The 129,325-nt window shown below is 44.6% G+C and overlaps 2 protein-coding genes, 1 long non-coding RNA gene and 1 pseudogene across 9 annotated transcripts; 2 read left to right on the top strand and 2 right to left on the bottom strand.

The window, feature by feature from the left end:
* Positions 1 to 4,085: 4,085 nt before the first annotated feature.
* Positions 4,086 to 22,736, bottom strand: LOC109496940 (protein ARV1). Of its 2 annotated transcripts, none has more exons than XM_023240424.2 (5): positions 22,375 to 22,734; positions 13,905 to 14,024; positions 11,052 to 11,205; positions 8,219 to 8,443; positions 4,086 to 7,174 (listed from the first exon to the last, which is right to left on the bottom strand). In XM_023240424.2, exons 1-5 carry the CDS (start codon positions 22,582 to 22,584, stop codon positions 7,032 to 7,034), a joined length of 852 nt encoding a protein of 283 aa, XP_023096192.1. In that variant the 5' UTR covers positions 22,585 to 22,734; the 3' UTR covers positions 4,086 to 7,031. The 2 variants fall into 2 exon arrangements, with proteins under 2 accessions (XP_023096192.1, XP_023096193.1); XM_023240425.2 differs by lacking the exon at positions 4,086 to 7,174 and adding an exon at positions 7,600 to 7,659 and having other exon boundaries at positions 22,375 to 22,736.
* A 17-nt stretch (positions 22,737 to 22,753) lies between these two features.
* TTC13 (tetratricopeptide repeat domain 13) lies at positions 22,754 to 102,309 on the top strand. 6 transcript variants are annotated; one of them, XM_023240418.2, is made up of 23 exons: positions 22,754 to 23,129; positions 40,940 to 41,034; positions 44,828 to 44,903; positions 49,172 to 49,242; positions 58,578 to 58,643; positions 60,148 to 60,240; positions 62,914 to 63,030; positions 64,090 to 64,200; positions 69,401 to 69,483; positions 72,071 to 72,212; positions 72,546 to 72,720; positions 74,825 to 74,981; positions 79,340 to 79,470; positions 80,238 to 80,370; positions 81,206 to 81,298; positions 82,602 to 82,685; positions 83,750 to 83,834; positions 93,662 to 93,771; positions 95,696 to 95,831; positions 96,990 to 97,069; positions 99,737 to 99,815; positions 99,965 to 100,044; positions 101,507 to 102,309. In XM_023240418.2, the coding sequence occupies exons 1-23, from the start codon at positions 22,859 to 22,861 to the stop codon at positions 101,619 to 101,621; spliced, it is 2,583 nt and encodes an 860-aa protein (XP_023096186.2). In that variant the 5' UTR covers positions 22,754 to 22,858; the 3' UTR covers positions 101,622 to 102,309. The 6 variants fall into 6 exon arrangements, with proteins under 6 accessions (XP_023096186.2, XP_023096187.2, XP_023096188.2 ...); XM_023240419.2 differs by having other exon boundaries at positions 93,665 to 93,771; XM_023240420.2 differs by lacking the exon at positions 60,148 to 60,240.
* LOC123381053 lies at positions 53,648 to 53,787 on the bottom strand (annotated as a pseudogene).
* A 1,962-nt stretch (positions 102,310 to 104,271) lies between the features above and the next one.
* LOC109492428 lies at positions 104,272 to 107,657 on the top strand. Its single transcript, XR_002146284.3, has 2 exons — positions 104,272 to 105,741; positions 107,013 to 107,657. It is a non-coding gene; the product is annotated as an uncharacterized LOC109492428 (long non-coding RNA).
* The last annotated feature ends 21,668 nt before the right edge of the window (positions 107,658 to 129,325 follow it).

Raw genomic sequence — 129,325 nt, forward strand, 5'->3', positions numbered from 1 at the left:
CTGTAGGGATCTCCCCCGTGACCCACATCTAGTCTCGGAGCTTCTGCTGCAACAGCTCCCAAAACAGGAAGCTGTGCAGTAAGGTGACTGTCAGAGTTCCTTGTAGGGTCCTGACGTCTGCTTTCCCTTTGATGAAGTTACAGATAAAGGGTTAGGCTTCACGGGAGAATCCTATTCAAGCGTGGGAGGGCGAGGGTATTTGTATGTGTGTGGGGGCGACGTGGGGATGCTAGGGGGAGAGGGCTGTTATCAGCCAGGCAGTTTTGTGGCAGGCTGAAAATTGTCCCCCCGAAAACATCTGGCCTAAAGACAGAATCTCTGGAACTTGTGAATGTTACTGTGTTTGGAAAAGGCCTTTATAAAAGACATGATTAAGGATCTTGAGGTCACCGGAGTATCCTGGATTATCCAGGTGGGTCCTAAATGCCATCACAAATGGCCTTGTAAGAGATAGGCAGAGGGAGACCTGACACAAGGGAGGGGCAGGCGATGTGGGGCTGGAAGGGACATGGGAGAGACTTGGCCACAGCCTTGGAACCGCAGCAGCCACCCAGAGCTGGGAGAGGCAAGGGTGCATTCCCCCCTGTAGCCTCTAGAGGGAGCAGGGCCCTACCAACACCTGTGAACCTGAGGCCGGACTTTGTTCTTTCTGCATCTAGATTTGTGAGGGGACAAATATGTCGTCTTTAAAAAAAAATTTTTTTTAACGTTTATTTTTGAGAGAGACAGGGAGAATGCAATGGGGGCGGGGGCGTGGGGCAGAGAGAGAGAGGGAGATGCAGAATCCGGAGCAGGCTCCAGGCTCTGAGCGGTCAGCACAGAGCCCGATGTGGGGTTCGAACTCACGCACAGTGAGATCAAGACCTGAGCCGAAGTCGGGCTTTAACCGACTGAGCCACCCAGGCGCCCCTAAATATGTTGTCTTAAGCCCCCAAGCTTGTGGTAATTTGTTGCAGTGACCACAGAAAACTAACACACATTTCGGGGTACTGTTCGGTTCTTCCCCGCCTTTTCTATTTATGTGTGTCACCCGGGGACATCATCACTCAATCTGCTGGCTGAACACGACGTGCCAACTCCTCCAATGCATTCAGATACGTTTCCTGATGGGCTCTTGGAGTCATTTTAGTCCACAGACGTCTTCTAGGGTTAATATAAGGATAAAAGGACTTATTGATTATAAAGCCCTTAAAATAGTGCCTGGCTCCAGGTAAATATATACAGTGCTCAGCTCAGAGCTATATAAATATTTGTCAAGTCGGAATAAATAAATAGGATCCTGTTTGGGGTCCTGGGGTTCTTGCTTTTGTAGTGCTTTTCCTCTGTTGACTCTTCGGGAGCCAGAGAGCATTTTAAATTTAGTCTTGGGTTCATAACATTTCCCTTCAGAACGTGTGCCCAATGTTATAAGGAAAGGTTATGGCTAGATGTGTTACATACCAGAAAGAGACAATCCAAGTTTTAAGGCTCACAGCTGTCCCACGGAGAAAAGTCTATGGTAAAATGCTCCTCTCTGTCTACAGTGTCTTCCCTTGGAGACTAATATCTGAATCCAGTCCTAGGGGCTCCTGGGTGGCTCGGTCAGTTAAGCGTCTGACTCTTCATCTCGGCTCAGGTCATGATCTCACAGTTTGTGAGATCGAGCCCTGTGTTGGGCTCTGCACTGACAGTGAGGAGCCTGCTTGCGATTCCGTCTCTCCTTCTTTCTCTGCCCCTCCCCCCACTTGTTCTTTCTCTCTCTCTTTCAAAATAAATAAATATATAAACATTAAAAAACATCGATTCCTAGTCTATTTTTTTTTTTAAACTCTCTTGTTCTCGATTCCTAATTGTATTTGAAGAACAGAAAGTTACCCTTTCCTCAACAAGGGAAGATGGGACCATGCACCATCAGTCGGGGGTGAAGACCAGCACAGCCCCAGGGCCCTAGTTATGCTAGCAGAGGCCAAGGGCTTAGTCCCAACTCTGTCAGTTATCTGCTTGTGACCTTGAGCAAATCCCTTTACCAATCTAAGCCTCAGTTTCTTCATAGAAGACTGTGATTCAAAAAAATATCTGTAGGGGCGCCTGGGTGGCTCAGTCAGTCAGGCGTCTGACTTCGGACAGGTCATGATCTCACAGTTCCTGGGTTCGAGTCCTGTGTCAGGCTCTGTGCTGACAGCTCAGTGCCTGGGGCCTGCTTCAGATTCTGTGTCTCCCTCTCTCTCTCTGCCTCTCCCCCCATCAAAAAATAAACATTAGAAAACATTTTTAAAAATACCTAACTTTTCTGATCGATGCCTCTTTGTCTTATAAATATCTAAAAAAATGCCTTCTGTGACTCTTGTATTTGTGACAGTGCTTTTGTCCCAACTTAGTTCAAAGGGCTTCATTCACTTTGCTGAAGTCTTTTGACAAGACCACTGTCTATTTTCCATGTGCCTGATTAGTCTATATTGTGCTCTCATAAATTGGGCGCTTTCCTCTGGTTCTGGGTGATGTGAAACACTCCAGGGCCAGCGCTGGGGTCTGTCAGAGTAGCCACCGTGTGACCATAACCCATCAGACTGTGAGTAGGGGGCAGGTTTTCTTTGGTGGCTTGAATACATATACTTGCAATGAAAGCGGGGCTATCTGAAAGGGATTTGATTTTTATAGCTTCCAGTGGATTTGCATATAAATACCTTTTGCTGTCGTTGTGAGACCACATCTCGATCTTGCAGGGAAGGGGTGTCTTGGAAATCATAGGCGCCTTTCTAAAGCTCCAAGTACCACCGCTACCTTGTAACTTCCCAGTGTAACTAACTGAGTGATTCTGTCATCTCAGGACTCCTCATAGAAACAAACCTGAAAAGAAGTCAGGGAAAGATGTCACAACTGTAAAACGTAGGTGGTGGATATATGGGTTTTCACTGCAGAATCCTTGTAACTTTTTTGTATCGTTGAACTTTTTCATTAAAACATGTTGAAAAATACGTAGGGCTGCTGACAGGCGAGAAAGATGAACTCCGTGGGGTGGGGGAGAACTCATCACTAGTTCAAGCGCACCTGCCGGGCACCTGTGGGTGGCCTCTCTGCGGTGTTCCTGGAGTCTTACCCTTTCTCGGCTCGGCCCAAGGAGGATGTAATAACCAATATGTTGGATGGACTCCGAGTGCAGATTTGGATCAGATGGGTCTCCTCTGTAGTCTTCTACTATACCTTGCACAGCCTTTAGCTGACTCCGGCTCACCAACACCAAGGGTTTAAAATATATATATATATATATATATATATATATATATATATATATTTTTTTTTTTAAGTTTATTTATTTATTTTGAGAGAGAGCAAGCGGGGTAGGGGTCCGCACTGTCAGCACAAAACCCAATGCGGAGCTCGAACCCAGGAACCATGAGATCGTGACCTGAGCCGAAATGAAAAGTCAGATGCTCAACCGACTGAGTCACCCAGGCGCCCCTCAGGGAAAGGGTTTCGAATAGTTGTTTTCATAAAAATAAATACCTTTGTGGTGCTCAAGAAAGATTGGGGGTGTATCGAGTGTGGATTAAAAGATCATGATGTGTTCGTCTTCACTGACGAGCTGACAGGTCAAAGGTTCGAAAAGCTGTGACCAGCATATTACATTGTCATTTTTTTTCTACAGGCTCCATCCTATGGCTATTATGCAAGGTCATTCCAGTTGGTTTTACTTTTTACCTTGGCATCTTCTTTTTAGCGTTCTGTGTTGGTTTCATCATCCTCGGGATAAATTACAATTCCCGAGGCCCTCTGTTATCTGACCTTACGTAGCTTCCCGGGCTCATTTTTAAAACCCCCAGCACCCACGCTCCACCCAGTTGTGTGGGCTCTTCGGTTCCCTGCACATGTTACACTCTCTGCCCTCCAGGGCTTGGCATGCATGGTTATTTTCCCTCCAGGGACACTGGAAAGTTCCTTTCCTTTCCCCCTCCCTCAAAATCACAAACTGTGAGATCATGACCTGAGCTGAAATCAAGAGTCGGATGCTTAACCTGCTGAGCCACCCAGACGCCCCTGGGTTAGCCATTTTTAAACAGTAGCTTAGTCACAGGGGAAAATACTGAATTCATGAAAAATTCACAAAAGCTGTTTATTTTGACTTTATTAAGAGAAAAATACTTCTGTTGTTGTAAGAACACAATACTATTTTAAATACATTATTTACAGCCAGTAACTTACCATTTAAATTAAAAAGATATAAACATGTCAAAGGAACGAAACATGGATCTTTTATTAGGTGTGGATCATGGATTCACGTTCCTCCTCCATTTCCAGAGCTTCCCTGAAGTGGTCTACAAAGTAGGACTCTCCCCTTGTCCTATCCCTCATTCCCCAGGCAGCACCCCGGGCTCTGAGCTTGCCTGGGTCTGTGCCTATATGTGGTTCGGTTGTTTCTTATGGGGGCTATGTGGTAGTTTTGGGGGTTTCCGATGCCATAACCATAGCTTTCTTTTTCAGGAAGTGTATCCAAATCTTTGCGTCGCTTTGCTCAACAGAAATGAGGAGCTTGGTTTGTATTTTATGTCTTCTCTGTTGCAAGGGCAGTTGGTTGTGCCACAGATAATAAAGAACACAACTGTGGGCAGTAAAAGAAGTATGTAGGGTGACACATTCTGCTCAAAATCAACTCAACACATTCTTCTTGGGGCAGGCCCTGTACTTTGGGAAACATGCTATCTCCTCATGTATAAACCACCCAGTCTCTCCCAGAACCAACCTTTTACCCAGGCGGGGGGAGTCAGGCATAAACGCTTGGAATCGGAATAGAAGATGTGGACAATATAAAACATGAGGTAACGTAATAGGAGGACAATGGTTTTCCAACAGTTGTGAGGCAGGTGACTTTGTTTTCCTGACTGGAAATTACAGTGGATCGCGTGACCAGTGGAAGCACCTGGGGAAGTAGGACCAGAACAGTCTCCGGAAATCCTGGATACGACCGCTGTGGTGCTGGGCTGGGCCTTGGGGAGTGGGGGGGGGGGGGGGGGGTGAACGGGAGTGAGCCCACAGACTCGAGTTTTTGGAAAGCCTTCCTTCCACAGAGAAGCCAAGATGACTGACTCTATCTGGTTGGGCAGAGACGAGGCCACTCCAGGCCCCGGGGAGAGCAGAAGACATATGAGGAAGTGCGGAGGCTGTAATAGAAGATGGGGGTAGGAACACGTCTGCGGAGAACAAACTGGGACCGGAACACTGAGGACCACGCTTATGCTAAGAGAACATACAAAGTCGTTCCTCAGGAAGAGACAAGAACCTCCAGGGTCAGCAGTAAGAGACGAGGACAGACATGGAGGGACGCCACCACGGTGCGTGGCGCCGGTCTGGGTTGAGGGCCTGGGAGGAGGCTGTTGTAACCTTTCAGGCAGGAGACAAGAGCTGACCCGGGGTCTGAGTGAAAAGGGACGTTTCCAGAGGAAAGCTTTGGGCAAGGATTCTGTTTGGGTGGGTGCAGGGCGGTGAGCTGGAGTTCAGCTTCAGAGGTGAAGGCGGGGCCGTGCTGGCACTGCCTGGGAGGCAGTGGACGGGCAGAGGGAGCGGGCAGAGGGGCAAGCTGGAGGTGCTGGGTCTGGGAGGCCTACGTCCTAGGAGCTGAACGTGAACGGCAAGAGAGAGGAGAGAAGCTGAGGTCAGAGTCCCGGGGCTGGGAAGCCGGTGAACAAAAGACCGACAGAACGGGCGGCCGGTCTCAGAAGGAGGGGCTCTGGGTGAGCTTCCAGAGCAGAGCTAAGGGAGGAGTCTGACAAAGACCTGGCAACTGGCTTCCCTCTGATTTTTAGGAGGGCAGAGTCAGGAGACTATGGGAGAAAGTATGTCCTACAAAGAGGAAAGGCGGTGAAGAAGCAGGCTTGACCAGTTGTTCTAGAACAGACAGCTGTGCGGGTACGGTTTGCAGAGGGGAAGGAGCCAGGGCACGGGAGAGGACAATGAAAAGAGCTGTGTCTGAAGACCTGGAAAGGAAGAGCATTGGCTGAGCATGAGGGGAGACTGAGGCCACAGGAGGGAGGACGGCCTTTCCGCAGTGGAGAAGGTTCGGACCTGGGGTTCTCTCCCGCCACTTTTGTGCTTCCCTCGCCGCCTGCACCCCCACCCCCAAACCGGCCTCTGGGTCTGCTCCAGGCCCCCCGCGCGGCCAGCACAGGCTGCAGGGAGGGCCAGGCTGTGGGCCAGGAGACTGACTGTGAGCTGGGTGGGGGGGGGGGGGGAGAGGACGCTTCCAGGGAGCAAACAGCCCAGAGAGGAAGACGAGCACGGGTCCAGGACCAGAGGGAGGGAAGGAGGGAAGAAGGCAGGCGACCAAACGAGTTTTGAGCTGAAGAAGGAACAAAGCTCCAGCAATAGCGTAACCAGCTCGACTCTCAGCAACGGGAGGGCAGACTCGGGAGGCAGGAGCGTGGGGGAGGTTCACTGGAGGTGACCACGAAGGCAGAGGGGCATCACGGAGGTCCAGCTGAGGTTCTGTGCACGCGCAGCGCTGGCCTCATGGGGAAGACGGCCGCGGAGTCACCCCAACGGCTCGAATGAGGCGCGGCTGGCAGAAAGGCAAGGAGCTGATGGGTTCGGGAACTAATGGGGATGAACTGGCAGCTGCCTACATTTGCAGGTGGGTAAAAAGCGAAGCAAGGCCGGTCAGAAGTGGAGGTGGAGGGAAGGTGAAGAGGCAGCTCACAGCAGGGCCCGTGGAAGGGAGGATGAGGGACTGGGGCGGGGTGGGGGGGACAGCGGCCAATGGGGCAGATTTCGGAGTCAGGTCCCGCTACAAGTGACATGGCGTGCCGGTGTCAGAGAGGCGGAGAATAGGGCCCCAGGAAGCAGCAAAGCACGGATGTGGATGTCCTTGACCTAAAGTGAAGGACCCAGAGAGATGTGCACTGAAGTCCTCGGGGGGGTGGGGGGGGGGCGGCCGAGGTGACCCAGAGGCAGTCAGGGGCTGGGTCACGTAAGGGCATCTACGGATTCTGCGATGGCGTTGGTCTCATTTGAGGAGGACGCCCGTCTGCGTGTGTGAATGCTAAGAGGCTTTTGTACCCTCTTCAAAAGTCTTGAGATTTATAGATGGTGCAATCACTTCCCACGTCCCATTCCATCCTCTGGAAGAAGTAGACCATGGTGCTTTCCACCAGTAAGCCACTAAAGATGGCCAGAAAGGAGAGCTTTCGGCTGATATTCAGGGTCACTGGGAAAGAACAGACAACTAGTAAGTCCTTAAGAGTTTAAGTGATGTCAGCATGTAAAGTACGTGGCATTCTGAATGGAACTCTTTCGTAAAGCTGTTTTTGAGAAAAATCTCTATTTGTTCTTATTAACTGGTGCTGTTATCCTCTCCCACTTTTTAAAAATCTACGGACCTCTGGAGAGAAACAAAGCATGTGCCGATAACAAACACACGAAGTTTCTCCTCCTGAAATCAAGACACAGATTTCCATGAATACTGAGGGAGAAAATTAAGAACAGATTTTAAGGTTATAAAGAGATCGACAATGGGGCGCCTGGGTGGCTCAGTCGGTTGAGCGACCGACTTCAGCTCAGGTCATGATCTCGCGGTCCGTGAGTTTGAGCCCTGCATTGGGCTCTGTGTTGACAGCTCAGAGCCTGGAGCCAGTTTCGGATTCTGTGTCTCCCTCTCTCTCTGACCCTCCCCCGTTCATGCTCTGTCTCTCTCTGTCTCAAAAATAAATAAATGTTAAAAAAAAAAAAAAAAAAAAGAGAGATCGACAAAACAAAACAAAAACAAACAAACCCGGAGACAAACAGAGAGTTTAACAGGAAGCATTACGATAAAAGGTATCAGGTAGCAGCCTCATTTAAAATAACCCTTCTTTCTCACAACGGATGGGGAAAATGAAGACCCCCAAGGCTGCTCATCCCTTCTTTGGTGTGGCAGGAGCTGTGCTTCCTGGCTTGACGACTGCCCCGCCACGTACATTTGGACAAGTCATCCGCAAAGCGGAGGGTAATAACGGCTGCCCTACTAACCCCACGGCACTGAGATGTTGCACATGAAGGCACTTTGAGCACTAAAAAATACCACGTGGTTAACGTGAACAAATACCGACTACGCGCTCTGAATAAGGCATTAGAGGAGTGCCAGGCCCTGTTATTATTATTCTATGAAGAATTCCAGAGTTTAACAGGTTTGGCAAGAGCGTGTCGGAGGCGCAAGGCTTTAAGCTTGTGTGTGGGCTGAACGCGGAGGAGACAGGATAAAACATAAACATACCTCTGATTGCCTGAAAATTGGATGTAAGGACAAATACTTTGATGAGTCTGAGGCACAGGGATGTGTAGTCGTGCTCCCAAATGACGGCTGGAATCAGCAAGAGTTTTCCGTAGCTCGACAACAATAATGCTTTCAGCAGCAAAATGAAGTCGGGTTTTTTTTTCGCTGTCGTCGGTCGTTCTACCCACAGGAAAGTAAAGATGCCAGTAAAAAAGGCAGCTTGTTCTAAGGAGGGAACGGAGGACAAACACATGAATGTCCCGATCTGAACCATATCTCTCTAAAACCAAATAAGCCACAATTCCAAAATACAACTTACCGGCTGACTTCATTAGAATTGCTTTATCGAGATCAAATTTTCTTTTTCCTCCCTCCTTCTTTTTTCTTTTCTTTTTTTTTTTTTTTAATAAGCCCCTGCCTTTTGTGTCAAATCCTGCTGGTATGATTTCAGAAACATAGTTCAACAGTTCTTTCGTGGAGTATTTCATCACCCACCGAAGCAAAAGTCAGTCCGTTAGGATTGTGATCATCGGCCCTCTGAAGCTCTTTCTAGGAAGTAAGACTCTGTTTAGGTATTTTCAGTGTTCGAGGCCTCCACAGAAAGAATAATACAGGAATATGGAGGTTTTTTTAAGTCCGAAAGACGGGACCCAGCCTAAGAATTGCATATGAAGATGTTTTTCTTTGCTCATTCTTCCACTATTTATTGAATACCTAGTATCTACAAGATTTTGAATACTGTTATCTAAATTTAAAACTTCCTTAATTCATGTTAACAAGCTTTCTGAGTGCAATTCCTTATCCTTCCAGAAAGTATTCATAGAGTCCAGTACAGGAGAAGCCACAGTTCCACTGGGTCCACAGAACAGAGCACGGGCTGTTCTATTCCCATTAACTAGGATTTTAACATTTCTTTTAACTGTGGTATTATTTTTGTTCAGACTCTTAGTCCTCTGATTACCCAGCTGCATACGTTTTGAGTGATCTGTCCCTAATTCTATTTTTTCCCATAAGCTATGTTATGTACGTTTCTGCAGAATCTGGTTTTTCTGGAACACATGTGTCATCTTATAGGAGAGACAACTGTATCCTTCCTAAAATGTTTTATAACCAAACAGAGTCAAACTAAAGAGGTTCCAAACATAGGTGATTAGAATCAAAAATAATTTTGGCCGGTCGACCTACATGACAGGGACACCAAGGGCTTGTCAACTGCAAAGATCTGCTCAAACAGGCTCATCTTATAGCCTCAGATTTGGACCAAAAAAGTAATAAAAGCAACAAAGAATTCCTTAACAACAAGAACAATCTAATAGTGGGTCGTCTCCTGTTGCTGGAGATACTCAAACAAAGCTAGATCATTTTGCAGAGCTGAGGGAAGGATTTCTAGCACTGGAGAGAAGGGTGGACCAGATAACCTCCACATCTATCTAACTCAGAACTTGAGAGATTTATGTGTTTGCACCAGCCCTTGGGCTCTGCACAGTCTTTCACAAGACAGATACTATGAGGCTTTCATGGATCAGCCGGGTTCAGGAGGACCTCACCTGCCTACAGAGGGCTGCACGGAGAAAACACCAGACGGGGAGCCCGGGGAGCCACCTGTCTCGGTGCTGACACTAAGCTGCGGTGGGATTTTGGGGAAATCATTGCCTTCCTGCTTCTATGTCTCCACGGGAGAACCTAACCTATCTACCAAAGAGGATGGTTGTGAACATTAAGTTGATAAAATCGTAAAAGCAGTGTTTAAATTATAAAATGCTATATTTATGTAGGGCATTTTTTAATAACCGATTTTAGGGGGTCAGAACCTAATAGTGGATTAAAAAAGTAACAGTAGGAAAAATTTCTGAGTGTCAAAATATCCACTATAGAGTAGGTGCTACAGCAATTCTGAACTATTTGAAAATAAGCCTGGTTTATTTTTTATATTAAAAATTACGGGCACACGGGAGCTTATCCTCAGAAATTTTAAGAGGTTTTGCTTTAAAGCTTAAAATTACATTAGGTTCTAGTTCCTGGCGTAGGCAACGTTCTCAAGGATGTTTTTAATATTATTATATACGTTTGCGAATTCTTAAAATGTAAATTTTAAAACCTCAGAAACGGATGAGAGGACCAAGGAAGTGAGAGCAAACAGAGAAGAAAATGGGACAAAAGAGGACACACAGTCCAGGAATATGACACTGCAGTGCACTGGAGACTCAATATTGCTAAAACAATATTTCATTATAACCAAAGAGTTTTAGAAGCAGAGCATGGAAGCCTGTAAGTAAGAAAACAGTGGCAGAAATTAATTCAACACAATTCTGACCTCAGTCACAAACTCGAATTCTGGAGAAAAGCAGTTCCTTGAACTTAAGGAACTTGGGACAGGAGTCACTTTTCCTGAATGCAGTCAGAGAAAGAACAAGTTTTCCCTATTAAACAGGTTGCATGAGTTCAATGCAATTAGCACAACACATTGGATAAGGTCTGGCCATTATCAGTCTGTTTTAATAAAGATGAGACCTGGGGAGTCTTTCAACTGGACAATCAGAAATTAAATTTAAGAGTTTTATCGACGATGGTATGCCTCAACATATTTTACGAAACTCTCTAATCTGATAAACCTAACCATTTCCGTAACAGATGTGTGGTAACAAATAAAAAAGCAAGCAAGCACATAATTTAGACAAACTCATCTAGCAGCTTAGCAGTAGAGCTGAACGTTCAAGTCTCAAGTCCTATGTTAACCCCCTCCTCTTACCAATGATTAAGCCCACCCACTTCACTTGTGATCAGAATAGTGGGGACTAGTTGGCTGAGAACAGAAAGCGTGGCTTCTTCGTACCTAGAGAAGCAATTGCGAACATTCTATAGAAATCCCACTCCTTGGCATATCTGATGAAGTCGTTGGGATCAGTGTTCTGGTTTGAATCTTGAAGCTGCCACCATCTCAGGTACGCTTCGCAAAGCAAACAAAATATGCAGAGTTTCCCGTGCATCTGGTAGCCAAAAAGACAATGCCATTTACTGGGTAGAGAAACACCTAATTACACGTAATATCGAGTAGGCACAGACGTAGCTAAGTACTTGTGGTTTTGAAGAACCTCCCATCCCACAGCTTTTCAAATTCAGGACTGCCCGGTTAAGTGTGTAATTGTGTTGCCTGTAAACCCAATGGCTCTTCATCAGCAATGACCATCAGAATCACACGGGGAGATTTTTCAGATTGCAAATGTCGAGGCCCCAGTCCTGACTCAGAATCTTGGGAAGTAAATCCTACACATGCAATTTTGAAACAGTCCTGGGGGCAAGGCGGGATTCTGATGTACGCCCTTCGCTAAGAAATACCGCTCTAAAGAGTAGTCCACCCTTCACACTCTATTTTCAGCATCTGTCCTATACACAGAATCAAGCACAGAATTCACGTGACTCGTGGATAGGCAGAAGCAGCAATGAGGACACATTTTAACCTGAAGATTCCATCATACCACATAGGAAACTACTATTCTGAACATAAATTTTTATTTCTATTTTATTTATTTTTAAGTTTTAAGTTTTTTTTAAATGTTTACTTTCATTTATTTTATTTTTTAATTTATTGTTTAATTTACATCCTAGTTACCATATAGTGCAACAACTGATTTCAGGAGTAGATTCCTTAATGCCCCTTACCCATTTAGACCATCCCCCCTCCCAGAACCCCTCCAGCAACCCTCTGTTTGTTCTCTGTATTTAAGAGTCTTTATGTTTTGTCCCCTTCCCTGTTTTTATATTACTTTTGCTTCCCTTTCCTTATGTTCACCTGTTTTGTCTCTTAAATTCCTCATGTGAGTGAAATCATAGGATAGTTGTCTTTTTCTGACTAATTTTGCTTAGCATCATACCCTCCAGTTCCATCCACGTAGTTGCAAATGGCAAGATTTCATTCTTTTTGGTTGCCGAGTAATACTCCATTGTATATATGTACCACATCTTCTTTATCCATTCATCCATCGATGGACATTTGGGCTCTTTCCATTCTTTGGCTACTGTTGATAGTGCTTCTATAAACACTGGGGTGCATGTGCCCTTTCGAAACAGCACACCTGTATCCCTTGGGTAAGTACCTAGTTGTGCAATTGCTGGGTCATAGGGTATTTCTATTTTTAATTTTTCGAGGAACCTCCATACTGCTTTCCAGAATGGCTGCACCAGTTTGCATTCCCATCAGCAGTACAAAAGAGATCCTCTTTCTCCCCGTCCTCGCCCGCATCTGTTCTGAACATAAATTTTTAAAAAATGGCCCTATGCTGGATGAGTGTCAATTAATATATGGAAAAAACAGTAATTAAAAGGTAGAAATTTTTAAAGCTGCAAGTTCTAAAGAGTCTGAAATTTGGGCAAAAATAAAAATTATCAGGTAACAAGAATCGGCTTTTTACAACATGTTTCTCCTGGGGTGCCTGGGTGGCTCAGTCGGTTAAGCGTCCAACTCTTGGTTTCAGCTCAGGTCATGATCTCACGGTTTGTGAGTTTGAGCCTTGCCTCAGGTTTCTGTGCTGACAGTGTGGAGCCTGCTTGGGATTCTCTGTCCCTCTCTCTCTCTCTGCCCCTCACTCTCTCAAAATAAATAAACTTTTTTTTTTTTTAATTTTTTTTTTCAACATTTATTTTTTTGGGACAGAGAGAGAGCATGAACGGGGGAGGGGCAGAGAGAGAGGGAGACACAGAATCGGAAACAGGCTCCAGGCTCTGAGCCATCAGCCCAGAGCCTGACGCGGGGCTCGAACTCACGGACCGCGAGATCGTGACCTGGCTGAAGTCGGACGCTTAACCGACTGCGCCACCCAGGCGCCCCATCAAAATAAATAAACTTTAAAAAATAAAATAAAACCCATTACCCATTGGACTTTCTATATCAATATAAAGTGGGGAAAAGAAAGTGTGTGCAAATGCAATGCAGTCCCAGGATAGCTATCAGTGTGGGTTTCTGAGGTTCTTCTAGTTGGCACAGTGGTTCTCCTGGCTGCACTTCAGAATTACCTGGGGGTTTTAAGAAATACTGATGCCTGAACTCATCCCCAAAGATTCTGATGTAACTGATTCTGGGCGAGGCCTCGGCTTGGAAGGATGAACTGCTATCCACCCTCTCTCTCCCAGGTGATTCCATTGTGTACCAAAGGTTGGGAATCAATGCTCTAGCAATTTAAAAACTGCCCTGGTTATTTTTTTATTTTTTTTCAATATATGAAATTTATTGTCAAATTGGTTTCTGCCCTGGTTATTTAACGTGGGGGAGGGGAAGGAATTCCCTCAACAGGATATAAAATGTAATACATTGTATTAAAATATTTCTCTTTTAATGGTCGCGTACTTCCTCTAGCTATATTTCTCTCCTTACCTGGATATATTTAATTTTATTCTGGTAGAAATAACTGGTATCTGTTTCAAAAGGAAACCCACTAAAAGGCAATACAGATTATAGTTTTTCAACTTCCTCCCAGTGAGCGTATTCTTAAATATTCACTAAACATTGTGTGCCTTGTTTATCAATGCCTGCTATTTCTAGAAACTTCCAGACACTGCTGAGATAAAAGACCCATGCTTAATAGACTTTCTTTTTAAAATAACGTTCTTTAATTCCGTTCAAATTATTCTTTAAAAATGCAAGAGCATTATCAAGTAAAATTAGAAAATAAAAAAAATTAGCACAACTTACGTTTATTTTAGTATTGAAAAGAATATGTCTGTAGGCCTGGGCTTTGCATAAAATAGCATTAATCAAGATGATAACAGGATCATACTCGATATATTTGTCTACAGGTTTCTGGCAGGATTTCTGAAATAATGCAAGATAATATTAGAACAAGCAAACTCATACATTCTGAAATCTTAAAGGATTCTGAACTAGCAGAGTCTATTTGGGACTTGTATAGCAATAAGGACATGTCAGCATTTATTTAAATTAACTTCTCTTCAGATACAAAATGTTCACATAAGCTCTGGTTTCAGAAATGACTAAATACAATCTTCTAGGCTAGAAATATTAATCTTTTTAAAAAAATATTTTCTTAATGTTTTTATTTGAGACAGAGAGAGACAGAGCATGAGCAGGGGAGGGGCAGAGAGAGAGGGAGACACAGAATCCGAAGCAGGCTCCAGGCTCTGACCTGTCAGCACAGAGCCTGATGTGGGGCTGGTACTCACTGTGAGATCATGACCTGAGCTGAAGTCGGATGCCTAACCGACTGAGCCACCCAGGCACCCCAGAAATATTAATATTTTAATCTCATATGTAAGGAAGCTAAAAAAAATTTGATTTTTTTAGAAAATATTTTCTTAGTGTTTATTTCTGAGAGATTGAGAGAGAGAGAGCACGAGCGAATGAGCAGGTGAGGGGCAGAGAGAGAGGGAGACACAGAATCTGAAGCAGGCTCCAGGCTCTGAGCTGTCAGCACCAAGCCCGACGTGGGGCTCGACTTCTTGAAATAGCGAGATCATGACCTGAGCTAAAATCGGACACTTAACCAACTGAGCCACCCAGGCGCCCCAAAAATATTTGATTTAAAGACTGGATTAGGCAGAAAAGTATCCCAGAAAATGCTTTCAATTTTTAGGAATTGTTATAAAATAAAGAAATACATTTATAATGTACTTCCATTGATAAACTGTTGCCTATTGGCTAGATGGCCACCAACTCTGCGGTTCTTGAAACATGACTTGGAGAAAGGGGTTCAGAAAAGTAACCCTGCACGCGGAGCTTCTGAGAGCTAAAAGCAAGTAAAGAATGTGGCAGATACTGAGAAGCTCTCCCCCCCCCCCCCAATTAACATTGAGAATATGGGAGGAAAATGCTCTTTCTCTGATGAACAATGGTGAAGACGCTGGAAAATGCTGAGCTATACATAAGCAAATGGAGTGCAGCTTGGTTCCAGGTTACCGGAAGCAAGACACCTGGGCTCTCAGTAATTCCTACTACATTAACTTTTTTGGACACAGGTGATTACAATGTTATCAAAGTCCAACACCGGCAGAACACATAACACCGTGTACAAGAATGAGTTCATCAGAGGGGTGCTTGGGTGGCTCAGTCTGTTAAGCGTCAGGTCATGATTTCACGGTCCGTGAGTTTGAGCCCTACATGGGGCTCTCTGCTGTCAGCAGACCCCGCTTTGGATCTTCTGTCCCCCCTCCCTCTGCCCCTTCCGCATGCATGCTCTCTCTCAAAAATAAATAAACATTAAAAAAATTTTTTTCAATAAAAAATATTTTAAAAAAGAGAACAAGCTCATTAGAAATGTGACATTTCAAAGAGTTTTAGTTACAAAGTTGAGTTAAGGCAACTGTTCTAATGGCTACAATTCAAACATAAAACATTTTGAAATTCTGAGAAGATAAAATAAAAATGGAAGTGATGGATATGCAAACATACTGGGATGGCCTTTTAATTACATCAAAGTGCTAGGGAAAAAAATGAAGCGCATTGAAAGATATCGACCCCGCATTCCGAAGGTAAAGAAAAACCACTTCCGACTGAAAGAGTTTCTCCACTTCATTCGTGTCATTTAAAAAAATTTTTTTTTCAACGTTTATTTATTTTTGGGACAGAGAGAGACGGAGCATGAACGGGGGAGGGGCAGAGAGAGAGGGAGACACAGAATGGGAAACAGGCTCCAGGCTCTGAGCCATCAGCCCAGAGCCTGACGCGGGGCTCGAACTCACGGACCGCGAGATCGTGACCTGGCTGAAGTCGGACGCTTAACCGACTGCGCCACCCGGGCGACCCTCATTCGTGTCATTTACAAGAAACGCGTATGTTCTTAAGTCATCAAGTGAACCAATGAAGAGAGACGTGCTATTACCTCATTTAAATACGCCTAATCACACCGAGGCATAAGATGTTAACGATTTCACAGTTTTTCAGCTGGGCAAAGAGTAAGCCAGTGTCTAGACAGAAGCCGCGGAATCAGGCATCCTATATTCATGACGAAGAGCTGTTTTCTAGACACCCTCCCTCTGCTGCCCATGGGCAAAACACCTCTCTACAAACAACACTGGAGATCCTACTGCATCGTAAAATGGAACCACTGGCTGGTCAAGGGTCTTATCTCTGTCCGTTACAAGTTCCCTCAAGGGCACCTGGGTGGCTCAGTGAGTTAAGCGACTGCCTCTTGGTTTCAGCTTAGGCCATGATCTCACGGTTCGTGGGTTCAAGTCCCATGTCAGGCTCTGCGCTGACAGCACGGAGCCTGCTTGGGATTCTCTCTCCCTCTGCGCCTCTCCCTCTCCTGCTTGTTCTCTCTCTCTCTCTCTCTCTCTCTCTCTCGCTCGCTCGCTCTCTCCCAAGAATAAACAAATAAAACTTTAAAAAAAAGTTTCCTAAAACCCGTGCGTATGGAGGCGGCAGTGCAAGTCGAGCTGAGCCAGGATTTGGACAATTTTTGGGAGGAAGTGGCAGAAGACAGCAGCCCAGTTTTCCCTTTTACAATCACTTGGCCGACAAATGTGTCTGTCGCGGCCACAGCGTTCATTGCAACAGCTCTCCCAGCCATTTCTATGGACCAAGCACTTCCAGGATGCTAGATACTCCCCTTGAGATGTCAGTCTCTATCCTCAAGGACCTTACAGTTTAGAAGAGGATGCATAAGCACGCTACTGCAAGCGCTACAATGGAAGGGACACAGGGTGACATGAATCCCCGTAGGAGGGGCGGCTCCTGGTGTCACATGCCCTGTGATGTGCTACGCCCACCTTCCCTTCCTAGCATTCTGAGTATTTTACAAGCACTGAAAGTTCATTAGAGCCCGCTGGTTCCCTCCCTATCAGGTTAAGCCTAATTTGTCCTTGTTCTGCCTCTGCTACTTGCTTCTCCCACGAGGGATCCCTCCACCTTGAATGCAAGGAGGAAACCCACACAGGCACAAAACAAACACACAGTAAAACACCCTAGTGGCAGGCGGCTACGTTTAGATTATGTTTTCTTACTCTGGCAAAATCGTTCCGCTCCCTTTACTACTGACTGGACGAGTATCGCGAAAGAGAAAGTTGTCCTCTGAGAAATCCGTAAGCACAAGGGACTATGCACATCCCGGAAACGCAGATATTTCCGCCACCTCTATGTTACCATGGATACGAATTACTTTCTGCTGCTATGTTCTTCAGTGCCCTGGGAAATCACCTCTCCTTCAGCATATAAGCTGGCCAATATTTTATGAACGTTCTTGCTACTTCTTCCTCCCCATCATCTCTAGGGCCGTCCCCTTCCCCACTCATTCTCAAACCTGTTCCGTTTTAGCTCCACAATCAGCAAAACATGTATCTTAAAACTGGAGCCCCCTAGACTTGAAGCTCCTCAGGGTTAGGATACCCTCTCATCCATCTCTGCATCCATCCAGCATGTAAGGGTGGAGGCTCCATACTGTTCGCACTGAACAGAACTCAAACTTGTGAGGATCTCAGTGGAGTCTTGTCTTGTCACCATCATGAACCTATCAAGTATCTGAGCACACAAAACAATCTGGGCACTATAGGATGTCAAAAGCACTGTATCTTTAAGCCTACTTATAAGAAACCGTGAAAAGCTGAAGGAGAGGGAGTGGCTAAACGCAAGTGACATGCTTCCATTAGATGGAGAAAAATTCGGGAGACACAGGGGCAAGCTGCGGGGGACGGCACTGGAGATGTAAGAGCAAAGGGAAGGGAGGTAAGGATGAGAAATACAGGTAGGAGATCAGGCTGAGTATATTGCTGGTAGCCAAGGGATCGAAGCATGCATGAGTTACCAGCTTATAGCAACTGTGGCTATTTTTCCAGAACAAATAGCCTGATGTGTAAAAACTGTTTACTTTTTACCCTCACGACTTGGAGGGCCTTTAAAAAATTATTTTGCAATTTAATTTTCAGAGTCCAGCATCAACGAAGTGATTTTTCCTAAATAATGCTACTATGCAGGGGCGCCTGGGTGGCTCAGTCGGTTAAGTGTCCGACTTCGGCTCAGGTCACGATCTCACGGTTTGTGGGTTCGAGCCCCGCGTCGGGCTCTGGGCTGATGGCTCGGAGCCTGGAGCCTGTTTCTCAGCGTCTGTGTCTCCCTCCCTCTGCCCCTCCCCTGTTCACACTCTGTCTCTGTCTCTCTTGAAAATAAATAAACATTAAAAAAAATTTTTTTTTAAATGCTACTATGCATATTACTATGCATTATCATGATAAAGGAGATTACCCACTCTTATCTCATCAGGAAATGGCTGTGTACAATAATGTACTGTACCACCATTCATTACCCCAAATATAATTCTAAAATCTGTCTCCTAGGTGAGAGGGGCCGATGTTGGGGGAACGGGTGGGCAGCCAGACGAGGGTGCAGCGGCTGACCTAAACAGCTATCCAATAATTATTTTCCATAAAATTACTTTCCATAAATAAGGTATAGAGAAGCCAGCATCTGATGATTAGGAAAAGGATTTTGTTAGTTTAATGCCAAGAATTTTAAAAAATAGAGATTAATTTATATTATATATAATAATTTATGTTATATATATTATATTATTAAAGATTGCTAACTTTAGTTAGATGGTTATGTGGTTGTCATCTTTAAGACAGATGACTTGGGGCGCCTGGGTGGCGCAGTCGGTTAAGCGTCCGACTTCAGCCAGGTCACGATCTCGCGCTCCGTGAGTTCGAGCCCCGTGTCGGGCTCTGGGCTGATGGCTCAGAGCCTGGAGCCTGTTTCCGATTCTGTGTCTCCCTCTCTCTCTGCCCCTCCCCCATTCATGCTCTGTCTCTCTCTGTCCCAAAAATAAATAAACGTTGAGAAAAAAAAAAAGACAGATGACTTAATTGTGCCAGTCCAAAAATTATTAAGTTTAGATCCCATATAACTTAATATTCTCTCCCTTGTACTAGGATGGACAAGGATATCACCATCTAAAAACATAGAAATGGCTCGTTCATTCAACAAATATTTATTGCATACTTACTATGTGTCAGGCACTGTTCTGGATGATCTAGCTACATTAATGAATAAATTATATGTAATCTCTTGTGTAGCTTGTATTTCAGCGGGAAGAGACAAGCAATAAATAACAAATAAGTCAGTTTTATAGAATATTCAAAGATGACAGGTGCTATGGGAAAGATAATGCAGGGAGAGGTGATAAGGCATACCAGACCTGGCAGGGGGAACCACAATTTGTAATAGGGTGGTCAGAATAGACCTCTCTGAGAGGCCAATAAAAATACTTGAAGGAGGTGAGGGAATTAGCCATGTCAGATCCTGACAGAAGAGTGTTCCAGGCACAGTGCAAAGGCCCTGAGGAAGGAACTTGCCTGGTTTAAAAGCTATCTGGAGGCAGGGGTGCCTGCCTCCAGTTGGTTGAGCATCCAACTCCTGATTTTGGCCCAGGTCATGATCTCATGGTCGTGGGACTGAGCCATGTGTTGAGTTCCATGCTGACAGCACGGAACCTGCTTGGGATCCTCTCTTTCTCCCTCTCAAAAAAAACCCCCCAAAAACCAAAACAACAACAATAACAAAACTATCAGGAGGCAATGAAACTGCCGTAGAATAATGGAGAGTAGCAAGAGACTACATGAGCCTTATAAACCAGTGCAAGGATTCTGACCTTAATTCTGAGTGAGATGGAAAATCACTGGGAAGTTTGAGAAAACTTCAATTTTATTTTATTTTTTAGTTATTTATTTTTTAAGTAGGCGCCATGCCCAACATGCAGCTTGAACTCACAATCTGGAGATGAGGAGTCTCATGCTCTACTGCCTGAGCCGGCCAGGTGCTCCTCTACCTTACATTAAAAAAAAATTTTATATGTTTTAATTTATTCTCGCGAGAAAGAGAGACACAATGTGAGCGGGGGAGGGGCAGAGAGAGAGGCAGACCCAGAATCGGAAGCGGGCTCCAGGCTCCGAGCCGTTGGCATAGAGTCCCACGCGGGGCTCGAACTCGTGAACCACGAGATCGTGACCTGAGCCCAACTCAGATGCTTAATCGACTGAGCCACCCAGGCGCCCTGTCTAACTTACATCTGAAAAGGAACACTTTGGCTGCTGTGTGAAGAGGCTCAAGACGTTCAAGGGCGCTACAGGTTAAGAATTATGACAATAATCCCAGTGAGACATGATGGACCAGCGCTGTAGCAGTAGAGGCGGTGAAAAAACAGTGGATTCTGAACACGCTCTGAAGGCAGAATTAACAGGACCTGCCGAGCACCCGAATAAGGAAATAAATGCGGGAGAAAGGAATCAAGGATGACTCCAAACTTTTTTGGTCTTAGGAACTAACACGGAAGAGCCGCCATTAACTGTGAACGTTTGAGATAACTAGAAATCTCCAACTGGAGAAATCAAGTCGTTAGTTGGACATTTGTGTTCTGGAATTCAAGGAAGAGGTTCAGGCTAGAGGTTCAAACTTGGGAACTGTCAGAGTGTAGATGGTCTTTAAAGCCATGAGCCAGAATGAGCTCTTCAAAGGAGAGAGTGTAGACAGAGAAGAGGCCCAAGAACTGAGCCTCACGGTTAAGAGGTGAGGCAGGTGACACAGAACCAGAAAGGAGATTGAGAGGAAACAGCCAACAAGGTAAGAAAACTGGAAGAGCCTGGTGTCCTGGCAAGTGCACGCAGCGTGTCCAGGGGAAAGTAATAAGGTCAAATGTTGCTGACAGTTCGCTGAGAATAGACTATTGGATTTAGCAAAGCAGAGGTCTGTGATCTTAAGAACAGTTTCTAGTGAAATGCTGGGTGGGAAGAAAGTGTGTCTGAAGAAGATTCAAGAGAAACTAGGAAAGGAAATCGAGATAGCAATTAAAAATATCTCTTAAAGGACTTTTGCTGTCAAAGGGACGGGGAAAAAGAGCGGGAGCCCAAACAAAGGAGGAAGTGGGGTCAAGTTGTGTGTGTGTGTGTGTGTGTGTGTGTGTGTGTGTGTGTGTGTTTAAATTAAGGAAAGACTGTACACGTATCGGTGGAATGATCCAGTGGAGAGCAGAAGATTATTGTCACAGCGATGTCCCTAATGGAAGACGACAGGGACATCTAGTGCACATGTGCACATTGGTTTTGGACAGGTATACTGAACAGTTCATCCATCCTAACAGCAGGGAAGACAGAGCATATGAATAAAGGGTGCCAGGAATGGATTTATGTGGTTGCAAAGCTTGTGGAAGGGCTCAGCAAAGAGGGCAGCATATGTGGGGAAACTTGAGGAGCGAAAAGTTGTGGGAATGGTGCATGGATTAGTGAAATGCAATATGTTGGTCAGATGGTATCATGGGCTACATGAGGTTGGTGGTCATGAATTTAGGTGTTTTCTTCCTCAGTGAAATACAGCTGCAAGGGTACAGATGAGAGAATATGCTGGACTCAACCAGGGTTGCAATTTTGCCAAGTGACACTTGAGACAGGAACAGTGATCATGTCGGACAACAGATTAAATAGGTACACATTCCTACTTTGTCTGCTCCCTTGTGTATTAACACCAGGCCATGTTTTCCGAATGAGGATTATTACTAGCAAATCATCAGATCAGAAATGGGACAAAAACCTACTGACTGCCTACTATGCGGCTGGTTCTTTGCTAATACCGCAAAAAGAACCTCCAATTTTGTGACTTTTTAAACATAAAAAGTCCCGTTAACTTGTCATTTTTGGTTTTTGTGTCACCAACGTCCAACTTAGTGCGTTGCACACAACACAAACTATACATTCGATCATCGCAAAGGATGAACCCGACATAAAGTGTTCTAGGAAAATTTAATACAGGTTATGGAGTGTACGGATGATAACATTTACCCGTGCAAGGGTGAACAGCTAAAATTTAAAGAGTTTGGGCGTGAACTCAAATGTCAACATAATCCGATTTTTAAATTTCTCTGCACAACGCCTACATCCATCTCCATTCGAGAATCCGTCCGCCGCGTTAGGTCTCACCAGCAAACACGACGGGTATGAGAAAACCACTGCAGGGTAGTGAGTTCTTTAACACTATGGATAACCGCGAAGTCTCGACTGACTCCGGACAGGAATGTCAAGTATTAAACTGAAGACTGTATTACAGGAGCCTGAAACTCGTTGATTTTTCTGCCCTAAAACGCTGACATACATATCCCACTGCCTCTCATGGTCCCCAAATCCCGCCACGCCATTTTCTTCCCCAGGACACCCCACGCCTGGCAACTCACGCAGATGGTTATCTTCAGCACTCCGTGGTTATAGTCTCGGTACAACTCCTTGGCCTCTTGGTTGCATTCGATGCACCTGTACTGGCAGGAGGCCGAGGCAGCAGTGGGAGTGGGAGTAGCTGCAACCCCATCGGTGTTCCCCTTGCCCGCGACCACCCCTTCTGCGTTGCCCTTGCCTGGCCGTAGCCCATACCGCCCACCGGTGCCCATTTCCACGCAACTGCAGCCGAGAACTTCCGATTCAGTGGCGGGGAAAGACGTCAGACATCAGACCGGAAAGCCTGTCCCGTGCGGTGCTTGCTGGGATTCGTAGTCTCAGCCTCGGAAAGGGGACTCGCGGCTGGCCGAGCTGGGACTACAACTCCCAGCAGGCAACGCCACACCCCTTCCCTCCCCCTTGCCACGGCCCACCTGCCCGCCGCGGGTTAAGGCTGGGAGGCCGCAGCGTGCGGCGAGGGCTGCCGCACATGCGCCTTGAGGAAAGATGGCACCTGCCGGCTGCTGCTGCTGCTGCTACTGCTGCTGGGGCGGCGCTGTGGCCGCCGCGGACGCCGCCCGGCGCGTCCTGGTGCTGCTGTTGCTGGGGGTCCTGTCCGTCGGGCCGCGCCCGGGCGCGCTGGCCACTGAGCACTACTCGCCGCTGTCCCTGCTCAAGCAGGAGCTGCAGCATCGGCAGCAGCAGGAGGCCCAGGCAGGCGGCGGCTGCAGCCCGCAGTCCGGGGACTGGGGAGACCAGTACTCGGTCGAGTGCGGCGGTGAGTGGGCGGCGGGCGGGCGTCCGGGTCGCCCGGGGCCGCGGGGACGGCGGGGCCGTGGGGACGGCGGGCTCCCGGGGGCCGATGTGCGGGCGGCCCGGGCCTCGCCGCCGCCGGCCGCGGTGCGGCGTGTGCTCCTGGGGGAGCCGGCTCGGCGAGGTGTCATCCTGGGGCCGCTTCCCGCCGCTCGCACCCACGCCGCTGCGCGCCCTTCTCTGGTAGCTGCCGTGGGGAGGGTGGTGAATAGAGAAAAGAGCTGACAGCATGTTCCTGGGGACCAGGGCGGTCTCTTCGGAGTTGCAGCAATTGTCGAAAGGGTGGAGGAGGAGATGGCAAGTGGCCTGGGGCAGCCCCGGTTCCCGCTCTGTGCCCCACGGTTGCCGAGGGAGCGAGGGAGGGGAAAACGGAAGGACGGAGGAGGACCGGGCCCAGTGGGGGGCCCGCGCCCGGAGTGGGGGTCGTCTGGCCCTTCTTAGGCCTGGAAATCAGGTTCTCTGACCTGGGTTTGATGTCTTGTATTAAACATTATCTCTCCAAATTCGATCCCTGGAAGAAAGAAGGGAAGACAAGAGTAAGCCTATTTTTTCTGCTCGATGACATCTTGCTTCCAGTTATTTAAGATTGACCTGTGACCTGTCCGGTATCTCCCAGTGAGTAAGAGGGCCCCGCAGGCCTTCAGCCTGTGTAAGTCAGAGCCGGGCGTATTGGAACGAGGCCATCTCATTGATTAAGTTGGGCGCTTTTGCCCTCAATTTAGTAAGTCATGGCAGATGCCTTAGGGGCAAATATATGCTTGTGGTTTTTTGTTTTGACATTTCCATCGGATCTTTTCACCCTTCAGTCCCCTCCCCTTCCTTTCCTTTTCCTCTTCCCCCTAATTCCCTCAAGGCTTGCTTTTGAAAGCTCTAGGTCTACCTAATTCACTAGAAGCTGGCTGGTGGCTTTTACAGCCTGGACAGCTGTGTTCTTGAACATTGTGTAACTGGGAAGACAATAAGCATTTTTTAGTTGAGAGATGTCAAGATTAGCACACTCTGATTTCCTTTTAGCACAATCTGACTCCCTTGAGGAAGTCTCACTCATTGACTTTGTTTTGTAGTGGGCCTTGGCTAGTAACAGCGTAAAAAACTCGGCGGGCATTGTATAGTGGGAAAAGAATGGCTTTTTACCTCTGTGGCTTCCTGTGACTCTGAACAAGTTAATTGCTTGTCTTGGCAAGCGAAATTGCCGCCTCTGTAAATTGAAGACACTGTTACCTAATTACCGGGTTTCATTTTCTTCACAAGAGCGCTGCGGGGAAAGTGAGAAATAGGCAACATAATATGGAGTGCTTGCCGTATGCCAGGTGCTGTCGTAAGAGTAGGTTGGTTAGCCTATTTTCTTAAGTCTTTTGGAACACCCGTCACTACCTCATTGAATGGTAGCTCCTTTTCCTCAGATGAGGAAACCGCGACACGGTGCAATCATCACTTTCCTGCGGGCCCACCGCTGTAAAGGGACGAGGCCAGGTGGTCAGGCTCCAGACAAAGCTTTGTCTTAGACACTAAGTCATTATAGGTAGGAGAACACATCTGTAGTGAGTGCTTGCATATAGGACGTGTTATGTAAATCTTCATTTCCCCTTCCCTTGTATGGTCATGTGATGCTCACTGGCTCAAGGAGACACAGATTCTAGGCAGTAGAAGTTAGAAATTGATTTATATTATGAAATTGATTGATAGTATTGATCTAGGTGGCTCATTTCACTCCATGGCTTATGCCAGTCTTTGGAGTCCCTATTTGGGCCAACTCTGACCTGTATTATGCTTTTCCCCTAGGTAATATAAGTTTTCATGAACCGGGCGTTCGGAGGAGTTTTCCTGTCCATTCTACCATTCCCTCATAGGTGGAAACCATCATCCAGAGTTCTTTGCGTCAAAGGATGAACGCAATCTTAATGAGGCTTTAAGCATAATTTGTCAGATGTTTCAGTTTTTCATTTATCTCCCCCCATGAGGTTTCTTAGTACTTGGTTTCTTAGTTTGGCATTCCACATGTGCTGTTGGAAATGTGTGGCATGAGTCTTTGAGCCAGCCTCCCCTGGGGTGACGTGAATGTCCCGCAGTTGCTGACAGGCGCCGAAGTCACTTGGCTGCTGCTGCTGTTCCCAGTTAATAATTCCCAAAGGCAACTGCTTATGCTTCTTGGCACTCCAGCTGTGGGACGTGACAGGAGCCATCTCTGTCATGGTAGAGACTCCCCAAATGTCTCTCATTTCTCCCTCTTCATTTTGGACGAGTAGGTAGAAGCTGGACCCTGTGAAACTGCCCCATTCCCTCACTGTCCTAAGAAGAACAGATGTGGGAACAAATTCAGGATTTACAACTAATCATATCATAGCCCAGAGGTTCTGAATCCAGAACCCCTTCCGATCAACAGAAAGGTCTAGATAAGTGCCAGGATCCAGAACGAATCAGTTCTTGAGAGCCTCACCATCCATTCATCACGTCATCATCACTTGCTGGCCTTTCCAGCCACGAGCCTGTCCGTGTCAAGCCAGTCCGTATGCAGAGGACAGACACAGAAGCACCGCCACTTTTCAGAAGCCTTCCCACAGCTTTCGGATTCAAGGCTGAATTGACACCTGCTTGGGTCTAAATCTGCACACCTTCCAATGAGCTGTATGGGTATTCTCATAAGACCGAACCCCCAGTGATTACAGGGCCAAAGACAATATGTGTCTTCCTATGGTGGGAGCCCATAGGTCTGAACAGCGCACTGGCAATGGCTGATTGTGCTGTGTGGACCACCATCAAATGGAATCCAGTGCCCTGGGATCAGCCTCGAGCTCAGTGGGCTGAACCCCATCGAGGTCCAGCTGCACAGATAAGCATAGATGACTGGGGCACCAGCGGTCTCAGCCTGACTTTGCTGTTCCCAGGCCCCCTTCAACTTTCTCCCCTGGCACGTTTTTGTATTTTATTTGAAAAACATGTATAGCCACAAACGTCAGGTCATCTGTTTTCCTGTGGGAAAAATAATCTTTTTTAAAAACGTGAACGCTGTAATGTACATATTTTTCAAATAAAAATCAATTTCCCGGGGCACCTGGGTGGCTCAGTCGGTTAAGCATCTGACTTTGGCTCATGTCATGATCTCATGGTTCATGAGTTTGAGCCCCGAGTCGAACTTAGCACTGACCGTGCAGAGCCTGCTTCAGATTCTGTCTCTGTCTCTGTCTCTGTCTCTATCTCTGTCCCTTACCCCCCCACCCCACAGTATCTCTCTCTCTTTCTCTCAAAAATAAATAAACATTAAAAAAAATCATTTTCCCTTCCTTGCTACCTTTGCCCTGTTTGTAGTTTGGAATTTCAGGAAGAAATAAGGAACAGAAGGTTTTCCCCCAATTTTTCCCCCTGGTTTTATGTGTATACGCCCTGTATGTTATTTAATCCTCGACACTGCAGCAGGTACTGTTTTTACCCCCATTTTACCTAAGGTGAAACTGAGGCAAAGAGAAGTTGGGGAAGGTCCCACAGAGGAGTGCAGAGCCAGGGTTTGAACCTGGCCTCCCGACCTTTTGTGCATTATTTCCTTAGTAATATCTGCTGATCCGTATACTTTCTTATTACTGATCAAGTCCCACTGTCTTCACGTTTGTTGAAAGTTACATTCTTAAGTAACTTCTAGAATTTTTTTGTTTACGTACGTGGAAGGATGCTTCACTGCACCGAATCACCGAATCTTTTGGACAGTAGAGCTAGGATGGCTCTGTTCTTTTGCGGGAAAGCTGTGTGCCTCCCACTTGCTCAGTGTTCTGGATCCTTGGGGATACAGTAGCAGTGGCTGGCTTCCCCCAAGTGGAGCCTGTGCCGGTGCAGGAGGAGACCAGTGTTCAGTAGGCCCGCTGCTAAGTGCCCTGAAGGAAGAGGGCTTTGCTGCCTTGAGGGGGGCCAGGGAAGGCCTCTGATAAGGTGGCATCAACAGGGACCAGAGCAGAGCGAGCTTGGGAGAGGTCTTACCCCTTAACTTGGCACCGTAATGTTGCAGATCAGGCAAGTTAAGGGCTAGATAAGCTGTACCCTGTCCCTTAAGAATTCGTCTGTGTCCCCTCTGCTCTTCCTGGGAAAGCCATCTTGCATCTTTCTTCAAAGGCGGCGTTCGTCCCGTATGAAATACATCTTCGTGTGTCCTTTATGGACCAGGATGTATTGTAATAGTTCGAACCTGTGCACCTCTAGTCACTGTTTTTTTTTTTTTTTTTTTTTTTTAACGTTTATTTATTTTTGAGACAGAGAGAGACAGAGCATGAACAGGGGAGGGTCAGAGAGAGAGGGAGACATAGAATCTGAAACAGGCTCCAGGCTCTGAGCCATCAGCACAGAGCCTGACGCGGGGCTTGAACTCACGAACCGCGAGATCATGACCTGAGCCGAAGTTGGACGCTTAACCGCCTGAGCCACCCAGGCGCCCCTCTAGTCACTGTTTTGAAAACACTTTCATTTTCCTTCTTTGAAAATGTAGTATTTATAACAACAGTGATTTCGGTTTTTTTTTTTTTTTTTTACTTTTTCCTGCCTTCTTGAGACTTCTGTCTGCTCCTAAGTTAGGCAGTCCTTGTACCTGATGTCTTTCTGGAACCTTTGAAATGGCCACCTTCATCTAGCCAGCAGCATTAGTTCTACGCTTAATGTCTCAATGAAGTTTGACGGTTACTTTACAACCTGAAGTAATTTTCCTTAGTTTATTGAGATTAGTAATCCAAGATTTGAGTTTATTTCCCCCACGGTTCTGTGTGAAGCAAAGGGAATTAGTGTCTGATTCGGGAGTTGTTAACTGTCACAAAAATAAGGAGGTAACTACGAACCTGATTGTGTTTTTGACAGTAAGACCTAAAGATTGTCTATATCTTTCTAACTAAAGGAGGCAGTTATTTAAAATACATGAAATCAGTCTTCTTGCTCACAGCACTTAAATCATTGCTATGCCTTAACGGTGGCAGGGAATCAGTAGAGGGAAACTTTTATAATGAGCGCTATTTCCTTTTTTTGTTCTGGCTATGAGGAAGTTAAGAACCACATTTTAAGCCCAGTCATGGTAACTGTGGTAACCCTTGCTGTTAGTAGATTTGCTCGATCCCTTTTTTACCCTTGGCCCTGATTCTCTGTGCATGTTATCACATACAGTTTTGTGGCAAATCTCTTCTAGTCTTTTTTTTTTTAAGGTCTACAGAAGTAAATTTGCCAGTAGAAGATGATAACTCGCTTATTTTGAGTCACAGAGACGGAGGCATAGAGTGAGAAAGAGATTTCTGTATCGTCTCCCCCGGCCCTGGCCACTGGGGCATCGCCTGGAGACTGCTTTTGCCTCTTTTGCATCTTTCAGAAAGTCTTCTGGTTTAAGAGTTGCTTTTTATAGCGTGAGCCCTATGAGGAGGATAGCTGTGCTATTTGCAGACTTGTGAAGCTTTCTCAAATAGATCTATTGTTCTTAAAAATTAATTTACCTTTTGAACGGTCTGTATACCCCAGTAGACCAGTGTTCTGCTTTGGGTCATGAGGGGTCGTCGCTCTCTGGATGAGGGCAAAGGATAATGGGGCCTGGGTTTTAGAACCTACCCTGCATGAAACATGCCTACAGGAATGGCAGAGCACTTTGGGTGTACGGACTTTTCAAGAAGTTCTACAGCGCGTAGACACGGCCTGGCGTCACTGCACTCCCTAAACACTGGGCCGACTGACCGGCCTCTGAAGCTTCCCCTTTTCACAATATGGTGTTTCATAGAGGCCATTTTATCTTTTTGTTCGGGCCTGTTATCTTGCAGATAGAATAAAGACATAGTTCATTGAAGTAGCAGAATTTGAATACTTCTCACTTCGGGGTTAATGCTTTCTGACATTTTCGTTCTCTTATCTTTTTTATTTTTACCTTTTATCGAAACATGATGTCTATGTAGAAAAACGGATCACAGCTGTTTTCACAAACTGAACCATCTGTGTAACCGGAGGGGGTCCCCAGTACACAACTGATATCTGTGTTTAAGCTTCGCTAGTGAAGTCTCCTCCCCCCGTTCCCCCAGTTTGGTTTGGAGATGATTTGGTATGGCTTTATGTCTGATTCAGGAACCAGCACGGTGAGATTTGCTCTGACTCGGGTGCCGGCGTCCTTTACGTAGACACTCAGAAATCCTGGGTCAGACGGTCCGCCTCTTCGACGCGAAAGGCCAGTTGAGTTCGCTCGTAGTGGAGTGTTCAAAGTGACCCTGTTCCCTTTTCACTAATGGTTTCACAGCATTGCTTTCCCAGTGGAGTTGATGGTATTTGACATCACGTATAGGTTCATGGACAGAGTCTTCAGCTCTTAAAAGTATGTGCCACCTTGAGCACCTGATGCGTGTGTAATCCATGTTACGACCCCAGGCTAAGTGAATAGCCTTTGTGGCTACAGCGCCTCCCCCCCCGCCCCCCCAACCTGGTTCTGCTCTTGGGTCAGTGCTACATGATTTACTTCCTTCCCTCTTTTTCCATTTTGTGCAGCTGACCAGCTCCTTTTTTTTTTTTTTAAAGGTTTTATACATTCTTTACACCTGTTAATACTTTTGTTAGGGTTAATACAGCTTTGATCAGATTATGGTCATGCTTTGTTATAAAACTGCGAAAGATGGCTTTTGCAGATCTTTCTTCTGGTGGATTAATTATACGTTGGCTTTATAATCTCGTTCCCAGTGGGCAGCCTCTATTTGCAAGTTGTTTTATGATAACTTACACATCTTAGGTACTGATGAATGCGATTTTGTTAGAATAAAAGAAGCATATGAATTCCGAGGAGAACTCTTCCTATTACTTTTCCTGTTATCACATTCTAAAAGAAATTTATACCATTTGGGACCACCACCAAGGTGATGTGCAACGTCCTCAACAGTGGTTGTCTTACAAATGCAGAAATTGATCAAAGCAACAGACAGTATAACTGATGCTGCGTATCAGCCCCTTGGCCTTCAGGTCGCGCATCCAGCCACAGTAATTATTTCTGCTCTTCCCAGGCCACCCTACACCTAGGACTAGAATTGCCAGTAAGTATCTGGCGTCTGACTCCCACATTCCAGCCCATCGGTGGGAAAGGCCCCATCATCCTGGTTTCCGGGTGAGCTTGGCCCACTGTTAACTAGGGCGCGGTGGTCAAGTGGTAAGTGCAGTCCAGCAGCTGTTGAATCCCTTAGAAAACGTCTTCCTTCAGGGATCGGCTCTGAGCGTGCTGCTTCCAAACTTTCAGGCCCTTTCACCTGCCGACATGACTGTATGACAAATACGTGGTACTTCCAATGCCCCCACCGCCCCCCAGTCTCCTCTCCTCCCTAGGAGGTAATTTGATTGAGGAAGATGCAATCAGCAGAGAACTTCTGTGCTTCCCACCATCATAGCTGCAGCGTGCCTGCAGCCCTAGGATAGCTTCTGCCTTTGGTCCTGGCGCTGTGCGGAGCTGTGGGAGCCTCTGCGGAGTGGGGCACGCTCCCCGTGCAGGAGCGCTCATTCCCTCTTGTCTTCCGTCAGCATACAGATGGCTCTGAGAGCTCCCGTCTGGAAAACACAAGAAACCAAGACAGGACTACCTGCCCCTCCATCCACCTCTTGTCTCTCTCTCTCTCCGCTTCCTTTACAGCAGAATTCCTCAGAGGAGATGCTTCTGTGCACTGTCTCCCCATCTCCCATCCTTTGCCGAAGCTACTGCAGTTGGCCCCTCGTGTCTTTACTGAAACCGCTCTTCTTAAAATCAGTGGTCTGTGGGGTTTGGGAGGACAGGAAGGAAGCCTGAGGGCATTGCTAGGACCCAGCAGGGGCAGAATGAGTGGTGACAAGCGGACCGTGCACCTCTGTTGATGTGGTGTCCCGGAGCACAGATGCGGGCGATTTCTTCATCTTGTGACTTAAACACGCGCGTTAACACTGACCTCGTTTCCCCACGTGTGTGATCCGCCTAAGGTGTGTCCTCCCTGCCTCAGAGGAGCGAGGACCAGTGGACAGAGTGTTGCGAGGGCATTTCGAAAGCTGTCAAGTTCTGCGAAGACCAAAATAATCTTAAGAAGGAAGAAGAAATTAACAGAAAAAAAAATGGCAATTTCCGAGATACGTATATAGTGGACCCTTAGGGGGTTAGGGGCACCAACCAATTCCCCCCTGCCTCCCACACCATCAAAAGTCCATGTGCCACTTCCGACTCCCCCAAAACTTAACTGCTAATAGCCTACTGTTGACCGGAAGCCTTACTAATAACAAGCAGTCGAGGAACACATATTTTGTATATGTATTACATTCTGTATTCTTAGACTAAAATAAGCTAGAGAGAAGGAACCGTGGTTACGAAAATCATGAGGAGAAAATACGTTTACAGCAATACCTATGTTTATTTTAAAAAACCTGCATGTAAGTGGACCCACGCAGTTCAAACCCATGTGGTTCAACGGCCGGCCCTACCAACCTGCAACAACCATTTCCTGTGAACTGTGGGCATCACGTCTATTCCTCGTAATAGGCCTGTGAGGGTATGTGGGGATAGTCGTTCCTGTTCTATAAATGAGGAAACTGAGGCTAAGAGATACAGAAGGACTTGCGCCAAGTCACCCAGTGAGGCATCTGAGCCGGGTCAGTCCGGCTCCACAGCCCACACTCTGAACGACTCTCCGACTTTGCCTCCACAGTAATTACTCTTCCTCTGACTTCAGATTGAATCAAATTTCACTATCAGAGCTGGTTCTTCGAAAGTACTGGTGAAGTTTGGACAGTTACCTCGCAAGGCTGGTCAAGAAAAATGAGAAGAAACAAATACTTGACTTCAGGAATAAGGGAGTATAATGAAGAATGAAAATCATTATAATAACTGTGTTTAGTTTTATGGCAAGGCTGCAGAACAATTCAAAAAAAATAATTCTTTCTGTTTTTCTTTCCATGTTTTAGAGAGAGGGTACGTATGCGAGCAGGGGAGACGGGCAGAGGGAGAAAGAATCTTAAGTCAGCTCCGTACTCAGCATGGAGTCCGATGTGGGGCTCGATCCCACGACCCTGGCTGGGATCATGACCGGAGTGAAAATCGAGTTAGGCGCTCAGCCGACTGAGCCACCCAGGCGGCCCTCAAAGAAATGACTCTAGACGGTTTTTTAGAAAAAGGTCATCGATTTGCCCTCCTTTTAAATATCTCGTCCCCACCAGGGTCAGCTCTTTTCTTATTACATTTAAGCTTCCTGAGCTGGCAGAGATCCACCTATACCCCCTGTTTACTCATCCATCTTAAGTTAATGGTCATCACATTCATATCTGTAGCTCTTGCCTTTCTCTGGAATTGGCCCTTGACTGCCCCCTAGAACCACTTTTCCTCTCAAACTTGCCGTTTCAGTTAATGGTACTTCCTCTCTTGTTGCTACACAAAATGGAAAGCCGTGCCTTTGTCCTCTTCCCATGCCTACTTTTTCTCAAAGCCCTGGCTTTTTTTTTTTTTTTAACCTCATATATCTCTTTGGAGTCTGACCCTCCCTTTTCAACCCGGTGGCCTCTATGTTTGCACTTTTCCCCTGTTTTAGCTGGCCATGGCCTCCTTGCTAGTCTTCTGGCCCTTCTCTCTCCTCACACAACCTTCCGTGATCTTTCTTCTGCTGGAGCCTTCCGTGGCTTCTTGGTATTGAAGAAAGACGGGAATAAATGAACTGGATACTAAGCTTGAGCAACAAGAAAACGATTGGGAAATTGGAGGCTTGTCTAGAACAAAGCCAGAGTAAATGAATTAGGAACAGAGCAACAATAGTATTGATAAATCGATCCAAGAGTTTTTTTTTTCTTTTTTTTCAAAAAAGAAGAAAATAAACCTGATAAGGCTAACACATAAATAGGTGAGCAAATGCAAACGTACATTAGGAATGGGGGGCTGTGTGGACAGTGGTAGAGGCCATTAGAATGAAGAGACAAACGTGAAGAAATTCCTGCTAATAAGGTTAAAAATATGAAGCAATAAATAAATGTCCAGGAAGATGATCTGGAAGAAAAAGATGAGATTCTATAATGTGTTTTGAGAATATTTCTTAAGTAATTAATTTTTTAAAATGTTTATTTTTGAGAGAGAGAGAGAGAGAGAGAGCGTGGGGGAGGGGTAGAGAGAGAGGGTGACACAGAATCCGAAGCAGGCTGCAAGCCCTGAGCTGTCAGCACAGAGCCCGATGTGGGGCTTGAACTCACCAACTATGAGATAATGACCTGAACTGAAGTCAGACACTTAATTGACTGAGCCACCCAGGTGCCCCATGTAGTAATTATCTTTAACTTTTACTTGCATTATCTGAGCAAGGAGGAAAACAGGCTTTTCCTAGTTGTATGAAAACCTACTCCATCTAAATATAGATTGTTGGGTTGTTATTGTTAGACAATTCAAGCCATATCGAACAAAACAGTTTTAGATCAAAGAAGAAATTTAACCTGTTCCCAGAGAAGTCTAGGTACAACTGTAATAAGCTGTTTTTCTCTTATCAGACCTCAAATCAGCGAAAAACATTGATGACAGAACTTAATATAGTGGCAAGTATGGGTAGAAAACTATAGCACAGTTATAAAAATCCTAAGTAAAATATTAATAAGTTGAAGCCAGAAATTAAAGTAATGATGTGCCTTGACCAATTAGAATTTATCTTAGAAGTGCAAAGATGGTTCAACTTAAAAAAAAAAAAATTGAATTAATCACCTTAGTAAGTCATGGAGAAAAATCATATGATTACCTTAAAGAAATTCCAAAAGCACTTGATAAAGTTCAGCCAGCTTTCCTGATTTAAAAATTTTTGGTAAAATAAAGAGTAGGAAGGGACACCTGGGTGGCTCAGTCGGTTAAACTCATGATCTCACGGTTTGTGAGTTCAAGCCCCGCGTCAGGCTCTGTGCTGACAGCTCAGAGCCTGGAGCCTGTTTCAGATTCTGTGACTCCCTCTCTCTCTGCCCCTCCCCTGCTCATGCTGTCTCTCTCTGAAAAGTAAACATTAAAAAAAATTTTTTTTTAAAGAATTGCTAAAACTGTAGATTAATGAGCAGAGGAGTACTTTACAAAATTTAATCTATTCAAGTGTTTTATTGGCCTATGTGAAATTTTACAATTTTTCTATAGAATTTATACATTCAAATTTGTTGTGATTGAAAAGGAAATTGGTGGATGGCCATTGATTACATGTTTGTTGCACATCTACCTTGTTCTATTCACTGCTCAGTGGTCCGCAAAACCAGAAATGACCCCTGTCCTTGTATACGAATACTACAGTTCAGGGAGGGAAACCAACAGTAAGCGAAATCACACAGAAATGTGAAATCACGGCAGCTTAAAGACCCTACGAACTAGAGCAGAGTCAGGGGAAGCGGCTTGCTCGGGGAGTTTCCTGCGGACGTGAACAACAGCATCACTGAATTCCTAGCAGCTCTTTAATGCTTCCATTTATTCAGTGGGTAATTGCATCCTCTACATGTAATGATATCAGGGTCTTTTTAGTATTTATACTCATTTAGCATCTCATTGAACTAGAGAAAACCTCCAAAAAACTGTTCAGTACTAGTACTCCTGCTTATTCCTGACATTAATACTTCATTTACTGACCCAGAATTTCACCTTTTGGTAAGACTTTTAACATGAGCATCCAGTGGGAAGATGCTCTATATGGCTATGGGTTAACGTGGATGCATTTTACCATATGAAGGAAGGATTCTCCTATTTGGTTGTTTTCCTTTTTTATTTATTAAAAAAATTTTTTTTAGTGCTTATTTATTTTTGAGGGAGACAGAATCCAAAGCAGGCTCCAGGCTCTGAGCTGTCAGCACAGAGCCTGAGGTGGGGCCCAAACTCACCAACCGTGAGATCATGACCTGAGCCGAAGTTGGACACCAAACTGACTGAGCCACTCAGGTCCCCCTATGGTTTTAACAATTCTAATAAAAATCCCAAGAGGGACTTTTTGGTTTTGGATCCTTAATGACAAGTTTATTTGAAGGAAGAATGTTGATCCAAATAGCCAAGAAACTTTTGGAAAAAAAAAATTGATGAGGCTTTCCTTTACATTAAAATGTGTGCATTTATTTTAAGGATACATTGTGAAACTATTGAAGTCAATAGGCAGATCATTAGAAGGAGTTAGTCTAGAAACAACAAAATACAGGTTTATCATAGAGCACTGAAATCTTAAAGATATTAAATTAAAAATGATATACAATCTCACGAAATTTAAATTTAAATAGTTTGCAGAAGAAAGTTCAATCAAATGGGGAAGTGTTTATATCATATCGTTACATTAAAAGGGCAGGTTACAAAACAGTGTATCTCCTCACAACCTAATGGTAACAATAGCAAACATCCTCTGTCTCCTTTGTGCCAGAAACTGTACCAAATACTTTACTTATATCTCCTTGTTTATTTTTTTAAAGTTTATTTACTGATTTTGAGAGAGAGAGAGAGAGAGAGAGAGAGAGAGAGAGAGAGAGAGAGAGAGAGAGAGAGAATCCAGGCAGGCTCTGTGCTGTCAGCAAAGAGCCTGACATGGGGCTGGATCCCGTGAACCAGGAGATCCTGACATGAGCCAAAATCAACAGATGGACACTTAACTCACTGAGCCACCCAGGTGCCCCTATAATCTTGTTTAAATCAACCACTCCTGTGAATAGATACCATCAGCGACCCTGTTTTACAAATGAAGAAACCAAAGATTGATGAGGCCGCTAGATCAGTGGCCAAGAGCTAGTAAGTAAGTAGTTGCAGAGAACAGGAATTCAAACCCAGTCTGTCTGATTTCAAGAATTGTCCCTCTTAATTACAGTAATTAACGCCAAGATTTTCACAGTGGATCACAATACGGTAGTATTCTAAATGACTTTTTTTTTTTATGTTTTGTGATTTTTTTTCTATTTTCTAGAATGACCATGAAGTCCTACTGTAATATTTTAAACATCAGTGCCCGTATAGATTGAATAGTCATCTGTGAGAGCTATTTTAGTTGGATGTAACTTATTTCAAAGCTTCCTTTAAGTCCCCGGTGACTATAATGTATTGTAAAGGTGGTGTTCAAAATCGTTCTGAGAGAACTGGAAAATAGACATTCGCTTCTATACCTTAGGCCAGAATAGATAAAATGACTTAAAAATTAGCAGAGGAAACACATGATTTACAAAAGAAGAGATACAAATGGGCAGTAAACCAAAAGTTTGGTCTCACTAGTGCTATTTTCAGATTAGGAAGAGATGAAAAGAACAGAATACTCTGAGCAGAGTGAAATAGACCATCTTCTACACTGTTGGGTGGGAATGAAATTATTATTACATCCTGGGAGGGAAATGGGGCAGCATATGTGAAAGGTCTTAAAGTTATTTACACCCTTTGCCTCAGCAATTGTATTGGTTAGAATTTAATTGCCAGATTGGGTGAATTTAAAAAATATAGGTCAAGCATACTTGTAAAATACTATTTATCAGAAGGGGGAAAGGACAGCCTAATTGCCCAAAGATGGTTAGGTTTCACAGAAGGGAATGAGTGCATCCACTTACAATTATACCGATGCCTGTTTATCGAAACCTAAGTGAATCCCACCAAGTGGAGGGATTGTTAGAATAGAATGAGGCCACGCATATGCAATGCTCACTGCAGCGCTTCGCATATGGCAAGGCCTCAAACGTTAGCTTTAAGAAGAAATAAGTTATAAATTAATGTTATTTCCAACAACCTACCGACAACCATTACTGCCTCCTCACTCTTGTGAGACTAAAGCCTTTCTCTTGGCTCCAAGACTCCCCAGTCTGACCACTCACGTTCCAACCTTCCATCTTTTATTTTCCAATACCAGCTCCCTCTAGCCAGGGTCGCCTGCTTACTGCTTCGCATTTTCTCACCTTTATACTTCTGGGTACACCACTCATCCCACCCGGAATATCCATTCTCTCTGTTCCCCAGTCTGAACCCACCCATCCTCTTATTATTTACTTAATTTTTTACATTTCTATCCAAGTCAGTTAGCACATAGTGCAATAATGATGCAGGAGTGGAACCCAGTGATCTACCCCCTACGTATAACACCCAGTGCTCATCCCAACACGTGTCCTCCTAATGCCCCTTGCCCATTTAGCCCATCCCTCCACCCACCTCCCCTCCAGCAACCCTCAGTGCTCTGTATTTAAGCGTCTCTTCTGTTTTGTCCCCCTCCCTGTTTTTATATTATTTTTCCTTCCCTTCCCTTATGTTCATCTGTTTTGTATGTTAAATTCTACATATGAGTGAAGTCATATGATATTTGTCTTTCTCTGACTAATTTCACTTAGCGTAACACACTCCATCCACAATGTTGCAAATGGCAAGATTTCATTCTTTTTGATTGCTGAGTAATATTCCATTGTATGTATATATCACTTCTTCTTTATCCATTCATCTGTCAATGGACATTTGGGCTCTTTCCTTCCTTTGACTATTGTCAACAGCACTGCTATGAACATTGGGGTGCATGTGCCCCATCAAAACAGCATACCTGTATCCTCTGGATAAATAACTAGCACTGCAATTGCTGGGCCATAAGATAATTCTATTTTTAATTTTTTGAGGAACCTCCATACTGTTTTCCAGACTGGCTGCACCAGCTTGCATTCCCACCAGCAGTGCAAAAGGATTCCTTTTTCTCCGCATCCTCAACGAACATCTGTTGTTGCCTGAGTTGTTAATTTTAGATATTCTGACAAGAGTGAGGTAGTATGTCACTGTGGCTTTGATTTATATTTGCCTGATGATGAGTGATGTTGAGCATTTTTTCATGCATTTGTTAGCCATCTGGATGTCTTTGGAGAAGTGTCGATTCATGTCTTTTGCCCATTTCTTCACTGGATTATTTGTTTTTTCTGTGTTGAGTTTGATAAGTTCTTTATAGATTTAGGACACTAACCCTTTATCAGGTATGTAATTTGCAAATATCTTTTCCCATTCCGTCAGTTGCCTTTTAGTTTTGCTGATTGTTTCCTTTGCTGTGCGGAAGATTTTTACCTTGATGAGGTCACGATAGTTCATTTTTGCTTTTGTTTCCCTTGCCTCCAGAGACATGTCGAGTAAGAAGTTGCTGTGGCCAAGGTCAAAGAGGTTGTTGCCTGCTTTCTCCTCTAGGATTTTGACGGCTTCCTGTCTTATGCTTAGGTTTTTCATCCATTTTGAGTTTATTTTTGTGTAGGGTGTAAGAAAGTGGTCCAGGTTCATTCTTCTGCATGTCGCTGTCCAATTTTCCCAACAGCATTCGCTGAAGAGAATGTCTTTATTCCATTGGATATTATTTCCTGCTTTGTCAAAGATTAGCTGGCCTTAACGTTTGTGGGTCCATTTCTGGGTTCTCTATTCTGTTCCATTGATCTAAGTGTCTGTTTTTGTGCCAGTACCATACTGTCTTGATGATTACAGCTTTGTAATACATCTTGAAGTCCAGAATTGTGATGCCTCCAGCTTTGATTTTCTTTTTCAGGATTGCTTTTGTTATTTGATGTCTTTTCTGGTTCCATACAAATTTTGGGATTGTTTGTACTAGCTCTGTGAAGAATGCTGCTGTTATTTTGAAGGGATTGCATTGAATATGTAGATTGCTTTGGGTAGTATCGACATTTTAGCAATATTTTTTCCTCCAATCCATGAGCATGGAATATTTTTCTATTTTTTGGTGCCTTCAGTTTCTTTTATAAGCTTTTTATAGTTTTCAGTGTATAGATTTTTCACGTCTTAGGCTTATTCCTAGGTATTTAATGGGTTTTGGTGCAATTGTAAATGCGATTGATACCTTGATTTCTCCTTTTGTTGCCTCATTATTGGTGTATAGAAATGCAGCCAATTTCTGTGCATTGATTTTATATCCTGCGACTTTGCTGAATTCATGCATCTGTTCTAGTCGTTTTTTGGTGGAATCTTTTGGGTTTTCCATGGAGTATCATGTTGTCTGTGAAGAGTGAAAGTTTGATTTCCTCCTTGCTGATTTAGATGCCTTTTATTTCTTTGTGTTGTCTGATTGTTGAGGCTAGAACTTCCAATACTGTGTTGAATAACAGTGGTGAGTGAGAGTGGACATCCCTGTCGTGTTCTTGACCTTAGGGGAAAAGCGCTCAGTTTTTCCCCATTGAGGATGATATTAGCAGAACCCACCCATCCATTTAAACTCTGCTTGGGCCTTGTGAAATTTAACCTTCCAGCTTCAGAAATCACTCACCATCCAGGGCTTCTTTGGTATATTAGCTCTAGTCTCCAGCTGTTAAGACAGACACAAATGAGAATTTATCTCTGTCGGTTCACATGGTCGCTTGAACACAATTTGATGCTCTTTAATGACTGCTGAATTACAGTATAGGTTTAAAAATAATTGTTGAGGCAAAATTCACATAACATAAATTTAAATGTTTTCTGGTGAACAGCCCTGTGGCATTGAGTACAGTCACAATGTTGTGCAACCACCCCAAAACCTTTCCATCACTCCAAAGTAAGCCCCTCACCCCTCAGCAGTTTCTTCCTCTTCCCTCCTTCAGCCATGGATGTGCATTCTGTTTCTATGGATTTACCTTTTCTAGTTATTTCGTATCAGTGAGCTCACACAATATGTGACTTTTTGTGTCTGGCTTCTTTCACTTAGTTTTTGTTTTGGAGGTTCTTACTCATTATATTTTGGAGGTTCTTTCATGTTGTTATATGAACATGTAAAGTATTTCATTCTTTTTTAAAAAATTTATCTTTAATATTTGAATGTTTCCAAATATAGGCTAGCATTTTAGATGTAGATTAGAGTGAAAAGTCTCCAAATTTTGAAATGGTTAAAGTATAAATGTAGATTTATTATTTGAAGAGTAAAGTGTACTAATTAATGGTGATTGTAGTACTTTATTCTGTTTTAAGGCTGAATAGTGTTCCACTGTATGTATATACCACAGTTTGTCCATTGTCTGTTGATGGACATTTGGGCTGTTTCTACCATTTGGTTATAGTTAAATATTGCTTCTGTGAAGATGCATGTTCACATACTTGGTTGAGTTCCTGTTTTTAGTTCTTTTGGGTATATTCCTAGGGATGGAATAGTAGGACCATATGGTAATTCTATGTTCAACTTTTGGATGATCCAGTAAACTATCTTCCACAGTGGCCACACCATTTTACACAGCAATGTACAAGGGCTCTAATTTTTCTACATCCTTGCCAACACTTGTTTGCCTCGACAATAAAAAAAAAAAAGCCGTTATTGTGGCAAACCTCATTGTGGTTTGATTTATATCCCCTAGTCAATAATGATGTAGAGCATCTTTCCTTGTATTCAGTGGCCATTTGTGTATCTTCTTTGGAGAATTGCCTATTCCAGTCCTTTGCCCATTTTTTAATTGGGTTGTCTTTTTGTTGTTGAAATCAGGACTTATTTATATATTCTGGATTCTAGACCCCTAGTACATATCTTTTAACATTAGATCTCCCTGGCTCGACTTTGTTCTCCCTTTTGTAATATTTTTTAACCTATGATAAATGCTGCCAGGTAGGAGATGTCTGAAAAAGGGATCTTAACAAGTACTGTATTAGTGACTGGTTGTGGGGACAGTCATGACAGCTATGCAAGGTATTTGGAAACTAGAATGTGACACAGCTGTAAGGTGGAAGGCAGGATGCCCCTTTTGGTGCTTTTTTGCCTTGTCCTTATTTTGGTTTGGTAGATTCTGTGTGTGTGTGTGTGTGTGTGTGTGTGTGTGTGTGTGTGTGTGTTCCTAACATTATAATTCATAGTTAAGAACCTAAGAACCATAAATTTCAGGTTCGGAGAATAACCAGGGATGTTTGCTTTTCAGAGTCATCCTTTCTGAACTTCCACGACTCAGACTGTGAACCCAAAGGGCCGCCACCCTGTGACTCACTGCTTTCCCTCAACACTGAAAAGATCCTGGTACGCATCTTCTGTCCATGCTTCTGTCTTTATGACCTAAAGTACAATGATACGTGTTTCAAAAGGCACAGGTCACCTCTGTTTATCAACTAGGAGTTGGTTCTAGTTGGTTCTATTTGCATAAGATAAAGATAGGTCATCTGGTATTTAGTCACATTACATTATTATGACTTATGGATTGGATGGTTGATCATTCTAGACCTTGGCCTTTTTACTTCTCAGTTCCAAGGAATAAAGGGGAGATAATGGCTGAGCCTTACTTCTAGGAACCTAATGTATTTTAAGGTATAATATATTATTCTTCTAGCTTTTGCCTGTGTGGATATCTTTTATATCTGTGTTTTTAACTGTCAGTACCCGCTGAACTGTATAGGAGCCCTCTCCACTCCAGGGATGAGTTCCTGGCACTACATAACGTCTGTCTCTGCCTGTTCACGTTAGCACGTACACTCCTCCAGCCTAGCTGCCTCAGGTGCAAGGCTCTTTTTGTTGTTGTTGTTGTTCACACTTAATTCTCTGAGGCTGAGTTGTTCTTTCAGTGCCCAAGGTGAACATATTTTTTTCTCCAGGCCTTTTCCTTCAACATCCACATAGATACTGTTTGCTTCTTGTGTTTAAAATTTCCCTTTAGGTTGCTGTCTCTTCTCCAGATAAAGCTTTGCCTTTGCATGTGAGAATTACTGAAAATGGGTAGAGTTTGCAAGCCAAAGAATGATCAACAGATGTTACCTAACTCATTGCATAGCGATCAACTCGATATATGGAAGAACTTGAATTAGACTGGTCCCCAACCAGAATGGGCTAGCTTGTAGTGAGTTGGCCACCAATGAAAACACTTCAGTAGAAATTGGGTAATCCCCACCTTGGGGAGGGGATTAAATTCTTAGAATTATTAGGGACCTACCGTCTTACTGACAGTAATTCAAATATTTTCTCCGTGTTGCATTTCTAGTTTAAGATGGCACTAGCTAGTAACCTATGGGAGAAAGCTCATCAATCTTGGCCTTTCATTTTCCCTAGGTTGAAAATATGGGAGTTCGACTATTCATTTCTTCATTAATTCTCCAGATATTTATTTTGCACCTATTATGTGCCAGGCGTTGTGCTAAGTAAGTACTGGGAATAATGCCACAGTGAGCCAGCTAGCCTCAGTCCCTGCACTCGTGACTCCTAGTCACTAACCAGATAATTATACAAATGAACATAGAGGTATAGCAAAAGATCAACATAATCTCCCTTTAAATTAGGGGGATCAGGTAGGACAGCTTTCAGAACTTGAAGCGTAAGCAGTGACCTGAGGATGGGTTGGAGTTGGTGTCCCAGCAAAGTGGGGCTGTGTGCATTAACGTCTTTGATTGGAGCTTCTCCCCGCTGTCCACAGAAGATATCTACAGATGCAGTATTAGGTGGGAAAGACTCGGGGCGCTTGGGTGGCTCAGTCGGTTAAGCGTCCGACTTCGGCTCAGGTTCCGATCTCACAGTTCGTGGGTTCGAGCCCCACGTCGGGCTCTGTGCTGACAGCCCAGAGCCTGGAGCCCGCTTCAGATTCTTTGTCTCCTTCTCTCTCCTGTTCCTTCCCTGCTCATGCGCGCTTTCTCTCTCTCTCTCTCTCTCTCTCTCTCTCTCTCTCTCTCAAAAATAAATAAAGATTATAAAAAAATTTTTTTAATAAAAAAAAAAGTGGGAAAGACTCTTTTTTGATCAAGAAGTTAATTTGTCCGTATTATACTTTTCTGCCCACTTCTGTTAGATGTTATTTCTAGTAAAATAAAAACACTTTAACTCAGATATGCTCTTCAGTATACTCTTGATGTTGCTGGGTAATGATTTCTTTTTTTTTTTTAAGTTTATTTATTTTGAGAGAGAGAGAGACAGAGACAGAGGGAGAGTAGGGGAAGGGCAGAGAGAGGGAGAGAGGGGAACCCCAAGCAGGCTCAACACTGACAGTGCAGAGCCCAACACAGGACTGTGAGATCACGACCTGAGCTGAAATCAAAAGTTGGACGCTTAACTGACTGAGCCACCAGGCGCCCCAAGTAAATGATATCCTTTTATGGGATTTCATTTTTGTTTTCTTCCTGTGCCTTTCTGCCCAGAGCCTTGGCAAATGGGAAACTCTCACTGAGTACTGGATGAAACAATTAGACTTTTTAAGTACTAAAAGCAATATTCATAGACTCCTTTCCTTGGCTATACGCGACTTACTAAGCGGAAAAATATTTTACACCTGCGTGCTTATCTGTGACCACCTGACAAAGAGGAGAGCCTCGTGTCTGGTCACACGGGATGTATGTACTGTGATGCCTTCACATGTTGTTAAATCTGCCGCTTCTTAAGTCTCGCGAGGATCTCACTGTAAGGCTCCCCATAGCTGTGTGGAAGCTTCCAGCTATAGAGCAAAATGCGAAAGAGCTGAGAGACTTCCTCTCTAGTCATCAGGTTAAACATTCAGTGTTAAACATTCCCATAGTAGTAGAAGTTTCAGATGTTCCATTTTGTCTGGAGTCCTGCATGGAATGAAGTGCGCATTCATCCCGACATGGGATGCCCTTCTGGCCTCTAGCTTTCAACCAGTGTTTTAACCAGAGGTAGATTATTCTTGACCTGTTTCATAGGCAGACTAAACACCACGCCGTATCTGAGTATCACTCTAGATTTTGAGAGTAAAGGGAGTATAAGCGGAAGTGCCTTGTTACTCTGTTATTTGAGTCCATGAAGTCCAAGAGGCCACAGTTCGTCATCTGCTAATGACCACCAATCATGAGCTGGAAAGCACAAACAGCAATTAGGAGAGACTCTCCTGTAAAATTATTTGGCCATCATATATGCCTATAGGCATCCGTCCTATGCATTTTTAAAACAGAAGAACTCAGTTAATCAGGACGCCACTGAGTTCTAATCCTGTGGTCTTGCCCAAAGCCGCAAATCTTCAGTCCCTCACTGTCTTAGCTTCTCCTGTCTCTGTGTGTGTACAAGTTTTAATTGTGTCTTAGGTGAATCTCACATGAAGTAATCATTTTAACACGTACCCTGGAGGCTAAACATATCCCAACTTAGCATCAGCAGTTAAATCTTCTGGGGAAGTGGCCGCTGTAGCGTCCGACGTGATTTGTCTCCTGCACCCTATAGAGCCGTCATTTCCCGTGCTGCCTGTAAAATCACTCCAGTTACTAAGCAAACTTACTCATTTTGTCTGCCCCTAGTTTCCACTTTTGGTTTCGTTTTCCTGCCAAATGGGCATATGTCTGCAGCAATTCTTTGTAGGCAATTTACTGCATTGAGCAGGATGGAGATGTTCACCATCTGCTGTGCACTTTCTACTAGAATGTCTTGTTTCCTGCTCAGATTTTGTGGGTCCCTTTCTGGCGTCATCTCTGGACAACTGGTAGCTCTTTTTTCTAAAGTATTTTTAGAGTTTACAAAGCAATATTCTATCATCCAGCCGCATCGGAGGACCGATCGCTAGAACGTAATCCTCGTAACCTAATCGAGGCCATTAAGTAGTCTCTGAAAACATGGAGGGAGCGTGGAGCAGCCAGCAGGATAAATCCCTATGGGAGCGAAAAGAAAGTTGTTCTTAGAAACAGAACCACTCATGGTAGGGAGGAGGCAAATCAGTTACACCATAAGCTATGTGCTTGAAGTACACAGTTGGCATGACTTAAAGCGCACCTTTTCTCACTTCCATATGAATCAAATGTAGCTTCACTTTGTAAAAATACAGGTTTTCATTGCAAGCCTCGTTCTTCATTTGTGAGAAGCCAACATGTACGTTTGTTTGTTTTTATTTCAGAGCCAGGCCAAGTCTATTGCAGAACAAAAGAGATTCCCTTTTGCCACGGATAATGACAGCACAAACGAAGAGCTAGGTGAGATTTGAATCTGGGGGAGGGGGCGGTTCCTGGGGTATTTGCCTAGAATTTATGATTTGATGCCGAGCCCGTAGGCAAGGTGGTGGAGTGGAAAGAACACAGACACCAGCTCTGCCAACATGAGTGGTGTGATGTCGGGTAGGACATTCAGCCCTTGTGTGGGTCCGTGCACCCTGTGTCAGGATAACGTGAAATAGAGAAAATACAGTAAAACCTTGGATGGCGAGTAACTTGTTCTGCGAGTGTTTCACAAGACGAGCAAACATTTCTAATAAATTTTAACTTGATAAACAAGCAGTTGTCTTGCCATACGAGTATTACGTGATGCCGAATGTCACATGATCACAACTGAACCAGTTGTTACTGAAATTCACTTTGATACGCAAGTGCTTTGGATTATAAGTGTGTTTCTGGAATGGGTTATGCTCGCCAACCAAGGTTTTACCGTACAAGGTTTGGAGGAAATGATCGGTAAGGACGTGTCCACCTCTGTGTTTCTCTGGAAAGTAATAATGATGGTCATGAGCCCTTAGGAATGGTTATCATTCATTAAAAGGTCACTTGGGCCGCACAGAAGTGAAATCCGAGGGGACTCACACCTACTTAATCTTCTGTGTAATAAAATAGCTAGGTGTGGGTTAATTTTGCCGGGAGGCCAGTCAGTTATTGTTGTGAGTGTAGAAAAGTTGAGTTCATTCAGATCTGCAAAGGGGTCCTGCAAGTTGGCTGGGTCGTGGCATGTTTTAAAATAGTCTGGCTTCACCGGTGTCTGACGTGCTTTGGGTGTGTCTCATTCATTGCCTAGTCAGCTTCCACTTGAAGGAGTGGAAACAAAATTGAAGACCAGACTGAACGGTGCAGCTGGATGCACTTCCCATAAGCACGTGCTCCTACCTGGTACCTGGTGACCCAAGGCACCTTTGGGAATTTTTTCTATCTTTTTTTTTTTTTTCAACGTTTTATTTATTTTTGGGACAGAGAGAGACAGAGCATGAACGGGGGAGGGGCAGAGAGAGAGGGAGACACAGAATTGGAAACAGGCTCCAGGCTCTGAGCCATCAGCCCAGAGCCTGACGCGGGGCTCGAACTCCCGGACCACGAGATCATGACCTGGCTGAAGTCGGACGCTTAACCGACTGCGTCACCCAGGCGCCCCGGGAATTTTTTCTGTCTTATACGTAATTATTTTATCCTTTCTGTGGCCATATGCATTTTGTATTAAGACTAAGCACTTCAGGACGTGTGGCTGGCTGAGTAGGGAGAGCACGTGACTCCTGATTTCGGGGTCGTGAGTTCAAGCCCCACATTGGGCCTAGAGCTCACTTAAAAAAATAAAGACTGAGCGCTTCTTGTATTGGCTCCTTTGCTCTGTTTGTGCAGGCAATTAAGAGTTGACTATTTTTAAAGTATTAATCACTTCTTGGTGTTATTCTTTGAGTGGGCTTTGAGAATTAATTACCTGTTAAGAAATCAGATTTGGCCTTTTCTGAAATCCTTGGATCTGGTCAGCCCTGTATTCACATACTAAGTGATGTAATTAAAGGCCTGGTATGGGGTCTAAGACTAATCCTAGTGGATCTGGATAGTATAGGCCCTGGCATGGCTTAGGATCTTTCATATCACAGCATTTTTTTTTTCTTGGAAGAACAGCTTCTGTCAACACACACATTGCCAGGAGATGTAGAATTCTGGTCAGTAATGATTTCTGTGAGAATTCCGGTGTTCTCTTTATGTCTTTGTACTGCCACAGCAAAATTTGGCCCTAATACTTATTTATATCTTTGCAAGATTTGGATTAAAAAAAATTTTTTTTTTTAACGTTCATTCATTTTTGAGAGACAGAAACGGCACGAGCAGGGCAAGGGCAGAGAGAAAGAGAGGGAGACACAGAACCCAAAGCGGGGCCCGAACTCACGAACCATGAGATCATGACCCGAGCCGAAGTCGGACGCTTGACCAACTAAGCCATCCAGGTGCCCCAAGATTTGGATTTTTAAAAAAAATTTTTTTTTTTAACGTTTATTTATTTTTGAGACAGAGAGAGACAGAGCATGAACGGGGGAGGGTCAGAGAGAGAGGGAGACACAGAATCTGAAACAGGCTCCAGGCTCTGAGCGGTCAGCACAGAGCCCAACGCGGGGCTCGAACTCACAGACTGCGATATCATGACCTGAGCCGAAGTCAGATGCTTAGCCGACTGAGCCACCCAGGCGCCCCTGGATTTTTTTTTTAATGGATTCTTTTGGGCTTTTCTCAAAACACATTTACTCTTAGAAAGATTTGAGAGCTGCGTTTGATTTTATTTGAGTGGGGTTCAGCAGCCGAGCCACGGAGAACAATTGAAACATGTCCCCAAGTACAGTATTTATCCCCTCACACTGTATTTGTTTTTAATGGGTCGCTTATTCTTTTGTTCACTCGACAGATATTTACTGATTATGGGGAGATGGGTAGGAAATTCGAAAAATTTAGATCTGAAAGGAACCTAAGAAAATGTTCTGCAGGCTTGTTAGGCAAGACCCAGAGAGTAATGAGAAGTGACTGAGGTTCCCGTGATCACCGGTGTTTGGCAGAGCGAGAACCTGAGCGCCTATCTTGGCCTTCCAATACATCACCATCCTCCTGCATTCCAAACAGGACACGTTTATATTTCAGGCCCTGTTCATGTAATCATCAGGAAAGTCAAACCGTTTTGCAGGCCAGCCCAGCACACGGCAGTTTCGGTACAGCCGTGGTCTACGGCAGGGTATGTGTCTGGAGGGTGGGTCCCAGAGCGGGCAGCCTGGGGCCTGTGTCACTGCGCATTCTCTTCAGACAGTTTGTTTAACTATACCCTTGTCTTTGAATGGGGATAATCTTCGTACCTGCCTCGTTGCACTCAAGGAGCAAATGAGTTAATACATGGAAATGTACAGAGTGCCATGCACGTTACCCGTTACTCTTGTTGTTTTTCCCGCCTGCTGCTCCTGGCCCGCACCCCAAGGGTGTCTCTGGCCATCTGCTCATCTGATACATCTGAATGGTATCCATTCTTATTATTCTGAATATGAGTTTGACCGTAATTTCTCTTTTCAAAGAAATTATGACAAAGACAGCCCTCTTCGTTTTGAAGAATGCCCCCAAAGCTCTTGTCTTGTTATGACATTAGTGCTTTTGAAATTTGCCTTTTTCAGGTTAATTATAAGGATACTTAGTCTCTTTCTGCATTGAATATTTTCACTACTTTTAACTGTCAGGAAATTTAAGCTCTTCATGACAAGAGAAGATTTAGTTGCTTGTCTGAAGAAAAGATTTAGTTGCTTGTCTTCACGACAAGAAAAGATTTAGTTGCTTGTCTCCTTGAACACCTGTTAGGGCCTAGAATCAGAGTGTTGCAGTAAAGCTTTATTTGCAAAGAAATGTGACCAAAATAGTATTGTTTTGAGCGAGGAATACAGTTTTTTGAGGGACATTTGGGGATTTAGGGAGTTAGGGCAAGTTTTAGAGATGAAATGTCATGTAGAATATCAATAATGTATTCTAGTTTGGACAGGTGAAAAAATGGAGTCCAAATATTGCTGTGTTTTAGGAGGTTGTCATGGCTCTAATTTCAAAATACTGCTTACCTACACAATTTGACTGGAAACTATTCATCTTTAGTGTATATTTAGAGTAGTGTTTTGGCGGTATTTTGAATACAAGAAGTAGGAAAAAGACTGTTGCACTGCACTGTTGTGAATTGGCTACAATGAAGCATTCTGCTCATATGTATTAATTTGAGCCTCTGTTTTTGTTCTTACTCGGCAACTGGCAGTAAGTTCAGCACCACCACCGCCCCCCTGCCCCCCCCCCCCCCCCCCCGCCCCGGAATTGAGACTTGTGCTGCTATTTGGGTGTTTCTCTTAACTTTCACCATAAAACCACATTGTCATGTTACGTGGGTTTTGTTGAGGCTTATTACTAGCTCTTTTGATGTATAGGTGGGAAACATCATAAAGGTTATTTGGTATTTGAAAGTGAACAATGGGCTTAGAAAAAGATAATTACTTCTGTAGGCAATGTTTTATAGATGGCTTTAATAATTTAAATCTAGAGAGCACCAGAAGACTGATAGCAAGTGGCGAGCGGTGGAAGGAATTCAATTACATCTTCTTAACTTCCAGGTTTTCTTTAACTGCTTCTAGCCCTTGGAGCTGCCTTTTAGGATTCAGCGAAGCATTTAGTCACCAATTCTGGTGTGAGATCCTTTGTTCTTTCTTTTAATATTTTTGTATTTTGTTTCATAGCTATTGCTTATGTGTTGATTGGCAGTGGTCTCTATGATGAAGCCATAAGACATTTTTCAACAATGCTTCAGGTAATTTCTCTTCTTAATTATGTAATTTCAAGTTTATAGTCACGACAGAAATACAGGCTTATGCGTAAAGTGCTACAAGAATACATTGACTTTAAGGTTATGTGAGAAAGTGAAAGAAATCAGCCCTGACTGAGCACTTTCTTGGCGTAGGCCTTGAAACACGGCTCTCATTGTCATCTTTGCAGTATTACTTTATTTTAAAGGAGGAAAACGAGATCAAAGGAGGTCAAGCAATTTGCTGACAGTCTCCCCACCATCAGCTAGAAGAGATGGGACTCAAATGCAAGTTTAAAAGAAAAGAAAACCATTAGCTTCCGTTCACTTTGCTCTCTACCATGCCATCCCCCATAAGATACGGATGCTGGACATTCAGATTCACTTTCCGTGCAGGAGTTGATCTGCACGGTTCCACTCGTGGGTTTGTTTCTCCCCTTAAGTGTAATTGTGAGACTCCTCAGTGGCAGCATTGAGCCTTCACTGATTGATGGCTGCATTAAAATCTGGTTAAGATAAAAGGCTTAAACAAACGTGTGTAAGAGTTGCAGTGGAGACCCGTAAAATAGCCCAACGTTGTTAGCCTTACACCCTTATCTTTATTTAACGGTGTTCTTGTAGATGCTGACCATTGCCGATTGTCGATGTGTGTGTGTCCAGTAGAGTAGTGCAGTGAAGAAGCATGGTCTTTAGAGTTAAAGACTTATACCCATGTTCTAATCCCCTCTGCTGGTTGCTAGCAAGTTATTTAACCTCATGGCATGTGGGGATAATAACCATTACCTCCAAAAATATTCTTGTTAGGTTTAAATGACATATTCTGTAAAGTACTTAGGACTCAGTGCCTGGCACAGAGTAAGTGCTCGTCCCTTTTAGCTACTCGAAGCACCATTCTAGCATATTCGTCTGTGCCAATACAGTGAGAACCAACAGATAATTTACAATCCAGCAGGTAAACTGAATTTTAGAATACTCATTTGGGAGTTTCTGCACCACTTTTTGTTTTCTTTTTCGAAACATGGAATTGATTATATTGACAATCGTGCCTTCATCCTCGAAATCCCAGAGATTCAAGCCGTTGTGTGTTTGAGTGCTCATATGGAATAGCATTCTTCAGCAGAGTTTGAAGGATGAAGGGTAGATTATTAATGTTAAAAATCACCTTTCTGTGAAGCCTTGCAATATTGGAAAATATAAGCAAGCACTTCACACAGTTAGCACTTGGCCCTGGTTTGAAAGGGAGGTTTTGGTACCTTTATAGAAACAAAAGTCGGTTAATCTCTGGTAACTGATAGCAGAAAACAGTGCGAGCTTTCAGACATATTATCAATTCATTCAACTTTTTGAAAACTATTTTTACCATGGTAGTTGAAGGCAGTATAAGAATCATAAAGAAAAAGTTTAACAAAAAATTTCCTAATTCTGCCACTGTACCGTTCACTGAAGTTGTTTTGCGTATGACCTTTCAAAGCGTGTATGCATTCGTGTTTTATAATCTGAATACACGTAATATTTCATATTACTTTTCACTGAATTTTATACTGTAAATGTTTTTCAGTAAGTCTCTGTGATCTTATGCTTCCATTGGCTCTATGCTACTCCTCGTGTTGCCCATTTATTGTTTTAAAACGTATTTCTCTTGCCATTGCGTTCAGAAAGTAGATCAAAATTTCTGTGTGTCCAGGCAAGGTCTTAATATACTGATATTTGACATAGCATTTTCATCAGTCTGCAATACAATGGGCTGCTTTCAAGTGGGAAAGTTTTCTTGGAGCATGTGTGGTTTATACAGTTGGACTCCTTTTCTGGTGATGCAGGCTATTGATGGGGCAGGAACAGAGAATGGGGAACAGCGGAAATTCAAATACTACGGGCTCACTGAGGACAGGCCTGGGTGACCACTTAGAACACATTTTGATGTAGGAACAAGAGTGCCTCTGGCTTTCCTGCTGGTGCTGTTCTTGGTGACTTCTGTCTTCTGTGCCTTTGTCTCGGTGCTTCCCAGCCTTATCCACATCAGGACACGTGTGGAAAAGCCTATTCGCACAACACACTGGAGTAAACAAGAGCAAACAAACACAGAGGCATCTGGATAGAGCTCAGTGAAAATTTCTTATGTTGTCTTTATGTTCCATAACTACGAGAAACACGGGATATAAAGATTGGTTAAAAAATGCTAAAATTCTTTTCAAAAATTTTAATGAGAGGGGCACCTAGGCGGCTCAGTCGGCTGAGCATCTGACTTCAGCTCAGGTCATGATCTCACGGTTCGTGACTTCGAGCCCCGCATCGGGCTCTGTGCTGACAGCCCAGAGCCTGGAGCCTGTTTCGGATTCTGTGTCTGGCCCTCCCCTGCTCACACTGTGTGTCTCTCTCTCTCTCAAAGATACACAAACATTTAAAAATTTATTATTTTTTTAAATGAGAAACTCAGTCCTGCCTTTCAGGACAAAACTTTTCTGTGTCCAGGGTCCTGAAGAGCGGTTTGCTCACCCCTGCTGCATGGATACTGCCCTCTTGCCTTTCCCTGTCCATGTTAGGACTGGACTGAGTACCACTGCAGGACCATTTTTGTCAGCACGTGCCAGTGGGTGTTCACCTGTTCCCTGCAGGACCCTTTGCACGGGCAGAAACTCTGGAAGCCAGCACACGTCCTCTAGCAAACCTGCAGTGGTAACTGTTTGCACACAAACGTTTCAGGGGTTTTGAGCTCATGAACGCTTGACAAGACTTTTCGTTTGGACAGCCCGTGAGCTCCTCCAGTATCCAGCAGCAGAGTGTGGAACCTGATTCCTTTCACAGAAAGCTGAAAACAAATGGGACCATGAGGGCTTGGATTATATGAGATTTATCGTTTTTATAAGATCGTTTAATGTGCAGTTTGGATCTGTGCATGTGGGCTACTTAAATTCCAGCGTGACCTTTTGATGTAAAGCTTTTAAACCTTTTTTTTCTTAGCTGCACCATGAGGGGCAAACTTACAAGATGTTTCCACAGTTTTTGTTGCCATGAGGTATTTGAGTAGTTCTCTAACTAGGGGGTACTTGGTACTGCTATAAAGGAAGGAAAAAAAAAAACTCCTCAAGCATGCAGGTTTCTAACTGAGCATAATTTCAAAGCTTGATAGATCTATCAGACTGCATTGAAAATTCTTGATTTAAAAGCTTGTGAATTAGTGCTCTCTCTGAGTGTCCTTCCGCATGTCCGTGCATCGAAGACCGTGTTTTTGAAAAGCAGAACCATTCCCTGTGCTTCTTTGGTCCCCAGGCGGGGCTCGGTAAGCTAAGTGCTACAGAAGTTTTATGAAGCCATTGGCCTTTGTTATTAATTGTGTGGGCTTGAGCTCATCTGCTTCGGGTGGAACTGAATCCATAAAAATGTTTCTTATTTCACACGAGCAGACAAGATAGGAAACATGCCTCTCTGTGTGATTTGTGAACATCCTTCATGTAATTATGTATGTGGGTCTGCAGCTCGGGCAAAACTCAGTCCTCATTACCTTGCTGTGCACTGACTTTTTTGACTTATTTGTCTTTGATCCACTGACTTTTGAGTTTTAATCCGAAAGCCAGGCTTGGCAGTGGAAAAATAAATATTTGTAAAACTTAAAGCCCCTTTATAAATGGTATAATGAGGATAGTAAATTAGACCTTTCTGAATTTAAGGAGATCGGTGTCTTGGGACTTGAGACATCTAAGTGTACATGATTCCAGTAATGTAACTATCTTATTATACAATGATTGTGCATTCGCATAAAGTAAGTAATATTGGAAGATTGAAATCTTAGTTTTCATTGAAGTCATTTCAAATTCAGAACACTTAGGGGCACCTGGGTGGCTCTGTCTATTGAGCATCCAACTTTGGTTCAGATGATGGTCTTGTGGTTCGTGAGTTCGAGCCCCACATCAGGCTCTCTCCTGTCAGCCTGTCAGTGCAGAGCCCGCTTCAGATCCTCTGTGTCCCTCTCTCTGCCCCTCCCCTGCTTGCACTCTCCTCAAAATAAATAAATATTTTAAAAAATAAAGTAAAATGCTGAACATTTGACAAAACGTAAATATTATTAGACTTGTAGACTCAAAAATCTTTTGAAAAATGGGTATTCTGAGCCCAATTTGTTTTTAGAAGTAAACATTGGTTTTTAGCTGAAAATATAATGCATTATGACATTTCTTAAAGATCTTTGACTTCTTGTTAACATCCAAAGCCCATGATAGACAAAATAATAAACTTGTATCAATCAAGAAAGGTAAGAAAATCTGCCCTTTAAATTTAGGACCTCTTAATACTAGATTGTAACTGAAATAACAACCACAATAATCCCTTACAGATTCACACAATATTTAGGTTTCTGTATTCAATTTACTTTTTTTTTAGAATTACTTTTTTTTTTTTTTTTTTTTTTTTTTTTTTTACGTGTAGCAAGAATTACTATCAAACTCCACTCACTGGACCAGAGACCCTCATGGTGTTAGGAAAAGACTTGACCCTTATGTAGAACACTACTGACGCTTGTGAGTTCGTTGGCCAGCCAGTGGCCTCTAGAATTTCTTTTTATTTTTTTTAAGTTTATTTATTTATTTTGAGAGAGAGTGAGCGCACAAGCGGCGGTGGGGCGGGAGAGCGGTGCAGAGAGAAAGAGAGACAGAATCCCAAGCAGGCTCCACGCAGAGCCTGATGCGGAGCTCGAACTCATGAACTGTGAGATCATGACCTGAGCTGAGACCAAGGGTCAGATGTTTAACTGACTGTGCCACCCAGGTGCCCTAGAATTTCTTTTTAAACAGTATAGCAGGATGTATAATTACTGTTGTTGTTAAATAATAGATTTTGTTACTCGTCTTGATTGGTACAACTTGTTATCTGTCACTGGCAGAACTGAAAGTCACCGCCACAAGCATCAGACCACGTGGGTAACCCAGAGGGAGGGCTGGGGAAGTGAGGCATGTGGGGCCGCTATAGGGTTCTCTGCCAGTGGCAGCCACACATAAAATCCTAAGGGCCAAAATAATGATGACCAAATTCAGGAAGTTGTCAGTGTTCAGATATTTGAACTGTTACAAACTGTTTAATGGCTATCTTTTAAAGGCTTGAAATCTTTTATTGCTATAAAATATGATAGCTGTGATTGCTGGTGGCCCACCTGGAGCCATTCCAATGGCACATGTGTCACCCTGCTTTGCCTTATGGAACTATGAATTGGCTTTTTTTCCAATCACGGTACCCCATTGTTTCTGGCCAGGTCATCTGCTTGCTCCCCCTATGAGAAGAGGAGGCCAGGCCAAGCTGACTTTGATCTGATAGTCTTTAATACTCATTAAAATCTTCTTGTCTGCCTAAAAAATGGCCAGTGATTGTTGTTAACTAACAACTGCTACATATTAAGACTCACATGTCAGGCTAAGACTAAGTGTCACAAATCCAAACATGAGGTTACATTCCCTTGAGGAGATTGTCACCGTGGGTGACAAATGTGCAGATGCAGTATAATGAGTAATAAGCGAATGACTTCAATGGAATTATATCCGTTAAGAGGCTCCAACTCGACTGCATGCTTTCCCCTGATCCCTCCACACACCCCTACCCATAACTGAGAAGGAATCCCTAGTTGTGTGCCAGTGCTGCCCGGATCAATGGGTGGCACCCTCTTCACTGGCATATATGAGTCCACCTGCTCCACACATCGGTGTGCTGCTGATTTCAGCACCGACTCTCTCTGGATAGCTCCCAAAGGACCTCTCCTGTCCCTCTGCTTCTCCTGGCTCTGGTCAAACCACAGCCAAGCCACTATCACCTGCCAGATGACCGGTGCAGGCATGGTTGTCTGGCTTATCACCTCACACTCTCCACACACATGCACACCATCCATACACGTACACTTTTGCACTTTAAAACACACACATACTTTGCTGTTGTTTTCAGCTTGAAGATTAAAATCCTTAATAACGTCCCTGTCTACCTCTCCAAACTCATCTTGGAGCAGATGCTATACTTCCTGCTTGCCTTGGGGCCTTTGGCTCTCTCTGCCTGGACCAGCTACTCTGAGATGCCCTCACCTGCGACACATTTCATCCAAGGCACCTCTTCCTGGGGGAAACCTTCCTAACCGTGTCTAGTCTTTATGCATTTGCTAAAAGCACTATTTACTACTCTCGTTCTTACTGAACATGTAACTTTACATTTATGTTTGCGATTCTTTGGCTAAACTCCAAGAAGGCAAGAATCTTACCTTCTGTCTTTGTTTTTGGTGACTATGGTATTCCTCACACGTGAAACCAGACATGGCTGAAAGCTGGCCCTAAGTATTTGTTCACCAAATGACTAATGTCTATACGGCATACAGTAGGGACCAAGGCAAAGGAGCTTATTTATTTTCCAGGGGAGTCTGGAAGGAGTCAGGGGAGAGGTGGTGTTTGAGCTGAGGCGGTGGGTGAGTGTTCCTGGCAGAGGGACTAGCATGTGTAGCACGCTGAGCTTGGGAGAGCGTGTTGTATCTGGGGAGCTATGCAGTAGTACTCGTTTACAGAGTACGAATTATGAGTGGAAAGTGGAAGGAGATGAGACTGAACAAGGCAAGAAAATGACCGATATTTTCTACCAAAGCATTTAGATGTTATCTCATTGTTTTTCAAATTGTGAGTTGCTGCCTTTTAGTAGGGCCTGAACTTGATTGGCAAGTGAAGACTAACACCTTTTTAAAAAATGAAACACACTAGAATAGAAACTAGAAGACTGCATGTCAACAGGAAGACTAGGTTTGACTTAGTGCAACTCTCATTTCTAATGCGTGTATGTGTGTGCGTGTGCATGTCATATACATATGTATGTGTATCCTGGGTAACGACGTAAAAGGCATTTTACTATGAGTTAGAGCCACAGTATGTTTGAATGTGGCTGTTGTAGGTATACAGGGTGTATGGAGATGCCACTTCAGTAGAAGAACTATTTATTTACGTAAACTTTTTTTTTTCTGATTTGCCCCTTATAATTATTTTTTTCAGTTTTAGGAGAAAAGCTTCTTAGATCATATATTTTGAGACATTACACATCTGAGAGCAGGTGTTCCATTCACTGGAGAATGTCCTCAGAGGGGAAGAGCCATGTGGGCTCACTGCCCCCTGCCCCAGCCTGTACTACTTTCTGTGGACTGTTCTGTCTCTTGGCAGGTGGTATTGCTATGGAAACACATGAAGTCAATCTTACCTTAATTCCTCATCAGGAAACTGTTTTCCCTGCTCTTCCTCTCCCTCCGTGCCTGTATCCCTCTCCCTCCAAACTAGCCTCTCTGCCTTTTTTATTTTTATTTATTTATTTTTTATATTTGAGAGAGAGACAGAGAGTGCATAGGGGAGAGGCAGAGAGAGAGGGGAGGATGAGAGGGGGAGACACAGAATCCAAAGCAGGCTCCAGGCCCCGAGCTGTCAGCACAGAGCCCGACGCGGGGCTCGAACCCACAAACCGTGAGATCATGACCTGAGCCGAAGTCGGACGCTCAACCGACTGAGCCACTCAGGCGCCCCACTCTGCCTTTTTTATTTTCCAGCCAGGGAGGATATTTAAATGTTTCAAGTGTTATTATCTCTGGGTGGCAGGATTATGGGGTGCCCTTCTCCTTTGTGCTTTTCTTCATTTTCTAGATTTTGCTGTAGTTTATAATAAGTATTCCAACTATTTATTTGAATAAAATGTTTTGTTTATAATAAACATGTCGATATTCTATAACGCATATTACTTAAAACATCTTTTTCCGACTATAAATGTATACATGTTTGTCTTGAACAAGGAAAAGGAATAGTAGTAAGTAGAGTGGGAACAGAGCTCGTAATCCCACTCCCAAGAGAAAATTGCTGTTAGCATTTTGGAGCATTCTTTTCTGTGCACGTACGGACCCACACAAATCATTTATAAGTACTGTTTATAAAAGGAAGTGGCATTCCCCTGCAGTTCTATAACTTGGACTTTTTTCCCATGTAACGCATAGCATGGAGCCCTTCATGCCAGTCACATATAAGTTATAAATCCCAACTCCAAACAGAACCGTCTGGAGCCAGGGAAGTGGTTTAAATGAGCAAAGTGGACTGCTGTGACGTAGAGGTGATGGGTGGGCTTCCGAGAAACTGATGAGTACACACCCCTCATCTAAGGAAGCCGCCAGTACTTAGCTCTAGTTTTTTTTTTTTTTTATGAGAGAATGCAAAAATATGGGCTTATCTTTGCTGCATGTTTTGATTTTTCAAGTGAGGCTAGAGATCTTTCACTGTTTACTTGAATTTTTCCCATTTTTATACACCATGAGCCAGTCTGCCGGCTGGGTTGAGGCCACTGATGCACCAGTTTGCTGCTTGATACGGGTGTACCTGATTCTGTTTCAAGTAGTCTTTTTTGTTTTCCAATATATGGAATCTTCTCTTTTATTTTTTCTCGTTATTGTTGGAGTTGCTGTGTCTTTTTCTGCAATGCGGGCAGACAACCTATCTCACATTTGAAACCGAATGATAGACTAGTCTACAAAGTGCCTCATCTGGTACAGTTCTGTTCAATTCTTTAGCAGCATCAAGAGTTTCACCCCGGACGATATAGCCAGAGCTATATCTTATTTCTTAAATGCAGAGGAAGGATTCCGAGAAGAGGTAGAAATTGCAGAGGCTAAATGTAGAAGAGAGACATTTCCCTCAGGAAGTGGGATGCTTCATACCACTGACCTGTTTGTGGGGACCTGGTGGCGAGGCAGAGAACCCTGTCCTTGGGCCTGAGAAGGGTTTCATCTAGTCCATCAGGGGGCAGCTTGCAAAAAGGGTCTGATTCCTATTCTGACATATAGCATAAAGGACTGCATTCACCCCAACCGATTGTGGAGTGGACTCGTTTCTTGTTGCTCGATGGAGCTGGCACTGGGAGGTTCTTCCCTTTTCAGATGATTTCATGACTGTGCGAGGGGACAAACTGGGAAGAAGCATTGCCCAGTGCTTCGTGCCTAACCGTTTATTTCCCCAGGCCTCCGTTTCCCCACCCAGAGCACATGATCGCGGACGCTGCGGGTCATAGGGTTGTTGAGAGGATGTTTTAAAGGAGATGACCGTGTGACAGAAACTAGCACAGGGCTCGTTAATGTTGGTTCTCTTTATTATTTTTTTTAACGCAAAGAACCTTAATCACGTGTCTCATTCAAATGAGCCCCAAGCACACTGACTCTTCTGGTTGGGGACCGCGTGTGGACGTATGTGTGGCAGTAGCATAAACTAGAGCTTGTTGCTTGTGGCGTTAACGCGCTTTACGCAGAAACTGATTTGTTTTGTTTTGTTTTGTTTATAGTTTTTGACGTGTTTCTGTTTTGGTCTGACTAGGAGGAGCCTGATCTGGTTAGTGCAATTTATGGCCGAGGGATAGCCTATGGAAAGAAGGGATTACATGTGAGTATGGAATAGCTACTCTTGCCATAGTGCCTAACATGACCTGACCTGGACCAGGGTTCCGACAGAACCGCTCCCTGTTGATTGAGTGCCGATGGACACACAGTGGGGGCACGCCAGTTACCGCCTGAGAACGTGGCTTTAGAGAATGTACTCAACATCACGTGGCCAGGAAGGTGGGAGCGGGGGACTGGGGATCTCTACCCAGGGCTCCTGGGAGTCCGTCTTGCCATCTACTCTAAAAGGACAGCCTTGCCAGCCTAAATTGTATTTCATGATGAGCTGGACATAGAGCAAGGAAAGTATGAGACCTTAACTGAATTCCCAAGGAATATTCATTGGTAGAAGTGGAGTCTAGGGATGCATAGTGCAGTAGGACTTAGAATCTGAGTTTCTTCCACAATTTTTAAAGGTTGGATAAAAGACCAAAAGGGTTTGTTTGTTTGTTTTTTTTGATAAAGATTATTTTTATTTGTTATCATGTATTATACTCTCCCCCAGATAAGTATATCGTTTTCACCTTCTTCCCCTTATTTCTCTGGGGAATGCAGAAGGAGGGTTATACTAGACATATTTTACTCAACAAAGGCACCATGGTATAAACATGAAGACTATATGGTTAATAAGGAAATAGTTTAAGATTCAGATCTTTGTATTTTCAGTTAGACTATTATGCACAAACTATTCTGTTGTCCTATTGTATATTAGAAATACTCAAATGAATGATGATTGAAGGAGAAGCATCACTTTCGTCTTTGCCAATTTAAAAAATTGTACTAATGAGGTGCTGGCCTATTGGTGAAATTTTATATAATATTTGTATACTTCTGAGACATAGAGGACTGAGAACGAACTCAGATCTGGGAATGACAGAGGTGTTTAGGAAGGAAGCAGTGTTACATTCAGAGCATCAATAAATGACAGAAGTTGTCAGAGATGAGCTTCTTCCCAATTCTCCTCTCTTTTCATTTTATATCTCGACATGAAATTTCCTTGTATCTTTAATGCATTTTTAATGTAAAAGTGACATGCTCATATTTCTAATATAAAAATAACATGCAAATTTTAAAGACAACTTACCTGGACTTCCTAAGGTGTAGGTAGGTAGGCTTAGGGGTTTTGACGGACACTGACTCGGTCCCTTTGTATCCCCATGTTGTCACTGGTCAGCATCATTTTGCATGCTGCTATCCATCCACATACTCATCCATTGAAATCCATTGATTCAGTGTTTAAATAGGTTCAATTTAGAAAATAACCTACCATCAGTGGAACTTGTGATATGTAGCCAGGTCTAATGGGCTACTGATGGGTAGGTAGACGTGAGTGAGTTAAATAATCATAACTGAATTTAAACCAGCAGCTCTTTTATCTAGAAGCTAAGTTCATATTTACTTCTAAGTAAGTAGTTATATCTTTACTAAATTTTTAGTTTTTTCAGAAAAACTATTGAACCTGATTTTGAGTAACAGTGTATCTCATACTAAGCTAATGCCTTTTCAAGGACATTAAGAATGCTGAACTTGCTCTGTTCGAATTGAGCCGAGTAATTACCTTGGAACCAGATCGTCCAGAGGTATTTGAACAGCGAGCAGAAGTGAGTGCGGTTTTCTTTTTCCCTCTGTCGTTATTGGATTAGTTGAATCTCAGATTTTTTTTCCTATTATTTTATGACTTATACATTTTAAAGCTCCCTTATCTATTGCATTTTCCTCCATAGGTACTTTATGCCTTTAAACGTGCTTGAAATTACTAGAGAATTGTGGACTGACTGAGAGATACTCCTGATTTAACATTTAATAGTAACATTTAGTATTAAAATATGTGGTTATAACATGTACTATTACTGTCAGTGTTCATGTTTACTCTATCTATGACATACTTTAGTCAAACAGTATGACAGTATGGTCAGAATGAAGTTTATAACCATTATAAGTGCGTGTGTGTGTGTGTGTGTGTGTGTGTATACGCTTATGTATAATTCTTGGGAGATGTACTTATCTACATAGAGACATAGAGCAGGTAAGGGTGACCAAAACCAGACCTTGAAGGAACTTAGGACTTGAAGTGGAGACAAAAATAACTTGGTGAAAATACCAGGTAGTATTTGTGATGGGAGTCGGGAAGAGGAAATGCTTCTTCAGGAACAGAGAGACGTGGTGTGTCAGAGCTTGGGGGAGGCTGGCAGGGGCAGGGTAGGGGTGTGTCTGCTGAGGCCTCACTGAACAGATAATGCTAGAGCCAATCAGAGCCCACGTCTTGGGGGACAAGGTGGAGAAAGGGTATTCAGATCAGAGAAAGGAGCGTGTGGTGAGGCATTCCTTTTAATAAAACGTGTTCCTCTTACCGTTTGCATAATATAGTTATAAACTACCCAGATTTCATTTTACCGCTCATTTAACCATATCAAATGCTTTAGAATTTGTTAATGTGTTCACACTGGCTAAAACTTAACTTTTAGTCATCTGACATAATGGGATTTCATAGTTGAACTAAAGGAAAAATGGCTTATTTCCTCTTATGGGGGAGAAAACTTAGAAGTAAAGAAAACACTAAATGTGTTAGTAATTTAACAACTGTATTTGCGATGTTTGTATTCTCAAAATTACAGTGTCTAAAGTTATAGTTCAGTTTCACAAAGTGAATTTTATGTCTTATTGGGAATTTGGGTTTCTGAATAAAATTCTTTCTCAGTTAATGATATAATTCATTATCTCTTGTCTATTTTGGATTGTAACCATAAGGGTTAAGGGATTGTAATTTGTTCGTTACTGCACGAGAGCCTTGTTGGTATTTAGGGTGAGATTTGGTGATATCTGCTCTGGGGAGGGGTGCTGATGCTTTTTCCCTCCATTACTCTGAAATCATGTTAAAATGTTACGGTAAAGCATGAATTCATTAAGTGTGCATAGAAAGAAGACTTGTTCAGCAGCTTTAGAAGTTTCTCAAAAGCTACTCAAAAAGCTTCTCATATCTACTCAAAAGCTAGCCGTGTACCCAAAAGTGATATTGGTCATCCAAAAAGTAATTTTCAATGATCTTAAATATATATAGTGATATTCCTCTTTCCTGGCATCACGGGGCAACGATATCACTACAAAGTGGTTTTCCTAGCTAAATTACAGCTTACCGTTTACATACGTCTGAAATTATTTGATGAGAAATCTTTCTCTTTCATCCTTGCTGCGATAGTCTGTGTTTAATGAACATCATTCTACCTTTTTTAGTTACTCAGGTCATTATTATGAATGTTGATTATTGTGCTGAGGTGTGGTGATTCAGTTATGTACGTAGGGGTTATGAACTAGGTAGGGATGTTCTTTCTCCCAAAATCTAACCCCAGACTGCTAGGCTTTTTGAATTCTCAGGTGTATATTCCGTAATTTCTTTCTTTCCTTTTTCTGAGCTTCCATTCTTGCCACTGGTGATGTGCCTGCCAGAATCCTCTCTCTTTTGCTGGTTTTCGGTTCCCACAGAGTAGGAAACCACGTAGTAGAACCTGATGGAAATGACCTATATTCTAAGAACAAAATTAACCCGAATTTCAGGACATTTGCTCAGGATGAAATGCTTGAGCTTGATTGCATGAGTCCTGATAACCCATTTTGGATTTTCTCACGTCCTCTTGGTGTAGTTTTGCATTCTCAACTGTCTTCTGTGTTGTCATTGTCACCTGCACACAGCTGACTGCTGCATCACCAGGGTTTCCCAAACAAGCCTGCGGACCTTTGTTCTTCCGCCGTGCAGATCTTGACCGATGAGCTGAGAGTTAACACAAAGGGACTCCCAAAACACCTGGAGTCTTAGATTGTCAGTCAGCCCTTAGTGCCACAGAGGTCGTAGCTAAAGACCATGGAGGACTCTAATCTGTGTCTGTCAGTTTCTCTGCTCTTAATGGCTCAAAGTCATCCTTCAGATTAACTTTGAAATGCTAAATTTTGTTTTGAAAGATAATGATAGGTTGAGAAAAAAAGGGTCACGTTTCAAGAAAAGTGACATCTGTTGTAACACAGACCATGAAACCGTGACAAAGCCATTGCTGTAGTTCTAGTTCGTCAGCCTCCCCGTCTGCGGGACAAAGATCGGCAGCCCCTCGGCCTGTTGACTTTGAACCTCACTGAGTAGTATGTGGGGTCAAGGATTCTTGCTGCCGGGAAAGTAATCTTGTGAGTGGGGTGTGGTGAAGTGGAATTGAAAAGTCAAGAACATTGGCAGTTTGGGGGTTTGTCACTGGAAGATTTCTCCGCTAATGACATGTTTGGGTTTATAGATTCTGTCCCCTCTGGGACGAATTAATGAAGCAGTGAATGATCTCACCAAAGCTATTCAGCTGCAGCCCTCAGCACGGCTGTACAGACACCGGGGGACCCTGTACTTCATATCAGAGGTGAGTTATTTTTGCCTTGAAATGTTTCTTTTGTGATAATAGAGACTTCACTTTTCTGTTCACTTCGGAAAGCTGCTCTTTGATAGATAGATGTGGGTTCGGGGCTGCGTAATAATATGCTTGTGACACAAGACAGTCGTAAAAGCACTTTCTTTAGCTGAACTTGAACCCAGCGGAGAAACGTTAAGTACCAAGAGTACATTGTCTTGCTTGAACTGTCAGCAGTGACTAATTCTAGACTCGGGGGAAAAAGAAAGAGAAAATGAAGAGATTTGGTTCATTGACTGTACTTCAGCCTTTTTTGCACATGTCAGCACAGGGAAACAGGTGCACATGTTACCGATGTGATTGTGAAACTGAAAGGCACAGTTGGAATTTCTTCGGGGAGCAAGAGCCATAACTAGAACCAACGTGGCTTCTCAGACCGTAGCTTATCGGTGGCAGTGACCCAGATCTGGCAAGATTATCTTTTATCATCATAGTGGTATCTCTGATTGCCGCCATTATTTGCGTGGGTTTACGTAACTTCAGGAACAATCTTCTATTGCAAGAGAAAATGGGTATGAAAACCATCTCAGCATAACACACGTTAAGGTTGACCTATGGCATAATCATTTTAGAAGTGTTCAGTGTAGTAAGATGCTAGTACCAGAAAATAATTTGTTAAGTTTCTCTGACAGATTATGACTTTAATACTGTTTTTATAAATAATCTTTTTTTTAATGTTTATTTATTTTTGAGAGAGAGAGAGAGAGACAGAGCATGAGCAGGGGAGGGGCAGGGGCAGAGAGACCATAAATAATCTTTTTGTAGTTGAGACAGCGTATTTAAATTAAACCTTTGCGGCATTTTCTCCATCAATTTCTTAAGAAAGCCAACTGTTTCAACGAATAGGATAAGCATTCAGCTGATATTTATGGTCATGAAATGTTCCCTTTAAAGCCGAAGAGGGCATAGAATGAAATGGGATTTTTTTTCCTCTACCAATCAAAAGTAGGAAATGTCTAAATATCTAATGAATGCTACTCTCTTTTTTTTCCCTTGCTCTCCTTTCTGTAGGACTATGCGACCGCCCACGAAGATTTTCAGCAGTCCCTAGAGCTGAACAAAAACCAGCCTATAGCTATGCTATACAAAGGTCTAACTTTCTTTCACAGAGGACTTTTGAAGGTGAAAGTGTTACACAATATGTGCACCGTATAATGATCCTGCTTTTCTCTCGAGGGTGGGAAGACTTTAATGGGATTCCACTTGGCCTGTTTGCAAATGACATCTCACGTGTCCACCTGATTGGTTTATTTTAGGAGGGAGTTTGAGTCGGTGTATTTATTGAGCTCCTACTATCTGGTGCAGACGGGACAAGGATAAATAGGGAGAAAGAATTCTTTGCACTTTACGCTTAGGAAGGATACAGTTCACCAAGTTCCCCTCTCCCCCCCCACCCCCCGACGTATAATTTATCATATGGTAAATACATGAAAAAAAGTAGTGTAAACAAAGTGCTTTGGAAACAGGGATAGGAAGGATTCACTTAAACTGCGGGGTTAGAGAAGGTTCCGGAGAGCACGTGGACGTTGTCCTCGGCCTTGCAGGCGGAGTGGATTGGGGGCAGCCAGCTACTTCAGGCCGAGAGAAAGCATGAGTGCTGGCATAGAACACGAAGGTACGGCCAGTTTGCGGCGTAGCAAGTAGGTTTGAGTGGAAGGGAGTTGAGCTGTCAGGTCGGCCGAGGGGAGGCCCCCGAAGTGTCTAGAGTGCTATGCCGAGCATCTTGATTTTAATTTGTAGGCCCAGAGAGCTGTAAAATCTAGCTTTAGGGGAAAGGATGTCATTGAGACCCAATCTGCTATTTAGGATGTGGATTCTGACAACCCAGTGGCTGGGGGGCTTAGGGGCAGAGGACCACGGGGAGACACGGGTAACCGGAGACCTGATCGGACCCCTGGGGGCTCCAAGAGTGGGTCTGGAGACATTACTACAACGAGCACATTGCTGCTGCTGCCTGGAGATTGCTGTTGGGGGGAAGGAGTTGAGGGAAATAGAAAAGGTGTCGTCCAAGCCGATTGATGTGTGGAGAGGCAGTGTCACCTCTGGCCTGTCCCTGCCTCCTGTCCTTGGCCTGGCACTCTCTGGGCGTGTTGAGGACCTATGGTGCAAGAGCCTTATCTTGGGGCAGAGACCTGGCTGGGAGTCAGGAGGGGAGCTCTGGTCTCTCACAGTGGCCTCCTCAGCGCCCACAGCCGGCACAGGGTCAGAGCTCTGGTGCAGGACCCACCCGAGCCGTCCGTTTGAAGACAGGCTGGTCTAAGAGTCAGCCTGGGTAGGTGAAAAACGCTTAATGCTGTCTGGCAGGTCAAGAGAGCCTGCAAAAGAGAAGGTTGTTCTTTACCTTAACTTTGAAAGCTGTGACGAATCTCAGGAGCGCGTGGCAGGAAAGAGTGCTCTGGCAGAAAGAACGTGCATTTTATTACGGAAAGTGGTTTCGAGGATCATGCCCGCACTCTTGGGGGGTAGGCACAGTTGACCTTTAAAAAGGCCACATGTTGTAAACCCTCAGCGTCATGGGCGGTGCCTGTCACATAGTAGGTGCTCAATAAGTACTAGTGGACTGAATGAATTTCAAGGACAGAGCGTTGGGTTTGGAGTTGGAAGGCCGTGGCTGGAGCTCCCACTCTGAACCCTGTGAACTGTCCCACTGGACAAGCTGCTTAAGCCTTTTCAGCTGCTCCTTCCCTTATCTGTCATGTAGAGATGATTCTGCCGTCCGCCTCTTGAAGGGGTTCAATAAAACAACGTGTGTGAAAGGTACTTTAAGAGCTATGAGCACGAATCAGGTATTAGTTATTATAGATCGTGTTACATGTGAACATTTAATTTCATCTAAGTGTCATAGACCTTAAAAAAATAACTCCCATCCACAAACTACCAAACCAGAGGGAACCGGGGAGATTTTCTTTCGTCCGCCTCCCATCCTTCCTGCCGGGGTGTGGTGGGTGGTCCTCACAGACCTCCTGTCTCCCCCCGCAGGACTCAGGCCAGCAGCCCTGGGTGTCGAGAGCAGTTATTTAAAATGTGCTTTGAGCAGCTGCCAGGTGGGCTTTTCCAGTTTTATTTTGCATCTGCCTCTCACCTTCTCTCAGTTACCTTAAATTTAAAAAAACCTCATGGTCACAACACCAGATGCAAAGTCTGTCCCTCGAGTAGCAACCTCACCAAACTACGTGGTGCTTTCTCCTCTTCAGTGTGCTCGTAAACCCAGCATCAACGTGTGTAATGGATGGGAACCTTTCCTTTGCATTTTTATGGATCTGCTGTCCGAGGAGGTCAGAGTGTTGACGTATTGTCTGACTCGTCCCAACAGCATCCCCACAAAGTATATAGAAGGGGCAGAGGGTGTCCCAGTTACACAGCGCGGAAAACTAGCAGTGACACATCTTCCTTAAACTAATGAACTTAGCGTAGATATCTTTAGGTCTCTTGTTAACTGTAGAGACAACGTGTTAAATGGATCCATGAATGGGCGCTGTCTTTATATCCTGAAGCTGGTCTGCCCAGGTCAGCGGCAATTCAGAAATGAATTATGGGGGTGGTTTGCTTCTTTACTTAATGAGGTAATACATGAGAAATTCTGCAGGCAATATGACCTGACAGATTTCGCAGCCGTCCAGCTTGGTAGATCTGTCAGCCATTTTGGATTTCTCTGGGGAAAACATGGCAAAAACTTGTCTCGTATTTGTGTCGTAAGGATATTTCAAACATGGTACACTCCCAGCACATGTTTTTTTATCAGCCTCCGCTTCGAGAGGTCCCTGCAACTGTTCTCTTCATTGTAACGAAGCAGGGAGGCCGGAATGATGGCCACCCACCACTGGTGAGGGAGGAAGATGGCGGCCCAGGTGGGGTGATGCCTGCCCGCGCTGCGCAAACAAACTCCGAGCCGGTTCGTGTGCTTGGAGACTGATTCATTTCGAACGTAGTTTCTTTGTTCCAAGTGGCTTCAAATCTTGATTCTGCTATGTCCCCTCTTTGGCAGAATGAGGTAGAGAGCTGTGCAGTGATTAGACAGGAACCCTGAAACCAAAGACTCTTAAAAGCTGAAGAGAAATCAGACTTTGAAGAACTGTGGCGTCCCAGCGTGCTGTAAGTGCAGTGGGCAGCAGATGTCGCCCGGGCATCTCCCCCAGACGTCCACAAACACCCCAGACTTCCCACGCCCCAGCTAGACTCATCACCTCCTCCCACCCCTGCCCTGCAGCCGGCCCCCCTACTTCCTCACGTTGGCTAACACTCTCGCCTTTCACCCGGGCTCTTCAGCTCCTAAGCTTCCTGCCCTCCCTTCTCCCTCACCACCCCCTACCCACGGCCACTGGATTCTTAGTGCCTTTCAGGATATCTCCTGAGTGTGACCCTTCTTTTCTGTCCTCAGAGACACCGTCTCAGTCTGAGCTTTCTTTATCTCTTGCCTCGGCTCCTGCAGTCACCTCCTCACTGGGCTTCGTCCCCTCCCCTGTCCCGCCCGCCTGCTCTGTTGTGGCCAGTGGCGGTCATCTCTAGAGTCAGTTTTGTGAGGTCGCACACCTACTCAGCCCCCAGTCCTCATTGCTGGCAGGGTGACGCCCCCACTGCAGAGCACGCCAGAGGCCCTTCCCCTCCGGTCCCGGCTGGCCACAGGGCCTGGCCCCCTGTCTCTTCCTTCCCTCCACTCCCACCCAGGCACCTGCACTCTTGCCGTCCTGCCTCCCCCACCGCTGCGCACCCCCACCCCCCCGTCCAAGATGCCCTCTTTCTCTGACACCCTCCTTCTCATTCTCCCAGACCCAGCTCAGTTGTCACTTGCCCTCCTGGTGAAGCCTGTCCCGGTGTCCCAGGCTCAGTTAGGTGTTCCTTCCTCTTTATTCCCAGAGACTCTTACTTGTATCTCTCTTGTAGCTCTTAGTTTATATTCTAATAACCTGGTTAAGTAATTGGCTTTCTAACTGGACTGAGTTCTTCGAGGACAGAGAGAGTGATTTGTTCGGCTTTGTGTCCCCTGTACCTCACCCTGCCCCCGGCACATAGTAGGCGCTCAATACATGTTTGTTGAATTGAAAACGTAGTTGTAAAAAACCCAGAAGATCTAGACTGTGCCAGGGCCAGAGCCTAATGAAGAGTAGTCTTTGACATTTAAGTGTTAACATTTATCTGTTCTCATCCTTCCGCTGAACGGTACACAGTCAGTGGGACTCCTTAATGAGTAGGTTGTTGTCCCCATTGTCACCTTAGAAAGGTTTGAAAGCCCGCCCCTCCTACCCTGCTGCCTCCTACAGAGAAAATCAAGAAGCAGGGAATGAATGATTTTTTTTAGAAAAGAATTAGGATTATGTGCCTACCAAATCACTAAATATTTATTGAGTGCCTACCATGTGCAAGGCATTTGACATGTTAGTAGTTTTTGTGTTATGAATTATCTAATCAGGTGTGAAATACACAGTTTTAAAGTCTTTCTCTTGAAAGCCTTCAGAGATCCTTTGTAGCCATTAACTTAAGTAAGACACATCTTTTCCTTGGGAAATGTGTGAAATGTCTTCATCATTTTTTATCACAGTAAATAATCAAGTCATAATGGAGAGCACGCTGAATACAGTGTAAGCCCAGGATGTTTACTGGGAAGCAGACTGGTGCATTGTAGTAACAGTTTCCAGAGGATTCCACAGCGGCCAGGTGCACTGTGCGTTCCCGGCAGGCTGCTCCCTAGAGCGTAACACCCGTGCCGCCTTCTCACTCCGTCAGCCACAGACCCGGAGTTGTGCTGGCAGAAAACTAGGTCCCCCAGATGCCCCCACCTCAAGGTCTCTGTTTTGTTTTACTGTATCTTTTTCCTATAGATCATGAGAATCATTCACAGAGTCCATCTAGGAGCCTTGGTGCTTTTTGTCTTTTTTTAATGAACAATCTCACTTTGGGCTTCCTTTTTTGTCTCTTTCGCTGGTTCAGTTTAAATGCTGCTAGTTATGATCATTTAAAATTGTATACAGCTAGTAGGCTTACTTTTATTCCACAAGGCCTTTGTTGATTAAAGAAATGATATTGACACAAAGGTGATATCGTTACCTAATGAAGTAGATGGAGGGAAGCCGTTTCCCCGTTCTGAAAGGGAGAAACTTGTAAGGCTCTGTTACTGCCCACAACAGAGCATTTGTTTCCTGTTGAAATCAAATCCTCCTGACTCAGTTTGTCAGACTCTCTACCTCTTTTTGTGAAGTCCTCATATTAAAAAAGGAAAATCATTCCAAGACCGTGTACATTATATATTTAAGTCCATTAGTGATTTAAGTGAAACTCAATTTTAATAGCCATGCGCATGACCTAATTTCCCATATACTTTTTTCAGGAAGCTATTGAGTCCTTCAAAGAAGCCTTGAAGCAGAAAGTTGATTTTATTGATGCGTACAAAAGTCTGGGACAGGCCTATAGGTAAGAAAAGGAACAGTAGTCAGGGTAGGAGGGAGGGTGTAGAGTGGGGAGACAAGAGAGCCTCACATAATAGTGATATTTTATTAAAAATTTTTTTTAATCTTTATTCTTGAGAGAGAGAGAGACACAGGGTGTGAGCAGGGGAGAAGCATAAAGAGAGGGAGACACATTGGGGCGCCTGGGTGGCGCAGTCAGTTAAGCGTCCGACTTCAGCCAGGTCACGATCTCACGGTCTGTGAGTTCGAGCCCCGCGTCAGGCTCTGGGTTGATGGCTCAGAGCCTGGAGCCTGTTTCCGATTCTGTGTCTCCCTCTCTCTCTGCCCCTCCCCCGTTCATGCTCTGTCTCCCTCTGTCCCAAAAATAAATAAACGTTGAAAAAAAAAATTAAAAAAAGAGAGGGAGACACAGATTCTGAAGCAGGCAGGCTCCAGGCTCCGAGCTTTCAGTACAGAGCCCGACATGGGGCTCGAACTCACGAGCCACAAGATCATGACCTGAGCTGAAGTTGGATGCTCAATTGACTGAGCCACCCAGGCACCCTGTCATAATAGGGATATTTTAAAAGAAATTGAATTTCTTAACCAGAAGAGATTGTCCTTCTAAATCACATAGGCATTAATATGCTTGTTGAGAGCTCCTCTGGAATATAGAAAGACCCGTGGGTCAGAGGGTATCATGACGTATATATCGTCTTTTAAAACGACTTCGCTTGGTATATATTGGTCTAGAAAATGTTCGTCCTTCAAAATTTATTGCTTTGAATAGCAGCATTATATGCTGGTTGAGTCATAGACACTGATGCTTTTCTAGACCGTAAGTAAGGTTAATTCCCGGGGCGCCTGGGTGGCGCAGTCGGTTAAGCGTCCGACTTCAGCCAGGTCACGATCTCGCGGTCCGTGAGTTTGAGCCCCGCGTCAGGCTCTGGGCTGATGGCTCAGAGCCTGGAGCCTGTTTCCGATTCTGTGTCTCCCTCTCTCTCTGCCCCTCCCCCATTCATGCTCTGTCTCTCTCTGTCCCAAAAATAAATAAACGTTGAAAAAAAAATTAAAAAATAAATAAATAGGGTTAATTCCCACATCACTGTGATTCGTTTGAAGATTCCTTGATTAAAAGGATGGAAAATTATGCTGCATAGGATGATATCGATGACCATCAATATGATCAACTATGATATACAGTCACTGTGCATCTCTATTAGGAGTGAGAAGTTGTGCTTTGACCCTGGCGTCCCGACTCCTGGTGTTACCCTGACCAGTAGAGCTACTTTGACTTTGGGCTTTCAAAAATCTTTACAGTCTGACCTGAAAAGGAGATTGCATGGCTTGACGGAAGGGCTCGGGATTCAGGAGTCAAGAGATTCGGTTCTGGTTCCAGATTGTCCATTCCACACTTGTGTCTCCTCAACTTCCCTGAGCGTCAGGGTTCTCCCTTACGAGGTTCTGTAAAAGTTAGGAAAGAGACAGTAACCGAGATCCCTGTCAGAGCTGTTAGTCACCTCACCCAGGAAGGATTGAATTCTAGAGCTTTTTTATCTGATGCAGTCATTGGAGAAGCTCTCTTACCACTAACTTGAAGAAAGTGTCTTTGCATTCGTTTTTAATTTAAATGATGATATTTATCCTTGCTGTCCCACAGAATGGTTGGGGACATACATTGAAAACAGATTTGAAAGCACCTAGAGTAACTAGTAAGGTGATATGTAAATGTAAATGGGTAGTATATTTTTAAAAAATATTATTTACAAAAAATAGACTCATGGCACGTTTTTAAGGTGTTTTTGTTATTTGTAAAAAATTTGATAGGTGAAAGAAGCCTAATAATATTTCTACTCTGAAATGATTACTATCCTAAAATATACTTTCTTTCTGATGTCTTAAATTACAAAATGATTTACTGGATTTTAAGGGAAGTAACTTCTGTGACAGGAAAAATACAATTTTCGGCCTATGAATTTGATTCAGAATGATATACCTATGTATGATTGTCACCTACATACTCTCCCCACCCCCCGCAAAGGAGAAACATGATTTTATCTAAATACTAAAATCTACATATAGTTTTTTTTTTTTAACGTTTTATTTATTTTTGAGACAGAGAGAGACAGAGCATGAACGGGGGAGGGGCAGAGAGAGGGGGAGACACAGAATGGAAGCAGGCTCCAGGCTCTGAGCCGTCAGCCCAGAGCCCGACGCGGGGCTCGAACTCACGGACCGCGAGATCGTGACCTGAGCTGAAGTCGGACGCTCAACCGACTGAGCCACCCAGGCGCCCCTACACATAGTTTTTTTAAGGGTTGGAGCTTGTCATGAATTGGGGAAAAGGATTTGAATAAGCACTTGCTTTTGGAAAGCAATAAATTCATTTTCCCCAAAGAATTTCAAGGGCCTTGTGGTTATCCTGCAGCCGAGTAAAATTTGGGAAAAGTGAGTGAGATGTGATGTGTCAAAGTGTAAAGTGGTAAAACAGAAAAGGGCACCCCTGTCAAGGTATCTGATTCTCATATGGGACTGTAATTCTGAGGCTAACTTGTTCTGTGTGTTTACTGAAACGTTCTGCACTGTGCTCATAACTGTTGTCAAACACCTAGAGAACTGGGCAATTTTGAAGCCGCCACCGAGAGCTTTCAGAAGGCGCTGTTGCTCAACCAAAATCACGTACAGACCCTGCAGCTGCGGGGAATGATGCTCTATCACCACGGCAGCCTGCAGGAGGCCCTTAAGAACTTCAAGGTGAGCATCCATAAGTGAGAAGCACTGTAACAGCCCAAATCAAGAGTCAGACACTCGACTGACTGAGCCACCCAGGCGCCCCTGGGATCATTCTTCAACAAAATTTAGTGAAATGACTAGAGAGAAGGGCAAGGTAATGTTTATACCCCCCGCAAAAAGAAAGAGAAAAAAAAACCACTGCTGTGTCCTAGAGACTGATTTACAGAGCATGCATTTGGTCTGATTTAGCCTAGAGGGAAAGCCCTTCTAATTCCAGATTGAAGAATAAAACGCTTAAGAGTTATCTGCAACTGTATTGAAACTAATGGGGCGTTTTCTCCCTCCATGCCTCAGCGGTGTCTGCAGCTAGAACCCTATAATGAGGTGTGCCAGTATATGAAAGGACTCAGCCATGTTGCGATGGGACAGTTTTACGAAGGAATAAAAGCACAAACTAAAGTTATGCTAAATGATCCTCTTCCAGGCCAGAAGGCTAGCCCAGAGTATCTGAAAGTGAAATATCTCCGAGGTAAGTCACAAAATTGCCGAAGCACTGAATTTGGATGCTCAGAGCCACATAAATCATATTGCTTGTCGCTTGTGTCGTACGAGACAGCTGAGTCTCGAAGGCACTAGGGAACATGAACACGGCCATCCCTTGGTGGACTAGATAAGACCCCTGTCTTCTAGAGACCAGTCACATACTTTGTCTATCACTTCCTATGGATTTTTTTCTCTTTAACATTAAAAAAGTTTAAAAAATTTTACTCAAGTCAAACCTATTTTGAGCTAAACGTGACAACCATCTGGGTATGGGATGGGTCTCATTACACCTGGTCTGGAGACATAGGAGTAATAGGAGAGTAACATTTTCTGAGGTTTTTGTTGTTAAATGTAAACTTGGTAGCTTTGACGTATCTCCTTCATATCAAATTCTCACCTACTTTGGAGATATTCAGTTGGGATGAGGAAGAAAGCAAATCTTTATGTCATCTTTTGATTAGGCAGAATCTCACCTTTTCTCTGCCATATAAAACTATATTTTTGTTTTGTTGTTTTTTTGTTTTGTTCCAAAATGGATTTGTTTTTTATTGAAGCATACTTAACATACAGTGTTATATTTGTTCTAGGCACATGGTGCAATGATTTGACAATTCTGTATACTTTCAGTGCTCATCACGATATAACATTTTTGTTGTTCGTGCAGAGCTCAGATCTTTACTCCCCTTTTTCCTCTTTCCTTTGTCATCAAAAACCCTCTCATACCACTACTGCCCAACTGTAAAAATTTATGAGCCCTGCAGTTTTAAGTTTTTAGTAATCACGTTAAAAAAAATAAAAATAAACAGGTGGAATTCATTTTATAATACATTTTATTTGATGCGGTGTGTGCATAATATCAGTTCAACATGTAATTATTATGAAAACACTATTTGTTAGTATCATTAGATACTTTACATTATTTTTTTTTTACTAAGTTTTTGAAATGTGTATATTTTATATTTACAGCACATCTTTGTACTTACATCATTATACTTACATTGGATGTTAAATTTTTATTGGAAGTTCTTTTGTCAAATACCTTTTTTTTTTGTCAAAAACTTTTTTTTCTTCAGTTTTTTAGAGTGTGGGGAGGGGCAGCGAGAGAGGGAGAGAGAGAATCCCAAGCATGCTCCTCAGTGCCAGCATGGAGCTTGATGTCGGGCTGGAACTCACGAAACCATGAGATCATGAGCTGAGCCAAAGTCGAGAGTCTGATGCTTAACTGGCTGAGCTACCCAGGCACCCCGAATTTTTGTTGGAAATTCTTAATTTGAAGTCCTGTTTTGTAAAATTTATTTATTTATTTATTTATTTATTTATTTATTTATTTATTTATTTTAATATATGAAATTTATTGTCAAATTGGTTTCCATACTGTTTTGTAAAATTTAAAGTTGAAAAGTAGGTTCATATATGTGAGTTGTTCCAAATAGACTCAAGTTTTCTAATAATTGACTCAAATATCAGTTTTTAGGTTTAGAGTAATTAAATTAACATTTAAAATACAGTTTCTCGGTTACACTGGCCACATTTTAAGTGTTCACTAGCTAGGTGGCTGGGGGCTGCCTACTGGACAGCATAGCTCCTCACTGTAAATTACAATTTCCTCTTGTTTCCCGGGTTAGTAGAACGTGGGAGCTGTAGACTGAAGGAGGGGCACTCCATGTTCTGGTCTTTTTCTGCACTGCTTCCGTAGAGATAAGCGGCAGTCAGTTGATGAAACCATGTACATGGTCAGTTGATTTATATCAGTTGACAGAAAACCAGGCTCCGACACTGAACTCGGATTCTCAGACTCTGCAGCTAAAAAGTGAGATCTTTGATGGTGTCCATGGAAGGATGATTAAAATTTAGCCAAAGTGGACCCTGATTGACTGGCTTATATTTGACCCTGGTAACTTGAGTTACCCTGCCTGTATCATGTGATGTTAGCGACTTACTAAAATTTGGAGCCACCCTTTAGGATTCTGGGAATTAACAGTTTGTCACAGAGCAGTTGTATGACAGCCAGCAAGAAGAAATACTTCTGGAGCGATATTTGGGGGCGTGTGTCCGATGTGGGTGTGTCAGATCTCGTCTCATACCTGCAGAGTATTCTCGGTATCTTCACGCACACCTCGATACTCCCCTTACGGAATATAACATTGATGTGGATCTGCCTGGAAGCTTTAAAGACCACTGGGCTAAAAATCTGCCTTTCCTCATAGAAGATTATGAAGAGCAGCCAGGGTTACAGCCCCACATAAAGTAAGTGCTTTAAATAAAATGACTTTTTTCAAGACTGAACTATAAGCTTATCATGATATCTCTTGCTCAGTAAACGGCTTTCTACCCACGTCTCTCAAGTATTTATTTTTGGATTTGATATGTCTGCAAATAGTTTACTTTATACGGCACCTTGAAACTTACCTTTGGATATCATCTCTCCTGCTAGCCTGGCCTTCCCTGCTAATTTGATGCAATCTTCAAACTTCAAATGTACTTACTGGCAGTTTTTGATATGCATTATTATTACCATGTTAGTTTTTTTTAATTTTATTTTATTTTTGAGAGAGACGGAGCATGAGCATGAGCATGAGCAGGGGGGGGGCAGAGAGAGAGGGAGACACAATCTGAAGCGGGCTCCAGGCTCCCAGCTGTCAGCAGAGAGCCCGACGTGGGGCTCAAACCCACGAACCGTGAGATCATGACCTGAGCTGAAGTCAGACGCTTAACCTGCTGAGCCACCCAGACGCCCCACCATGTTACTTTTGAAACAAATTACTTAAAGCCAGAAGTTTGAAATTACACTGCTGGTCAACTACTGCTTGCATTATGGCAAAACATACAGGCTAAAGGACTATCCCATTACAAAAACAATTAGAACAGAAATTAATTCCTGGGAGTCTAGCAATGCCTTAAAAATTAAGAAAAAACTGCAAAGATCGATCCCCTCATGCTGTAAAAAGAAAGACAAGCGGGGGGGGGGGGGGGAGGGGGGGCGTTGTTGGTGGCAGATTCAAACTAGAGTGGTGAATGATAAGCACATTTGAAAAGCAAAAAGCGTCCTGGAGGTAAAGGCATGTAACAGCCACTACAATGGGAGGCCTTAAGGTCTAAGCAAGATAGGCTTGCTAAACTTTTTCAAGGAGCTAAAGCAGCCCCATATTGGGGGACCATATTCACAGGATCTCAACAAGAGCAAATGCAAACCTGCGTGGAAAGAAAGTAGTGCCAATTTGGGGTCCAAGTATTCCCGCAGATTAAGATCATTAGAATGAGAGTCAAAAACCAAGATCACCAAAACCATATGTCAAAATCAACAGGAATAACAAACACCAGACTTAGACTCTCAAGGGCTTCAAGTATTGGAATTGTTGAATACAGTCTCTAACACCAAATGAAATTGTTGAGAGAAATTATGAAGAAATCAGAAACATGAGCAAGAAATAAGAGATTATCAAAAATGACCAGGCAGATTAAAAATAAATTGGAAGCTTTGAGAATAGAAAATACTGAAATGAAGAATTCAGTATGTAAGCTTAACAGCAAATTAGACATAGGTGAGAGAAACTTGCTTAATTGGAAGGTGGAGCATTAGGAATGAATCTAAACTGTGGCACAGAGAGTCCAGGTGTTAGAAAACATGAGATAGAAGATGTGGAAGATGTAAGAATGTCTAGCATATATCTAATTGAAATCTTGGGAGAAGAGAATGGAGGAGAGGCAGTTTTTGAAGAAATAATAGCTAACAATTTCCCAGAACTAAGGAAATATAAATCCATAGATTTTTTTAAAAAGTTGCATAAATGACAAAAAAAAGCCATATCCAGACACACCATGAGTAATAGAAAAACACATAAGGAGAAAATTTTTTAAACAGAAAAATCCTATCACCTACTTATGGTCAATAATTGGACTGACTATAAACCCCTCAACATCAAAATGGCAGTGAGAAGATAATAGACTATCTTCAAAGTGCTGCAAGAAAAAAAATAACTTTCAACCTAAAGTTCTTTACCCAGCAAAACTATCTTTTATGAATATAGACCAAATAAATATATATTCCATAATCAAAAACTGAACTAACCATCACCTGCCATTCATTAAAAATCTCTTAAGGAATGTAATTAAAGAAAAAGGTAGTTGGCCACAGGCAAAATTTGAGATACAAAAAGGAATAATGAGAAAAGAAAATGGTAAGCATGACAAATTGGTAAGTCTAAATAAGTATTGTCTATATAAAATAATGCCTGGTTTGGGGGCTTTATAAAATGGATAGAAATAAAATACTGGGAACAATAGCAAGTAAGTTGAGAGAGAGACAGTAAGAATTAAGTATGCTAAAGGAATATGAGTTAAATATTATGTTGAAGCTTTAAGTTATACATAAATATTTAAAATACTAGAATGAGTACTAAAAGTTAGAAACAAAGTATATAGCTTCTATATTAGTGGACGAGTAAAAAAATTAAAAATAAAGTCTACAATCAACCAGAAAAGAGGGGAAAGAGAGGAAGCATACAAAAGCAGGGCAAATGAAAAAAATAAGAATAGGTTGAAATAAACCAGGTATATTAATAATGACAATAAATATAAATGGATTTTTAAATGTCAAAAGACAGACATAGTTGGATTTGAATTTTTTTTTTAATGTTAATATATTTTTGAGAGAGAGAGACAGAGCGTGAGTCTGGGAGGGGCCGAGAGAGAGGGAGACACAGAATCTGAAGCAGGCTCCAGGCTCTGAGCTGTCAGCACAGAGCCCGATGAGGAGCTCAAACCCACGAACTGTGAGATCATGACCTGAGCCCAAGTTGGACGCTTAACCTCTGAGCCACCCAGGCACCCCTGACTGTTTTAAAAATCCAGTTAAATGCTTTCTGCAAGAGACATGTAATGCTTAAGGACACAGAAAGATTGAAAGTAAAGGGATGGAAAAAATTCTACATGGGAAACACTAAAAGATTCCTGATGTAGGCATGTTTATGTTAATGGATTTAAATTTTTTTTTAATTACTGAGAACAAAGATCGTTACTACATAAGGACAGAGGTTCAAATCACCAGGAAAGATGTAAATTTAAACTTATATATACCTACTAAAATAACTTTACAAATTGATAGAAATATACAGAGAAATCAATAGATTCAGTATCCTAATGAGAGATTCTAATTTTTGATCAGTCACACACACACACAAAACTAGTAAAGATTTAGACTTTCTGAACGTCACGATTAACAGACTTGGCCTATTATTCTGCTATAGAATTGTGTACCCAGTAATCGAAGAATACATAGTCTTTTCAAGTACACTTTGGTCATTTATAAAGACTGACCACTTACTCATATTTAAATACATTTCAAATAACTGGTGCCACAGTAGACTATGGTAAAATCTTCATTACTTGGAAATTTAAAAGCACACATATTAAAATATAGATTAAAGATAAAATCCACACTGGAAATTTGAATATACTTTAAAAACAAAAAAAGATGAAAACTCCACATACCAATACTTGTGGAAGCAGTGAGTCCATTATCTAACCAAAAGTAATAAAAAGAAGAGATTGCTCAAAGAAGTTCTATATATTCTCTACCACCCCATTTTAGAGAAGTACCCATGTGCAGAAAAGCACCAACCTAGGCAGGCCTGCACTGCTGTCCCTGGAAAAGTCTGCTTGCAAGGCCGGCCCCTGGGTGGCGTCTGGGAACGTGGGTTTCAGGAGGGTTCCCATCATGCCCAGAACTCATAGGAGTGGCTCGCTGTGTGCCAAAGCTGCTTGTACAAACAATATGATTTATGTTAAACACTTGCTTTGCCGCTGGGTATTTGGAATTTGAGTAATTCCCAGGCAAAGGCTGTTTACACGATCAGCGTCTGATAAAAAAACCCTGGGCACTGAGTATCTAATGAGCTTCCTGGTTAGCATTTCACAGAGCAGGGAGGGGGGTTTAATCCTGAGTGTCTCCCCTGGGACAGGACCCTTGGAAGCTTGCGCCTGGTTTCCTCTGCGCTTCGCCCCCTGAGCTTTTTCCCTTTGAGGATTGTGCCTATGTCCTGCTGTGCTAAATCACAGCCATGAGTACAACTGTGGAGTCCTGTGAGCCCTCCCAGCGGATTATGGGACCCAAGGGTGGTCTTGTGGGCCTCTACACAACCTGTAACCTAAGATTGCAAACTCTGTTATGCAGACTTCGGGCAGGTAGGCAGCCAAACGATTAATAGGCCCCAGGCCATCCCAGGTATACTTGGTCTAATGCAACCTGGGGCAGGGGTGGGGGAGAGACATAGGGCAGAGATTTGGTTGCTTGTTGATAAAGTCAGTCCATGCAGGTTATGTATCCTGGGGAAGTTCATGAAGCAAATAATGGCCAGAAGTGCCTTCTGAATTGCACTCTAGTTACCAGTGTTACTCACAAGCGTGTGATAATAATTGTGCGCATACACGCGTAAAGATTCTTCTAATTTGTGTAAGATCGGGTGCCAAGCACTAGGGTCAAGATCCTGTGGTCATAGATTTCTCGATCAGTTCTCCAGTGGAGGAAATGACTGCTCTTCAGGTAAAATTGGATTAGCAGACCTCTGTTGTAAAGTCCCTAACCGCGTATGTCGTGTTCCTTCCAGAGACGTGTTACATCAGAACTTTGAGGGTTATAAGCCAGAGGTACAAGAGCTGATCTGTGTAGCTGATCGTTTGGGATCCCTGATGCAGTATGAAACGCCTGGCTTCCTGCCAAACAAGAGAATACACAGAGGTATCCCGAAACCATCCGAAAACGGACAGGTTGCTGACATAAGAGCAAGAATCGTCAAACCATGTTGCGCGTAAAAAAAAAAAAAAATCATTTGTGCCAACTCGTAAATCCCCATTTGATCCGGACAAAACTGTAGAGATTCATTCACACTGAATTCTGAAAGAGAGCTTCCCGTGTGGCCTTGGTGTTGTCGCCACCCTGTTGATGTAGAATATGGGTCTTCAGTTGTGGCTGTGGATCTGACGACTCGTCCACAGAAGCGGTTTGCTTAGTGTGGGAGCGAGGGAGAATTTGAATCTCCAGTTCTTTAGGAGGCAGAGCTGGGAGGAGACAGCTTCGGGGGGGTGCCTCTAATTTCCTCTGATAGATGTTAGTTTTATGAAGACTGACACGATTGTAGCGTATCTCTGGTCTTGTTAAATTACCAATACGTACAATTCTTTCTTTTTTTTTTTTTTTAGTTTATTTATTTTTGAGACAGAGCATGAATGGGGGAGGGGCAGAGAGAGAGGGAGACACAGAATCAAGCAGGCTCCAGGCTCTGAGCCATCAGCCCAGAGCCCGACGCGGGGCTCGAACTCACGGACCGCGAGATCGTGACCTGAGCTGAAGTCGGACGCTTAACCGACTGAGCCACCCAGGCACCCTACAATTCTTTTTTTATACGGTGACTCAAGTTATCACCGAGACTCTGCAGAGTAGGTGAACATCAGTCCCTCGGAAGTGAACTCACAAACCCTTGTTTTCTCAATATTTCCTTCTTTCAGCCATGGGCTTGGCAGCGTTGGAAGTCATGCAAGCTGTACAGCGTACGTGGACCAACTCGAAAGTTCGAATGAATGGGAAAACACGGCTGATGCAGTGGAGAGACATGTTTGACATTGCAGTAAAGTGGAGACGGTAACTAATTAAACTCGTGTTTAAATGGAAATAAACTAGAAGGGTTATCATTGTAAAATAATAGAAGGCTCCTCTGGGTAACAGGTGTCTTTGGCTAGTGGAGCCGCCATGAGGTATCACACGAGCCTAGGCACATCTGTACATTGTGCTGTGTTCACCACAGATGTAGCTCCTGTCTGCCCCACGCAACACCGTTACAGTAGGACTGACTGCGGTCCTTACGCTGTACCTTGCACCCCCGTGACATATTCATTCCATTACTGGGAGCCTGCCCCTCCCACTCAGTCGACGGGTTTCGAATTCTGTTTTGATTACTAACAATATGCCTTGTAAGTTACTTTTCCCTCTCTACAGTTTGTCGGAAATTGCTGGCATCATTATTCTTTGAAACGCCTTCGGCCGATATTTACGAAATATAGGAACTGACTGCTCTCAAGTTTCCAAGCACATTTTTAAGCGAAGTGTTTTAGAAAAAGCTGTCTCTTGGAAAGAACGCATTATCTGGGGTGTACCTTTGAATGAACTGTAGTGTACTGGTCCCTTGATAGTTGAAGTGTGTGCCTGGCTAACCAGCTATGGCTTAGGGGGGAGCTACTGATATTCATTGACATGAGAAAAATACTACTCTTCTAGTAAACCTATACTGACTTCCTACTGGCTCCAATTGGAACATTTATTTGGAGTTAGCAGGTTGGTGTGGCATACTTTTAGATAATGGGCCGAGTACTTGCTTTCTCCCCACTCTTTGCAAAGACTCATCCTGTTTCATTGGTAATGCTTTTGAACATTTCTAGGTTGTATAAGGCCTCCATCTTTAACAAGCTCTGGTTTACAGGATTGCTGACCCGGACCAGCCGGTGCTGTGGTTAGATCAGATGCCAGCACGAAGTCTTAGCAGAGGTTTTAACAACCACATCAATTTAATCAGGTAGGAACCCTTTGTGCATCTTTCCTGTTTGCACAGGAGTTTGTTCTAAATAGACAGGTCATGGAGACCGTGGACGAACGACCCTTGATCCTCTCCCGGGGACTTTTTGAAAAGGGCCCACACGGATTAGTTCTGTACCTGCAGGGTCCCGCCTGCACTCCTTAGAGTGAGTCCAGCTGCAGGAAGAATGCAGTGCGTGCCATGTTCCCTCTCCAGTCTCTCCTCTTAGGAAGAGACTGTGTGATAATTCAGGTGAACAAGTGTGCAAGGGACGGGGAGCGGAAGGGACGGAGGAGAGAGTGCAGAATCAGGAGCACCGGCGCCAGGTTGGAAATGGAGGAGAGCGTAGGGACCCACAGGGAGGCGGTCCCCTCTCTGGCTCAGGTGCGAGGTCCTTCCGATAGGCCAGGTGACAATAGGACAGAAAGGAGATGGCCACATTTGGGGGCTGGCGCTGGGGGGAAGTGCAGGGTACGGGAGTGACTTCCTGTGCACGGTTACGAACCTGAGGTTTGAGATGTCTGTAGGGAATCTGGGGAGCAATGCCCAGGGAGCGGTTGGGTGTGTAACACGTTGTACACGCGCATGCCGGTCGGATGTGTCCATCAGTATGTCGGCTGTACATGAAGTTCTGGGAGAGAGTTTGAAAACTAGGAGGCGGGGACAGAAATGTGAGTAAAATTTATTTATTATTTTTGAGAGAAAGAGAGACAGAGCGCTAGCAGGGGAGGGGCAGAGAAAGAGAGGGAGACCCGGAATCCGAAGCAGGCTCCAGGCTCCTAGCCGTCAGCCCAGAGCCCGACGCCCGGCCCGAACCCATGAACCACGAGTTCGTGACCTGAGCTGAAGTCGGACACTTAACCGACTGAGCCACCCAGGTGCCCTGAGTAAAATAATATTTAGAGTGGGCAGAGGAGATGAAGCCTGTGTGTGAGCTGGACCACAGGAGAACTACCAGGAGAACCAAAGAAGAGGAGAAAAAGCCCAGGGATTGATGAAGGAAATTGGCATAAAAAGGCTGAACGTCGTAGAAGCACTTGAGGATTTTTCTCCTCATTTTGGCATCTCCGGGCCTGAGTTCGGTGCCTCTCCTACCAGGAAAAGCTGCAAGAGCTGACGGGCAATCCTGCCAAGACAGTTCTTTGCTTCTTCCATGCACCGGGTGCAAATAAGCACAGACTGTTTTGCTACATTATTCTCACAGCTCTCTTACCGTTCTCTTGAATTCACTTGGAAGTTAGATGTTGTTTCCGATACAGTCCTTTCTAAAACGATTCTTAATTTTTTTTTTTTTTTCTTTCAGGGGCCAGGTGATCAACATGAGATACCTGGAATATTTTGAGAAAATTCTTCATTTTATTAAAGATAGGATTCTTGTTTATCACGGGTAATCCTTCAATTTTCTTTTTCACGGTAATCGCCAGCTTTGGTAGAGTTTGCAGTAGTTGTATCTGTGAAACTTGAAAACTAAGCCTATTGACTGACTAAACAAAGTCTATCAAATGTTGACACAGTGTTTGGAGTTGTAAAGCCTTTCAGTAATGACTTACCAGCCTTCTTTTTTTTTTTTTTTAATTTTTTTTTAACGTTTATTTATTTTTGAGACAGAGAGAGACACAGCATGAACGGGGGAGGGGCAGAGAGAGAGGGAGACACAGAATCGGAAGCAGGCTCCAGGCTCTGAGCCATCAGCCCAGAGCCCGACGCGGGGCTCAAACTCCCGGACCGCGAGATCGTGACCTGAGCTGAAGTCGGACGCTTAACCGACTGAGCCACCCAGGCACCCCTTACCAGCCTTCTTTTAACAGCTGTACAGAATCCATGAAATGTTTTAATCTTACGATACTGTGACTTTTCTCATCTCTTTCTCTGAAAAGCAAGACGTTTCTTTGAATTTCTTTATTAGGGGTTTCAGCCATAATATTCATTCTCTGTCACCTGAAAGGCCATATAGTGAACCCACAGTGAACAGAACATGGGGAAAAAAGAATTCTGAATGGATAGTTATCACCAAGTAAATATAAAAGTGGCACAAAAACCTAGCAGGATATTTCCGTTTGAGCAACTGTAGAAAGGAAAAAAAAATTCACTTCTAATTTCAAAATTGGTCTATGAGAATCAAGGCGTCATCACCAAATTATGACCAGAGACCCGTGCATGTATATACGACCAGTGGTCAGCAATCTGTTCTGTTTCTCCGTTTCACCTTCTAGATGGGCTTCTATCTGTTTTCTTAATTGTCATCTACGGCCCCAAATTCATTAGGATTAAACCATCCCCATATTCAGAAACTTTTGTTTGGGCCCACCATTTTGACTATGAAGCTACTCATAATTGAGGTTGATTCATTAAAGCTTAAGGTAATAGCAAGTAATAGAATTGTATATTACATTTCTGTATTAATTTTACTTGCCATCTGCCTCTGTCTCTGTCTCTTTTTCTCTCTTTAAGAGCTAATAATCCTAAAGGATTGTTGGAAGTCAGAGAGGCTCTGGAAAAGGTGCACAAAGTAGAAGATCTCCTGCCAATTATGAAGGTAAGTTTATCATCAGAATCCTGGTAGGTGTTTTTAGGGAAAAAAACATAACTAGAGTACTTTTTAAAGAAGAGCTCGTAACCGTTTAATGCATGTGTATTAATAGTGTGCTAGAAGCACTTTAAAATTATAAGCATTCTGAGGGGCACCTGTGCGGCTCAGTCGGGGCTGAGTCCCACTTCGGCTCAGGTCATGGTCTCACCGCTCGTAAGTTCAAGCGCCGCATCGGGCTCTGTGCTGACAGCTCAGAGCCTGGAGCCTGCTTTGGATTCTGTGTCTCCCTCTCTCTCTGCCCCTCTCCTCACGCTCTATCTCTTTCTCTCAAAAATAAATAAACGTTAAAAGATAATAATAATAAAATTATAAGCATTCTGAAAACACTAACGGAAACACCCTCTGAATAATAACCCAAATCACATAAAACACAGGCATCAGTCTCAAACATAAAAGCAAAGCTGTGAGGAAGCAGTTGATACAGGAAACAGAAGGAAACTTAAAAGTATATACCGTTGAATTCTGCTTCTGGCCACAGTGGAGTACTTGATAGTTGACTGCCTTTCCATACTATAACAGTTATAAAACTCCACAAAATACAAGGCACCTGTTTTCAGGGGTTGGCAATTACAAGACTGTGATTTTTGAGGAAAGGGAAACACTTTCTGTGAGCCCCGTGTTCACCCCAGCCTTCTACCTGGGATTATTTACTAAACCACTGTGTATGTGGAGCCTAAACAGAGTTTGGTGGTCTTGCTGAGCTAAGGAGGCAGAGATTGGAGTTGGGGTCTGCCGAAGTGGCTGGAGTTTACAGGGCAGAGTACAGAAGAGGAGAGAGCGGCTCAAGGTGAGAAGTCCCCAGAGGTCAGCACGGGCGTTCCTTGTCACGCTTGGCTGAGAGCTGGGCTCTGCTCGCTCAGTGAGACCCAGAGGCCCTGCAGACAGTGGCCGCTATGGGCGTGAGGGCTGAACGGAGGTATGAGCGGTTTTATACCAGGGTGTGAGAGCTGAAGGGAGGTAGCCTCAGTTTTACACCACTGAGAGACATTGGAGTTGTGACCTTGCCAGAATGGAGGGATCCTGGGAGCACCCTGGGCATTTACTCACAACCCCAGAAAGGACACACCGTAGGTATAAGACCACCTAGAATGAGGTCCGCATTCTAGGACAAAGGACAATTTCTTTTTCTCTTTCTTTTTTTATGTTCATTTCCTGAGAGAGAGAGAGAGTGCGAGCAGGGGAGGGGCAGAGAGAGAGGGAGATACAGAATCTGAAGCAGGCTCCAGGCTCTGAGCTGTCAGCACAAACCCCTATGCAGAGCTCGAACCCACCAACCGTGAAATTATGACCAGAGCCAGGCTGGACGCTTAACCGACTGAGCCACCCAGGCGCCCCGAAGGACACTTTCTGAATAGATCACCCTAACAGAAAACCAAGCCTAAGAGGATTAAATGGATCTGCTCGTGATTGGATTGCCTGCCAAAACAAAACTCAACACCCTTGAAAGGAAGGAAACATAGTCTAGACTTCTTAATTATTAGGCAAAGGAAGAAGCAGGAGAACGTGACCCATAACCAAGAAACCAAAACCAGTTAACAGGAACAGACCCCAGGAGATCCAGAAGGTGCAATGAACTCTTTTAAAGTCTTTGTTTCATTAACATGTTCGAGGACTTAAAGGAAAACATGAGCACAATGATGAAGAACCTGAGCAGGAGAATGGAAACTATAAAAAGAACCAAAAGAAAATTGGAGGACACGAAAGTCAGTGGTGTCAGAGAAGCCGCTACTTTAGTTTTGCATATGGCCCAAGGTTTGTGTGCCAGTCCTCAGCTTTCCTTGTCCAGAGGCTGTCTTCCAGATTGGGACGCCTTATGAAGGTCAGTCGTCATTCCTCAGAGGAGGCCAGAGATGGAACACACTACTCAATAATAATACGGAGAAAGGGTAGTGCTAACACACAGCAGCGGGGGGAACTTTAGAAACATTATGTGGGGCAAAGGAAGTCGCATACGGAAGAGTATGATTCCATTTGTAAGAAGTTCGACTGATCTAGAGAGACAGCAGAACAGTGATGGCTTCTGAGGAGTGAGGTTTACCTGAAAGGGGTAGGAGAAGACTTTCCAGAATGATGAAACTACACTATATCTTGACTGGAATAGTGGATACATGGGTGTATATATTTGTCAAAATGCACCAAATTATACATGTGAAGTTCATTGTATATAAATTTTAGCTCAATGAAACATACATAAATTAATTTTCCTGAGAGATTCGAGCCAGTATCGTATGATAGGTAGATAGGTAGACAGATAGTAGCAATAAAAAGGAAATAGAATACTCATGATTAAAAAAAAAAAATCTCCGTTAGATAAGACTAGTAGATTAAAGACAGTTGAATATCAAATACATGTGAGCTGGAAAATCCAATCAATAAATTCTCCCAGAATATAGCATACAAGGACAAAGAAGTATAAAATATGAGAGATGATGAATGCAGAAGATTAAGAAAAGATCTGATAGAGATCAGAAAGGAGAGAAGAAAGATAAAGAAACAGAGCGGTTAGTCAACAAAATAATAGAAGGAAAGCTTGTGGAGAGTTGAAAAGATCAATGCAGGGCCTCCTAGATGTTCAGCATGATGCTCAATATTGACACCTAGACACATTCTGATAAAATTTGGGGACTTCAAGATTAAAGAGAGTTCCTCAAAAAAATTAGATGTAGAGGGGAGCCTACAAATTCTTGATTTCGGCTCCAGTCATGATCTTTGTGCTGAATGTGGAGCCTGCTTAGAATTCCCTCTCTCTCTCTCTTCCTTTCTCCCTGCCCCTCCCTCTTACTCCTTTCTCAAAATAATAATAATAATAACAATAATAATAATAAATAAAGGTAAAAAATTAGACATAGAATTATGATAAGATCCAAAAACTCCCCTTCTAGGTGTATATTCAAACGAATTGAAAGCAGGGACTCGGATATTTGTACACCCATGTTCATGGCAGTATTATTCACAGTAGCCAAGAGACAGAAGCAACCCAAGGGGCCATTAATGGATGAATGGATAAATAGTATGTGGCATGGCCATACGATGGGGTATTATTCGCCTGAAGAAGGAAGGGAATTCTGACACAGGCTACAGCATGGATGAAGCTTGAGGACATTAGGCAGAGTGAAATAAACCAGTCACAAAAGGACAAATACCCTACGATTCCACTTATATGAGGTGTCCAGAGGAGTCAAATTCATAGAGACAGAAAGTAGAAAGATGGTTGCCAGGGGTTGGGGAGGGAGACAGAGCTTCTATTTGGGATGATGCAAAAAGTTCTGTGGAAGGTTAGTGGTGATGGTTGCAAACAATGCGAACTTTTCCTTTTACTGCTATTATTTTATTTAAATCCAAGTTAACATATAGTGTAATAATGATTTCAGGAATAGAATTTAGTTGTTCATCCCTTACATATAACACCCAGCGCTTATCACAAGTGCCCTCCTTAATGCCCATCACCCAGTTAGCCCATCCCCACCACCCAGCACCCCTCCAGCAACCCTCAGTTTGTTCTCTGTATTTAGAAGTCTCTTATGATTTGTCTCCTTCTCTGTTTTTATATTATTTTTGTTTCCCTTCCCTCATGTTCATCTTAAATTCCCCTTATGGGTGAAGTCATATGATATTTGTCTTTCTCTGACCAATTTCACTTAGCATAACACACTCTAGTTCCATTCACATTGTTGCAAATGGCAGGATTTCATTCTTTTTGATCACCAAGTAATATTCCACTAGTAGTGCAATTGCTGGGTCGTAGGGTAGTTCTATTTTTAATTTTTTGAGGAGCCTCCATACTGTTTTCCAGAGAGGCTGCACCAGTTTGCATTCCCACCAGCAGTGCAAAAGGGTTCCTCCTCCTCTGCATCCTGGCCAACATCTGATGTTGCCTGAGTTGTTAATGTTAGCCATTCTGACAGGTGTGAGGTGCTATCTCATTGTGGTCTTGATTTGTATTTCCCTGATGCTGAGTGACGTTGAGCATTTTTTTCATGTGTCTGTTAGCCATCTGGATGTCTTCTTTGGAAAAGTGTCTATTCATGTCCTTTGCCCATTTCTTCACTGGATGATTTGTTTTTTCGGTGTTGAGTTTGATAACGTCTTTAAGATTTTGGATACTAGCCCTTTATCTGATAGGTCATTTGCAAATATCTTCTCCTATTCCGTTGGTTGCCTTTTAGTTTTGCTGATTGTTTCCTTCACTGTGCAGACACTTTTTATCTTGATGAGGTCTGAACGTTCTTAATGCCATTGATCTATACATTCACAAATGGTTAAAGTGGCAAATTTTATGTTACATATTTATTTTAACACACAAAGAGTAAAAAGAACATCTTCAAGCTTCCAGAAAAGAAAGAAAAAGAAAGAAAGAAAGAAAGAAAGAAAGAAAGAAAGAAAGAAAGAAAGAAAGAAAGAAAGAAAGAAAGAAAGAAAAACTAAGGAAGGAGAATTTCACTGATGCCCAACTTCCTTCCAGCAGCAGTAGTGGATTCTAGAAGACAACGAAGGGAAATTTATTTGAACCTACTCTACCAGCGTTCAAGTGTGAGGGTAAAATAAAAACTGTTTCAAACATACAGTTATTTAGGAATTTCACCAAGTGTAGATTTTCTTTGTCAAAATGATTGAAGGGCATATATACTCTCATCAAATAAGCCCAAGAGAGAAGAAAACATGAGATGTAAGAAATCGTGGTGAACAAATAAACCAATGAAATGAATTGTTAACACCTGATGTTTAAAAATATGTATGTCTGGAATTAAAATACTGGATAATGTCAGCATTAGAGGTTAGAAAAAGTAGAGAAAGGAAGTAAAACTGTTGTTACTAAGGTATGTGTTTTTTCAGTGAGACAGTATAATCACTGACCCATGATATTGACAGAAAAATGCGTGTTTAAAATATCTATACTAAAAGTTTAAAGGCAAACACTGAAACAACAGAAATGCGACGTATCACCATCTAGACCTATAGAAGGCAGGAGAACGGCATAAAGAAAACAATGTCAATTCAACTCAAAGCTTAGAAAAAGAGGGGGATAAAAAAGTAGGGTGGGGTAGGAAATGTAGGTAATGACAGTGACAAGTCAACGTGGTGTTAATAATTGATCCCCTCAGTGAAAGACTGAGGATTTCAGACTGGTTTTTTAAAGCCCAGCTATATGCTGTTTACAGGGAGAAAGGCGTACCAGGCAAATGCTAATGAAAAGAGAATGTGAGTGTAGCATGTCACTATCAGAAATATTGCAATTCAAGATGAAGTATATTTACAGGGACAGAAATCGTTGTTTAAAAGTATAATCTATTAAGAAGTTACAATTTTACAAACATTGCCTCTACCCCAGATTATAACTACTCAACAATTTGGCAACAGAAGGTGGATATTTTTTTTTTCAATTAATGGTTTGAACTTTAATGTAAAACGTGAGTCAGTGTTCTCCTTGTAGCTATAGTAGAGAGGTTTGATGTACATCAGATGAAATTTAAGAAATTGACATGAAGAACCAGAACTTATCCATTTCTTTCTTTTTTTTTTTTTAAGTTTATTAGGTTATTTTGAGAGAGAGACAGCGCGCGTGGGGGAGGGGAAGAGAGAGAGGGAGAGAGAGAATCCCAAGCAGGCTCCGCACCGCCAGCGTGGAGCCCTATGTGGGGCTCGAACTCAGGAACCGTGAGATGGCCTGAGCCGGAACCAAGAGTCGGGTGCTCTACCAACTAAACCACCCAGGCGTCCCTCCATTTCTTTCTTTCTTTTTTTAAAATGTTTATTTATTTTTGTGAGAGAGAGCATGATAGGGGAGGGGCAGTGAAGGAGGGGGACAGAGGATTCCAAGCAGGCTCCATCCTGACAGCACAGAGCCCGACACGGGGCTCAAACCCACCAACCATGATATCATGACCTGAGCTGAAGTTAGATGCTCAACCGACCGAGCCGCCCAGGTGCCCTCTGATCTTACCCATTTCTGAGGAATGAGAGCAGGAAAGATCAGGTCATGAACAAAGCAGTGAGCTAATACTCTGCACACCAGGGTCCACATTCACCTCTTCCACTGTCTAAGTCCCAGGCTCTTATCTGCTAAGAGCACTGATTCTGTCCAGGCCTGTTGCAGGGGTTATTGCAAGGGCTTGATGCACTGACGCAGTGGTTCCCAACCTTCTCAAAGCTACTCTAGTATTGGGGTGCCTGGGTGGCTCAATTGCTTAAGCGCCCGACTCTTGATTTCATCTCAGGTCATGACCACGCAGTTTGTGGGATCAAGCCCCACATCAAGCTCTGTCCTCACTGAAGAGCTTGGAGCCTGCTTGGGATTCCCTCTCTCCCCCCCTCTCTCTCTCCCTCTCTCTCTCTCTCTCTCTCTCAAAATAAACTTAAAAAAAAAAAGCTACTCTAGTATCAGACGCCTTCTTCACTGCATCCAAATGAAATTCATAGAGAATATATCACACCTACGCAAAATGATTCTTTAAAAGGCCAACGTAGTGCCATAAAGGAGGTCTAAATGGTAAATCATTTGTAATAGAATAGTGTCTGTGTTAGGATGTTGGATTCAGGCACGTCTTCACAGAAGCCAGAAAGAAGTAGCTGGTTGCTTACTACACCTGCGGAAAAAGGGGGGGTGAACAGGGCAGCTACAAACGCAGCCCCACATCAATGTGATTTGCTGACTCTGGTATCACGAGCTGCTGGTGACAGCGTTTTCTGAAATGGTAAACTTCCAAACAGTGCCTAATATCCTGTTTCCCCAGTTGGATGTGCTATTTGCCTTCATGGAAAATTCAGCGTGGATTAAAACTATGTTAACAAATATTCAGTGTCTAAGTGTGAAATGGAGTCTGGTTCTAGGCCCAAGTAACTATTAAAATATTATTTTAAATGTTTTTAATGTTTATTTTATTTTTGAGAGAGAGACAGACAGACAGACAGTGTGTGTATGTGTGTGTGCGTGCGCGTGCGAGTAGGGGAGGGGCAGAGGGAGACACAGAATCGGAAGCAGGCTCCAGGCCCTGAGCTGTCAGCACAGAGCCCAATGCAGGGCTCGAACTCACAGACCTGGAGATCATGACCTGAGCCGAAGACAGACGCTTAACGGACTGAGCCACCCAAGCGCCCCAGGAATTATTAAATTGTAAATAAGTTTGTCATCTACGTGGCAGTCCAGTGGGGCATTGGCAGTCATGCATAACGCGTGACTGTTCCCTGACCCCCACCCCCCGGGACATCTAGTGTTTTCAGCCCCACCTGCTAAGTTCCGGTGGTAGCCTCCCCGCCACCCCCACGCTGTAGCCACCAGACTCTCCCATGAATTCCCCAGATGCCCCCCAGAGGGCAGAACCGCTCCACTGAGGGCCGCTGGGACGTCCTGTACAGAAAGAAAGCTGGCGCATGTCTTCGTTTTTAATCTCCCTCTTGTTGGTACTTTAGGCTTTTAAACTTACTCTTTTGGGAAGAATACCAAAGCAGCTTAGGGGGATTTTAAGTTTATATTCTATGTTTGTTTAAAAAGAAAAGCATAGTGGACTCCAAGCCTGCAATTTACTCAGGGTGCCGCCGAGAGGCCGGGCGCCCGCCCGGTGTGAGGTCCCCGCCTGTCTGACCGTGGTCCAGAAGTGACCATTCCGTCGCAGCCCTGGACACCCAGCTTTCACCCGGGACTGTGGGCATATTGATATTTTTAAGGGCACGCATGGAAGTATATAAAACACCTTTGGTTCTCCAGTGCTTGGTGCGATGCGATGTTACGACAGCTTCCACTGAAACCTGCTTTCAGTGACAAACCAAGTTGAAGTACAATTGACCGTTGAACAACATGGGTTTGACCTGCGTGAGACCACTTATGTGGATTTTTTATCTCTAAAGGCGGCACAGTGCTGTAACTGTATCTTCCTTGGGATTTTCCTTTTTCTAGCTTACTTTATTGTAAGAATACAGGATCCATACAACATACAAAATGTGTGTTAATCCAGCTTTTATGTTATCAGTCAGCTGCCCATCACGTTGTTCAGGGTCACTGGCTACCTCAGCTCCCCTTGAGGCAGCTTATCAGCATATAATGTGGTCTGGAGGCCGCTGCCACTCCCGGCTCAGTAACTCCTGCCGGGCCCTCCCCTCCCAGCTGGTTTCCTCCTCTGCAGGATTGAGACTATGCCAGAAAACATACCTGTCTTACTGGTATGTTGTAAACATCAGATGAGAAATTAGCGTGTAGTAAGTGTTAATGCATTTCTTCCCCTAAAAGCCCTTTCTTGGGGCGCCTGGGTGGCTCAGTGGGTTAAGTGTCCGACTCTTGATTTTGGCTCAGGTCTTGATCTCGTGATTTGTGAGATCGAGCCCCACATCTGGCTCTGCACTGAGCGTGGAGTCTGCTTGGGATTCTCTCTCTCCCTCTCTTTCTCTGTCCTGCCCTGCTCAAATGCACACACACACTGTCTTTCTCAAAATAAACGTTAGGGTGCCTGGGTGCCTCAGTCGGTTAAGCGACCGACTTCGGCTCAGGTCATGATCTCACGGCTCGTGGGTTCGAGCCCAGGGTCGGGCTCTGTGCTGACAGCTCAGAGCCTGGGGCCTGTTTCGGATTCTGGGTCTCCCTCTCTCTCTCTGCCCCTCCCCCACTCACGCTCTGTCTCAAAAATAAATAAACATTAAAAAAAATTTTTTTTAACAAAATAAATAAACTTTAAAAAAATAAAATAAAAGCCCTTTCTTCATGGAAGAGTTCCTGTTCCTGTTCCCAGTGCTGGCTCTGATCACCTGTGCCTCGTGTCCGTTTGGCCGAGGTCCTTCTCTGGACCACCCGCGGGGTCTGCCTAGTTTAGACAGCCTTTCCCCCGGTAGTGGCTTATGTAAAGCACAGCGTCTTCTTACTTTATCCTTGGTTCCTTATCAGTTCGAAGAAAAACAGCTGGCAACCCTAAATAATCGAACCTGGGGAGGATTTTTCTGGACTAATGACAAAATCTATTAGCATTTTGGTTTTGCCAAAACTATTTTCCTCTGAAAGTGCCTTCCTGCTTGTCACCCCTGAAGGCCATTCTTGGCTCTGTGTCGTCCCTCTGACATACTTTTCTGTGGTCTGCAGAGTTGTGTGTGCACATGTGTGAAATTCTCGATTTGACAGATGGAATTCTGAGTACTTTTCGGGACAAATCAGACTGCCTCGAAGGAGCGCGAGCATGAGCACAAGGTGTTTTTCGAGTTTGGGGGGGGGTATTAGGCACAACTGTCCTGCTAAGAATCCCAGGGTGCTGCCAGTTAAGATGATGAGAAACCCAAAGGCACTCTTCGAAGTGAGCAGCGCGCCCGCTGACTCGGGGAGCTGTGAGCCTGGTGTGCTGAGCTTCTGTGCTGGCCTCTCGTGGGGGCCCCGGGGCAGTGCAACTTGACCCTGGGCTCTGTGTGGGGCCATAGGGACTGGCAGAGGGCCCTTGGTCACTGTAGAGGTAGGCATGGTCATGGTCGCTTGTGTCGGGAACTTCGGTGACCCTTCTGAAAAACATGGAAATCAGGGGGCGCCTGGGTGGCTGGTCGGTTAATCGTCCGATTCTCGGTTTCAGCTTAGGTCATGAGCCTTACAACCGGCTCCGCCCTGCTTGGGAATCTCCTTCTGTCTCTGCCCTTCCCCTGCTTGTGTTCTCTCTCTCTCTCTCTCTCTCTCTCTCTCTCTCTCTCTCAAATAAGTAAATAAATAAATAAACTTCAAAACACGGAAGTCAGAGTCAATGCTACAGAATAGCAGTTGGGGGTTTACAATGAGTTATACGCTAGTAATGTGAACTTGTTTTCCCCGAAAGCAGTTTAATACTAAAACGAAGGATGGGTTCACTGTGAACACGAAAGTTCCCAGCCTCAAAGATCAAGGGAAGGAATACGATGGATTCACAATCACGATTACGGGAGACAAGTACGTATGCTTCCTAAGCGTGGGCGTGAAGGCGGGCTGGTGTCAGGAAGTGCGCAGGCACCTGATTATTGCCACGGGAGGTCAGACCTACCAGACTTTTGCTTTATCCTGAAATGAAAATTGTCAAGGTCCAGTGTGCAGCTATAGCCAGTTATGTTTTTAACGTGACTTTTAGAGTATTACGCCAGCAGACATTCGACTGTGCTGCTATCTGACTACTTTCTAGATATTAAGTATAATGTCTAATGTGCTTTGTGGAAAGCATTCTTCTGGGTTCTTAAAGTTCCTTGTGGGCAACACTCTTAATGATAAAACGAAAAAAGATGACAGATTGGCAGATAGAAAGCCATTGTAAGATTTTTTTTGGATATAGGTTTTACTATATTATGAGATTAGTGCAGCCTTATTATGGAAAATTTAGGGGGCACCTGGGTGGCTCAGTCGGTTAAGCGTTCGACTTCGGCTCAGGTCATGATCTCGCGGTTCGTGAGTTCAAGCCCCGCGTCGGGCTCTGTGCTGACAGCTCAGAGCCTGGAGCCTGTTTCCGATTCTGTGTCTCCCTCTCTCTCTCTCTCTCTCTGACCCTCCCCCATTCATGCTCTGTCTCTCTCTGTCTCAAAAATAAATAAACGTTAAAAAATTTAGAATGCACAGATAGACAAAGATAAAAAAGAAAATCATTAGGTTGTTTTCCTTAAAAACTGAGGTTGTACTCCACATTGTTTTATAACCTGTTTCTTTTCTACCCTTACCATTACCTGATCATGAACATTTTCTCATACTCTTGTAAGCATTTGTAATGATTACAGAGTATTTCATTTTATGGATATTTTTGAGTTTCTCTTACTACTTTTCTGTTACTGACCATTTAGAGTGTTTCTCATTTTCACTTTATAAATAGCACTGCAGTGACCATTTTCATTAACCAGTCTTACTTACATCTGAACTCCAAGCTTCACCTTGGAACCTTGAATTCCTTGAATTCTGGGTGTACCCCCCACCCATGTGCCACCCTCCCCCACAGCACAAGTAGATTCAAAACTGGTGCCTCCGTCCCCTGTCTCCTGGTGGCTCCCCACTGCAGACCCTCCACTGCCTGTGGATACTGAGACCACCTCCCCTGCCAGACACGAAAGGCCTTTTGTGATGTGGCCTCGAGCAACATTTCCTGCTTGAACTTGGCCTGCTGATTCAGCTCGGCTGCTTGTTCCCTGAGGTCACCTTCCGCCCCGCTGCTTCTGAGCCTCTCTCACTCCCGTCCTGATTTTCAAATTCAGGCCCCTTCCTCCATGAAGCATTTCCTGTTTTCGTCTGTGTCTTTCCAAAGTAGACCTAATCTCCCTCTTTTGGGAGTTCACCTGACGAACTAGGTGATGCATATGGTCTTATAATAATTGATGGCCTCAGGGCTCTGTCCCTTTCCCAGTAAATGCAACAGCTGTGCTGTGTTCCTCTTTACAAGATCTAAGAACTGTTTAGTTACATGATAAATGCCTGTTGCCTCAACTTTCTATCCTCCGCAGTACCTGGCGTGTAGCCAGGTGTGCAGCAAAAGCTTGAAAAGACACCACGGAGTCCTTGAACTTCTTCTGCGCACAGTGCTGGCTCCCGATCTTCAGTCATAATAGGGTGGCTGTCTGAGAAAATATTTACTCTGCCCTCATTTTTACGATGTGTAGTTTCCTTCTATATTAGCTTAAGCTCATAGGTACACATGGTTAGACTGAACAAATATTGTATTTTGTGAAAAAATCGCATGCTTATGGAACACGCCTCAGTCTGGCTGTAGTTAGGTGGGATACACTCTCACAGACATCTTGTGCCACATCAACCTACTGGTTCCTTCCTTTTTTTTTTTGCTTTCTGTGTTTGGCTCTTTGAATTGTATGATACGTGCTTCTGACACACATTGTTGTATTTTTAGGGTTGGCAACATACTGTTTTCTGTGGAAACACAAACCACAGAAGAAAGAACACAATTATATCATGCCGAAATAGATGCACTTTATAAAGATCTAACAGCAAAAGGAAAAGTACTGATCCTTTCATCAGAATTTGGGGTAGGTTTTTTGGTTTTTTGCTTTTTTCCATTTTATCCATGCTTCCTAGGATTCTTTTGTAACCTTTTTAAAGCCTCTACCCTTTTGCTGGTATTGTGCGTGCACCTTATGCTTGAGATCGGTTTTCGTTGATGACCTATAAATACTTCTTTTTAATATTCTTATGGAAACAATTACTGTATTTAGTAATGATAGTGACTGAGGAAGGGCAATGATACATTTATATAGTTGCTATAAGTCTGGGCTTTCTCAAGATTGAAGTGAACAAGTCGGTCCAGAGTGACAGCGGCCCATGCTGCACTCAGTGGGCCTTTCCTGGTCTGTGACCTCTTCCCTCCTGGTCCCACCCCAACTCGAGGGGTCTCCTTGGAGGCAGGATCTGGCCTGCCCCCTTGGCAATAGCAGCTACCGCTGTGCTGAGAGTATCCGCATTCTGGAGTGGATATCCGTGGTCCTTGGGAAGTCAGTTCATACCTACAATTAAGCATTCAGGCTTTTACGTAATTAAGTGTATTTATCACCTAAATCTCGGCGCAGAGGCTGTGCCTATCAGAATCTTGGGAAACCATCCTCAGCATTAATAAGCGCTTTGTTTTGTTTAAATCTTAATATGTATTTTGACGTGTCAAGTAACATTAAAGGAGGCTGAGATTTTTATGTTTATCAGAAAAGGTTTCAGTTTTAACAACAGCTCAGAAAATATTGCTCGAAACCAAACTGTATGCATACCCTTTCATTCGGAAGAAGTGGTAGCGGGCCCCTGGGTGGCTCAGTCGGTTAAGCGCCCGACTCTTGGTTTGGCTCAGGTCACGATCTCGCAGTTCATGAATTCAAGCCCCACGTCAGGCTCTGCACTGACCGCGGGGAGCCTGCTTGGGATTCTCTCTCCCTTTCTTTCTGCCCTTCCCCGGCTCACACACACACGCTCTCTCTCAAAATAAATAAATAAACTTAAAAGCATTTTTTTTTAATAAAAGGAAAAAATGGCAGCAAAGAGTATGAAGTATTCAAGAATGGGAACGTAGGTTCCTGTAGGACAGGCATGAAATAACCCTTTCCTTGATGTAAATGATTCTTATGTCTTGTCACCTCGTAAAAAACTAGTGTGTAATCTAGTATTTAAATTCATGAGCACATGTCTTTTTTTTCCCCCCCTAGGAAGCTGATGCTGTTTGCAACTTAATCTTATCCTTGGTTTACTACTTTTATAATTTAATGCCACTCTCTCGAGGATCCAGGTGAGTGATATCCTATAATTTAAAAATGTTTTTAAATAAAAGTTTTTACGTTGAAAAAACATACTCTTCTTTGCTTGTCCTACCTACCCCCAGGCAATGGCAAGAAACTCCCTTTTGTTTTTTCCAAAATCCACCCAGATATTATGTCCTCAATCTACCATATCATCTAAAGAATTATGAAAGATTGTTCTAAGATAGTGTGCTTAAGTTTTACAGGTTAGGAGGCGCCTGAGGGGCTCAGTCGGTTGACTGTCCAACTCCTGATTTCGGCTCAGGTCATGATCTCGCAGTTCATGAGATTGAACCATGCCTTGGGCTCCGTGCTGACAGGGCGGAACCTGCTTGGGATTGTCTCTCTCCCCCTCTCTTTCTGCCCCTCCCCTGCTCGTTCTCGCTCTCTGTCTCTCTCTCAAAATAAACACACTTGAAAAAAATCTTAAAAAGTTTTACAGGTCAGGGATTCATTCATTCAACACAAATATATTGAAGGCCTACTATGTGCATGCGTTGTACTCACTGTATTTTAACTTCTCGTATTGGCCCAGACTGTTACCCTTCCTTCTTCTCCCCTTCCTCCCAGTTTTTGCCCATCAGTTTTATACTTTTTGATTACCAACCAATTCCATACTACTTTTATTATTGTGAACAAATTCTCACTACTCATGAATCCATCAGGAGCTTTTCAGGTGTCATTAAGACGGGGGGGGGGGGTGAGTCTGCAGAGTTTTCTGTTTATTCTCTGAGCCGTAGATCAGGGAAGGGGCATGTGCTGTTGCTGGCACAGACTTGAATTTACGATATTTTGGCCAAAATAATATACTTGAATGTCCTTAGCTTCAACACTTTAAAAGTAAAGCTGTCCTAAACATGGAAGTAAGTTTTGCTGTGTTGAGAAGGCATGGAGACAAACCAAGAGCATAAATATCGTGATCTCAGCCTAACTGTTATTAGGGTGCGCACTGAACATATGATGTGAGCACGCCCCTGCCCGCCCCCTTTTATCAACCACCTAAGCAGGCTCCACAAGGATAGGCAGCATTTTCCCTTTTGTCCTCACAGCAGCTCTGCTGGCTCGTGGTGACACAGGAGGGGGGTGACATACAACTATAATCACCTGCACTCTTCCCCCCCTCCGCCCCCACCCCCCCAGAGCCTACATGTGTTCAGTCCCTAATCCGGTTGGGTCTGTCCTCTCTACTGCTCGCAGCTACTGCCACAGTTCAAGCCCTCGTCACCCGTACCTTTCTGGCTAGTCTCCCTTCTTCCAGGCTTTCCTCCTTCCCCTCTCTGCCCCAGTTCTTTTGTTTGTTTGGTTGGTTGGTTTTAATTCCAGTACAGGTAACCTACCGTGTTACCCTGGTTTCAGGTGAACAACACAGTGATTCAGCCTCTCTGCCCCCGTTCTTCGTACCTAGCGGCTCAGGTGCAAACTCGGGGTCGTCACGCACAGTGCCCGTCCCATCTGATCCTAGCTTGCCTTGGCCTCCTCACCGCCCTCCTTCCTCTGCCCTTTTACTGCCCTGCGGAGCTTCTCGAGGGTCTTCCCGTTGCCCTGTCCTGCGCGGCTGCCCGCCATGCCTCACCCCTTCGTGTCCACGCGTGCTCTCCCTCTGCACCAGCTACTTCCCTTCCTTCTTCTCTGCCCCCTTTGCTCCACCCCAGCCCGGAAGGTGTAGCCCGCATGCATGCCCTTGGCCTCCGTGGGGTCGTCCCCTTGGGTGACCCCCAGGCTTCGCTCGCTGCACACGGGAGGCTTTGTCTGCAGCTCTCTTGCCATCTGCCTTGTGGGCCTGGCTGCTTGCTCTCAGAGGCCAGAGCCTCATGCTGGTTATCTTCGCCCAGGGTGCCCTGCACAGGGGCACAGGTGGTCGGTGTGTACTAAACGTCAGAAGCAAGAGAGAGTCTGTTACGTGCCAGGAAGGAAATTTACATGATGCGTCAATTTTCCAAGCAGGCTGTTAGCGCAATCTGAGAAGGTGTTCTGCTTTTCTTCTTTGTGGGCCAAAGGTTTTAATGCTTAAACAATAAGATTAATATGTTTGTATTACAAAGTGTATTGTATATATGCATTTTAAAAGCCACGCCGGATGCAGTTGCTGGAAATAGAAGCAGACACATTTTCTAATTCATTACTTTATAGGAATAGAAAAGCCAGGTGGGAAGAAAACTGCTAAATAAAAGAAACACTTTTTCCTGAGAAAAAGAATATTCTGGGGGCGCCTGGGTGGCTCAGTCAGTTGAGCGTCCAACCCTTGATTTCAGCTCAGGTCATGATCTCACGGTTCCTGGGTTCAAGCCCAGCATCAGGTTCTGCGCTGACAGAACGGAGCCTGCTTGGGATTCTCTGTCTCCCTCTCTCTGCCCCTCTCCTTCTTGTTCTCTCTCTCTCTCTCCTTCAAAAATAAATAAACATTGAAAAAAAAAAAAAAGAAGAAGAAGAATGTCCCAAGTCACATTTACCCTTAAAATAGCGAATCTGTAAATATTTTTATTGGAGTAAATCAGTAAATATTTTTAAGACAAACTATTTTGAAGTTTAATTTCTAGAGACTTCTTAAAAGAGACAAAATGTCGTCTTCTATGGTGGAAAGTCCATAATGAGGTTTCACACGATACCTGTCCGTGGACTGGGACTGACTGACTGGTCGTTGTTCTTTGTTTAAACAGTGTGATAGCTTACTCCGTGATCGTGGGAGCGTTGATGGCAAGTGGAAAGGAAGTAACAGGAAAAATTCCCAAAGGGAAGGTACGTTGACGCTGGAAGGGCAGATGGCGGGCTGAGTGCTGAAATTCCAGTCCGTGGGTTTTTGCGGTGCAGTCCAGAAGTTAAACAGATCTCCGAGGGAGCCTTTCTCCCCCACACTAATGCCATCCCTCAACTTCCTTCTTTTTCAGTTAGTCGACTTTGAAGCTATGACAGCCCCGGGTTCAGAAGCCTTTAGCAAAATAGCCAAAAGCTGGATGAACCTGAAAAGGTAACTGTTTGGGGGGGGTCAACAAAAAGACGTTAACCTCCGAAGTAGGGAGGGGACTTCCTGCTCCTTTTGGGGCTGTGCGAGACTGGGGCTGTGCTCCCTTCACGAGTTCTCACTCTGCCTGTGATGGAATCCACGTTGCCAGGGGGCGTGTAAGAACCCCCTGAAAAGGGGAGTCCACAGATGAAAAACAAATAACGAATAAAAGGCAAGGGCACTGGTGTGGGAGAGAAAAGTTACAAACGTCTTCCTTATATAATCAGGGATTCGTCTCTCTTGGCTAATTTTTACCCTTTATCCCAAACTCCTAGGGTTCAGGAGGGAATTGGAGGAGGGGAGGGTGAGCTGGACCCACTTCAGACTTAACTCTGAGTGGGTGCACTTTGTCCGTTCAGCCGCATTTTTACCGCACTGTAGACTTTGAGAAGGTGGCACTGCATTGTAACGTAGGCAAGGAATACATGTGAGTGGTTAGTAAATACTAGTAAATGCTAACCGGACATCATCCCCAGCGGCTACCAGGAGAAGGCCAGCACCCTCCGCCCTTTCCCGATTCTTGTTTCCAGGAAATTTGGGACGAAATTAAACTCGTAGGTGCTTTAATAGTTAATAAACAACAAGCAAATCTCACTGTCTGACCTCATTTATTCTTGCTCCTTCCCCACGTGTTTTACGTCACCTCCAACTTTGCCTGTCCCATCTATTAGACATAACAGCTGCTCTAAGAATTGCTGGGTGATTTGCGCTCCGTTTCAGACAGAGAAATCCATGTCTGTAGTGCACTCTTGTTCGATTTGTAAGTTTTCTATTAGCTTTGTAACGATCGCTGCTAACGGTCACCCTTCGTTCCAGTATATTCTCGTTTCAGGATTGCTCTTCCCACATGTTTTAGTAAGAGGACCATAAGGTCAGCGATCTGGCTTCTGTCTCTTCCACGGTTTCACAGTGTTAACCCTTCAACAATTCTTTAAGAAATGAATAAAAAACTACCTCCCACTGAGCAGGTGCCCTTTCACCCCACCCTTTGGCATCCATTGTCTCCTCCTTTGCTCAGGGTGACTCTGTGAGTTCAGGAGCCTGTCCCCATTGCTACTGATAAGAGTAGGGGCTGGAGAAAGCCCCCTTGCCAATAAGGAGCGAGGTGGGCCTGGGCCCCGTGTCTCTGATTCAAGTCTAGCACGCGCCCCAACCGGACGTGTGTGTGTCACGGTCACGTGTACATCAGAGTTTAATTTTCCTTCCCGAAGACTCTGGTTACACTCTGCAAGCAGCTCGTTGCGGGAGCTGACAGGTATCCCAGCCCACCGCAGTAGAGGCATCCGTTCTGTTCACAGCGCCTCTGACGTTACACACACGGGGTTGTTGGAAAGAGAATAATGTCATAGGAATAAATATAAGCTTTGCCGTTTTTGGTAAATCTGTGTTAATTTTTCTCTTCCTTCTTTGTGTTTCTCTTTTGCAGTATTTCACCTTCTTATAAGAGTCTCCCGTCCGTGTCAGAGGCGTTCCCAACGTTAAGATCAATGATCGAGGTGCTAAACACTGACTCCTCTCCACGTTGTCTTAAGAAACTCTAGTCACGCTGTGGTATTTATACAAGTAAAGGGCCAGACCTCTTGCTTCCTAAGTTATTTTTTAAAACATGGAATTCTAAAGAAACTAGGTCCTTTATTACTTTTGATACCAATTTTTGATAGGAATTGAATACTTGAAATCATTTTCTTTACTTTTGGGAACCATAACAAAAATCACAGAAGAGGGTTTTGGGGGGAAGAGAGCTGGCTCCGTGTCGGGTCAGGAAAGTGTGCCTAGAGGTCACCAGCCTTGTCGGCTTCCACCCACAACGTCATACAGCTCCTTCCTTACGGCCGAGAAGCTCGCTTGAAAAGCCAAAAATCGGTCATTAAAAGGAACAAAACCAGCCACAGCACAGGAGTGTTTCCATTCCTTTAGAGATCTGGGTATTTTTCAAAGACCTCCTTTATGTGCACATCGTGGTAGGCCATCTTGTTTCCCCTCACGTGACATTCACGCGTGCGACCCCCGTTTTATTCGAACGATAGGACACTCGCGGGCCACCACCGTGCCCCACAGCGCTCACAGCCAGGGACGTCTACTGTGACTGATGCAGACTGTATTTGCCAGTGACCCAAACACTGGATTATGGAACCATGTTTTGTTTCGTTTTTTTTTTTTTTGTTTTTTGTTTTCTCTGTGTTGGAAAAAATAAACGAGGGGTGGTTTCTATAACTCACCGGTTTTTGACACTGGATCACATATGTTTTTATTCTGCAAACTAGTGTCACTTACAGGTGTAAAAACGTTCGGGAAATGAATGACTCCCCCCCCCCCCAACCGAGGCAGGGTAAATGACAGTAAAATGGGTTCATTAAATTGTTGCCATTTCCAGATCAGAAACTGTTCGCTGCTCCCCGCTATTTACTCCTTGTCTTGAAATCTCACATAAGGGGTAGCACGCCAGGACATCGTGCTTGACTTTAGTGACGCTGGACGTGAGCAGTTATGTGCCCGGCTCGGTAGAACCCAGCTTTTGATCAAGGTGACCTGTCCTTCGGACACACGCTGTCCGCGCGTTGACACGGCTTCACAGCAGCCACTGAGTGTGGCTCCCGTTCGTGTCTCATCTGGTGGCCACCAGAAGGGGAGGGAATAAGGGTCTACGTCGTCAGGCACACCCCATCTCGTGAACAGATTCCGCCTCCACAGGTCAGTCTTCTCCTGACGCCGGCATTGCGCCCACAGAGGGCAAGCGGCTGTTCTCATTCCACAGGGGGAGGGAGTTGAGGCTCTGGGCCGGGAATGACTCTCCCAAGAGATCGAGCTGGTGAAGCCGTGGTCCTCGCTAAACCCAGGGCCTGCCTTGCCCCACCACGGTCTCCGGAACCAAAAACTCCATCCTCGGGCTTTTCCCAAGCCTCAGAGACGATATCACACAGCACCGTGCAAAGTCCCGTGTATTCCGTTTCTTTGTACTCTCGGCTTCGTGCTGTTTGAGCAGACGGGTCTACCTGCAGACTCTGAAACCACAAAAGAGCTCCTCCAGAGATGCTGTGCGTTGCACAGCAGGATGGCGCTGGCAGGGGTTAAACAAAGTAGAAAGGTGCAGGCTTTTAACCTTTCTGCCCTTTTTGCTTATTTTCTCAAAGCCAGAATTCTTCACTTTTATCAAAGACCTCCCCTCACTTTATTGCTCGCTCTTTAAGATTTTGAATTACGAGATACCGATTTTTCAACTGGGGGAAATGGTCCAGATAAATTAGCTGACTTTTCTAAAATGCAACAATGCGTCGAACCCCCAGAATTGGAATATATCTTTCTCGAAACTTGGTTTACCAACTCCAAATGCCTACCTTTGCATTTTTATTTCAATAGCCCCATTTCTCTTCCTTCAAGTAAGGTGATTATCACATCATCAGAAATACTGAGTTGCTAAATTCTGTGATTTCAAGATGTTTTGGGAAAACATTCCATCTCCTGCCCCAAGTCCCACAACGCTTGGGCCAAGTTGACTGTGGTCCGAACTGTGTTACGTGCAGTTTTGTTTGGTGGCCAAGAAGGTACTAACCGCTGGGGCGCTGTCACGAGAAGCTTTGGAATGCATTTTTATATCATGATATTTCAAGTTTTCACCTCTTCTATTAAATTGAAAAACTGTGCCTAAAAATCAACCAGAGTTCCATCATACAAGTTATTCGCTGTTTAAAGCTTTTTTACACAACATAAATCTCTGTCTTAAAAGTCAGAATTTGGTTTGCTTTTATCCTTAAAATTTCTTTTAAAAAATTTTTTTTTCAACGGTTTTATTTATTTTTGGGACAGAGAGAGACAAAGCATGAATGGGGGAGGGGCAGAGAGAGAGGGAGACACAGAATCGGAAACAGGCTCCAGGCTCCTAGCCATCAGCCCAGAGCCTGACGTGGGGCTCGAACTCACGGACCGCGAGATCGTGACCTGGCTGAAGTCGGACGCTTAACCGACTGCGCCACCCAGGCGCCCCAATCCTTAAAATTTCTTATCAAAACCTCTTGATCATTCTGAGGAAACAAGACTGTTTTATCTGTTTCATTTTTTTTTTCAACGTTTATTTATTTTTGGGACAGAGAGAGACAGAGCATGAATGGGGGAGGGGCAGAGAGAGAGGGAGTCACAGAATCGGAAACAGGCTCCAGGCTCCGAGCCATCAGCCCAGAGCCCGATGCAGGGCTCGAACTCACGGACCGTGAGATCGTGACCTGGCTGAAGTCGGACGCTTAACCGACTGCACCACCCAGGCGCCCCTTTATCTGTTTCATTTTTATCTTTGTAGCTACACATATCCTTTTGGTTTTATGGCATAATGTTAAGCCCTTCCTGATAGGTGTGTGATACCCTCAGCCTCGTCCCCCTCCACCTCCGTGATGAACTGGAAATCCCATGTTTGAGGTCATCTCTGCCCAGGTCAGATGCGAGTGAGAGGCTGTGTTCCCAATGCCCTGCAGGTCGGGCCACAGGTAGCTAGTGGCTATTATATGGGATGGCACAGCCTGGAGAGACCCTAATTAGACTTTAGGATTAAAGTTTTTCCCACAGAAATATTCCCAAGTGATGTTCTCTGGTGGTAACTAATATGATTATGAACTCAATGTCACAGAACTTGAAGGAGTAGCTGAGCTTTATTTGTAAAATTGCTCCTAAGAAACAAAAGATGCAAACTTTCCAAAGACTTAAAAAGATCTTCTAGATAAGGCGTGTTGGTCAAGTAGGAATTTTATGTGGAATTTTCCTAATATACTTATCTTCCAGTAATTTGGAAATAAGGAAATGAGATTTATGTGGATCAGACCAGAGATTAAAAGGCCAGTATGTCCCAAACCAGATTTGGCCGTATTCATGAACATAGCTTAACTTGTCCATAATGGAGCTGCTCATTCCTTGCCCTGAAGTCTGTCCCTTCCCCACTCTTCCTCTTTCATAAATGGCATCCTGCCACCCGGTGGCTCCAGCCAGAAACCCAGGTGGCCTCCTTGGGTCTACACTGGCTCTTCCCTAGTTTCCAAATCACCACCCAGTTCCACATCCCATCCAATACAATTTACTTCTCTAAATACCCCAGAAAAGTTCATGTCTAGCCATCACTGCAGTCCTGCCCCAGCCTAAGCTATTTAAATGTACTTTAACATTAAATAAAAGTAGGGACACCTGGCTGGATCCACGGGTAGAGCATGTGACTCTTGATCTCAGGACCATGACTTCTAGCCCCACATGAGCGTCGAGGTTACTTTTTAAAAAAAATTAAAAGTGAATGCTTTTCCCTCACCTGCACTAGCCCCATTTCAAGTGCTCGGTATTGGGAAGGGCAGATACAGAACATTCCCATCATCACAGAAAGTTCTATTGGGTGGTGCTGTCACCCTAAAGAGAGGAACAGCCCCTCCACATTTCTGTGGGACAGTAATTACAGTGGGAGTCCCTGTGGTTTGAAACGAGTTCAGGCATACACCGCCTATTCCCCTTCCCTCTTCCAGCTACTGGCAGAGTCCTGGTGTCTACCAGGCGCCATGATGACCTGCAGGACTGGGCCGAACTGTCCAACTGCTGTGGAGTTTCCCTTGTTGGCCATCGCTTCTCCATTCTCAGTGCCAAGGTTTGCCGCCATCTTTCCTGGGGGGACTCAAACCAGATGCTTCCCTCTGCAGGGTGAGAGACCCTTTTGGAACTAACACATTTTAACACTTAGGTACCCAGGTTGGCATTTTTCTTAGCGTTGTACATTATTAGCTTATTTAATCCTCTCGAAAACCCCCTTGAGGTAATTAATGTGTGCCTGTCATAGTCTGTTGATAACCAATGTTAGGGTTGGACCAGCCCTTGTGGTTCTTACTGTGATTTCAGGGGCCCTTCAGCGATAACCATTGAGGAACTCTGAAAAAACCAAGGTTTATTATTTACAGGGCCTAAAATTTACATAGCACACACAGAACCACGCAACAAGGTTGTGGCAAGGTCCAGCAAGCATGGACCTAGGGTTCTGCTCTTACTGAGGTTGAGGATGGGAGGACGTAGGGTTTCACGGGCTCACTCTTTTTTTTTTTTTTTAATTTTTTTTTCAACGTTTTTTATTTATTTTTGGGACAGAGAGAGACAGAGCATGAACGGGGGAGGGGCAGAGAGAGAGGGAGACACAGAATCGGAAGCAGGCTCCAGGCTCTGAGCTGTCAGCCCAGAGCGTGACGCGGGGCTCGAACTCCCAGACCGCGAGATCGTGACCTGGCTGAAGTCGGACGCTTAACCGACTGCGCCACCCAGGCGCCCCGACGGGCTCACTCTTTTATTATTAAATGCAACTCTACAGATCCCGTAAAAAGGAGCAAATTTGTCAAGGCTTATAATCTCAGCCAGGACTAGGAATTGTCACTTACTAGGGTCAGAATTTAAAATAATACATCTCTGTCCAGAAATGGATTCTGAATCGGTGAATCCTTTCATTAGCAGGCGTAAGTCTAGAGCGTCCTATACATGCACATTAAGTCCTAAATTACCGGTTTGGTGTAAAAGTAACTTCCGAAGTAAAGCAACCTTCTGCTTCAGGCAAATATGTATGTTTACCCACCCCACTTCACAAAGGTTTAAAATAACGCGTACAAATACATATGACACCAAAGAATAATATCAGCGGCGGAACAATAACTCCATAAACTGTACGCTTAAACGTGTTTTGTATAGACACTTTGTCAGGCTTCTAGCACTTGAATGGCTTCTCAAGGTCACGCGAGCGGGGCTGACAGGGCCGGTGGCAGCCTTCAGTAAGTTGGCACCATCGCCCATCCTGTCGCACAGAACGTCCCCAAAAATCCCTCCCCCGACCTCCGCTCTGCCCCAATCGCGGGCCTTATGGGTTTCAGGCTAAAGAGCCCCGCCCCCTTAGTGCTCTTGGCCATTCACTTTCTCCTTCCACCTCGTCTCCGTAGAAACACTCGTACGTAACAACAGTCCTGATGCTGCTGCGCGGCCAGTGCGGAGTGTAAAGGAGCCATTCTTTTCTCTCTCAAAATCTCGATGCAAGTACGTTTGAAGAAGGCACACGTACGTTTACGCACTGAGGAAACGCCACAAACCCAGCCCACCTTTATAGCCACCATCGAGATGAAGAAGCAGCACGTTACCAGCACCCCCCAGAAATTTACATCCATCTACGTATACAGGCATCCGTGAATATAGGTCATAAATTCTATAGAAATGTAACGAAGGCTACAAGCAGTTCTTTAATGCCATTTCATCACACTATTGACCCAAGTCAGTTAAAACCTTCTGACCTAAGGCTTCCTTCCCTAGCTGTGAACTACGTTTGTTTGATAAAGCCTTTTTTATAGCCTTTACAAAGGCTTTATGAAGCCATTTGCTCTTCTCCATAATGCATCATCTTATTAACATCGGTCCATTCTTCCTTACAGATGTTTTCATTTTTTTCGATACATGGCAGAGTCTGGCTGGCACCCAGTGCGTTACCTACCTACCCTTCCAGTTTTGTGTCAGCAATAAATGATTTCTTAGTGGGATGAGTCCAATAAGAAAAAGCGTATATTCTCTCAGGCTTATTCCAGACCTTATGCCTCTAAAACATTTCTTTTTAAAAAAAAATTTTTTTTAACGTTTATTTATTTTTGAGGCAGAGAGAGACAGAGCATGAGCGGGGAAGGGGCAGAGAGAGAGGGAGACACAGAATCCCAAGCAGGATCCAGGATCTGAGCTGTCAGCACAGAGCCCGACGCGGGGCTCGAACTCCCGAACCGCGAGATCATGACCTGAGCCGGAGTTGGACGCTTAACCGACTGACCCACCCAGGCATTTTTCTAAAGTTCTCCTAACATGACACAATTGATATTCTATTTCTGTTTGTGATTTAAAAAATGTACTGCCTATGAACATTTGCATCTTCAGTGCCTTTAGGTAACCAGTAAAATCTTGGCTGTTGCAATTCATTTAGTATCAACATTTTCATTAAAAAGATCTTCATCGGGGGCGCCTGGGTGGCTCAGTCGGTTAAGCGTCCAACTTCGGCTCAGGTCACGATCTCGCGGTTTGTGAGTTCGAGCCCTGCCTCGGGCCCTGTGCTGACAGCTCAGAGCCTGGAGCCTGCTTGGGATTCTGTGTCTCCCTCTCTCTCTGCCCCTCCCCCGCTCATGCTCTGTCTCTCTCTGTCTCAAAAATAAACAAACATTAAAAAAAAAAAAAAGATCTTCATCTGTCCATCCCCATGCTGCTTGACCACTCTAATGTCTATATCTTGGGTCAGAATATGGGTAACACACATGCCCAGTAGTACAGCTGCAGATCACCTAGTGAACTTGGCCTGGTACAGCCTGAGCCACCCCAAGCTTCCCAACACCCTGTGCACGTGATGAGGCCAGGCAGCATTGAGATCACGCCCTACAACATTTCTCTTGGAACTTTTTTAAGCAGTCAATATCTTAGATAAAAGAGAAAACCCGTCTTGTCAAATTCTTCCCTTCACATAGTGTGAATTCTTCCACGGGGAGGTGTCTTTTCTTAGCAGTGCCTGACTCCAGAGGCTCTCATGATCTCATGGCCTTTGTGACAGTTGCTCATGATAACTGGTAAGCTATGCTGGCAAGGCACAACTTACACAGGACATGATACCAATTCTTCACAGTGTGAGCAGGGGAGGGGCAGAGGGAGAGGGAGACACAGAATCCCAAGCAGGCTCCGGGCTCCGAGCTGTAGGCACAGAGTCCGACTCGGGGCTCGAACTCACAGACCAAGAGATCATGACCTGAGCCCAAGTCGGATGCTTAACCGGCTGAGCTACCCAGGTGCCCCTAGAGCTGCACGTTTTTATATTTAAAAATTGAAGCTATATTTCAAAACTAAGTGAAAAATTCAGCTCTACAGAAGTTTGGTTTTAAATTTGATATTTACGAACTCTGTTGCCTTTAATCGCGTTAGATGATGCTGAGCATTGTAGAAGAAAACGTTGAGAACCAAATATTTTGTTTAAGACATTTTTACATTGACTTTAACTGCCACTTTATGAAAATATATGCAAATTTTGTATACGTTGACTTCAATTACATCTTCCAAACTTTTAATCCTTTAGATTATTACTAGAGCACAAATTAAGTGAAAATCTTGACCATGACACTACTGATTGTATTAAAAGAAGGCAAGAAAGGGGCACCTGGGTGGCTCAGTCGGTTGAGCATCTGACTTCGACTCAGGTCATGATCTCATGGTTCATGGGTTTGAGCCCCGCATGGGGCTCTGTGCTGACAGCTCAGAGCCTGGAGCCTGCTTCCGATTCTGTGTCTCCCTCCCTCTCTGACCCTCCCCTGCTCATGCTCTGTCTCTCTCTGTCTCAAAAATAAATAAACATTAAAAAAAATTTTTTTTAAAGGCAAGAAGTATAATTTTATGGAATTAATACGATTTATGAATCATGCATGTCTGTATTACTCAGGGGGACTTCTCAGTCTGTGGGAGCACCCAGACATGTGTAATTATGACTACATTCAACTGTTTTTGGTATTGTGCAAACTTCTGAATATATAAAACCTGTCGCCTTACATATTTATCTATCTTTGTTGTCATAAAAATGCATTCCGCCAGGAGGACAGAACATACTCTATTTGACAAGGGATGTATGATTTCCAAGTATTTAAACACGTGGGCTTCCATCGTAGTCTTGCTTGGGGCCCTCACAACGTTAGAGGTGGGCCACAGGGGCCCGTCTCTGTCTCTCGCGTCTGGCCCTCTGGCAGCCGCCCCGCCCCCGGCCCTCACGTGGTGGGTGCATGGCTACCACAAGCATTTGCATCAGGGACCCAAAGACATCCGGTCCCCCTCGGCTGTAGGCCCGGAATCTCAGGGGGAGGGCTCTGATTGGGCCATCTCAGGTCAGGTGACCACTCAGACCCATCAATCCCCGCCACAGGGTAGAGTCACGTGATAACCTTGTAGCAAGGACGGAAAGGCAGGATGCGGGCAGGGTTGGGGCTGGCACTCCGGCTTGTCCAGTACGTGTTGCTAGAATGTGGTTTTATGGATTCATTAGAATGTGGTTCAGCAGACCTCTTCTTAGTGGTTTTCAGGTCATGCTTTTAGTAGTGGGTCTTCCATGGAATGTAATGTCCAGAGGTAAAACTTTTTAAACCCAGGTTAGAAGGATAGCTGTCCACCCCAGTTTTCTGGGAACAGTCTCGATTTATGCCAGTTGTCTCATTGTAATTATCGGTAGTGTCCCTCCTCATTCAAAGGTATACTGGTTTAGGTGATAATTCATATGATGCCCCTAATTTTAGTGACTTTATGTTTGGTAGTGTGAACGTTCATTTGAATTCCTGTTCGGCCCACGTGCCCCCTTCCTCCGAGACCCTGCTGGCCATCATTTGGTCCCACGAACCGCTAGAGGCCAAGCAGGGTTCTAGCTGCTGGAGATACAGCTGAGTAAGTCAGAAACCCTGTCTTGAAGGGGTTCCACTAGGAGAGAGAACACAAATTAGGTCATTATAATACAGCCTAAGAAATCTGGTGCAAACAGAGGAGAAGGGAGGAACTCTGCTTGAAAAAAATTGAGAAAGACCCAATAAGGGATAAAACATTGGACCAGGTGACATGAATCTCCACATTGGTGACTTTGGCATATTGGGAGATGCCCCTTATTTTTATTAGCTACCTAATTGAAAACCAAGAAGTTCATCATTGCTCAGATGATTGCTGGTGGGCGAATCATATCCAGGATGGCTTTCTGACCATGAACGTGGGCCACGTCATCCCCAACATCAGTCCTAGAGCAGATGCCTCAAGTGCCTGTAGTCAAGAGAGCCGAGTGGGATGTGCTTGTGCCACAAGTAGGACCCCCAGAATGCCCTCGAGTCCCAGGCAGAGGCACCTGCCAGATTTCATAGTTGGCATCCCCCTGAGACTGATCTAGAACCAAGGAAGGGACACGAACCATGCAAAGTGTTTGGTATGGTGACCTGGCCTCCGATGCCAGCCCGGCCGCCTACCATCAGGCAAATCGCTTAATCTCCCTGGCCTTAATTCATCTGGAAAATGCAACTGTGAAACTAAATCTACAGCCTTTCTTCCAGCTTTAAATTTTCTATTTGTGGTATAGTGAGCTAACTACAAATCCTTAAATCAAATTATCGCTAATGAAGTAGCTAATTTGAGAAGACTCTTTTGGAAAACTCAGAGCCAATGTAAAATAGTTTCTCCTGGGGCATCTGGGTGGCTCAGTCAGTTAAGTGTCAGACTCTTGATTTCGGCTCAGGTCATGATCTCACGTTCAGTTCACGAGATGGAGCTTGCTTGGGATTCATTCTCTCTCTCTCTCTCTCTCTCTCTCTCTCTCTCTGCCCCTCCCCTGCTCTCTCTCAAATATAAATGAATTTTGGGGCGCCTGGGTGGCGCAGTCGGTTAAGCGTCCGACTTCAGCCAGGTCACAATCTTGCGGTCCGTGAGTTTGAGCCCCGCGTCGGGCTCTGGGCTGATGGCTCAGAGCCTGGAGCCTGTTTCCGATTCTGTGTCTCCCTCTCTCTCTGCCCCTCCCCCGTTCATGCTCTGTCTCTCTCTGTCCCAAAAATAAATAAACGTTGAAAAAAAAATTAAAAAAAAAAAAGAAATATTTGAAACACACAAGGCGTATAAAAAATGATACATGAACCCCCAGAGGCTCACCACCTGGCTTCAGAAACCATCCCCCACCGTGCACTCTCCCTCATTCTCATGAGCAGCCCTTGCCATGCCCAAGAGGTAACCTTGACCCTAAGTTCTGAGATCACGGGGCCCATGCATCTCTTCATATTTTTACTACACGTGTAGGTTTCTCTCCTATTTCTTTTTCGCCTATGGCTATCTCTGTAGCAATTTGCATCATTAGAAAACAGATCCTGGAGAACCATGCTTCTCATGAGATGGCTTAAACCCTATATGTAGCTCGCTACTTCTCCTACCTTCTTCATCATAGATGCAGACCATTAAGTTTCCCTAAAACCACGGGTTTTAGGGAAAACCATTGGTGATTGCGGCAAAAAGATGGTTCTCAGGTCATCACATAACAGACAAGGGACATACTGTCTACCTAACAGAGGTGAGGAAGAGCCCTACATGCCATGAAAACCTTTCTCTGTACTCCATTCCCAGTGTTGCACATGTCTTTCCAATATAAGGAAAGCAACAAGATGGGGGACGTGGACCCTGCTTACACAAGTTTGTCTCTTCCTTCCTCCTTTCCTTCCTTCCTTCCTTCCTTCCTTCCTTCCTTCCCCCAACCAACAAATGTTTGTTGAGAACCCACCATAAGTGTCAGGCACTGAGCTAAATGCTGGGGAATAAAACCAAGAAAGACACAGTCCCTGTCCAACCATAGCAGAGTTAAGATAATAGACAAGTAAACAACAATAATAATAGCTCAGAATTGTTGAGCATTTACTCTCTGGCAGACCACTGGGCGAAGCACTTGCTTCTATTATTTCATTTGGTCCTCACGTGAGACATGCTGCGTGGGACATCAAATGGCACCTATGAAAAATATGGAAGCAGAAGAAACACAAGATCATGGAGCTGGGATTTGAACCGTGGCAGACTGAGCCAGAGCCTATGTATCTTTACAAACTTCAGCAATCGTCACTGAAGGAAATCGGTCATTAGGATCAAATGGGAGAGGGCGATGACAGAGGGTGAAAGGTACCATGGGACGCGGGCATCTTGAAATGCTTCTTCGAGGGTGGCTTGGTAATAGGGTTCAACGAGACACCTCTTATCTCAAGCGTAGACAGGTGATTCAGTCCATGCCCTAACAGAGACTTCTGGTATTAATTTCCTTTCATTAATTTGGTGTCGGGGCATTATAAACAAGCTAGTTTCAAGGCCTGGGGAAAAGGTGATGCACCAACGTTGCTAACTTTGGCAATAGAGAGATTCCCTGTTTGCGAAGGGCAGGTGATTCCTGCTAGATGTCCCTGCGCTGATACGTTGAGACCCTGGGGAGCTGCAGAGGAATCTCTCCTTTTAAAAGGGACATGAGGAGGGGTGCCTGGGTGGCTTGGTTGGGTGAGCATCTGACTCGTGGTTCTGGCTCAGATCTCCCAGTTCGTGGGTTTGAGCCCTGTGTCGGGCTCTGTGCTGACCGTGTGGAGCCCACTTGGGATTCTCTCTCTCCTCCTCTCTCTGCCCTTCCATTTGCACGTGCTCTCTCTCTCTCTCTCATAAATAAATCCACTTTAATGAATGAATGAATGAATGAATGAATGAATGAATAATAAAGAAATAAATGGAACGTGAGGCAAGCAGCCTGAGTGGTATGGTCCAGCCAGACCCTAATAATTACGTACGTGAGGTCCTTTCCCTCAGCGTTCTTTACTTTGCCTCCGTGTAAAGTCAGAGTGCCCAGCTACTAAACAAACAGTTGGGTGGAAATCACGAGAGCAAGACGGCAAGTTACAAAAGAGCAAGTCATGGAAGGTCTATGAGGCCTCATGAACAAGGGAGCATAACATCTATAGTCCATGTGGTGGGGGTGGCTATGAAAGGCTCTGCAGAAACCCGCCTCCGCTCTATGCTGTTTCGGTCCTTCTCCGGCGGGACCCCCTTACCAGGAACCAGGATGTAACATTTCATGACAGAAACAAGCCCCTAAGTCTGCCTCTTGGCACATGGGCTCGGATTACTACAATCTACAGGAACAGTTCTGTTTCAAATTCATAGGGAGAATTACCACCCCCCCCGCCTCAGCCCCTCAAAAGGAAAATTCCTCTTATACTCTGAGTCCTGTGCCTACGCGTGCCAACTACGATTATAGCATGCATCCCTGTAAATGCAAGTTAAGTCTCTGTGGATACCTTGCAAATGGATATGTTCGCCTCTTGCCCTCTGCTAGCACTTAATATTAAACAGTGGACTTGCTTCTGAGCAAGACCTGTCTCCAGTAAAGATCCTCTGCGCCAAAACTCAAGAAACTCATGAGGTAGACGTGACTTTTCTGGAGGAAAGCGTTACAATACGTGTGCTTAAAAATGTTTGCTCCTTTATCATTATATAGAACCCTTTGGATGGCAAGAAATAGAAACCTATCCAAGTTAGCTTAGGAAAAAGGGGAGGATTTCCTACAAGGACAAAATACGGTCCTTGCGTTGGCTATAGCCAGGCCCCAGGAAAGGACCAGAAGTGACGGGGTGGCTATAGAGAAGCCGGGATGTTTATGTTGTCTCCCTGAAACCACGTTTTCAAAGAATAGGACTGTGTGTGTGTGTGTGTGTGTGTGTGTGTGTGTGTGTGTGAATCTTTACTGCCCAGGGATTGTCTCACCTGTCTCTCAGCCCCAGTTTTGGGTTCCTACGTACAGTGCTCTGATTGGCCCTGCTCTGTTGCCAAGGAGACAGGGTCACAGGTACAAAACCATGGCCTATCCGCGGAGGGAGAGGGAGATACGGTTTCAAGAAAAGTGAATTGTGCTAATAAGGACCTTCCTTCTGGCATTTATACAAGTTCCAACATATGGGCTTGGTTGAATAAATTATGTATTCCCTCATTTTGGAATACTGACTATTAAGATCATGTTTCAGAATATTTAACAAAATTAGAAAAATGCTCAGAATATTCTTGAGTGTAAGGGGCAAGTCACAGAGTAATATTTAATTTTATATTACATAATAAAAAGAACTTGATTATATAATGAAAATAATTTTACTCATATGTCTAGTTTCTATACATATGTATAGAGACCAGTGTACAAAATAGAATGTTTACATAGTTATATTGTGTGCGTGTGTTTTCTCTATTTCTCAAATATTTTTATGTTGACGTTTATGACTTTTATGATCAAAGTTAATTTTTTTTATATTTTTTAATGTTTATTTATTTTTGAGAGAGAGAGAGCAAGCAGGGGAGGGGCAGAAAGCAAGGAAGACACAGAATCTTAAGCATGCTCCTGGCTCTGAGCTGTCAGCACAGAGCCCGACGCGGGGCTCGAACTCACGGACTGTGAGATCATGACCTGAGCTGAAGTCGGACACTGAACCGACTGAGCCACCCAGGTGCCCCCAGAAGTAAGTTTAATAAAGTTTACCTAAAAAAAGTAGGTGGCTTGGGGAGCCTGGGTGGCTTACTCAGTTAAGGGTCCAACTCTTGATTTCGGCTCAGGTCATGATCTCATGGTCGTGGGATTAAGCCCCGTGTTGGGCTCTGTACCGACAGCACAGAGCTTGCTTGAGGTTCTCTCTCTCCCTCTCTCTCTCAAAATAAATAAAAATAAACATTAAAAAAAAGTGTAAGTGGCTCTTTCTAGGAACCCTTTGGGGAAATAATTAACTGCTTTAAAGTTTTGTAATGTCCTATTTAAATGCTTCTTTTAAAGTCAAGATTTTGAAAAAGCTCCCAGCCTGTAATTACCTTGTTTGAGAAATCAGCTCAAAGAGCTGTGTCTTTAGTATTTACGACATAACTTAAACATCACATGCAACTTAGGAATAATAATTCTAGTGATAGATATTATTGAAAAAATGTGGGCAAGTCAGAAAGGGAAACATATTTGAGGGTAAGATGACAATCACCTTGTTCCACCTAAATCACTGGTGTTTCTTTCTTTACAGTGAAGTGAGAGAACCATGCAGAGGGAGTTTCTCAGTTGATGAGCCCTAACAGAGGGGTTGAGTTAAATGGACCCTTCTCCCATTGCTTAACTGGCACTTGAAGCCTCCCAAAGAATAAAGCCATTGATGGGAGCCTCCTATAGGAGGTTTGGGTACAGGTTTTACCAGGAGTCTTGGGGATGTGACCAAATCTGGAAAAAATCAGCAAAAGCATCAACATGAGTTAGAAAAGTATGTTATCAAATCTCAGAAGAGACTAGTATGTCAGGCCCCATTCTGTTCCCCAATCCCACGAGGGCAGAGCTTCTGGAAGATCAGAGAGGACTTCAAGAAGCCCTTCTCACCAGCTAATCAAAGTAATTCAAAGTCCAAATGCTGTCACTCACTCCCAGATCTACCAGTTCTAGAGCATGTTCCAGGATCAGCTTTAGGTGGTCTCTCATCTGAACCTCTGATTTGTTGTGTTTTTTAATGTTTATTCATTTTTTTTTTTGAGAGAGAGAGAGAGAGAGCAGGAAACTGGTAGAAAGAGAGGGAGACACAGAATCTGAAGCAGGCTCCGGGCTCTGAGCTGTCAGCACAGAGCCTGATGCAGGGCTTGAACCCATAAGCCGTGACAGAGGCTCACCCAACTGAGCTACCCAGGCACCCCTTAGCCTCTTCCTCTGTCCATGGTCCTAGTGTTGCCCTGGCTTCTGCTGGCTTCTTTGGGTGCCTTTTCTTCCTTCCCTAGTCTGGACTGCTTGATCCTGGGCTTGATTCAGAAAGAAGACATAATAATAATAATAATACACAAAACAACAGTGAGTGTTAAAAACAACATAAAAAGTGTTGTGGGAAAACCAAAAGGACCTAATTATTTCTACCTGCAGTGGATTGCTGGGAGCTGGCTAACCAGAGGAGGTGATGAGTGTTTGGTACCTTGGCGGGTAAGTAAAAGTTTGCCAGGTAGGATGGAAGGAACTTCCTAGAAGAAAAACTGGGAAAAAAAGAATCAGAGGTGAAAAAGTGCGTGGCATCCTTGGGATGGCTTGTAGATGGAAGCATGGAGCAGAAGGTGGAGTCTTGCAGTTGTGGTAAGAAATTTCGACTTCATCCTTTGAAGGTAGATTTTATTTGTTTTTATTTTTTATTTATTTTTTTTAAATTTTTTAACGTTTTTTTATTTATTTTTGGGACAGAGAGAGACAGAGCATGAATGGGGGAGGGGCAGAGAGAGAGGGAGACACAGAATCCGAAGCAGGCTCCAGGCTCTGAGCCATCAGCACAGAGCCCGACGTGGGGCTTGAACTCACAGACCGCGAGATCATGACCTGAGCTGAAGTCGGACGCTTAACCAACTGAGCCACCCAGGCGCCCCTGTTTTTATTTTTTTTTTAACGTTTGTTTATTTTTGAGACAGAGAGAGACAGAGCATGAATGGGGGAGGGGGAGAGAGAGAGGGAGACACAGAATCTGAAACAGGCTCCAGGCTCTGAGCGGTCAGCACAGAGCCCGACGCGGGGCTCGAACTCACGGACCGTGAGATCATGACCTGAGCCGAAGTCGGACACTTAATAGACTGAGCCACCCAGGGGCTTCATCTGAAGGTAGATTTTAAAGTGTGGGAAGGATTTGATTAGATTTGCTTACAAAGATCATTAGGCTACATCCCCAAGGCTGGCTGAAAGAGGGCAGGGGGCCTTGGCCCCTATCCCTGACTCCTTTTTTGCAGCCTCAGCCTTCTTGTTCCCCAGCCAGATCCTTAATGGGGACTACATTCTTCTGTTCTTCCATGGTTTTGACCTAGGCCTTTTCTTGTCCCACGTCTGTTCTCATGGTTTAACCATCATCCTGATGCAATTTCTGGCACTGACCTCCCTGTCAACCCTAACCTTGCATTTCCAGGTGCTACTAACTCTATGTACCTGCATGCACCCCCAGCCCCTCAAACTCAACACGTGTGTAGTAGCCACACTCTTTAAATCCTTCCCCCAACACTCCGTTCTTCCCCCTGACTCTTCATTTCTGCCCTTTGTCCCACCATTCTCCAAGTTTCCTGAGCTTAGAGCTTGCTGGCTGTTACCTCCACCTTCTTTTGGTCCTCATGTTTAGCCCATTTTCAAGTCTGTCAAGATTTCTTTGTGATTTCTGACATCTGTGCCTTCCCAGTCTAACTGCACCCATCCTACCTGAGACCCTCTCCACATTTTGATTCTGTTATAGGAACAACAGCATCCAGCTGGGGTCCCAAGTCTCCACTGGCTCTCCTGGATGGTCCTATTCTGGTATCGTTTCTATTCTGTCTTGATTATAGAGGACCACATGTAACGTAAATATCGAGCACAGTCCAAATTACTTTTGAAAGTCCCTTAGGAAGATCCCATATTGAAGTCTGACAAACCATCTCTCCAGAAGTCCAACAGCAACAACAATAATTAAACACAATTGTTTCCTTCCAACATGGGAATAGATTGTGCTTTCTTCTGTCCAGCACTACATAATGTAGTTGACTTGTACTTAGGACTTATTTTGGGAGGGAAAATGTATTTTTAAATATTCCTTCTATGAAAGGTGAACAAGAAAGACTTGAAACGTAGGGGAGGAAAAATAATTTCCCCTCTACCATTCTCAGTTCTTGGCTGAGATTCCTGTAATAATAATAATGATAATAATAATAATAAAAGAAAAAAAAGAACCAAACAGATTTATTGACAGTATAGCTCATGTATACATGGAAGATACTCAGGAAAAAATGAGTAACACTCTGAGGTGGCTTAGAACTCTGGCTTAAAGACCATCTTCAACTAACGACAAGAAAAAAAAGGTATGGGGGAGGAGAGTATTGAGCAGTTACTAGCAAAAGCACAGAAAACAAGAGTAAGGTTTGTTATGCAGATCTGCATCTATAACTTCTCCAGGGATAAGGGTTTAATGTTATTTCAGGGGAGTAGCCTTTGTCTTTCCTCAGGGCAGGGAGAAGGGATGCCTTTGTAAATTTATATCCTGCTTTCAGGCAAAGAGATGGAGGCCAGGGAGCCTTTCTTGTATCAGCTTCTTTTCAATTTCCTTTAGCTAAAAATAATCCTTATGCCACTGGGTTTCTGGGGGCAGGCATATTCTGCCACCTTTCAGGAGTAACCCAGAGCACAGCTGATTCATGCCCACTCTGGGCACATGCTTATGGAAAGGATGTCATGTCACATCTCCCATACTGGCCCCGTCCTTTAAATTCTTAAAAAATATTTGCTATGCAGCTGTAATTCGATAGGAGGGAATCAAGCACAGGTTTTGCTGACACTGCTCAGGTAGGTGGGCCAGTGTGTCCCATGCCTGCATGTAAAGCCCCTCACAGTGCTGGTCAGACCTGGGTGGGCAGAGAAGGTACCTGGGGCCTGCCACCCTGCGCCACCAATTCAGGTGAACTCCAAAGATTTCAAAACTTCTAAATTCAAACTTGGTCTTCTAGGTCTTTATATAGGAATATTTTTCAAGTTAAGAGAATATAATATATAATTTTTAACATGTAATTTTTTTGTTAACCTGATTGATAACTTTTAGCTATTTAGACATATGGTAGGTGAGGCCCTCTCTGTATTCTTGCTCTGGCCCCCATGAACATCAGGATGGCTGGCCATATGCAACACATTTTCCTGAACCAGAGGGCAAAACAGCAGTGGGGGCTTTACTGAACAACGACACAGACACAGCACACACATCTTCAAATTGTGGGTAGGAATTGTGGGAAGTCCTGTGGCTATTCTCTCTCTCTCTCTCTCTCTCTCTCTCTCTCTCTCTCTCTCTCTCCATATCTTCTGGGTCCTTCTGGCTCTCTCTCCCAGACCCTTTTACGCTGCAAGAAAACCCCAAATGCTCCTGATTTTTCTAGGCAGAGAATTTAGATGTGTGCATGGAACCCTGAATTTTCAACCCTTGCTACTCACTAAGGTTCACAGTCCTCAGCATCAGCATCGACTGGAAGCTTGGTGAAAATGCAGGCCCTCTGCTGCCTGAGTAACAACATTCACTTTTCCTCGGAACTCTCAGGGACGCATTTGGGAAATGCTGGAGGAGAGGCCGTCGATGCTATAGTAATCCTGAAGCAGGGAAGGTGATGAGAATTGAGAAGAGAAGGGAAGGAGAGCAGCACGACCCTGAGAGAAGAGTTGCCTCCTAGGACCAGAGCCACCAAGGGGTCTCTGTCTCGTCCGGCAGAGAGGGCTGAGGAGGGTGAGGGCCAGAGGAGCCCTGAAGCTGGGCACTCAGGGGGCAGAGAATGACAGCCAGTGATGTGGAAGGAGGCCTTGGCTTTAGGGACAGAGGGCAGGTGGAGAAGATGAGAGCCTGGAAGTTTTGAGAAAATGAGACGAAGTAGATAACGGAAACAGGAAAGGTTGCACACACATTTGAATGGGAAAGGGACCGGAATGCCACCCAAGCAGCCCTGTGCTTCTCAGGATGCAGAGAAGAGTCTTGGCAGAGGGAGAGCACACAGCCTATGTCCACGCAAACCAGAGCTGGGCAGTAGTTAAAGCGGTTAAAACAGGTCCTATTCAGGACTGTTGCAACGGGGAAAAGAGACCTCAGCACAGACCCGGGCGCAGTTCTAAATACAATATGGGTCAGTGGGGATTTACAGCCAAGGAGCAGGTGCGGTGGGGGGGGGGGGTGGTCAGTGGATGGAAATTATTACTAAGAGGAGACATCGGGGTGGGGGTGGGGGTTCTGCCTGAACAGATTCAACGGGATTCTTGCTGAAGACAAGCCAGGGCAATCCAGTGTCCCCTGGGGGAGGGGCATGAGGAACCCCATTCGATACCGAGGGGGTTCTGGTTAAACTGACTCAGCAGGGTTCTTTCTAGCTAAAATCTGATTTTACAAGTGCACAGATGAACCTAGAAGGTTCAGGAGCCTGACTAAAGTTTGGTCAAGCAAATAGTCTTTGTCACCTGGAGACAGACGGGCAGCTTGGGTGCCTCGCAAGGTGTAAACGCCTGGCCCTCCTAGAATGACCCCGGGCACCCCACGCTTCTGCCCACATCAGGCTGCCACATCCACAGCGTGTGCCTTCCCCCTGGGTCCACACCCCTGAGCCTTCAGAGGCTCCCCCAGCTGAGCCACAGGGGACCTTCCTCCTGTGCCTGCTTTTTGCTGGGCTAAGGAAAGACATTCTGGGGCTGAGGAAGCTAGGACAGGACCCACGGCAGAAGGCGGTGCTCCTTGAGGTGGGTGCCGCCTGAGGACCTTCCTGGGGGCCACGTCCTTTGCCTAAGGTTCTGAGGTCACCTGCTAGACCCATTCCACGTAGCTCCTCCGGGCGCCCATCCTCAGCTCCGGCCTCCCTGCTCTGTGGCGGGCAGCCCTCCTCCTGGGAAATCGTCCTCCCTTCCTTCCCACCCTCCTCCCATGATCCCAATCTCCTCTTGGACTGCTTGCCTCCTCCACCCTTCAGAGCCTCTTTACAGCTTATGTGAAGCCTTTAAAGCTTATCTGAAAGGAGCTCCCATGCTTCCTCTCTGATCCCTAAGAGTGGGGGAGTTAGAGGAGGGGTTGGGGGGAGGAGGGCGAGAGGGGGCGGGGCAGGGCCTTGTAAACACAGGCCATCCAGCCACATCTGCTCTGGGCGTGTGGTGGAACAGAATTTCGTGAGCCTCCTAGCTTTCAGCGCTATGTGCCGGGAACTCCCTTAAGTGTTTTTACATACGTGGCTTCTCTCCGTTAACCCAAACCCAAACGTTGGGAAATGGTTGATTCCGAATTGTTATCCTCGCGGAACACCTACAGAAACTGAGGCACCGGGAGGAAATCGCATCACGCCACGCGTGCCCAGAGATGCGAGGAGTGGCAGGCAGGCGGTCTGGCTCCAGAGCCCAGCCCCTGCCTCTGTGAGGTCGCCTTCCCTTCCAGCCGGCCACCTTCTCCCCCAGGCAGGGAGGGACGCACAGCCCTGTGGCTGGGGAATGACAGGCACCAAGGACGGCGAGCCACGAAAGCACCCAGCAGAACAAAGGGCCAAGTGTCTTTCTCAACACATTTAAAGCTCATAGACACAGCAGGAGCGTTGACAAGCAAGATGCGCTCGGTCTCTGGGTACCAGGCTCCACGTGTATACAGGAGAAAGGAGTTTTTGTTTTGTGTCGTTTCAGAGGCTTAGCGCCGAACGTCACGAGGCCAACGCTTTATGTGTAGAGCTTGGCCCCAGCTCCAAGCACCAGCGGTGGCGACGCAGGGTGCAGGAAGGCTCACTGTTCCAGAAGGAGGGGTGGAGGAGGCAGAGCACCCAGAGGAGAACGCCGCCAGCCCCGCTTGCTCTCACCAGACTGTGGAGACCCAATGGGGCTTCAGGGAACGTCCAAGGATCCGCTCTTGCTCTGCTGGCTTATTCTTTGGAGAGGGAGTTTGGAGAGTGTCCTGCCGTCTCCCCCAAGGTGGTGAGGACAGAGCCCATGAATGGGGAAGAAGAGACTCATGCCACTAACTGCTAAGAAAAAGCAGGGAGCTGTTGCCCAGACCCTGGGCTTCTCTGGCTGCTTTCTGGAGGCAGGTCCTGTGAGCAGGGTGAGGTCACTTCGGCTCCATGGTGGGCAGATGTTGGGGGTCGACAGCAGTGGGTCAGATTCCTGTTCTGCACTGACTAAGGGGGAGGTTTTGGACCCGGGCCTGACCTTTTCGGGATTCTGTGTGCTCCCACATCAGATCCTGGGCACACAGAGATGCTATCGATGAGAAAGCGCAGTAAGGATTCAGGAGATACGTGTTTCCTTCACACACATTCTGGGAATTCTGTCTGCTGTTCATTTTCTGCCTCGCCCATTTGGCGATAAGCTTGGTGAGGGCAGGGTCTTAGCCAGTGTTGTCTCCCAGCGAGTAGCACAGAGTCCGGCACGTATGGGGTGAGTGACCGAGTGAGTGAGTGAGTGAATGAATGAATGAATGCTTACCAAGTGACACGCTGTGTTGGCACGCTAGCTGGAGATTCCCATTTCAACACTGTAATCTATGAGTTTGAGCAAATCACTTTTCTCTGTCTACGCTAGTTTCCCCAACCATTGGGGGAGAGAAATGCAACTTTCTTCTTCTTAAATTTTTTTTTAAATGTTTATTCATCTTTGAGAGACAGAGAGGGACAGAGCATGAGCAGGGAAGGGGCAGAGAGAGGGAGACACAGAATCTGAAGCGGGCTCCAGGCTCTTGAGCTGTCAGCACAGAGCCCGATGCGGGGCTCAAACTCAGGAACTGCGAGATCATGACCTGAGCCGTAGTCGGATGCTCAACCGACTGAGCCACCCAGGGCGCCCCAGCAACTATCTTCTTCTTAACAGGCGTGTCAGCATGTCTATAGCACTCAGAATTTCTTAGATGAAAGTTTCTACTAAACAGATAGGATTCGTTTCAGGAAGTTCCTTGACTTTGCCCCCAAATATATGATACACAGAAAGTCTGGCTTTTGCTCTTTGTGACGGGTTTAGAAAAGAGTGCAGAGATTAGACACAGTTGATGCTATCTAGCTATTGGTAATTGATGTAAGAACATGAGTATTACTTCTGAAATGTAGCTTTCCTGACCTCTCTGGTCTCTATTTTATGATGTTTTCAAAACAGCTTAATCGGGGCTGTCCATATTGCTGGGTCTTCAGCCAGAATGGAGAATGTCCTGCGGTCTCCCCCAGGGGTGAGGTCTTAAGCCATGAGGATAGAGCCCATTCTCCTTCTAGCGACCAAAGGAGCTCCACCATACCCTGTGGACAGGGAGTTCACCTTGGCCGTGTGCAAGGTGGCAGGCTGGAGGCACCAGACCAGCAGAGAGAAGGGACAAAGAGGTGGGCAGAGAGGCACCCTGGGCCACCTGTGTGACCACTATGGCCTTCTTGAAGTCTCTTGGCTGTCCCTGGAGCCACTTGACCATTGTCCTTATGGGGCAGTCAACAGGAGAGGGGATGTGGTGACTGGTGGCCAGATGGCATTTAAAACAAATGTTCAAGAGTCAGTAGAATTTGGATGGGTGGGCATGAGGAAGAAGGGCTTTCCAACCAAATGGACTGATGGGCACAGAGCCAGGAGGGAGAATGCACCTGCCCGTCTGAGGCTTTGGTGATGTGCTGGGAGGCAGGGAGGCCAGTGAAGTCCAGAGAGAATTTAGGTCTAAAGTGGTAACAAAAAGGGAGACATCCAAGTTACTGGCAAGTTTTTCCCTTTCATCCACCTCTCATTCATTTACAAAGTATTTATTGGGGCACCTGGGTGGCTCAGTCAGTTGAGTGTCTGACTCTTGATTTCAGCTCAGGTCATGATCCCAAGGTGGTGAGATCGAGCCCCAGGTCGGGCTCCACTGAGCACGGACCCTGTTTAGGATTCTCTCTCTCTCTCCCTCTCAAAAAAAAAAAAGTACTTATTAAGGTCTCCCCTTGGGCACTGGCCAGTGACTCATTTGCTCGGAAGAGAGAGCCCTTAAAAGAGGTGTGAGCCACCCTCCCTTCCTGTCTTGCATTAGACAAGCGTCAGGTTCATGGATACCAACACACATATTTCATACATTCAGTGTTCTGAAGCGTCTCACCCTCTAGAAATGTGAATGACTCATGGCACTTGATAATTTCAATGTATCTATATTTTCAGAGAAGTTAAATCCATATTTTCACAGAAATTAAAAAAATAAAATACAATCTTGGAAACTGAACAGACAACCGTTTTCACTTTTCCATATCTGTTTCCTTTTTTTTTTTTTTTTTTTTTTTTTTTTTTTTTTTTTTTGGTAACATCTTGGTATTTCAATGGCATATCTGGTTCAAGGGATTTGAGGATACGGATTCAATCCAAGCAGGGACAGTATAGTGAAATATTATGAGAGCCAGAAGGCTATCTTTTTTATTGCATGAAGTTTTGACCAAGTCCCTGAGCTCTGGCTAATGATGAAAGAAGTACGAGAACAAACAGACTCGCATCTCCTGCCAAGCAGAGAGCTCTAGTGGATTCCACTGAACTCCCCAAGAGAGCTGGGATGACCATCTACAGATCCCAAAGTGGTGATGTGCACAAGCCAAGAGCCAGGAGCCCATTTAACTAATGTTGGGGCAGCCTGAAGAGAAGGCAGGAAAATGCATTCCCCATCAAAGAGTGCTTAGATGTCGAGAACAGTTTAGAAGAGCGAGCGGAATTTCCTTGACTTCTCAGTCAATAAATCACTGCCCATTCTTTTATACCTTCCTCCCTAGCAGCCATTTTTATCTCTCCCATTCTCTCTCCCTCTCACAACATTTATACGTTCTTGTTAAACCAAAGACTATATATGAATTTGAAGCCGTTTTCACATTGTCTTAGTTCAGTTCAGGCTGCTCTAACGATAATACCATGGATTTGGGGGCTTGCACAACAAACATTTATTCCCATGGCTCTGGAAACTGGGAAGGCCGAGATGTGGGTATCTGGGGAGGCCCGCTTCCTGGTTTGCAGATGGCTGCCTTCTCCCTCATGTGGTGGAGAGCAACGAGAGAGGCATGCGATTTCCTATTTTCTTATGAAGGCAATATACCATCATGGGGGCCCCATCCTCATGACTTAATCGCCTCCCGAGAGCCCCACCTCCAGAGGCCAGACACTGGGGATTAGGGATTCAACACAGGAATTTGGATGGACACTGAAGTTAATCTGAGATCAAGCTATAAAGGAGATGAACTGTTTCTTTCCTGTCTACTGCTACTTAAAAAAACAATTTTTTTTAAGTTTATTTATTTATTTTGAGAGAGAGAGAAGTGGGGAGGGGATGAGCCCAATGTGGGGCTAGAACTCACAAACTGTAAGATCATGACCTTACCCCAAACCAAGAGTCAGGCGCTTAACTGACAGTCACCCAGGCACCCCTCTACCCACTATTTTTGAGTGATGGCAATCTTGAAGACTTCATGAAGAAGGGGGTATTTGAGCTAGGTCTTAAAGATGGGATTTCTATTTTTAGAGATGGTGGGGTGGGAATTTCAGATGAAGGGGAAAAAAGAATGAACAGTTGCTTCTAGACTTATTCAGATTCTTATAGAGGGCTGAAAATCTCAGAGGCTTTCTAAAGGTGTATTTTCAAGCAACTAGGAGATATTTGTTGTTTTCGAGAAGCCTTTTAGCATTTTTCAGAGCAGTTAAGCCGGTCGTCTTTGCTATGTAAAATATGATGTCAACAGAGAAAGATCCACTTTTGAGCCTCATGCGGGTCATGTGGCTTTGCCTTGAGAAGATGACTGTGTTCCTGAAGGGGCAGGGAGTGCCTCACACCTGCCTGGACTTGGTGACAGACCATGGTCGTCTCAGTGAAAGCTCTCCCTATGGCCGGAAAAATAACCCAAAGCACATTTTTTTTTCTGCCAACAGAAGATTTGTAAACTCATCTCTTTGTCTTTCCTTCGTTCTCCCTTGTCTTAGCATGAGCGTTGCCCTCCAATGGCCAGGGTACTAGTCTTCTAAATAAACCAGGAGCACTCTGGCCCATTGCCCATTCTTTCTGGGTGTGGGAGTGAATAGCAGAGAACAGTCCTCTTGCAGGGTAGCATCTGGAATAACTAGTAACAGATGTAGGAATGAATCATCGTGCTCAGGGAGCCTGCCTGCAACCAAGCTGAAAGCATCTGTAAGGAAGGCTGGCTTTATCCACCGGTACACTGCCCTGTCACGTCATCAAAAGAATCCCTTCCCCAAACTGTCAGCTGTTTGCCACAGTGTCTGGAATTTCACCATTAGGTTCAGCAACCGACTCGCAAAATGTTAGAGCTGGTCAGTCACCTCTTGGAAGCAGAGCTAGAATGTTTGTGGTTTTCCATTACCCTTCAGGGCATCTCCATGGGGGGAGTGGGCACACAGATCGCGTGGGTGGGGGGCGCCTGTGTGTCTCAGTCGGTTAGGCATCTGACTCTTGATATTGGCTCAGGTCATGACCTCATGTTTCGGGAGATCGAGCCCCAAGTGGGGCTCTGGGCCTACATCCTGCTTGGGATTCTCTCTCTTCTCTCTCCCTCTCTCTGCCCCTTCCTGGCATGCTCTCTCTCTCTCAAAATAATTTAAACAAACATGAAAAAAGAAAACAAACAAACCAAAAACCCTCACAAGTTACTTGCTTGGGACAACAAATCCGTTCAACAGACATTTGTACTGACAGCCTATTCAACATTCAGCTGTACGGGAGAGACTTTGGGACGGGCAACAGAAAGAAAGGAGCCCTGCCCCTATCTTCAAGAAAGAAGGTCAAAGTCCTGAAATAGCCACACATAAACACCAAGAAACCTTCCATGTAGGTAAATATGACAAATATAGCTTTATATATATATATATATATATATATATATATATATATACATATATAAATAATTTTCTCCTTCAGTTTCAGTTAAGTCTTCTATCAGAGCGATTTAATTCCTATGAGTTTCTTATAATCTGGAAGTTTCCTTTAGTTATCCCTTATCACCCAGAGCATGGACTTCACATACTTTGGCTGATGGCCCCGATTTATCTCATATCATATTTCTATTATGATTTCTCTGGCAGTAAATCATATTTGATCTGAAATATACATAATTGGGTTGTGCTTTTTTGAAGGCAAGATTTATTTTTGCAACTGCTTGGAAAACCACATGGGACCAAGCTTTAGTATCACAGAAGCCTTCCTACGTGAATTTCAAAGCAAGTTCAAAGATGTTAGTTAAGTTTCCAGAATACATCTTTAAGCATCACCCACACCCCATATGAAACAAAGATTAGGGGGATAATAATGCTAACTATGTAACATTCATTCATTCATTTATTCATGATTCATTCAACAAATAGTCAGTGAGCACTTGCTCTGAACCAGGCTTTCTTGTTCCTAGCAATAAACAAGAGAGATAAGGTTCAGTGGATTCAGGTTAGTAAACTGAGCATATACCTAGCATTGACTTCAATAGAGAGAATAATAATACCAAACTCTTCTCAACCTGGTGGCTTCAGAGTCATTCACATACCCTGTAACCCAGACTATTATCTGGTGGCTTTTCCCACTGCTTCAATATATTATGCTGAGAACATTGTTGATAGCATTTTTTTTTTTTTTTTTTTTGAGAGAGTGAGAGAGAGCGCGCGCAGGGGAGGGGCAGAAAGAGAGGGAGACACAGAATCCGAAGCAGGCTCCAGGCTCTGAGCTGTCAGCACAGAGCCCAAAGCAGGGCTGGAACTCATGAACCGTGAGATCGTGCCCTGAGCTGAAGTCGGTTGCTCAACCTACTGAGCCACCCAGGCGCCCCATAGCAATAACTTTTCTCATAGATCTTGTCACACTGATGACATTCCAAAAATATCTTCTTAGGATTTCTGGTCCAGAATATGATAAGGCTACCTCACATTTAAAACAGAACTTTGCAAGTTATTTCCAGGACTGTGTTCAGAATTATCCAAGTACTACTTTGGAGGCAAAGACCGTAAGTAGCAGCTGAAATGCACATTTTTTGTTCGAAGAGTTCTAAATTCTCATCTGAGACCTGTTATTGTCTTGTACAAAACAGCAAGATGGTAAGGCGGATGAGGGCTCTGTATAATTGTAATTGTTGTGGTCTGGAACACACTTCAAAATGACAAACCTGGCCCCGCTATTGTTGCTTTTCTGCCTACGAAAACTTTCCGTGCCTCTTCAGTTTGCAAATAGCGAGCTGCTGAGAGTTCTTGTGATTTCTGAGATTCCACAGTAAAGCCCGTCATTTATTTCATCCGTGGTTTGGGAGGAAGCAAAGACCACGCAGCCGCTCGGGGAAAACCTGTTCACGTGCAAGGGCAAGACCAAGTACAGGTGTGCTGGCCGCCGGCCCCTACACCTGTCCTGCAGTTCATTTAGGGAAAGGCACTGTGAACACTTCATTTCACGTCTCCGTCTCTTTTAAGAGGAGCGGAAACTAATTTTCTTCGACCGCCCGGACTCTAGTCCAGTCTCCCCAGGTCGTCCCCTTCGGCCTCCTAGCCGCCCGCCCGGCGCCCACCCCTTCTCTGTCGCTCATGGCGCCCGGACCCTGCCCCCGTGTCTTGGCTGGACTCCAAGAAGGCGAGGAAGATGGCTCATCAAAGAAAGGGGCAGGACAGGGATGAGGCGGCCGGTGGCTCGGTCCTGAAATCGGGCTTTCTTGGCACACGGGAGGGAGAAAACTTTCCTTTGTCAAACAAGTGACCACGTGGCGCTATGGCGGTCACCACCAGCAACCCCGTCAGACCGCGGGCCGTGGACTTGGGGGCGCGCCCGCCATCTGCTCAGCAGCCCAAGGGAAGCCCTGAAAAGTGAGGGAGCGGCAGGAAAGCACGAGAGCAATAAAGGCCCGGTAGAATGGCGTGGAGGGCGGGGTTCCGGGAGTGGGGGGCGCGGAGGGTGGGGTTCACGAGAGGGGGCGGGTCCGGGAGGGGGCGGTGGGCAGGATCCCCGGGAGTGGGCGGGTTCGGAGGCGGGGTTCCCGTGGTGGGGCGGGCTCGGTGGGCGGGGTTCTCGGGGGTCGGGGTGGAGAGGGCGGGGTACCGCGGGGGGCTGGCGTGAGGTCGCGGGGCTCCCCCGGGCCGGGAGGGGGCGGAGGGCGGAGTACTCGGGGTTAGAGGGGTGCGCGGGGTTCCCAGAGTTGGGCGGGCGCGGAGGGCGGAGTGCCCGATGGCGGGGAGGTTGCGGAGGGCGGTGTTCCGGGGGGTGGGCGGGCTCGAGAGGCAGGGTCCTCG

This window comes from Felis catus, chromosome D2 (genome assembly GCF_018350175.1).
Source record: "Felis catus isolate Fca126 chromosome D2, F.catus_Fca126_mat1.0, whole genome shotgun sequence".
In the NCBI taxonomy this organism is placed as follows: domain Eukaryota; kingdom Metazoa; phylum Chordata; class Mammalia; order Carnivora; family Felidae; genus Felis; species Felis catus.

Coding starts and splice junctions, on each gene's coding strand:
- LOC109496940 (XM_023240424.2), bottom strand. CDS start 22,584: ATGGGCACCGGTGGGCGGTATGGGCTACGGCCAGGCAAGGGCAACGCA. Junction 8,444..11,051: donor GTTCGCAATTGCTTCTCTAG/GTACGAAGAAGC, acceptor TTCCCTCCTTAG/AACAAGCTGCCTTTTTTACT. Junction 7,175..8,218: donor CAATTTTCAGGCAATCAGAG/GTATGTTTATGT, acceptor GTTCTTTCCCAG/TGACCCTGAATATCAGCCGA.
- TTC13 (XM_023240418.2), top strand. CDS start 22,859: ATGGCACCTGCCGGCTGCTGCTGCTGCTGCTACTGCTGCTGGGGCGGC. Junction 23,130..40,939: donor GTACTCGGTCGAGTGCGGCG/GTGAGTGGGCGG, acceptor TTTGCTTTTCAG/AGTCATCCTTTCTGAACTTC. Junction 79,471..80,237: donor AAACAAGAGAATACACAGAG/GTATCCCGAAAC, acceptor TCCTTCTTTCAG/CCATGGGCTTGGCAGCGTTG.